Source organism: Lissotriton vulgaris, chromosome 7, assembly GCF_964263255.1.
Source record: "Lissotriton vulgaris chromosome 7, aLisVul1.2, whole genome shotgun sequence".
Taxonomy (NCBI): Eukaryota; Metazoa; Chordata; class Amphibia; order Caudata; family Salamandridae; genus Lissotriton; species Lissotriton vulgaris.
In genome coordinates, this window is record NC_141695.1 from 163,485,614 (window position 1) to 163,629,792 (window position 144,179).

Sequence of the window (144,179 nt, forward strand, 5' to 3'; positions counted from 1 at the left end):
TACCTCTGCACTATTCCACTATATGAATAATTCTTCGGCCTCCTCAATGCTATTGTTAAAGAATTGAATATGCCACAATGATCTAGAGTAAAAACCTTGAAATAATAGTTGCAGTTTTGTGACTGAGCCGGGGAAGATTCCGTGAGAATGCATAAACAGGGAAAATGAAAATAAATACATAATATTCTGCTTGGCTGCAGAGATGACATATTGAGATGTGCACGGGGAGGCAAGTGTGACATCCATTTTGGAAAACATAGCATCTAGCGCCATATTGAGGCCTAGTCAACGCGCAGCGGACGCGTACCAATGACGCGCCGAAGGCGTGCCAAAGGCAAGCCCGTCTGCGCCCTTCCGCGCCAGATCGGCCCAGGGGTCAGCCCCCCTGAAAAATTCATCACCTACTCCTCGGACGAACTGAGAAATCTACATCAGGTAGGCCCCATGCTCTGCCCAGCCACCTACGCACGTCTCAAGCATACTGGAATCTTCCTAAAACAGAGCACATCCTTAAGACCCCCGCCTACCATCTCTCTTCAAAATCAGAAACCCTCTCCTGTGCAGGTAATAAGCACCATCCTACATATTCTCTACCTGAAAACACGCTCCCTGGTCAAACATCAGCTAGACATTTTTCTTCTCATATCGGATTAGCCTGACATCTTTTTTTTTACTGAGACATGGTTAAACCTTGACCCCAATCCTGACATCCTGGCAGCCCTCCCCCACAACTATTACATCTTACATGTTAACCGGATCTCAGGAAAAGTGGGAGGTGGAGTGGCGGCCAACATCCACAAGGACCACATCTTTACTTCCATGTCTTCCTTAAATCTCCCTTAAGCTGCTAATATGAATATTAAACTTGATTCTAATACAGGGCCGCTAATCAGTGTCCTTATATAGACCCCCCTCTACACATGCCAGTGTTCCGGGTGACACACTTCTACACATCATAGAATATTTGTTTCAAAACCATCAATACTATATCAGGGCTTACAAGTGCATTAGTGTGCGAAACCATGATTTGCACCTTATTTATATGTAACAAAACAAAAATGCACCAAACTCTTCTACACTAGGGTAATGTTATCCAGTAATAAATCATCCGGTAGGAGTGATGTTTGGACGTAAAGGGGAGAGGATAAACTGGTAATTTTGGGGTTATCCACTGACTTAGCCCCATGATAGTCCCAATTCAAGAAGGGATTCACATTCTTCAAAGGCAGGAGTAAGTCAATTCCCAAGGTGGGAATGAGCCAGGAACACCTCAGAAATTATTGGGGTCTAAGAGCAAATGATTCCACCAATTTACACTCTTGTGAAGAAATGTCTTATGCATAGTTGTAACCTATGTAGAATTACATATCTATGTCATTTGATATTTACAAAATCTTTCAAAGAGTACTCTTTGAATCCTTTAAGTTTTCTTGAAGTATATGTTTGAGAATTCCTGAAATATGTAGATCGGCACCTAATAGGAGTGTACAATAGCAGGGGCAAATGTATGAATATTTTCGTGAGCTAAGCTCCATGCTTGAAATCTTGGCAGAAAAAAATTAAAGGCAAAAGGCTTTATCCGAGCATGCAGTGAAGGTCTGGAATGATATCCCTGTATCCAAGCAAATATCCCCAACACCGCTCAAATTTTAGAAACAAGTGAATACTCACTACTTTAAAGAACACTACTTCATGATGCTGTAAGAGTCCACATCCTAGCTACCCCTCTTATCATATGTTGTCTGGGTCACAGGCACATACACCAACACTGTGCAGGTCTCCACTGCCTTTTGGCTTGGGTTGAGCTATTTACATACTGTATACATACGTGATACCATACTAATCTGAAAAAAATGTGGTACATTTGGAATAAAAATATACGTTTTGTAGAGAACCAAGCTTTGCCACCCAATGTGACTAATGTTATGTATTTCCAATTAATAGAGTTATCAAATATATGTACTTCTTTTAAGCAGGTTATTATTTATGGTTTGATTGTTTTACTGATATCTGCCTAAACAAATATACTTCTTTCAAAGTTGATTCCCAGAGGAATAATAGTCAATCGATGGCAATTCTTGTGATTTCATTTCCTATGATATCATGCTGTATCCAAAGAAAAGGAGGCTTGCACATTCCCTTTCTGGTGGGGGGACCCCAAAAATCCCAGAACCAGCTATGAGTCCTGGCCCTTTGTTTTAGAAATTATCATCATGAACTGCGCCAGTTCATGTGAAGCAAGAAAGACCACAACAAACGGAAAACACTGTAAAATATTAATGCAAAGAGTAGAAACAAGTGTCCTTTGCAGACAGCAGTTTGCAAAACCTGTAACCAACATTTGATCGCTGGGGAGGAGGGGAGGAATAATGGTTTCATAACCAAGCGATTACGAGATCACATGACAAGCAGTTGACTCATAAAACAGAGCAGAATAAAAGTCAGGCGCGGTCCATACAGGTAAGAGCGGTGGGGCGGCTGGGAGTCAACAGACGACGATGAGGGAAACTTAAATTTAAAAAAATTAAAAACATATCTTGCATTTGTCGCATCGCCGACTCAGTGATGCGGCAAGCGTAAGGCAAGTGTATTTCTTTTTTTTAAATTTAAGTTTTGCCCCCCGCCACTGCTCTTACCTGCAAAGGACATGACTGATAAAAGTGAACAAGGAATATGTATGATATAAAAAAAACAACAACATCACCAAATAAACAGGCTTGGAATACCTGAAGAGACCTGTCGCACATTACTGGACAATTTGGAGGAGTTTAATATGGGCTATTTACTGCAACTCCCGAATATCTATACAATCTGACCGTTTCTTTACATATGATGAAGACACTGAAATGTGAGATGATTATAAAAATGGCCTTTCCCACAGATCTTTGCACTTCTCTCTCTCTACAATCAATCATGCCAGTTCAGGGCCACAACTATACACACAATCTCATATTGGACAACCCAGGGCAGTAACCAGCCAAGCAGACTACACAAGATGAAATACCATAAAGGGACCCACAGAGCTGCTCAGAGCTGTCGGCATACTGAACACCATAAAACTGTACATCTGTCTCACACTATATTATTCAACACATTGCTATATGCAACATACCATAACATGATAACCGCACTGCGTTCGTCAATAAACACAGCCCGGCAGAACTTCCAACGTGGGATCATAACAAAGACAACATTCGTCCGTCCACACACTCAAAACAGTGTAGCGTGGTAAGCGCTATATAAATGCTACAATACAATACAATTTAATGTGCTAAGATGTAACAAAACCACCGCCCTGCTCCAGTTCTACATCATGTTGGCCGGGCTTATTATTAGGCAAATTCTGCCATCTTGTGTTCATTTATAGAACTGCAACTTGTTAAAGTGTTGAAATCAGACTTTGAGACCAGCCTTGTTTACTTTTTATGCTCGTTTGAAATCTTCTACAGCGCAGGCTCCATCCTGATGGACTTTAGAATGCTTATCTGATGGTGACAATGATTAAAAAACACGAAATGTTTTTTCGTGTTTGTAGATAGCAATAGAATGGGTTCTGATGCATCTTGAGCGATATGTTTAACTTTAATGAATTTCTAAAGGCTGGTGAAGATTGTCCTGTTACTTGAGAGCGTGAGAAAACACTTCACAGAAGAGAAACCTCGACATATAGGGCCCGATGTAGGTAAACGCGATTTTCCGATTTCAAAATACCGAGGCGGGCCGAATCGGTATTCTGAAATCGGAAAACGAGATGTAGGAAAAAAATACCGATTGAATACCGATTCGGTCGGCATCGGTAATGAGATTCGGTACGTTCCGATTCAGCTCGGTCCGAATCGGAAATTACCGAATCGGCCAACAACGAATCGGAAAACACCGAATCGGCTACCACCGAATCGGATATTTCCGATTCGGCGAATACCGATTCGGTAAAAACCGAATCGGCAATCATAGACCCATGGCGAAAAAGCCCATAGGAATGCATTGCATGAACCGATTCGGCTTTTACCGAATCGGATTTTACCGAATCGGATATTACCGATTCGGATATTACCGAATCGGTAAAAGCCGATTCGGCAATAGGCGATTCAGCCAATGAGGTGGCTCCCCCTCCCCCACCCAAACAGGGAGTGGCAACCCTGGCAGGTGCAGCCAATTAAGAAGTTTCTAGAAGTTTCTGGAAAGCCTGCCTGAGCCCAACACACACAGTTAGCAGCAGTTGGAGAAGGAGGTTGCAAACTGAGCAGGAGAAAATGGCAGATCAGGCAGGAAGCCAGAAGTCCTCCCAAAAGAGGAAGCCCAAGTTCACCACCACCGAACTTCAGGTGCTGGTTGAGGAGGTGGTGAGGGTGCACCGCCAGCTCTTTGGCAAGCTGTCCCTCAACGTGCCAGACAGCACCAAGAGGAGATTGTGGGCCGACATCGCCCAGAAGGTCAATGCTGCTGGTGTCACCCCCAGGTCCATTGAGGAACTCAAGAAAAGGTTTTACGACCTCCGCAGCCTCACCAAGAGGAAGCTGGCTGACCTTCAAAGGCAGGCTGGACACACCGGAGGAGGCAAGAACCCGGCGCCACCCCTCACCGAGCTGGAGGAAATTGTCTCCAGCACCATCGAGAGGGAGAGCATTGTAGGAATCGGGACCCTGGACAGCACTGCGAGAGCCACAGCTACAGGTAAGAAGCATGCGCATCATGACACACCCTACCAGACACCTCCCCAGTAGACACAATGCATAGGCAAACACCAGCACTGTACTGTCACCAACATACAAGAGACAAGCATCATGGTACATGTAGTCAGCAGAAGTTAGCCAAATATGTCAGTGCAGAATCACAAGACAGGAAACAGTGTGACACGGTGTAAGGAGATGCAAGGACATGTGGAATGCCATAATTGTACTGACTGTAATACATCGGCACTCAGTTTACAAATGCTTCTTTGTACCTAGGGGCACCATCAGGCGGCACCACTGTGACAGCAGAGGGAGCATCAACTTCAAACACTGCAGTCGCAGGGCCAAGCAACAGCCAGGCTGGCCAGGAGGAGGAGGATGAGGATGAGGAAGGAGACACCCCAGGGCTTGGAATGGAGGGAGTCCTGGTGATTGATTTCCAACCAGTGCACTCCCCAGTACTGTCCAGCACACCCCCCTTGCAATTTTTACCCGAAAACTCCCCTACAATGCAGATCATACCGCCTACACCATCTCCTGCCACAATCGTGGCCTTGCCACCTGTCCAACCAGTCCTGGGAGCAGGGGCTCAGGGACCTGCCAGCACCACACCCCCACCAGTGGCACCCCAGCCCAGTCAGCAGGCCGGAAGCAGCAGTGCCCAACGCCGTGCCACCACCACCACCACTGCTGCACCAGCACGGGAGGGCAGTGTGTTCCTGGGCCTGGAGGGCCAAATGGTCAAAATCCAGCGCCAACAGGCCAGATCCACCATGGCCTGCCAACGCCAGCTCCTGCAGCACAACATGCAGATGGGGGAGTTGGTGAAGGGTTTCCAGGCTGTTGTGGACAGCAACAAGGAGGTGGCAGCAGGGTTGGGCAGGCTGACCACTGCCATCACCCACTCATCGGCCAGGCAGGAGGAGCATGAGGTTGCGCGCAGGAGGGATGCCCGGGTGCTCAACCGGGCCATGGCCCGCCTTGCAGCGGCGACCGCACAGCTGTGCCATCGAAGCTCAAATCAGGAATCCGTGCTCAGTCAGCACACGGCTGAGCTCACCAGGGGGATGGCCAGGATCACCACGGCCATGGAGGCCATGTTAATATCAAACGCCGCCTCCAATCCTGCCCTGGACCTGGGTGATGCTGGAGACAGCAGCAGCCGCAGCAGCCCGGCCAGCGCTGCATCTGAACCGCGGAGGAGCACCAGGCGATCCGCTGATGCTGCTGGCCATTCGGAGGGGGCCGAGGGACACCCCAGTGGGTCTGCCAAGCGGGCCAAAAAATAGCCTGACAAGGGGGGATGAGCAAACCAGTACCCTGGACTTTATTTGTTTTTACAGACTCCATTTTTTGATGCACTTCAGTGCTGTAACTGTGGTGCATCACTATTAAAAATATTATTTTCCAAGCAACATTTAGCTGTCTTTGCATCTGTACCCAGTCAGAAATAGTTCTCAGTGATCTCCTCACGTCTGTATCTGCCATCACATGGCGTACACACCCCAGCTGGCTGTGTCAGTGGCACAGCTTCGTCGTCGTCATAGTCCTCGTAGTCAGACAACTCCACCTCAGTGCCCTTCTTGACCGCAAGGTTGTGTAACATTGCACATACAGCTATGATCTTGCAGCAGGTGATGGGGGTATACTGCCTTGCACCTCCACTCTTGTGCAGGCATCTGAATCTACTTTTCCAGATGCCAAAGGTCCGTTCAACAACATTCCTGGTGCGTATGTGGGCCCGGTTATACCTCCTTTGGCTGGGTGTGGAGGGGTTGAGGTAGGGGGTGAGTATGAATGAGCGGAGGGCATATGCACTGTCGCCTGGAAGAGAAAGGGGTCACATTAGACACATGCATACATTTATTACACCTACCTACTATGTGTTATGGGGGTCTGATGATGTGGCTCACCTAGGAGGTATCCTTCTCCAAAATCGCCAGCCATCAGCCGTGCATATATGCCGCTCTGTTGGAATATATAGGAGTCATGGGTACTTCCTGGAAATTTTGCTACCAGGTCTGTGATGGTGCACTTGGCATTGCAGATCACCTGCACGTTGATGGTGTGTGTAGATTTCCGATTGCGGTATATGTATTCGGTGTCCGCTGGTGGGCAAATCGGAATATGCGTGCCATCTATGCAACCGATGATTTGGGGAAAGTGTGCCATCTGGTAGAAGTCCGCTTTGGTTTGTAGCAGTTCTGCGTGGGTTGCAGGGAATGAGATGTATTGGTCCATCCTGTCTATCATGGCGTCAAGGAATATGTGGAAGAACCTTGACAGGCTGCTCTGGCTCACCCCTCCTGCTGCTGCTACTCCACTTTGATAGCTGCCAGACGCTACCAGGTGTAGGCTGCATAGCACCTGGACGTGCGCAGGGATGGCGTGTGCCCTTGGGGTGTGGTGGTCCAAGTATGGCTTAAGGTCCCTGATGAGCTCAAGTATGGTGTCAGAGTCCAGCCTGTATCTCTGTAGGATCTCAGCCTCAGTGAGCATGAACAGGGTTATCCTCTGTCTGTAGACCTGTTCATTTCTTAGCCATTCCCTCTGTCCTTCCTGCTGTAGCCGTAGCCGCCTCGCAATGACATAGAAAGCTGCCATCCTGCAAGTTGCAATGCATTTTGGGACTGTTTATATGGGTTGGAGTTGGTTACCACCTGATTGCAATCCATGGTAAATACCGAGTGAATTCTACCGATTTTGAGCCGATTTCGGTGTTTCTGTGCCTCCCTACATCTCCCCAACTGTCGGAATCGGGGAATTTCCCGATCGGAGATTCATACGAATCGGCATGTTTTCCGATTCGGATCATGTCCGAATCGGTATTTTTTCCGATTCGGTACATGGACCGAATCGGTGATTTTCCGATTCGGTGTCACTTACGATTCGGTTCTTGGACCGAATCGGTGATTTTCCGATTCGGTGTCACTAACGAATCGGTACAAGGTCCGATTCGGTGATTTTCCGATTCGGTGTCACTAACGAATCGGTACAAGGACCGATTCGGTCTTTGTAACCGATTCGGTGTTTTTCCGATTCGTTACATATCCGATTTTCGGTATGTACGTATCGGAATCTTTCCCATTCGGTACTCATTCCGAATCGGTTTTCTATCCGATTCGTTCTGTTTTTGGTTCCCTACATCTCGATGGCTGTTTACCGATCGGTAAGGGCCAAAAATCGGTATTTTCGGCCAATACCGATCGGTAAAGCCCTACCTACATCGGGCCCATAATGCCAACAACCTCAACACACGCTCAGCCTCACATAAATGCGCCAGCACTTGGGCTCTGCTGTATTTGAAGTGTGTTAGAGAATAAAGCATTAACATTTCATTACGGACTTAATTAAGAGCAAAAAGAATGATCTCATCTGTTTAGAAAAATAGTAGACCTTATAATATGGAGAGTAGCATTTTAGAAATGTGTTCCCAATTAGACACAGGAGCATTTCTGTATAAAATAAAAGGCTCTAGAAATATTTTTGAAAAAATTGAGGGCCGAAAATTTTGGATTTTAGACACGGTGTGTTTAGCCTTCTACCCTCCCCCAAGTATTTTCTTATACGTTGTAATATGTTGGTAGCATAGTTGATTAACTTGTGTGTAAAACACACTATATAATTAAAAAGTTCAAAACTAGTTTGTGGTGCTGTTTGCTGTCAAGAGCAGAGGTAGCACTCTGTGATGTCTCTTTCGAAGTCACTATGGCTTCCTGTTTTCAGAACTCCCATATGTAATCTTTTGTCACCAAGCTGTCACAGGCTCGCCTCGGAGTGCTAAAAAGCAGCCACCGGATACCTCGATTAAGGCGCAGAATGTGAAAATCAAATTACTGCGAACGAGCGAAACAATTTGCATATAATCGTTCAGTCATATCTGTAAAAAATATAACTTAAATATAGTTGCATTAATAAAACATATTTTAATTAAACGGCTTGAGGTGCACCTAGCAGGAAAAAACTTGAATTTTCACTGAATTTCACATACTGCGATGATTCATGGGCTGTAAATATGCAAAGCTTTGTGCCCATAAGGCAATCACCCAGCAAAGCAGATATGTACTTATTGCAAGTGTGGCTTCCATTATGTAACAGTATGTGTGCACGTAGCTGTGTTTGTTGGTGTGACTCTCAGTCAGGACCCCTACCCCCCTCCCCTCTTCAGTCCCGGAGCACACCCTCCCTGGGGGGTTATTGCTCCGGCCAGACAGTGACGGTCCCTCAGACGGCCATTATTGGTGAGCTGAGGGGGTGATTTACTGCTGCAGAATCACGGGTGACTCTTATTTACCAGCCTAGAATAAAGGCCGGGTGAAATCTGCCGAAGTATATCACTGCTGCAACTTCTTTACCAGCCTAGAATCAGAGGCGTAGCTAGAGCTTGTGGCACCCGGGGCTATCCCTCAGATTGCCGCCCCTGGGGGGGGGGGGTTGAGGGGGATGCTGGGGAAACTGAGAGACACGTAGTATCGGCGCTAATAGTTACCTCGATCATGCAAGTTACATGCACATACATGACACGGTCAAAGGCTACACAGTTGAATACACCAGTGCCCGGCAGCACTAAGGAGAACACACAGACTGCCACCCTACAGGATTTCAGGAAGGGCCTAAAAAATTGGTTAATCCCTTTAACGTCCCTCATCAGCAGCACCGCCCCCAACCCCCAATGCCTAGATACCCTCAGGTGATAAGTAGCGCTATGCAAATCCTGTTTGTTTGATTGACACCCAATTTCCATACATCGTATGTGCGCTATATTCGTTTTATCTGTAAATCTACTTTATCATACCATATTTCACCCCTATGCTGCATTAAACTGTCATTTTGGGAAACTATGGCAAAGTCAAAGATAACATGATGAGTGTCACCACAAACGTAGAAGAGTGACTAGAAACAAGCAATATGAGGGCGGGAACTGTTCAGCTGCACAGTTACACAATTGTTTTACTGTACGATCAGTTTGCAAGTTACTAGGTGAGTGCCCTTTGATTTCAACTGCATCAACATTTTATTTTTATTTATTTATTTTTAAAGTTTTATATAGTGCTAGCTCGACCCGTAGGTATCGGAGCGCTTTATATACACACAGTACACAGCAGGACATTACATTACATAGTAGGCCGACAGTAAGGAGGCAAGCCACAGGCACAAATACAACATGGGAATAAATATCCAGTGCAGCGGACGGGGAGAGAGCAAAAAGACAAAAAGAAAGGGCGAGAAAGACATTGTCCGCTCACCGACTATCCTTAAAAGTCCAGGGAGAGGGGAGACAACTTGGAAAAAGAAGACTAGGTTAGTTGACGTTGGTCATAAAAGTATTTGTTTAGGAGATGGAGTTTTTCTATCTATGTATGTATATATATATATATATATATATATATATATATATATATATATATATATATATATATATATATATATATATATATATATATATATATATATATCCACCCAAAGCAGTTTCCCTTTTCAAAAAGAGCCAGTGGAGACCACGTACTTTGCAGCAGATTTATTTCAACCAGGCAGCTTGCTTGCACAGATTCCTTCAATGCGCTCATGTTCATTAAAAGCCAAACGCGTTTCGAGTCTCCCCTTCGTCAGTGGCTTTGTTGGAGGGAGGAGAAAATACGGTTTACTGGCACTTCATCATAAATACTTCTCCCGCCTTGTTGGGCGTGGCCAGATGGCCTTGTGGGAGATGCAGTCCATGCCACTTGTGAATACCTCCGTGGGTCCGTAATCTCTGCTCATATTGTCCACAATTCTTTCACTTCGCCCATTGTTTGGTCCATGCACTGCTTTGCAGCTGTCTGTTCTGCTGTGAACACCATCTTTGCTGCTACGATGTGTGTTCATTCTCCCCTGGTTAAGGCAGCATACCTGATGCCACATCAGGCCCGCACTCGGCAGTCGGCTCTTTTTACGACCTAGGACGGCCGTTATACATCCACCAAAGCAGTTTCCCTTTTCAAAAAGAGCCAGTGGAGACCACGTACTTTGCAGCAGATTTATTTCAACCAGGCAGCTTGCTTGCACAGATTCCTTCAATGCGCTCATGTTCATTAAAAGCCAAACGCGTTTCGAGTCTCCCCTTCGTCAGTGGCTTTGTTGGAGGGCGGAGAAAATACGGTTTACTGGCACTTCATCATAAATACTTCTCCCGCCTTGTTGGGCGTGGCCAGATGGCCTTGTGGGAGATGCAGTCCATGCCACTTGTGAATACCTCCATGGGTCCGTAATCTCTGCTCATATTGTCCACAATTCTTTCACTTCGCCGATTGTTTGGTCCATGCACTGCTTTGCAGCTGTCTGTTCTGCTGTGAACACCATCTTTGCTGCTACGATGTGTGTTCATTCTCCCCTGGTTAAGGCAGCATACCTGATGCCACATCAGGCCCGCACTCGGCAGTCGGCTCTTTTTACGACCTAGGACGGCCGTTATACATCCACCAAAGCAGTTTCCCTTTTCAAAAAGAGCCAGTGGAGACCACGTACTTTGCAGCAGATTTATTTCAACCAGGCAGCTTGCTTGCACAGATTCCTTCAATGCGCTCATGTTCATTAAAAGCCAAACGCGTTTCGAGTCTCCCCTTCGTCAGTGGCTTTGTTGGAGGGCGGAGAAAATACGGTTTACTGGCACTTCATCATAAATACTTCTCCCGCCTTGTTGGGCGTGGCCAGATGGCCTTGTGGGAGATGCAGTCCATGCCACTTGTGAATACCTCCGTGGGTCCGTAATCTCTGCTCATATTGTCCACAATTCTTTCACTTCGCCCATTGTTTGGTCCATGCACTGCTTTGCAGCTGTCTGTTCTGCTGTGAACACCATCTTTGCTGCTACGATGTGTGTTCATTCTCCCCTGGTTAAGGCAGCATACCTGATGCCACATCAGGCCCGCACTCGGCAGTCGGCTCTTTTTACGACCTAGGACGGCCGTTATACATCCACCAAAGCAGTTTCCCTTTTCAAAAAGAGCCAGTGGAGACCACGTACTTTGCAGCAGATTTATTTCAACCAGGCAGCTTGCTTGCACAGATTCCTTCAATGCGCTCATGTTCATTAAAAGCCAAACGCGTTTCGAGTCTCCCCTTCGTCAGTGGCTTTGTTGGAGGGCGGAGAAAATACGGTTTACTGGCACTTCATCATAAATACTTCTCCCGCCTTGTTGGGCGTGGCCAGATGGCCTTGTGGGAGATGCAGTCCATGCCACTTGTGAATACCTCCGTGGGTCCGTAATCTCTGCTCATATTGTCCACAGTTCTTTCACTTCGCCCATTGTTTGGTCCATGCACTGCTTTGCAGCTGTCTGTTCTGCTGTGAACACCATCTTTGCTGCTACGATGTGTGTTCATTCTCCCCTGGTTAAGGCAGCATACCTGATGCCACATCAGGCCTGCACTCGGCAGTCGGCTCTTTTTACGACCTAGGACGGCCGTTATACATCCACCAAAGCAGTTTCCCTTTTCAAAAAGAGCCAGTGGAGACCACGTACTTTGCAGCAGATTTATTTCAACCAGGCAGCTTGCTTGCACAGATTCCTTCAATGCGCTCATGTTCATTAAAAGCCAAACGCGTTTCGAGTCTCCCCTTCGTCAGTGGCTTTGTTGGAGGGCGGAGAAAATACGGTTTACTGGCACTTCATCATAAATACTTCTCCCGCCTTGTTGGGCGTGGTCAGATGGCCTTGTGGGAGATGCAGTCCATGCCACTTGTGAATACCTCCGTGGGTCCGTAATCTCTGCTCATATTGTCCACAATTCTTTCACTTCGCCCATTGTTTGGTCCATGCACTGCTTTGCAGCTGTCTGTTCTGCTGTGAACACCATCTTTGCTGCTACGATGTGTGTTCATTCTCCCCTGGTTAAGGCAGCATACCTGATGCCACATCAGGCCCGCACTCGGCAGTCGGCTCTTTTTACGACCTAGGACGGCCGTTATACATCCACCAAAGCAGTTTCCCTTTTCAAAAAGAGCCAGTGGAGACCACGTACTTTGCAGCAGATTTATTTCAACCAGGCAGCTTGCTTGCACAGATTCCTTCAATGCGCTCATGTTCATTAAAAGCCAAACGCGTTTCGAGTCTCCCCTTCGTCAGTGGCTTTGTTGGAGGGCGGAGAAAATACGGTTTACTGGCACTTCATCATAAATACTTCTCCCGCCTTGTTGGGCGTGGCCAGATGGCCTTGTGGGAGATGCAGTCCATGCCACTTGTGAATACCTCCGTGGGTCCGTAATCTCTGCTCATATTGTCCACAATTCTTTCACTTCGCCCATTGTTTGGTCCATGCACTGCTTTGCAGCTGTCTGTTCTGCTGTGAACACCATCTATGCTGCTACGATGTGTGTTCATTCTCTCCAACAAGGCGGGAGAAGTATTTATGATGAAGTGCCAGTAAACCGTATTTTCTCCGCCCTCCAACAAAGCCACTGACGAAGGGGAGACTCGAAACGCGTTTGGCTTTTAATGAACATGAGCGCATTGAAGGAATCTGTGCAAGCAAGCTGCCTGGTTGAAATAAATCTGCTGCAAAGTACGTGGTCTCCACTGGCTCTTTTTGAAAAGGGAAACTGCTTTGGTGGATATATATATATATATATATATATATATATATATATATATACACAAAATACCTTTATCCGTTTGAATAAAACGTCGCCGACACTCAGAAAGTTGCTGTGCACGAAGGATTTTAATAAGGCAGGAAAACAACGCGTTTCGCTTTACAGCTTGATCACGTTTAAACGTGATCAAGCTGTAAAGCGAAACGCGTTGTTTTCCTGCCTTATTAAAATCCTTCGTGCACAGCAACTTTCTGAGTGTCGGTGACGTTTTATTCAAACGGATAAAGGTATTTTGTGGATGTATTGGGTGACCGGTAGCCCTACGCCGACCCACCCGTGAACGTGACTGGTTGTGAACCGGAACTTTGGTGATGTTTTATATATATATATATACATATATACATATATATATACATATACACACACACAAATATCACAGAAATAAAAGTCAAAGCCTGTAGGCTCATAGCTGCCAAGGTTTCAGATTGCTGTGTGTGACATTTTCATAATTTCCGTGTAATTATGAGTGACATTTCAACAACTATGAGTGACACATTCTCATGAGCATAAGCAAGCAATGAAGACGAGGCAAACCTATCAATATCTGAAATTACGCCCATCTGAGCAACGAGAAACTCTAAGAAGATCTTACAACTGATGCAAAGTGCCAGAAATGGAAGGGCACTAGGATGTGAGAGAGGCTCCAGCGTGGAGCCTGAGCCTGCCTCACTGAAGCTGAACTCAACTTTGCGCAGACGCCAGACAGTGACTGTAATGCAGAGCTTAGGTGTACCTTTGCTTACAGTACCAGGGCTGAATGATGACATCCCCTAAAAGTAAATTAATAGGTAAAAGATGAACGACAACATGATACTGAAGCATTATTATCATTCAGAAGCTAAGGGGGGGGGGGGTGGAGTGGCTATCAAACAAACATGGCATACACAAATTAGGGAGGCTCTCCCTCTGGACCCTTAATATTTGACCACATCTGCCCTGTAGAGACACACAAAGAACTGAAATGATGCAGCATATAACTGCGAAGGATGAATAAAACACAAAATGGCAAGTTTTAAACCATAGTGCACCAATGGAGGCTCGGAAACCACAGGCCCCCCTGATTGGAGCTGGACACGAGCTGATGAGCCTGGAGCTGTGCAGATGCTGTGAGGGGAATGTGAAGAATGGGACCTGAGGGGGGACTGGCGGCTCTTCAAGAAGAGACCACGTGGCCTGCTTCGATCATGACCTGCTCTTAGCACGATGGAAGGTAACATATGGTAGGTAAGCTGCGGCCAAGCAGGGGACACGTAAATTAGTCTCTGCAGGAGTCAATTAACTACTGGGTGAAGTGGGCTGGCATAGGTAACTTTCAATTGGGTGACCCAGTGGGTCGTGGCCTGAACTGCATGGTGCAATAGTCCAGCGGTGTGATGTAGTGAAAGGTGCTGGAGAGTGACATCATATGCATATTGGAATAATTAGGACACAACGCGCTGGGTCCTTCACGGGACTAACCAATCAAATTCTGTTTTGGACATGAACAGAGGAATTGGGTTGGCAATGGCAGTGACGGGCGGCCTACACCTCATCAGTCTGAAGGGTTCCACTTGACATTATCTAATCATGGGCCTCCACCTACACCACATTACAACAGTGGTGCACTATCACACATATACTACACCTCTACAGCTGCCACATGGGTCAGGTCAGGTTGACACAATGACATGCGAGAAGAGGACCGTCACCGGAGGCAGCCGATCTCTTCTGTTAAAGAACGTTTATTATGCGATTGTGCAGACTGTGTAGACAGACTAGTGACGGCAGTGCAATTATGCTGAGTTCAACGGCTGTACCTCACTTTGCAGGATGAATGATGATGCGCTCAATTTGGGAAGAATAACTTAGTTAGTTGACTGAGACTTACTGTCGGTCATCCACCTCCCGGCCTGATAGATGGTACGAGACAGCTGCAACGTCACCCGGGCAGGACGGCCTCGGTCCAGAATTAAACTCAACATGAGTCTGACTCGACCAGCAATGGCATTCAATTTAGCACCAGGTTGCACTGGACTGCTAGGGTGAGACGGCGGCTGCTGCCGTGATCCAAATCATTAGGCCGCACTGGGCCCCAGCCGGGCCTCCTAGCACAACGCGTTGTGAGCACCAGAGGAGGCCCTCTCCTGGCCGAGCTGGGTGTCAAATATAAACTGTGCCGTGGCAGGGCCTGCCTATAGGTGCGTGTGTGTCCAGCTCAGCTGTCCTCCTCAGTACCAATTTATTGGGCGAACGACGAGCATGAGACTTGCGCCGCCCGCCATTAACATTAACATTGCGGCGCTGCGCACTTCAACAGAATACAGTGAGTCAGCACAAGTACGCCTACGAAGGGGAGGGGCCTGGGCTCGTAAACTGGAGGATATCTGAGCTGAGAGAGCTCATTGGAGTCTTGCCCTCATCTGACCTCGATGACCCGGTCGCACACGCACCACACCACCACCACTATGCGAGGTGGTGGTTTGCGGCGGCCTTTATAATTTATTTTGGGACTGGGGACACTGTCTTACACTACTGTAAAGTGTTAGACAGTGAATGTCCCCAAATAAATTATAAATTATAAAGGCTGCCGCAACGCTGCCGCCCCTATAATAGTGCCGCCTGGGGCGGTCCGCCCCCCTCACCCCCCCCTAGCTACGCGGGTGCCTAGAATAAAGGCCAGGTGACATCTGCCACAGTATATCACTGCTGCAATGAGTGTTAATGGCTCCAGAACGCGCATTAGTGTTACAGCCACCATGCTGCTACTGCAGATATTGACCCTGTTACAGCTGAGTTTCTACTTCCGGGTAACGTTTGTTATGCGCATGTATGCTGGACAGGCCATGCAAAATAGAGTGCCGATTTGAGTCAGCCAATCCCAGGGGAAAAAAAGCCTTTATAAATGCAATAGGACTCGTATTTACACGAGCCCTATTGCATTGTAAACAAAAGTGTGGGAGTCGAAAAAGGCACGAACAGGAAGGGGGTGAAAAGTGATGGACTGTGGGAGGGGCAAGGGGGGACACAAGGAAAAAATAGCATTACAGTAAAGGGGCTGATAGACTCGCAAGTCTACAAATGACAACGTGGCCGTAAAGAGGAGTGACTAACAATGGGAAAACCAACGAGAACACTGCATTTATGATGTAACCGGATCAATAAGATAGGCGGAGAGTGGGCGGAGCCTAAATGAAGCTTCCCCTGTGTAGTGTATACAGCATGCCTCGAGCGATGGCAGCGCATTGCGCTGCAACGCTATATGCGAGACCTAATGAATGCACAGGGAAAGTATTGGAATAAGGCTTATACGTCAAATACGCAAAGAACAATTGCAAATGCTTTGCTCCCTCCTCTGCATGCCTGTTCTCTGTGAGCACCACTCTGAGGGGTATATTCACGAGAACGGGTGCTAAACATCACCATAAAATGCTAACGCACCTTTGCACATCACAGCCTATTGTGGGAAAAAACCCTGTGTTAAAGTGGAATTCAAAACACGGCGGTACCATGCGATAGTCTGCCGAAAACGTGGTAAATGTTCGCGATATAACCACCGTGATGGAGATAAAAACACAAACCCCAGCGCTTAAAAAGACGCAATGTGCCCAAACGCGATAAGAAAACAGTAACAACCAGCGAGAGGTCAGCAATCTCCACACGTAATGCAGGAAAAAGCACAAGAACAACATACGGTAAATGGCACTAAAAAAATTAAATTAACTGCGTAGTACCACGGATGCATCCTGACAAGATGAACACAACGGGGTACAGTCTCCAGGAAAACCTGATTATTGCCACGGATGAGCCAGAACACCACCAACTGTATGTCACCTCCAACCTGTCATTGGCAACAAAGAGGCAAAGATGGCACACCACCTCGGACCATGTGAATGCCTTCGCATGGCAGAAGAGGACAATGGAAGAGCACAAGAGACCCTGGACTGATGTGAATGGCAAAAACAAGCAGAAACTCGCTGCCAACACGAAAGCAGCAATGCACCCCAGAGGAGGGGGCCAGCAGAACAGCAGGAGCTGAATGACATGGAGAAGATGGTGGCCACAGTCACCAGTTGGGAGACGGTGACAGGAGGCGGGGATCTGGACACTGTCCAACATGACCCGACACCACATCAACAGGGTGCCCACCGACCAGGGAGTGGGTGGACGGTGGGAGATGGGCACAATGGCACACAGGCACAATTAAGCAGAGCACACTGCACACCCACAATGACTCAGGATCATTTACTTGATCCCACAGGAAGACTTCAGCATACACACAAACACCAAGTAGTCCCACGTACACCATGTGCCCAAAGGGGCACCCACACAGCACATCAACAAGCACACAACTAACACATGCACACATGCGAAACACAGCAAACATGCATATACGTCAGCCACACTAACAATGCAAGAGACACCACTTGATGACTAGCATGGCTGCAGTCCAATCACCATGACATTGTACACGGCACAACACTGAGGTGGCTGAGTGCGGACCACAACCGGAAAGAGCAAGTCACACTCGGACACAACCACCTGCACAAACAACCCCTGAAGTCAACGACACATCTGTGGACAAACCATGCCCTAGAGTCACAACGTCACAAAGAGCACAAGTTACCCAAGTCTGCAACATCTCATCACCGTGGAAGCACAGAACTGACAGGCACACCGCCTGAAAGGGACAAGTGGCAGACACATCAGAGCCACAGGAGCAAATCAACCACCATGCAGAATACGCACATACATATAAGTGCCCCTCGACATTGACAACATCCCGGTACAAACAGCAACAACTCCATAACAGAACACAGGACACAACTGGTGTCGCAAATGTGCACGACATGGCAAATCACATCTGGCACAGCAGGAAACTGTGACATGACAATGTATACGTACAACCTGTTAACTACAAATATGTTTTATTCACACATGCTGTGTTTTTTGGCATTTTGCACTGTCCCATGATTGCCAGGGACGGCCACAATGTCACGTGCTCATGAGAAGTAATTGTCAATGATGATGTTCCTATGGGCCATTCCTGCCGCAGCTGCAGTGGGATATGGGCCACCTGCCCCATCGTCCCCATCATCGTCCGGTACTTCTGGAACTGGGATCAATGGAGCATTGGGGCCTACACAGATGTTGTGCAATACGCAACATGCAACGAACATCTTCCACATGATGTCCGGGCTGTACAGGAGCTTTCCACCTGTGCCGTCCCGGCACCTGAAACATGACTTCAACACGCCAAATGTGCGTTCAACGATGCCCCTGGTGCATATATAGGACACATCGTACTGCCTCTGGGCGGGTGTGGTTGGCTCTCAGAGGGGTGTCATCATCCAAGGGTAGAGTGCATATCCTTGATCACCTGTGACAGTGCAGGGAAAAAAGAGTCAATACTTGGTTCGGCAGGATGTGATGGCAGGTCCAATAATCCTGTGATGCCTGTGCTGGCTGTGTGTGGGCTGAGTGTAAGCCGGCCCTCAGGGAGTAGCTGGTGCTGGCAACAACTTCAACAGTCATCAGGCATTCAGAAATGCAATATCAGAACAACAAGGGGTGGATGACTTGAGTCGCACAGGGTTAGTGGCCCCGGATGCACAGCGGCCAACACGGCCCACCCCACAGGACGCTGACCTGCGGGAGACTGGGTAGGGTCACGAGTGCAGAGCAGGTTTCCGTAGATATATTCCCACATGTGTGCATTGTGTGATGGCGGTTTTGAGGTGTGTGGTGTGTTGATTTGACACAACGAGCAGTCCAGTTCCATGTGTGCCATCCTGGAAGCACTGGTTGATGATGGACTGTCGGAAGATGTAGGAATGGTGCACACTGCCGGGGAAGTTTGCGACAACATTGGTGAAGAATCCCTGGTGGTCCACTATTGCCTGCACATTGGTGGAATGCGTGTGCATTTGGTTGCAGTAATGGTGTTCAGTATCCGCAGGGGGCACAAGTGGGACATGTGTGCAGTCGATTGCCCCCTACACGGCCAGGAATCAAGCTATGGTGTAGAAGCTTTGCTTGGTCTCCAGCTGTTCCTGCACAGTGTGGGAGAAGTGAAGGTACTGGGGCATGAAGCTGATGATGGCATCCAGGACAGGTGTGATGAACTTTGATAGGGCTGGCTGTGAGACCCCTCCGACTCTGGCAGTTGTTGGTTGAAGGTACCTGAGGCCAACAGGTGCAGCACAGCCATCAGCTTTGTCTGCGGAGGGATGTTGGTTCTCCACTATGTTGGTACCGTCAACCTGTGGGCGATGTGGGTCATGATGCGGATGACGGTTATCCTTTTGATCCTGTAGTGAGCAATGACTTCCTCAGGCGTTAGGTCTGTGAGACTGGTGCATTTTCCGTAGGTCCGCTGTCCTACTCTGCGCTGCCTCTGTGGTGATCCGGGGGGGGGGGGGGCGTTCCAGGTCCATGGGGTGTGGCCGTCCTGGATGTGGTTGCAGTGGATGTTGTGGCCCTGTTGGGGCTCCGAGCTACATGATGAATAGCTCCATGGCGTAGTTTTTTCTTCGGGTGTGGCTGTGTGCAGGGCGCCATTGCCTACTGCAGGAATTCATCCGGCTTTACACCTGCAGGAAGCAGGCGTTAAATACCTGCTGCTACCACGGCTTATCGCATGGTTTTGACTCGCATTGCGGATCTGGCAGTTCATTGTGAAAGTGGTGTTGTGGTTTTTTCGTGTGTTTTTGCATGGGAACGCCTACTCTGCATCTCATTAGGGTTAGTTGGTGGTGTCCGCCGTGAAGGTAAATTTTGGGGAAGTTATCGCAGGAATACTGCCAATGTCTGCAGTTCGCACCAGCTTGTGAATGGGGTCTTAAATCTATCTCCACTTTTGATACATTAAGGTGATGATACATCGGAGATAAGTCCTTGCTTATATCTCCCACTGTGTGTTGGGTTGCTGGGTCTGGTATAATGTCAGCTGTGGAGAGAAAAATCAGGATTTACCATCAAAATCCCAATGATTCACACACAAATCAGCACTGACATTTGCAAATAAAATTACTCATCATTTTTCTCTGTTTCCCTCTCTCTCTCTCTCTTCCTCTGTTTCTGTTTCTGTTTCTGTTTCTCTCTCTCTCTCTCCCTCTCTTCCTCTCATGCTGCAATTCGTAAAACACTGATGGCCTCATTTATGAGCCCCCTTGCGCCGCTGGAACGTCACTTTATGAGATGCTCCGGTGGCGCAGGAGCCTGCTCCATATTTACCAAGCAGCACTCGGGCACTTTTTTGGGCTTAAAGCGGCTTTGTAAATATTGTTCCCTCTAGCACAGATTTATGCGTTGAAGGGGTAAGCAATGGGTGTTGCTAGGGGCATTCCCAGCAACATCCATGGCTTTTTGACACTGCCCCAGATTTACTTGAAAGCGTTACTTTGAGGCAGCACCAAAAACGTATAACTCCCCAGGGGAGGCGTGAAGGAGGCATAACGTGGAGAAATATATTCTATATGTGCTGCATTCTGCAACACACATAGAAAGAGGAAAACACCTCTTGTGATTGTTTTTCTTTTCCTTTGCCGTAGGGCAGCACAGCAGGAAGGAATGCGGTGCTGTCCCACCGCAAAACCTCGTAAATGATGCCCTGCATAACCACATACCTACACCATTTTAGTAGCAGGTTGACCTCATGACTGTTTTATGGTTATGTTGTGTTATGTTCTGCTAATTTATTTTATGTTATGTTACGCTATGTTATGTTATGTTATGTTATTGTAGAAACATGTTTTATTATTTGGGGTGAGAGGGATTCCACCACAAAAAATAAGGCTACAAATGTTAAGGTAAAACACATTAACAATAGTTTAAACCTGGGCTCAACCCCCTGGTATCTATGGCACAAAGCGGACAGGTTTAGCATAGCAAAATGTGGCAAGTCATTAGAAGTAACGAAAGAGTTACAAAGTTAAACCAAGACAATAATGTAATGTAATGATGATATAATGTAATGATGATATTTGTAAAGCGCACTGTTACCCCATCTCGGGGTGTCCTGGCGCTGAAGACCGCTGGGGAACCCGTCCTGGCTTTCCCTGTGAGATGGTCCCTTCTGAGTATCTCCAAGGTGAAACCAGGCATCCCCGGCGGGCCGTTGTAGAGATGAGGCAAGCTTAATGCCCAGAGTTGCCGAGTGTGATCCCTGGTTAGAGTAGGCACCGAGGCGAGAATTATCGAGTCCGTTGACCCTGGTCAACAACCCTGCCGCATCGGGAATTGAACCCTGGTCCCGGGCCGTTCTCTGCTTCTGGGTCCACCGCCTCTAACCAGTGAGCCACACCACTCCACACAAATCCCACAAATCCCACAACAAATTTAGAAAACTAGGGAAATATAATGAATAAAATTACACCAAAAAGGCACAAATCCATAAAGGGGAATCAGAGATGTGGATTTATAAATATTTAAGGCAAAAAACACAAAGAAAAAGAAAACACCAATCTGTAGTCAATATTTGCGGTGGACCAGGACCTAGGTGCAATTTCAGGCCAATCCCGAAGGAACGCAGGTTGGAGATGCCAAGCAAGTTCATTCTGGTAAAAATGTTTACCTCCTGGGTTAGTCTCTGAAATGGAAGTTGAAATCCTCTAGCGGGCCGAGGCTGCAGGCCGTATCAACCGAAGTTCTTTTGAAGCAGGAGCGCCACTAGATAAGGTCCCACTAAAAAAGTTGTTTTTGAGGGAAAAGCTCTAAGTGGGAGAAAATGTAATTTTGCAGCCAACTAAATCCCTTAATCAGGTAAATACTTTTTGCACCTTCATATAGTAAAGATTTTGACCTTCATACTTCTTTTTTTTTTAATAAAGAGTTAAAAATCCTCCAGCATGGTGGTCTGTAGGTGTCACTTCATCAAAGTCACTTTTAATTACACACATTTGACACAAGAACCCGTTGATGATCTGGAGGTCTTGGAAGTCCAAAACATTTTATAAGTCACAACATTTCAGAGTTTCTGTGTCAGCTTCTTTTGGCCAAATCTTAAGCTCCCAGGACCTCACTGACAGCACTTAGGGACCGGCACTCAGTCCAGTGGAGGACACCAGCAGGGTGCAGCCCAGTTCCAGTTGCTACTCCTCAACTGGGCACTTAAGGAAAAAGCCTATTGTGTCCCTAAAGATACATAGGCTGTCAGTGAATTCAACATTGGAGTTCACATTGTACCTGCACAGAAAGTGCTCCATTTAAATGGGCATTCAGTCCCACACATTGTTTAAAATGGAAAAATGACTAGGTACACCTTCAATTATCTATCTTATGTTTGTTACAGAGAAAGGACCTTTGTCTCTTAACCCGCATGCACGGGTGACCCAAAGCAGAAAACGTGTGTACTCTTCCTATACTTGCACACTACTCAACAGAGATAGAGAACCTGGGCTGCTGTGATACACACACACTTCTCGTGAAGATGTGTATGTCTCTCTTGTTCACTTTGGGCCCAATACATAAATGAATTTTGTAGTACATAAAGTAGTATTACAATAGTACTACTTACGTAATACAAAATCCAATTCACAAACCTACAATTTAAATCTCCACCTTCACCACTCCTACCTTTTTTATGAGGAGAGCCACATACATTTAAATGTACTACTTAATGAAAAGGACTATGGGGAGTGACTGGAAAAACTCACTACTAAACGGAAGTGGTTTAGAAAGGAGTAAGAAAGAGTTTAGGGATGGCTAAGAAGGGCTTTAGGGAGAGATATGCTCCCACCGACAAAAGAGTCAGCTCATTAATATTCACATACTGCACTTTTAAAGTTGCTACAGCCAAAAGGACACAAAACATTAGTAAATGTACTCCAGCTCAGAGCCGGAGTAAGACCAGCAGCACATATGGCCTACCACTGGAACCGCAACACACACCTAAAAAACTAATGTAGGTAGGGAATTAAAATAAAAAAATGTTACATTTAATTGTTTAAAACTTAATAAATACAAATGCATTTAATTTATTGTTAAAAAAAGTATATATAAATAAAACATATTTATTATATTATTTTAAACTATGTTGATAACCTTTTTAAAATTAAAACTTTGTTACATATTGTTTATTTAAATATACTTAAATTAATTTAAATTCACTCTATTCATTACTTTTAATAATTTGAATTTGTAATAAAAATGTATATATTTTAAAATTCGTGCAGTCGCATTTTTTATTTGAAAAGGGAAAATGGAAAGATAATGTAAAAATTCACACAAAAACAGAAGGCCCTAGAGCCTACTTGAGCTCATATTCAACCCTATGCATAATGATACAAAAAATAATCAACAAGGGGATGTTTGGACAATGCCTGGCCAAGGGGTTTAGCACATTGTTACTTTATCTCAATTGTTGGAACTTGAGAATTTTTTAAAATAGTTTTAGGCCCTTACTTTCATTCTGTGGTGATCCCACTTGGACCCAAACAAGTGTTTGCTCCTGAATCGGAATTTCAATTGTATGAAATTACAGCATCAGCTCTGAGTTTTGCCCCACACAAATTTAGTGAGATTTGTGCTGGGAAAATTGCATAATAAAGCAGAAGCTTGTTACAGGGGATACCATGATATTACTGTGAGTCCCCTCATGATGGAAATCTGACTTTTTTGTGTTGTCACTCCAGAATTTTCAACTTTTGCTGGATTCTAGTGTCATTAAACATGGTTAAATTGGCTTATTCCTGATCAGCACATTTATCTTGCCTAAAAGTCGCTAGTACATGGTGTATAAAGTGTACGCAGTGCCTGAAATGGCACTTGTGGATGGCAGCACCTATTGTGCCATCCAATTCAGAGTCAGTGCCATCAGGGCTACAGGCCTACCCCAAGTAGACTGACTTCTGCAGTGTAAAACTTGAAGTGTGACAAGGCAAAATATCTCTTTTTGGATCTTTCTTTTGACTATTAGTAAGTCTCCCATGTAGGCCTTGTAGCCCATGAGGCAGGTTGCATTGTATTTAAAAGTGGCACAGGCAGAAAATTATTATCACAAATGCCCAAAAAGCTACTTTCACTGTGGCCGGCCTAGCTGTCTGATGTACAAAACCAGAGTGCAGGTTGAAATACTGGTACTGGAAACTTGAAAAGGGGCCAGCTACAAAAATATTAAAACACCTATATTTAATATGTAATAACTTTGACCCCATTGGTTAGGGAGGGGTCAGGAGTCATCACCACCCACCAGCTAGTGCTAGACACAAATATAGCATTACCCACGTGCTCTATCAGAATACTCTCTGGACATGCAGAAAAACAGAAGAAGACTGGACACAATGTCTGTGACATGACAGGACCCCTGAAGGACTGGACCTGCTCCCTCTTGTACCCGGGATTAAAAAATGAACTCCAAGGGTCAGTTGTCTGCACTCCTGGGTAGCTCCTGGGACACAACACGTTTTAGGATGCCTCTTTTCTTAAGTGACCAGCTGACCAGTGGCGAAACTAGACATGGACTGGGCTTTGCTGTTTGCGACTTCCTTATAACCGGAGAGTCTCTTAAGTGCCCTGTCCTGAGGTTCAGTGGTCTTCAAGGTGTACCTCTGTGGCTATTGGGGCACCAGAAGAAAGTTTTGAAACTTTGAAAACTTTTGATCCATAACCTCAGCTGTACCCGCTGCAAAAAGTATTCAACTGGTAGTTCTACTGTGTCGAATTGAATTTCAGTTTTGTCCTGCGAGGAGATCGCAACACCTCCAAAATAACTGGTAAAATCCCTTTCTGCATTGGGACCAAAAACAGAAAAGTTCCACTGCATTAGTGGGACCACCATAATTCTAGTTTTCAATCTGCAGTTCCACAGATGTGGCTAACATTTCAGATTCTACTTAAAAGCTCCAACAATTCAGATATTCAGACCCATCTTTTTTTTTTACCAGTGTTTTTTGTATAGCGCAAACCTGACCCAGAACCGGGTATCACAGCGCTTTACATAGCACCAGTTGCGTTATATGAGGACAGATTTATTTTTTGTTAGGCATGGGGAGAATAAGTGATTTGCCCAGAATCACAGGATGTTTAGCGTCATTGCCGAGACTCGAACCTGGTTCACCAGATTCGAGGTCGACCGCCCTAGCTGTTCGGCCAACTACTCTCCCCTATGTTGCTTTAGTGTCCTTCTGTTCAGTAAATCTTACTCTATTGTTCTAATTTGTTTTGGGATTTTTATTCCTTGGTATTTTTACTTTATTACTGTTTTGGTAATGCATAAATACTTCACACATTGCCCTAAGTTAAACCTGTTTGCTCTGTGTCATCGCTACCCGCGTTCAGGTTAATTTAGTGACTTTGGGGTTCAGTCTGACAAGAGTTGTGATTGTGTTTGAAGGGGGCAGCTGCTTACCCCATAAATAATAATTCAATTTCTTAGACCCAATTCCAAGAATGTTATTAATGACATAGTATAGCACAGGGGAAAAACTAACCCTGAGTCATTGGCATTTATCCCAGCCATTTTGCAGGCCAGAATAATTGTGGATTCGCAAATTGAGGGTCTAAATTTGCGAACTTCAGTCAAGCGGTTGAGGAGTGAGGTAGATACATTCTAAAAGCACTGGGCATAGGGTGCACAACTGTAAACTATCAGCCTCATTATGAGTGATGCAGTAATGTTCAAATCAAAATGTTTTGGGGTTTTGAGTTTCAGATTGCAAGCTAAGAACAATTTGAGCTTGGGCGTCTGTTTATGGGAGTACAAAGACCTCCATGTTCTCCCCAAGGAAAGTACTCTGGGGCTGATTTACATGTCCCTTGCGCCACTTTTGTGTCATTTTTAACATGGGAAAAGTGACGTACGGTGGTGCAAGGGGCTTGTAAACAAGCACCTCTGTGTCCAACTAGGAACAAACAAGCTCTCTTGTGGTCCGGGATAGTACCCGGAGCACCAGGGAACATGCTGACTCAGCATGTGAAATGCTTACCTGCAGGTCGTCATTCTGTGCTTCCCTGGTCAGTTCTTGGATTATCCTGGCCAGCAGGGCTGGAATGTCCTCATGGAAATCCAGCCTGGCAATTTGAGATGGACTGCTCCTATTGGAGCAAGACCAAGGCTGCTTTGCATATGGTTGATCTCCTTCTAGAATGACACAGTGGGCAAAAACAATGAACTGGAATGCTGACTGAGTGATTTCCATTGACTGAGTTCATCATTACTATGCAGTTTCCATCAATTTCTTCTTCTCTGACAATCAGGCCAAAGTGTATCTGATCAGGCATTTGCAGATCAGCCGGAGGGATGGCTAGCAGCCGGCATCGACTGGTCTTTCACATTGTGCAAACCAGACATGGCTCAGCCAAGGTTGTCTGGTAGACAACCCCAGGCACAATTCAGAAATGGTAGCAAGAACTCAGGTACAGGCATAAGCAGTAACTGGCTTGACAGAAAGTAGATGCTTGTTCCTCCGGCCAAGGAAATTAAATTGCAACATCCGAGGAAATTTGTACACTCAGATCGCCACATGCACAGGGGGACAAAAACAACTTGTATGGGGACCACTATTTACACAAGGTTTCACCGTATACGACATGCACTCTGCACCTGTTCTTCTGTACAAAAACATGCACCCAAACACACACACTAACACACACACACCCAGGCACTCACATAACATTTTACACAGAACACATCACAAACTTTACCTGTGGATGCACATAAGAATCTGTGCCCATAGTTCAGAGCTGACAAGGGTTGGAGTACTGTGTGCTGGCACCGGCCCCCCTACAATGCTTTTTGTTACAGTTTAGCTGCAAGTTGCCTTTAAGACCTGGCATTGGTGCTGTGGCGACTCTTCGTAGCCCTTGCTGCCTTGAGTCTTCCAGGAAACTGGTTGAAGCTTTGGCATTGACATCATTCTGCCCTTGTCCAATGATATTGAGTTGTGGTGAAGGAGGAGAAGGAAATAGATCCACTGTTGTTTAGACTGTAAACTCTTAGACCAATAACCGGACCCCTTGGAGACCACTGTTATCATTTGTATAACATTACAAGCTGTCATTCACTACCCACATGCCAAACATGCACTAATTAAGTCATTGTTGTCATTTGATGGTTCCCAGCCATCCAAGCATGTCTATTGCATCTTCATCTATTTCTCCCACCTCATTTTGAGGGTAGATTGCGAGATCTTAGTCTGACTTTAAACATTATTGAGGTCTCGGCTACCAAACAGTTTTCTTTAGCTGTCTGTTGGCCAGACCCAGGGCTGGACTGGCCGTAGCGGGTACCAGATATTTCCCCGGTGGGCCGCTAGGGTGGGGCCTGTTTTGTTACCGGGGGCTGGCAATATCAGCCCCCTGTAACACAATTGGTCGAAACCAGCCCTAGCAAACATGTCGGCCGCAGTCCCCCTCACCCGGAGGACGGCTGGCCGAGCAGTTTGCCAAGGCAGGTTTTGGTTCCCAGTCTGGCCCTAGCCAGACCTATTGTTTTTAATATATCACATAGATATAGAGGGCCCAATTCACAAAGGTAAACTTAGACTTTAACTGAACAACCAATGGTACCTAGTGGTCAAGAGAGTCAATCATCCGGAATCACAACGTTAGTGCAGTGCAGATAACACCCAGAAGAACACAACACACCTGTTACTTATAGTGTAGAATTGGTCAAGTTAGGACTCAAGGACATATGGAAAAATTCCCATCAGAAGCCACACTGTACTGCCCTCTTTTACATCATTTGGGATCTCCTTGCCCAGGAGACTAAACAAAACGGCCGGTAAACATTACCTGTGCCGAAATGGAGATGTGAGAGGAGAGTAACACAAGAAATTAATGGCAGCTGAAAAAAGCAGTGTAGGGTGAAAAGAAGAGAAAGTGAGTATAAAATTAGGTGGACTGGGTAGAAAATACAATATTTATTAGTGTCTCCCAGTCCCTAAGGCTAAAAGATAAGTGCAAAAGCGGTTTCAGAAATAATAACCGCATTGAGTAGTGGTCGACATGTTTCAGCATAGATTGAACAGAAATGGGTTTACAGATTGAACAGCTATAAGGAGGGACTCAATGAGCCCATACCGTGGATGTCGCTTTAATAACTCACACATTTCGTAGGCTTTTCATCACATACAAACATCATATTCGGTGTGTCTTCACACCATGCGGTCTAGATCACACCGCGATAAACCTTAGTCTCAGCTCACTCAATAATATCCAGACTTCCTACGAGTAGGGGTATATAACATACAGCAGGCAGGTCCTACATTTTTGATCAGCGTATTTGCCAACGATAATCGGCAAAGACAGTGATTGTTCTTAGATATAATCCATTCACCATCAATGGATTCTGAATGAGCGATGATTGTCTCTTTTCTTTCATTTAATCCTCCTTCTGTAGAGCGGTGCTCCTCATACCTGAGCCGCAGCCAGGTGGGGTGAAGCTCCTCGACCATCATTTATGGGTGAGTGTTCATAATGGAATCTGTTTCCTTCTATACATATGGATCTGGTACCGTATTTTTTAGGTTGTATATGGCATTGTTTCAAAAAACCGCAGGAAAATGAAATACTGATGTTCTCCCATTTTTGTTGTTTGTTTGTCTTTCTCTGTGGATCCTATGTTCTGATGCGATGCGATTTCAGTCCTTGGTTGAGCATAACCTGATCCTTGCAGGTGATATCTTTTACCTTTCACTAAAAGCAGTAGTTTTAAAATCTTGGTCCTGAGGAATGCATGAAAAATCTTTTTCAATCTATGCTGAAACATGTCGACCACTACTCAATGCGGTTATTATTTCTGAAACCGCTTTTGCACTTATCTTTTAGCTTAGGGACTGGGAGACACTAATAAATATTGTATTTTCTACCCAGTTCACCTAATTTTATACTCACTTTCTCTTCTTTTCACCCTACACTGCTTTTTTCAGCTGCCATTAATTTCTTGTGTTACTCTCCTCTCACATCTCCATTTCGGCACAGGTAATGTTTACCGGCCGTTTTGTTTAGTCTCCTGGGCAAGGAGATCCCAAATGATGTAAAAGAGGGCAGTACAGTGTGGCTTCTGATGGGAATTTTTCCATATGTCCTTGAGTCCTAACTTGGCCAATTCTACACTATAAGTAACAGGTGTGTTGTGTTCTTCTGGGTGTTATCTGCACTGCACTAACGCTGTGATTCCGGATGATTGACTCTCTTGACCACTAGGTACCATTGGTTGTTCAGGTATTGTTTTCTGGGGCATGTACCTTGGTGGTCGTTAAACTTGCCCTTGGGCCCTCCTTAAAAAGTTTTGTTGTGTATGTAAACTTAGACTTTAGACTAACTTTACTTCTATTGGGAATTCACAAAGGTAAAGATAAGAGGAGTAACTTTACGTGGTGAAGTCTCCGTCCTCGGGCAGAGTCTCGCACTCAGAGTGTAGTAGATATGGTCTTAGTATTTAAGGCGTTGTTCGCCATATTATAGTAGATGTGGTGCTGTTCAGTTCTCTCCTTTTCACACAATGCAGAACAACTTTGGCTGCTGCGCTTCATTGCATAAAATTAATAAATCTGCTCCTTAATCTCTTTGCACATTTTGCAACAGCCTATCTTATTACACTGTGTGTAATACAATTTTAAATAATGTTTTACATATTCACAGTGCTTTCAGTCACAGGCTGGAACCATGTAGCACTATGAACGCATGCAATTATTCCAGCAGTGGTTTTTCCTCAAAGTGCGCAGGGGCATTGACCCCCCGTGTGTGCAGCTAGCCAGCCACAAGCATCTTTAAAGAAAAATTCCCAAGTCCAGACTTCGGACTCTTTATGGACTGGACTCCCTTGCTTATTTTTATTCATCAACGTTGGGTCCAGGGTGGGGTCAACCGTGGTGATTGGCAAATAGAAATTGCATCCAGCTGAGGTCCAGTGCGCATGTGCGTTGGACAGGGTTCTGACTGTGTCCAACCCGACATGCGCACCTTGGACTTCTCAAACCTACTCTCCTCTACAGTTTCTCACAGACACAGCAGAGGCCACCAGTCTCCGCTGGAGCGCTGGAATCCCCTGCTCACCCAAATCCTGATATTGCTCTCATGCTTTTTAGGTCTCGCCCTGGAATTCGCATCCGAAGGATGCGTCCAGGGTCGGAGACTTATAGCTGCCTGACACCGGGGAATGAGGGACAAGAAACTGTGACGAGCTTATCCTGGCTGGATTGAGCTGCGTGCACGCGCGTCAACATTCACGCATGCGCACATCACAGCCACACGCATACACAGCACTCACGCATGCGCACATACACACGCATACACAGGCACACCCCCGTCACCTACACGCATACACAGAGACCCCTCCACACACACCAGCCCCTCTCCTCTCGGCTCCACACACACGCACACGCATTTACACTTACACAGACACGCAGGCACCCAGACAGGCAACCCCCCCCCCCCCTCTCACACACACGCATACACACAGACTCCAGGACACATACACACACACATGCACGCTCACACACATACACAGCCCGCCGCCGCGTGCGCGCGCGCACACAGATGCCCCTCCCCCCCCCCCCCCCCCCCCACAAGGCGAAGCCCCACTCACCGGCTTCCTCAGTGCAGCGGCTCCCACCGGCAGCAAGACTCTTCTTCGGCACCGGGGCGCAGGGTAGGCTCCTGCCTGCTCCGGTGCTCCAAACAATCGCGGCTCTTCCGTGGGAGGCGGGGTAGGCTCCCGCCCTCCTACTTCCGGTTGTCCCGCCCGGCCTGCCTGACTTCCTGGTCGCAGGCCGGCGCAAAACGCTGAAGAGTGCTTGTTTGGATTTAGAATAAGCCCCCGCCCCCGTGTTCTGGGAAACTGCGTGTTTTTTAGGTCGGTTCGAGTTCCTGACGGTGAGGGAGAAGCAGAAGCAGCCTCGAATACAGATTTCCAGTGTTCGGCAGATTAAAGGCCCCCGGTGCATTGTTCGAATACCACGAGATTAGTTTCCAAGGAGACGGATGTCCGTTGCTATAGGCACCGGGGGCCAGGAATTAGGATTGTGGTTTTTTTTTTCATCTTGATCACGCAAACCGGTTGCTCACGCTCCACAATTTAAGCGTCCGTTTACAAAACCCGACAGGAAAGCTGAAGAGCGGATTGCTTCCTGGAATTTATTTTCCTCTCCCGCCACTCGTTTCCATGTACACAGCGTTTGGTATTAACCCCCCACCCCCCAACCAAAGTCGCTCCTCTTTCTTTTTTGTTGGGGCCGAATACCTGAGTGGGTCTGTACTTTTCAACAGTATTATGCGCACACATACCATTTTTGTAAACAAGTCCAACTGCCCTTGGAAAATCCTTTCCATCATACCCTACTGATCGCAAATCCGAGAGATTTCGGCTCTTAACCAAGGTATAAGCAGAGATTGTGGGTCCATATCTTCAGAATATGAGACCCATCGACATGCTTGAGCCGCAAGGACCGAAAGTGAATGCATATTGATTGTAACTACAGTTTATTAAAACTTACAATAAAATAATGCTCGTTACAATAAAAAACACAGTAAAAGAGCTATTTAGTCTCGTGTTAAGATCACATAGCAGACATCGTTCCCTGTTTAAACACAATGCTAATTCGATAGCATTATTGCTGAATCCGTGCTCAGTCAAGAGGAGCGTGCTAGGTGCATTGTTCCATGCCAATAAGAACATGAAGTAGAGTGCGGAAAAAGTGTGTGGTGCATGTTTTAAAATGAGCAGAAATAGGGCTGGGGCAGGAACAGGACTGATCATTAAATAGGGCTCAGAGACGACGAAAAGTGCATGTTATAACATCAGAAGTTAAACACATGAGAGCTGTTGGACCGTGGCCGTGGTTTGTAGAATAATGAAGTTGCTTGTTGGCGAGGAAAGGCATGAATAATGAAGAGAAAACTGAACCACCGTCATAAAAGGCCCAGAACCGTTATGCACTCGGAATACGGCAAACGTGGACAGTGACTTGGCGTGCGTGCTCTGCGGTGCCAGCGCGGTCAGGGCACAGTTATCAGGTACCCCTATTCTGTGATGCCAGCAAGGTCAATTTTGATTCAGCAAAGGTCATACATTTTGGGAATTTCCCAAAGCATAAGATCTTCTTGAAGTGAGGCTATAATACCTTCGTACATGTGCGGGTTCCGGCTGTTTCAAGAACACTCTCTTCTCGGACGGGGCAAGTGCAGATATGGCAAATATCTATCTTTGGGTAGTGGCAGAGCCGGCAAGCGGTCCCGCCGGCATTCCGGCTTCTCCAGGCCAGGAGATTGCATGCAGTGTGAAGAAGCTGCCTTATCGACAATTCAACAGTCTGAGTTTCGCCTTTAGACTAACAGTGAGTGCAGAGTGCGTGCAGAAACAGTGAGTGCAGAGTGCATGCAGAGTGAGTGCAAAGTGACAGTGAGTGCGGAGTGACAGTGAGTGCGGAGTGACAGTGAGTGCGGAGTGACAGTGAGTGCGGAGTGACAGTGAGTGCGGAGTGACAGTGAGTGCTGAGTGACAGTGAGTGCGGAGTGACAGTGAGTGCGGAGTGACAGTGAGTGCAGAGTGAGTGCAGAGTGACAGTGAGTGCGGAGTGACAGTGAGTGCGGAGTGACAGTGAGTGCGGAGTGACAGTGAGTGCAGAGTGACAGTGAGTGCAGAGTGACAGTGAGTGCAGAGTGACAGTGAGTGCAGAGTGACAGTGAGTGCAGAGTGACAGTGAGTGCAGAGTGCGTGCAGAGTGACAGTGAGTGCAGAGTGCGTGCAGAGTGACAGTGAGTGCAGAGTGAGTGCAGAGTGAGTGCAGAGTGACAGTGAGTGCAGAGTGACAGTGAGTGCAGAGTGACAGTGAGTGCAGAGTGACAGTGAGTGCAGAGTGACAGTGAGTGCAGAGTGACAGTGAGTGCAGAGTGACAGTGAGTGCAGAGTGCGTGCAGAGTGACAGTGAGTGCAGAGTGCGTGCAGAGTGACAGTGAGTGCAGAGTGCGTGCAGAGTGAGTGCAGAGTGACAGTGAGTGCAGAGTGACAGTGAGTGCAGAGTGCGTGCAGAAACAGTGAGTGCAGAGTGACAGTGAGTGCGGAGTGACAGTGAGTGCAGAGTGAGTGCAGAGTGACAGTGAGTGCGGAGTGACAGTGAGTGCAGAGTGACAGTGAGTGCAGAGTGACAGTGAGTGCAGAGTGACAGTGAGTGCAGAGTGACAGTGAGTGCAGAGTGACAGTGAGTGCAGAGTGCGTGCAGAGTGACAGTGAGTGCAGAGTGACAGTGAGTGCAGAGTGACAGTGAGTGCAGAGTGAGTGCAGAGTGACAGTGAGTGCAGAGTGAGTGCAGAGTGACAGTGAGTGCAGAGTGAGTGCAGAGTGACAGTGAGTGCAGAGTGCGTGCAGAGTGACAGTGAGTGCAGAGTGACAGTGAGTGCAGAGTGACAGTGAGTACAGTCACTCAGCACCACCACATTATCACTCAGAACCACCACAGCATCACTCAGAACCACCACAGCACCACTCAGCACCACCACAGCATCACTCAGCACCACCACAGCACCACCATAGCACCACTCAGCACCACCACAGCATCACCACAGCCCCATTCAGCACCACCACAGCATCACTCAGCACCACCACAGCACAAATATGTTCTCTCAATGTTTCAAGCTTTATTACAAATGTCACAAAAAGATGTTAATATTTCACTTCTGTTCTTGGATTTTGTTACAATAAAATACACTGAACATAATCTTCACAAAAGTTATTTACAAAAGTTTAAGCTATTGCCATTATAAATTACAATCACTTTTATTAAGTATTAAAAAAAATTAAAAGCCATTGTTATTTGTAATATCAATACATCTAAGTCACGTAAATACAAATGTTGCATTACAAATGCTATAGGTGTCACATTTGCGAAAGTTATAACTATTGGCATTGTAAATGACAAAGCTATTAATTTAGCTATTTTCAAAACCAACACATAAATGAAGATTTGGTGAATTTCCATTAAAATATTTGACTTTTTTACTAAGATATTATTATACTGTTTTATGCAAACAAAATTTAGATACTGCATAAATAACTTTAATAAAACATATTTTAAATGTAGCTTTTTATGTAAAAAAAAACTATAGCATAAAGCAAAAAACAATTGCCATTTACAATGCTAATAGCTCAAACTTAAATAATGCGAGACCTATTGCATTGCAAATGCTTGTTCTACTTGATACTGCCTGAGAGAAAACTCAGGATTGGTTGTGATGGGTTGGCCTGTCCCAGCGTAACGCACTTTGGATGCACTGTGTGAGGCCGGATAATTAAAGAACATGACCAATCACAGTGTACCTTCATTATCAAGCCACCCAGTGATTGGATATGTTTCTTTATGGGCAGAACATGAGGATGACTAGCGTTGTACTGGGAACATGATGCGTATTTGGTGCCCAGACGACAGGAACCTAACCGGGGTTGTCCTAGGCCTCTGCATGATAAGTTACACATCATATTCAGTTCTGTTGTTTGTCATAACAGTCACCACCTGTCCATTCAAAAAGTCTTGCCTGACAACTCTCTACAGCGAGCTGCTGCGGCTGCATCTTTATGTTTTGTGAGCTACCTGAAGGGCCTCACCTCTCCCCTGCCTTCTAATCTTATGCATTCCAAACTAATGGCCTCTGTGACCCAAGGGCACAGTCGAAACACAACATTTACTGCAGCGGCTGTGAAGCTTTTTTTAAATGCACTGTAAGTTTGTTTGCCTCAAAGCGCTTGCTTGCTTACAATGTTTGTGTTCCTTCTGTAGTGTGACAAGATTTTCATCACACATAAATGAATGCCGAATATTTTCTGCAATGTACCTTTTGGAAATATTCTCTATGCAAAGAGGAAACTGTCTGGACGATTCTCAGCAAGCCAACCGTTTTCTAGAACCACTTAAAGTGGAGCGTGCAGGAAAAGAACTAATTTTTGCAAATTATATTTTCTGCTCCATCATTTTGGTAGCTTTATATAAGAATATGTGCAAAATGGTAAATCAAATAATTCTTTAAACTTGAAGGCAAGATTTTTCCTCGTTTGCGATTGTTAACATCAAGTTGGTGAACCCGAGCGTAGAAAATAAACATCCCGGTGAGATTTCTCAATGCCGGGTGGTCAGGTTTCTCATTGCGAGTGGCCGCATATGCTCGCGACTGCTTCCGATAAGAAACTGCTTGTTCCTGTTGAGAAAGCTGCCGCTCAAGTAATAATCTACTTTAGCGGCAGAAAAGAGAAAGAAGGGACCGCTTGCGCTGTGCTAGGTGCCGTTCACTATGATTGCACAGTGCGGACAGGCATCCGCACTGTGGAAACACCTCAAACTGAATTTTTCTATGGAACTCCGCCGCTTGCAGGGCTCTGCTTAGTGCAACTGAGTTTTTTTTGCACTTCGCATAGATCCGCGTCGTGCCACTCCACGAACTCCGCCCAGGTTTATTCATAGCCCTTGTTTCTGACCGAATCGTACACAGGTACGAACGACCAAGAACGATGCGAAAATCTCGTACGCATCAACCAAATCGTTTCTGGAACCCGATCCTGTCCTTATGACTCGTTCGTAGTTGAATTGTGCTGTGCAATGGAGTCGGATTCCGACCGAGCGAGTATGATGCACGATTCGGAAAGCCGCATCGACTCTGTCTCAGCAAGATAAAACAGCTGTCGGATTTGTACTTCAGGGTAACCCTGGGCAAAGAACTATGCTACGCTCGCGTAGTTTGCGAAGTTTGCGCTACTTCGCACTACGCAAATTCCACGTAGCACAGTGCAAACGCACGTAGCATAGTGCAGCGCTAATTTTTTGCTTTCTCGCGGTCCTCAATGGTAAGTTGCCGACCACGAGCCAACAAAATGACAACCCAGCAAGACTTTTTCCTCGTTCGCAATCAGCAACATCAAGTTGCCGATAGCAAGCGTGGAAAATAAACCTCCCGGCGAGATTCTCAATGCGGGGAGGTCAGGTTTCTCATTGCGAGTGGTCGCGTATTCTCGTGTCTGCTCACAACTGCTCATGATGAGAAACTACCAGTCCGCATTGAGAAAGCTGCAGCTCAAGTAGAAACCTACTCAAGCGGCAGAAAACGACCGCTTGCACTGTGCAGGATGCGGTTTGCACTGATTGCACAGTGTGGACAAGCATCCGGCACTGTGCAATCAGTGCGAACAGCATTTTTCACAGTGTACTACGCAGTTCGCGTAGGTACGCGTAGCTCGCATAGTGAGAAGTTCACTTTGCATAGCTATGCGTAGCGCTACTATGCGAACTATGCCCAGGCCTACTTCAGGGGGCCGTAACAGTCATGGGAGCGTGATCATGGGTCCCCCGTTCCAAGCATGCACAGTGTGCTTTTCCCCACCTACCCCTTTTTGCTATGGGAGCCTGTGTACGTTTCGGTACACAGGATCCCATAGAATTCAATGGGAGTCCTAGTGAACTGAGTCCGTAAGCATGCAGATGCATCGTACTTGCACATTCGATTTCCCAGAGCATGTTTCACTCGGAAAGCCTCCGGATACGAGGCGCACGGAGGGCTTTCCTAGGGAGATCTTAATTGGCCCCTAAGTTGTGCACCCTGAGCCCCTTTGATTCCTCGTGAGTTTCACTTTCTATGTGTACACCAGGGATAAAAACAAACACAGACAGGAGCCTGCAAAGAACAAAGCATGACGCCACTTCCTTCCTTCTGCAGATATAAATGTTACAGCTGGAGGGTGTTTGTTTGTGGGGGGTGGAGTCTTGGTATTGTCACAAATTTCATACCCACATTTTTACTGTCACACCTATCACTGATGTTAGGGTGGGCGAACAGGGAAGGGGAGTGCAGGAGTTAACTAAAGACTTAACATTTTATGTATAATTGGCATGAAGTCATAACTATGTTTGTAAGTAGCTCTCTGCCTTCAGCAAACAAATGCCCCACCCAGAGGTCTTGACACGAAGCTGAGGAGGGAACCAGAGTCAGGCTTTCTGTTCTATCAGGAAGAACTTAAAGCAGATACACTTTTCTTTAGAGTAGATATTTTTAATCAATGGCTTAACTTCCATATGGATGTTCTGAATTGTCTACTAATTAGGTTTGATGTTCACTAAGAAATAGTGCATATGGTGGGCAGGTGCACAGCTGTAAGCGCTTTAACCCAAAACTGTTTAAAACACCTGCTTCCACTCATGTATTTGCACTGGCAAAAGTGCTGAAACCCAAATCAAAGAAAGCAGGGCTCGTGCACCAGGTCAGAGGCTTCCCCAACGCAATCCTTAACTCTTTCGCTGCGGCGGCTATTCCGCCGCAGCGCTAACGGTCGCGGGGGGCGTGGGGGTGAGCTGCGCGGGTGACAGAACCGTTCCGTCACGGCTCGCAGGTGAGCTGTGCTCATGACGGAACGGTTCCGTCACGGCCCCGCCCGCTCAATTAAACGCTCCGTGCAGGCGCGAAATCAGCGCCGCGAAGGCGCGGCGGCCGGGCCGTGATGGAACCGTTCCGTCAGGAGCACAGCTCACCCGCGAGCCGTGACGGAACGGTTCCGTCAATAGCCTCGAAGAGGTTAATCAGAAATTAATCTATTAATATCAAGTCAACAGTTGAGCAAACAGTTTTGAATGGGACTGTAACGCAGGCAGACAGCTGCATATCTTAATAGATGTATAGTTTCATGACGTCATTGTAGGATGCTCATGGAGAAGAGACAGAACTCATTTGATTATAATCATTTGTTTTCTGTACATCACCTGAAACCTCAGTTTTACAATGTTGTAATTGTATGGTACACGTGTGCACCTATCAGCCAATTTAGCAGTACTATCTACCTCAGCATCATGAACAACTTAGTTGGCCCTGACTTCTCGTGAGTTGAGCTAGTGACATGCTATTACAGAGTTAAGCTTATAACTAAGGCTCCCTGTTTTGCGTTTTTACTAATTTTTACAGATTAATACAGACAGAAAATATTCATTTTCTTGTGTGTATTTATTTTTAAATGTGGATAAAAACGGAAATTGGGTTGCTTTTGAATAATTCTAAATACTGTCTGCCATGACTACCAGGCCAATAGACGTGTAGATTGATAGATAAGGTGGTTAAACAAGCATTTACAATGCAATAGGTCTCGCATTATTAAAGTTTGAGCTATTGGCATTGTAAATGACATTGCCTTTTATTTATGTTTTAAAAACCAACACATAAATAAAAGGCATTGTCATTTACAGTGGCAATAGCTCAAACTCTCACAACTGAAAGACCTATTGCATTGCAAATGCTTTTTTTTCTTGTTTGCGGTTTTATAAAGGGCACACTCGACCCGAAGGCATTGGAGCACCAATTACATTACATAGGGATATATTCATATTTTTGTAGGCACGTGGAGGTTAATTGATTTTGCCAGAATCACATGGGTGTTCATCTTTTATGTGGAAGTTACTCTTTGGCCTTGTTGATATTTCGCCTATGTCTTCATAACATACCACCCCCCTCCCCACACACACAGACCCTGCGCGTCAAAGTCCTATACCTGTCAAATTAAATATTTTCCAGACCGTGACTTATTAGGTAACCTTGCCTAAAACTTCCCTTGCTTTTTGCGCTGCGAGGTGGGGTGTTCAAGTTGTATTTCCTTTCATTGAGGGGTGTTTCTAGTTTCTGTATCCTGCAGCTATCGCCCAATTTCCCCCTTTACAATGTCTGCATTTCCATCCGACTGATGAAGTGGGCTATCAAAGAGACACCGAAGTGGCAGCGAGGAGCCGGGAGACTCTGCCCACAATAAACACGTTTACAGCACCATAAAAGGAAGGCTGCATGGAGAGGCAGATGAGATACAGCTCACCTCCTTCTTGGGCCTGGCCACACAGCGTACATCCCTTCCTGTGGAGAAAGCAGTGGAGAAGCTTTGGGGTGGCACAGGTTCGAGGTTAAAAGGGTCTTGAGTGGCATCTACACGTGGCACCGGACGGGGCCAGACTTCCAATCATGTCTTGCCAAAATCACGAACTAACCAAGACAGTTTTGGTTAGTTCCTGATTTTCTGGGGACGGGAGGTAGTGACGTGGCAGGATAGGCAGACATGTTTTTTTGTTTTTTGTGCAGTTTGTATACACTACAGCACACATTTAGCCCAAATGCATTACGAGTGCTTTCTATGACCAACAGGTTACATTACACACAAGGTCAGATGTGTGTTGTTTTTAAAGGCAAGGATGTAGAGCAGAAGAGAAGCCGGAACTCAAACCTGGTTCTTAAGTTCCAAAGTTAACAGTTCCGACCCTTCGGTCACACACATCTCCTGCCTTGAACTAATTTGGGTCGTTAGTTTTCTTTGAAATGACTACCTTCCTTCTACTACCTTTTTTGTTGCAGTTTTTATATAGCGCAAACTCGACCTGAAGGTATTGGATCACTTAACGTGAGAACCAGCTACATTACACAAGGACGCAAGATTACGTGATTTGGCCAGAATCCCAGGATGATGAGCCGACGCCGAGACTCCATCCTGTGCTCCACCATTGGCATCTCTGGACTTTAGGCCACACCCTATCCTTGAGATACCTTGACTGTATCGTTCATTATCAAAGGCAACTAGTCAGTTGATGCTTAAAATAAAAGCAGCACTTATTATCTACATGCATGATGCTCATTGTGCCGACCTAGGTAGGATGAAAATGTGATTCGACCCTGTTGAACTTGTGGTCATCATGAGGCTGTAGTCAAATGCCCAAAGCTGGGGTTCCACAGTCACAGCAATATCACATGCAATAGCTGTGTCGTGTGTTTGCTTCTCTGTCTCTTTTGGGATTTGTCTTCCCTTTAAAGTATTTTTTCCGCTTTAAGGGGTCCTGGGGCGTGTGGTGTTGGAAGCGTGTCACAGAAAATGCTGCACGGAAAATCAATATGTGCATACATTGTATTGTAAACAATCGAGCAATGCTTGTTAGCACAGTGTACATTTGACGGGAACATAAGACAGTGGAATATTCTGTTAGCAATTTGACCAATTAAGGAAACAAGTCAAAACGAAACCTAAGAGCCGCGCGCGTGAGCTTCTACCGTAGACAGCTCACGTCGCGCGGCTCTTAGGTTTCGGTTTCCAAGGCACATGGCAGAGTCGTATTCCGACGCGCGCGATCCAATCCCAAGGCGCGCGTCGGAATCCGACTTTTGTCATGCACAGCATGGTAATATTCGGCCGGGAGTTCTGCTACGCGGTGGAGGCCTCGTACGTCATGCCGGTGCTGCTGAGCGTGGGACTGCCGCGCAGCCTCTACAGCCTGGTCTGGTTCATCAGCCCCGTGCTGAGCTTCGTGCTGCAGCCCATGGCGGGCTCCGCCAGCGACCACTGCTGCTCCCGGTGGGGCCGCCGGCGGCCCTACATTCTCGCCCTGGGGATCATGATGGTGCTCAGAACCGCCCTGTACCTCAACGGCGACACCGTGGTGTCAGGTGAGCAGACTCCTCTGGCGCAGGCCACACCGGAAAGCGTAGCCTCGTTTCCATGAGTCTCAGTCCAAATTAAGTGATATGGGTGGCATTACTGCCCGTTGTGGATTAAAGGGAGGCAAGGTTAACTCGCGGTCATTGTGCGCGTGACACCTGCAGACCCTCTGCCACAGTTTCATTCTGAGCGCAGTCTCCATGTCGGCGGGGGGGCTCTGTGTGTGTGCGTGTGTGTGCCTGTGCGTGCGTGTGTGTAGGTGCGCTGGTGTGTGTGTGTGTGCGGCAGCGGGGGGCGGGGGGGGCTCTGTATGTGTGTGTACCTGTCTGTATAAACAGCCTGCCGGAATCGGAGCGTGCGACCTGATCCGATTCCGGCAGGCTGCTGCGTGCGCGTGCCAGTCTCTTGTCCTCTCCTATTTAGTCCTTGAAAGCCAGAATGATTACAATAGTCTCGCTTTGCGACAGCAGGCCTTTGGCCTGCAATCGCAGGGCGAGACCTAAAAAGAAAGGAATTTTAGTAAAGAGGCATTAACAGCAGTAGATATGCACAAGGTTGATACTAAAATTTGCATAGCTTCAGATGCACTGATTATCTTCTGTGGGTGTTCACAGCACTGAAACCTGGCAGACATTCAAGCATGAGTGCATATATTTTCGGTTAAATAATTGTGGAAATATATTAATTTCAGCTTAATTTTTCCACAAAACTCAAAATAAATATGGATAACTACAGATAAAATTAGCAAAAAATAAATATGGATAAATACAAATAGTGGGTAGGCTTGTTAGCTTAGGTTTGGTAGATAAGTTATGGCAGGTAACATACTGTAGGTATGGTACGCACGATGTAATATAGTTATGGTACATATGTTAGATATGGTAGGTAGGCATAGTGTAGGTAAGTACACAGGGTAGGTTAGTAGGTTTGGAAAATAGATAGGTATGGTATATACATTTGGTAGGTACAAGCGGCATGTTAGGTATGGAATGGCAGATAGGTGTGGTATGTTTGCAAGTATGGTTGATAGATGTGTTTGTATCGTAGGTATGGTGTGATAGTTATGTAAGGTGGTATGATAGGGGAGATAGTAAGTTATTATGGTACGGAAGTAGGTATGCTTCATAGGCTAGTTTTGTGCAGGTTAGGTATGATAAGATGATGGGCTTTGAAGGAATGGTCGGTTTGTTAGGGTTGGTGAAAGGCTATTTATTGTAGGAGTGGTAGATAGGAGGGGTAGCTATGCTAGATAGGTGGGTATGTGTGATAGTTATCATAGATATGAAGTAATGGTTGATAGTTATGGCAGGGCGATTGCTATGGTAAAAAAGTAGGTTTGGTAGATATGCTAGGTTAGGTGTGGGTGGTACGTAGGTACTGAAGGTATGGAAGGATAGTCATGGATAGAATACGTGTGGTAAACTTGGTGTGGTATATTGTGTATGGAAGGAACTACCCTGGTTCATTGGCTGTAGACAACTTCAATACATTTTCAGTCCACAGACTGGACATCATGTAGGTGAAGCTACCAACCTTAAAAAACTGCCCATGAACTTTAGATCCTTCTCCAAAACACTAAAAGCCCACTTGTAGGGTCAGCCCAGAATGTTCACCTTTGCTGGAAATCTCATGTTTTCTGGCTTTAGAATCTCCTCTAACCAGTAGTAAAGTGACTGTGCTCTCCCTTTAAACATAGTTAAATGGGCTTATTCCTGACTGGCACATTTAACTTGTCTGTAAGTCCCCAGGACATGGTCTAGCAAGCATTTGCAATGCAATAGGTCTCACATTTGCAAGATTTTGAGAGCTACTGGCATTCTAAATGACAATGCCTTTAATTTATGTGTTTTGAAAACCTGCAAGCAGTGCATAAACAGGCCTTTTCCACTTGAAGTCCTTGTTGACTTAATAGCAGCAAGAGATTTTGTTTTGGTAGTGTTTGTTAACGCTTTACAAATAGCCATTTAAAAATTATGATAATAATAATGAGGATTATTATTATTAATATTAAGGAGGCTCTTCCTGTACTGAGAGTGAAGGAAGCTTTCTGCTGCTGTTTGTGCTATATCCTTGTGTGTGAGAGAAACCAGTAGTGCTGCTGCCTATGGTGTACTATTCTATACGTAAGTGAAGCTTGCGCTGCTGCTATTTGTGCAGTAACTGCTCTCTATACAAGGGATGGTGTTGGGGAAGTGTGTGTACATGTGTGTGTGTGCCCTGCTGCTGCCTGTGCTGCACCTGTTCTTATCAAAAACCAACAAGATGCCAATGCTGATGTACCAATCATTCTTTGTTATATACACCCTGGGGCATTGACAGAAACAATGTCACTACATACCACTTTTTCGTATGATTTAATTAAAATGGATTCAAAAGATTCACATATGAAAATTAGAGCCACAAGTTTTTTTGCATTTAAAAAGTTTTCACCAATCTACCTTTATCCAAAAAATACTACCAAACATAATGAATCCTAAAAGTTTACAAAAACTTCTCTATCACCACTCACCAATTTCATACTCTCTTACCATTCTGCTCAGGCAAGCCTACTATCGCTCAACTCCCACTCCAGCAGTCTAACAAACAACCAAAAACATCCAATTGTTCAAGGTAAATCTATACAAAACACAAAATCAAAACAATACACAATTGGGCCAAACAAAAATACATTCCACAATTGAAACATTTCCAATTTTATAAAACAGTAACTTGTGCACTGGTTTGGCCACCACAAGGTCGACGCGTTTCAAACCCCCAGATTCCGGGGTTCTCTTCAGTACCAGAAAGCTGGAAAACAAATCTTAGTTTTACGCCAAAATGGCATGTTAGCCTGTAACCTTAAGGGTGTACAAGGAGAGAAGGAGCCACCAATAGGATGCAAGGGTATCTTTAGTTTTATTGTTTTACAGTCAAAAAGTCAATATCTCCAATTTGGGGGAGGTATGGGTTTCTTCCTGCTGGTCTTCAGTGCGTGTCCACGGCTTGATCGGTTCTCTTTACTCCTCACTGTCTCGCCCGTACATTATGGAAAAGAAAGGAGACGCGGCTGTTAGCTCACAGCTTAGAACTGATTATGGCTAAGGGGTAGGGTGTGCAGGTAACATCAGTGAGGAAGGAACATGACCGTCACCAGTCGAACCCAAGGTAGAGCACTACAACCGAAGATTGTGGTGCAGAGTGCTCAAACAAAAGGGTGCCCCTAAGCTAGTCCCTCCCTCCTCCCTCTGCTACCCGGTCCCCCCCTCTTAAACCATAGGAGCGTTCTGAAGCGAACCCGTACCTGGCTTAGCCATGCATCTTCCTGAGTGTGGCTGGGCGGAGCGAGGGGACAGTGGCCTACTGGCTTCTCCTGTTCTGGAACTTCCGGGATGTCCTCTTGATCCGTAGCTCTATTATCAGCTCTCCCGGCTCCGACGTCCTTGAGAGAGCGCAAAATTTAGTTAGAAATTGTAGGGGTGCATCATATTCACGAGTAGTCAGCACCCACATATATAGAGGACCTTAAATCATGTTCAAATGTGATGTAGGGCTATGAGTTAATGTGTTAGAAACACGCATAGAACAACATGAAGTGTTTTGAAAGCATTAATACCATGTTAACCTAGAAATGTCGTTTTGCAGTGAAGTATTAATCCAATTAAGGGATGATCAATAGGTCATCAGTGTATTAGCTGCCTTATTAAAGTTAACCATTGTATTCTTATAACGTGATAGAATTGCTTGGGCTAGAAAATGTATTTTTGCTTTAGTAATGAAGGCCGAAAAGGACGAAATGCATTGCTTGTGTTAGGATGTGATACACCTAAAACATGCTGAGGTCTAGTCATGGAAATCGTGTAGGTCAGACTGAAAATGCTTTGCTTGACAATAACCCATAGAAATGTTTTTTGAGAAAGCTGCTTTTAGTTAAAGTCAATTGCAACATTATGAAATTATGAGCCGATTCACATGCGTTCCTTTGCAGGTGCAAGACTTAGTACAGATTGTAGAAGAAGGGCCCATTGTGTATGAGTGTTAGGATGGTAGGCCCAGACATGGAGGAGTGACTGCGGAATTTAGGGAAGCAACTTCAAGAGAAGAAGAGTCTGGGACCCAGGACGTTGCAACGGACCAGTATGAATAGATGTCGTATTGGAAATTTTCTGGAAGTCAACACCTTCGAGAGGGGCGTACCTTAGGGCGTTTCGCCTGTATTGTGGGGTTTTGTATTTGGGACAGCACCCTGGGGGAAGAGCAGAGCAGATGCTCATGAGGGCGAAGGAAGCTGTTGGTCAGGCAGAGAGCTTTGCTATGAGAAAGGGGTTCCTAGACTAAGTCCAAACAAAGTGAGTGTACTTCTTTGGAAGTCAACTCGGCTGACACCTTTGATAGGAGGGAACTTTGTTGAGTAGGGATGTCACTTAGTATAGTGTAGGGACAGATTAATCTGGATTTATTCCTTTTTCAAATGCCTACTAAAACGCAGGTTATAGAAATTCTTGTTAGCCTAATGATCCTGGAATTGATTTTGGTATTGTTTCTTAGTCGACTGAGACTTTTCCGTAGGATTATGTTTGTATTAGTACCTGTTTATCTTTTGAACCTTTTGCTGAGGTGTTTATACACTCAATTGTTTTTGGCTTTATAATAAATCTTTAAACTCGATCCTTAGTCAGTGGTTCTTTGGAGAAATAAATGGAAATAATTGGAATTGATGGTAAATGGTTTTGATAGATTGCCTTCTACACTCTATGACAGGTAAAAAGTCTAGTCGACCTGTGACGGGATTCTGGAGAATAACATTCTAATTCTAGAGAGAAAATCCCGCCTTTCCAGTTGGTAGCAGAGAAGGATGGTTTATCTTCTGGAGTGAGGGTAATCTAGAGTAGGTTAAGAATTTCCCCAAGGCCCATAGAGATCGGGAGATGAGCGTCCAGAGGACCGCGGACGGAGGATGGCGTTCCACGGAAAATGATGGACAGTGACGGTGCGGCAGAAAGCAGCAGGTCGTAAGAGAGTGAGTATGAAAAGGGTCATGCGTGTTAGATTGTGGTGTGCATTGTATTGTTGAATTGTATTGTCTTGCGGAGTTGAATGCCTGTAGTGTGAAAGGAGATCAGGTTGTGAGCGCGCGCAACCGGTGAAAATCTTAGACTCAAGGAGAGTTTAAGTGGTTCGGGTGTATTGAACACCTATAGTAATTGTCGACCATTGTAAGGGGGTCATGAGGTACCATTGATCGCCTGCAGGACCGAGATAGGGGGAACGAATGTGTGAGTGTGTGGGTAACGGACGCTGGTCGGAAGTTGCTGCGTGTTTGTAACCTATCAGTTGATGCGATTGTCCGGTCGTTTGGTGGACAGACATTTGCCAGTTTGGTGACAATTACAGTTAGACTGTGGACGTACAGTCAAAGAAGTCGTTGCTTGGTCGGAAGTGATCATTTCAAGTGTATGATTGGGACGCATGCGTGACCGGGAGACGAGCTGAGAAAGGAGGGGAACTGCTGCCAAGCGGAGGCGAGTGACGTCAGAAAGAGCCGCGCTGGGATAGGGCGGTTAGTGTGGAGCCGCGCTGGGATTGGGCGGTTAGAGAGAAGCGCGTGACGTCAGAAAGAGCTGCACTGGGATAGGGCGGTTAGAGTAGAGCCGCGCTGGGATTAGTGAATTGTCATCGGGAAGTAAATGAGAGCTGTAAACAAAGAAACGTTGTGATTTACATCATGAAATGCTTAAAAGTGTTGCGAACTTGTTTTAAGGGAGAAAAGAAGTTAGAACCTCGGGGTGGGGAAGAGGCTCCACCCGAGGACACGCCTGCTCATTACATGGCCACAAATGTTGGGTTGCATACCATATTGTGGCTTGAGAACTGGTGTAAGATGACTGACGGAAGTGAGGAATTGACCTTTCCTAGATACGGAACGTTTAGATTGGAGGTGTTGTACCAGTTAAAAGCGACTATGGCTTCTTTGCGGCCTTTGCCTAGACCGACGCAGTTTGAAGCATTAAATGCGTGGATTAGGGCAGCATATGAAAAGAATAGAGATAGAAGACAGGAAAGAGTGAAGAGATCAGTTAGGGCGGTACAAGATGCGAGATGGGATGCACTGGCCAAAAGATGGAGAGTGCAAACCATCGAAGGAGACAGACTATACCCGTTGTTGGTCAATGCAGGGGACGCGCAGAAAAAGAGCACAGAGGATGACGACAGCAAGACAGACGACAGTCTGATAGAGAGACTGTTGTCGGAGAGACCACCTCCATATAATCCTGAGGTAGAAGGGAGGCCAGCACCACCAATGGGCAGAGAAGCATCTGTAGTGGACGGTGGCGCTTTAATGGAGAGCGACTTGGGCCCAGTAGGGGACAGGTCTGGCTCAGAGGAAGGAGAGAGGGTACCCCAGCATTCCCCAGAGATGAGAGTAGTGGGAAGATTTACGGTGCAGAAAGTACACTGTGAAGAGGGGGGTCATTTCTCAGAGACTACCAGACGCTCTTACAGTACCTGTCACCATAGGTCCCATAGTATCAGTGTACAACCCAGAACAGACACAAAGCGAGGGTCTGCCACAGATAGACAGGGAGAGAAGTACCAGCGAAGGAAGGAGTAATGTAGCGGACGGGTGGAGCCAATGGCCCAGACCCATAGAAAGGAGCACCCCTTTGGCAGCATCAGCAGATTCATCCGGAGAAGAGGGGTGTTTGAGAGGACCGATGGATCTGAGAGGACCAAGGCCAAGGTCGATTAGGGAATTAAGGCCAGATTTGCAGACTTGGGAGACAATTGTGTATACCCCAAACGACAGATCGAGGGACGATTGTGTCCATGGAAGTCAGGAGAATAGGGGAGCGTCAACATCGGTACCTACTGATAAGAGACAGGAGTGGGACCACGAACGCTGGGAAAGAGGAAGGGTTCCCCACAACACACCTGAGGAAGACAGACGAGTGAGTCAGGATTGTAAAGGGAGGGACTCTAGTGGAACCTCTAGTCAAGGTACATTGAGGGCGGCAATAAAGGCAAGGAGAATTGATGTGCTGAGACTTAAATCAGAAGTGGAGGAAATAGTGGAAGGTACATTGCCTCTGGAGAGAATAGAACTTTATGAACCAGATGAACTGTTGTTTGTAGCGAAGGATGTTACTCGCAGAGCTAGGGCAGCTCATGAGAAGCTAACAGAGTTAGCAAACAAATATACAGTGGATTTGACCAGGACAAAGGCATTACAGGGTGGTCATAGGCTGCAGTATTCGGACCAAGATCTAGAAGAGAAGAGGGTGATCGGATTAAAAACCCACATCAGGGAACTGATTGTGGGACTCCGAACATGGGTCCAACTGGACAAGTGGGAGGAAAGGTGGTCAAGGAAAAAGAGTGTTAGGCGGAGCACTATTGAGACATCTCCGGGAGGGGGGTTGACGAATGTAGAAGCGTACCACTTGAGGGAGGTGGCTCATGGAGGATATGTGCAGGTACCCTGGAGTAGGGGAGACTTGGCTGCCTTCACAAACACATTTCCGAAGTTGCGGGAGAGTCCAGTAGAATGGTACAAGCAGGTAGAGAGGTTCGTTAAGATCTCGAAGGTACTGTGGGTTGATTTGGACACGTTGTTTGACATTGTGGTTCCAGGAGACCTGTGGATAGCATGTAAGGTCAGTGTTGAATGGCCCACAGAGGAGCCAGACCGAGATGCTGCCACGAATGGACCCTCACCCAGGGTGATGGTAAAGTACGAGCAGGCAATCACGTGGTCGAAAACTAAGGTACCACCACAGGACATTGACTGGGTGAAAATAGATCGAACTTGACAGGAACCGAAGGAGACAGTCCATGAGTATTATGAGAGATTATTGCAGATATTCAAACAGTATAGTGGATTGGATGTGATGGATCCAAACGACATGGGACAGTTTGTGTCCAAATTTGTTCTGGGACTGAGACCCGACATCTGTCTCATGATGCAACAACATTTAATTTGTTGGCAGAACAAGCCTCTGGACGAGATCCTGAGGTATGCGAGGTACTGCAGCGATGAGATAGATTCGAAGACGAGGAAGCTTAAGGATAAACTGATGTTAGTCCAGATGCAACCGGGAGGACAGGGTCAGTCAGGAAATGGAACATTAGGAAGGAGATCGGGTGGTCATAAAAGGGACAGTGAGGACGGTCCAAGGCCAAGGGTAGACCTGGCGACTTTGAAGAAGACGACTAAGTGCCATCAGTGTCATGAGATCGGACATTGAAGACGTGAGTGTCCCCATAACCCAGAAAACCAGGTACAGGAGGAAGAGGAGGAAGAGGTTCAGGCTCCTCTGGTGCCCAAAGCAACTAGAGCTCCGGTTCCCCAGCCACCGAAGATTGCGGCAGGGAGCAAGGTTTACCAGAAGATGCCTTTCATAGTAGAAGGGGACGAATACTATCACTTTGACCCAGTGACAGGACGGTGCCTAACTGGAGAGGAGGACTGTACCCTCGGGGCAGTACTGGAGGTAGACCAGAGGGGACCATTTGTAGAAGCTGATGTGGCTGGACACCCCACCACCTTTTTGGTGGATACGGGTGCTACCCGTTCTACTGTACGGTCTGCAGTAGTTCCTAACCTACCACTTTCCGGACAGACTATCCAAGTTGTAGGAGTCGCAAACAGGAGGATGACAAACCCACTGACTGAGCCAGTCCCAGTAAAAATAGGGAATTTCAGGGATAGACACCAATTCGTGGTATGCGACTCTAGCCCTGTGTGTCTGTTAGGAAGGGATCTTTTGTGTAAGCTTAACTGTACCATCTACTGTACTCCTAAGGGAGTAGAGTTACAAACAAATGATGATGATGCTGCTTTTAAGATTGCAAACACACATGTGTGCATAGAACTGTATCCTGCATTAACGGTGGAGGAACTCCCCTGGGATTTGAGAGAGACAGTCAGACAGGAGGTGTGGGACTTTACCGGAGAAGAGATCGGGTTGATCAAAGGAGTAGAGCCAGTTAAGATTCAAGTGAGACCAAATGCAGAGTTCCCAAGAACACCCCAATACAAGTTGACACCTGAAACTATTGCGGGAATAAGTCCTGTGATCGAATCCATGATTAGACAGGGAATTCTAAAGGAAGTAATGGGCAGTCCATGCAACTCTCCGATCATGGGTTTGCAGAAGCCTAGTGGGAAGTTCAGGATTGTGCAGGATTTACGAAAAGTGAACGACATAGTTGTTCCATGCTGTCCAGTGGTACCGAATCCTTCAGTGATATTGTTTCAGATACCGGCACAGGCTGAGTGGTTCACGGTGATTGATTTGTGTCAAGCCTTCTTCTCGATACCATTACATGAGGAGAGCCAATTTATTTTTGCGTTTAAGCTGGAAGATTGTGTGTTAACATGGTGTTGTATCCCTCAAGGGTATACAGAAAGCCCATCAATCTTCAATCAATTATTGAAAAGGAACCTTGAGAGTCTAGTACTGCCGCAGAACTCGGTTCTCGTACAGTACATAGACGATCTCCTTGTTGGTCAGAGACAGAAGATGCTTGTAGAATAGACACCATTGCTTTGTTGAACCATTTGGCAGTAAATGGTCATAAGATATCCCCCAGTAAGTTACAGTACTGTTTATCTGAAGTACAGTATCTGGGTCACAGGATAGAGAAGGGGAAAAGGAAAGTGTCTCCTGACAGGATAGAGGCCATAATGAAAATGATGGTACCCTCGACCCAGAGAGAGGTTAGAATGTTCCTGGGGATGGTTGGCTACTGTCGCCAGTGGATTGCCAATTTTTCCCTGAAGGCAAAACCATTGCAGAAACTGACGCACAAGGATGTGAGTGATCCGGTACCATGGGACACAGACTGCATGATGGCTTTCCTTGAGCTGCGAGAAGACTTGTGTCGTGCTCCGGCTCTGGGAATGCCTGATTACAACAAACTTTTTTCATTGTTCTGCTGCGAGCAAGAGGGTTGCGCGTTGGCAGTCTTAACACAAGATCATGGAGGTGTCCCTAGACCAGTTGCTTATTTCTCGGCTACCTTAGACCCAGTAGCCGCAGCGTTGCCCGGATGTCTCAAATCCGTTGCTGCAACAGGTGTCAGCATTGAGAGGTGTGAAAGCATTGTAATGGGGCATCCACTGATGGTACACGTTGGATGGTACAGGACCAAAACACAGCACTTGACCAATAATAGGCTCACACGCTACGAGCATGTCATACTTGCAGAGGAGAATGTGACCCTTAAGAGGTGCTGGGTTTTGAATCCTGCTACGTTAATGCCATTGCCAAATGCATTAGATGATGACTGTGAAGACCACGATTGCCTTGAGGTGACTGAGCTATGCACCAAACCTAGACCGGATATTGTTGATGAACCATTGATGGACCCTGATGAAATTTACTTTGTTGATGGTTCATTTGTAAGAGACAATACTGGTCAGCTGAGAGCAGCTTTTGCGGTTTATACGATCCATGGGATAGTCGAAGCGGCCTGCCTGGAAGGAGTACACTCCGCTCAGGTGGCTGAGATAATTGCGTTGACACATGCCTGTTTGGCAGCCAACAACATTCGAATCACCATATACACCGACAGCCAATATGGGTTTGATGTAGTTCATGACTTCGGTCAGTTGTGGTCTCAAAGGGGTTACATGACATCGTCAGGTTCCCCTATCAGGAATGGAGAATTTGTCAGGCTACTGCTGGAGGCTCTGCAGGGTCCAGCAGAAATAGCTGTGGTGAAATGTACAGCACATAGCAAAGGTGCTGATTTTGTGTCCCTGGGTAATCGTTATGCTGACGAAGTGGCACGCTACTGTGCCGAGCAGGGATATTCATTCACTGAACAAATTGTCGAAGGGACACAGGGAGGGACTGAGTTAAACATGATACTTGAAGTGGCTGATACTTGGGATGAATTGAGGAAGATGCAGGAACAAGCGTCAGACTACGAGAAAAAAGTATGGGTGACAGCTGGTTGTGTCAGAGGAGAGTTGGATTTGTGGATTTCGGCTGATGGGAGAGCTGTGCTGCCGAATGAGCTGGTGAGTCCGATGGCATGACAGATACACGGTCCTGTACATCTGGGAAGAGATGCAATGATGCGAGTGTTCAGGCAGACTTGGTTCAATCCCAAATTTCAAACGGCTGCGGAAGCGGTATGTCAGAGGTGTGTTACGTGTCAACAGATGAATGTTGGGAAAAGGACACCAGTCACACTGAGTCATATTGGAAGGTCTGGTGGGCCTTTCAACAGGATGCAACTGGATTTCATTGAAATGCCGAGGTGTAATCGCCTTAGATATGTCTTGGTGATTGTGTGTGTGTTTTCCAGGTGGGTTGAGGCATACCCAACTCGTAGGTGCGATACACTCACCGTAGCGAAATTATTGTTGAGGGAGTTAGTGCCACGATTCGGGATCCCGACCTCTTTGGAATCGGACAGAGGGACGCATTTTAACAGTGAAATTGTGAAAATGCTCTGCTCTGCACTGAACATTGACCAGAGACTGCATTGTAGCTATCGACCAGAGGCTTCTGGTATAGTGGAGCAGATAAATGGAACACTCAAGGCCCGAATGGCGAAAGTGTGCTCATCCACGTCCCTGAAATGGCCAGATGCTTTACCGTTGGTGTTAATGAGCTTGCGTAGTACACCAGACAGAAGGACAGGACTCTCACCTCACGAGGTGTTGATGGGGAGGGCTATGAGATTGCCGTCCGTCCCTTCAGCAGCCTTGCTAAATATCACAGATGATCTGATTCTTGACTATTGTAAAGGACTATCTGATGTCATCCATTCTGTGTCTCTTCAGGTGCAGACTGCTGAAATCCTGGCTTCTAGAGACCTTTGTCACGACCTGTGTCCAGGTGACTGGGTCCTGGTGCGGAAGCACGTGAGAAAAAGCTGCCTGGATGTGTGCTGGCGAGGTCCATTTCAGGTTATCCTGGTGACGAACACTGCTGTGAAATGTGGTGGATTGCCGAACTGGATCCATACTTCTCACACTCGAAGAGTTCCAGCACCCCTGGAAGAAACAGCTCCTCTCGTTGATGAAAACCCAGCTGGGGAGGAAAATCCACTAGAGGGGACAAGCCAAGCTGTGGGGGTGCCTGAAGAAGCTGGCAACTCATCTGCTCGAGCAAAAGGAGATCACGACGACAGCGACACGGAATCAGCCTCTGAATGGGGAAGTTGCTGTGAAGGTGACTTTAATACAGAGCAAGCTGACACCAGTGATGAGCAGGGTGTGCAGACGAGAAGCAGAGGAGTGAGCAATACAGAGGCAAGTTGGCCTGAGAGGCGGAGCCTGGACCCTCCTTCGCCTGGACCCTCCTTCAGTCCGGTTGCTCCCCCACGCTCCTGCTGACCTGCACGCTGGTATCGTTTGATCTCCTGCTTTCAGTTCCTGAACCCAGCATCACTGCAGCTCTCTGCTCGCTTAGCGCTGCACTGACGCATTTATTAATTTAATTAAGAGCCCTGCACTGTCGCATTTATTTATTTAATAGCGCTGCACTGTCGCTTTTATTTATTTAAATAGTAGCGCGACGTCGCTGAGGCAGTAACTTTGATTTTCGCTACACTAAGACTGGTTTGTGCGTTTACGGCTCTTTTTCCTAAACACTCTGTGCATTTGCTGCCCCTGTCTGTGCTCGCCTTTGACCCTCCATTTTGTGTTGTTGTTTTCCCCTGGTCCGCCCCTCCTCCCGCCACCGCCTCCCAGCTGCTGCCCCTCCCACGCTCCGCCCCCTCCACCATCCATTTATGGCCAATGACCTAACGCGCAGCGTCCACGCGCAGCGTTCGCGCCCCAGTTGCGCCAAAGGTGCGCCAAAGGTAAGCCCGTCTACGCCCGTCTGTGCCTGGACCGCGCCCAGCGCCAGAGCCCCTGGTCCTCGCAATGCCCAGCCCCCCCGCATTACTTACGACGCCTCCACCCTCCTAGCCCTTAACCCCGTCCGACTCCCCAACTGCGTCCAAGCCGCTCCCGGACACCTCCATGGACCCTTCTCCTGCTACTCCTGCAAGTTCGACGGCACCAAGAACAACTCCTCATCTACGAACACACAACAGATATCCGACCCCAACCACCTACAATGCATCCTGCTCAACACCCGCTCGGTCCACAGGCACGCCATCGACCTCTGGAATCTACTAGACACCATCTCTCCGGACGTCGCCTTCCTAACAAAAACATGGATGAACGCCACATCAGCCCCAGACATCACCATTGCCATCCCGGAAGGCTATAAGATCATTCGCAAGGACCGTACCGGCCAAACAGGAGGAGGCATCGCTATCGTCCATAAGAAATCCATCCGCATCTCAACCAGCTCAGACGTCAATCTCGCCAACACTGAACACCTTCACTTCCAGATCCACATCGACCCCAAGACCACACTCAGAGGCACCCTCCTCTACAGGCCACCAGGACCCCGCGCACAATTTAGTGAAGACATCACGGACTTCATCACTCCACACGCGCTCCCCTCCGAGGATTACATCCTTTTGGGAGACCTCAACTTTCACCTTGAAAAGTACAACGACCGCAACACCACCACCCTTTTGGACAACCTCGCCAACCTCGGACTTAAACAACTTGTCACTACCCCCACCCACATCGCAGGTCACACACTCGACCCTATCTTCACCTCCAGCAAACATGTCTCCTTCAGCCACACCACAACTCTCCATTGGATGGACCACAGCTGCGTTCACTTTACCTACAACAAGACCCCTACCAACAACCATCCTCAACCCACTCTGCGTAGAAACTGGAACAAAATCACCATCGACCAGATCTCCTCATCGTTTCTTCAAAACCCCCCTGCCCACTCCTCAAACCCCGACCAAGCAGCCACTAACCTCACCCAATGGTTATCCAACAGCGCCGACATCCTAGCACCACTGAAAAAACGACATATCAAACTAGGCAGCAAGAAGGCCTCCTGGTTCAACGATGATCTTAAGAAATCCAAGAAACTCTGTCGCTCCCTTGAGAAGGCCTGGAAAAAAGACCCAAACACCAGCACCAAGGACGCCTTCAAAAACGCCACCCGCATACACCACCAACTGATCCGGAATGCCAAGAAAGCCGCTTTCAAGGACCGACTAGATAGCAACGCCCACAACAGCAAGGAATTATTCAACATCGTCAAGGAATTTACCAACCCCTCAGCCAACTCCAACGACATCACCCCCTCTCAAGCCCTCTGCGACTCCCTAGCCTCATTCTTCCACAACAAAATTGCAGACATCCACAACAGCTTCGACAACCGACCCGAAGACCAACCCTCCCAACCCTCTGCAGGATCCCCACCCCCCTTGAACACCCTCAATGACTGGAACCCAATCTCCACTGAGGACACCATCCGTCTGATGAACTCTATCCACTCAGGATCCCCCACAGACCCATGCCCTCACCACATCTTTAACAAAGCTGATTCCATTATAGCTCCGCACCTCCGAGACGTCATCAACTGCTCCCTCAACTCCGCAACCTTCCCGGAAAGTTGGAAACATGCCGAACTCAGCGCCCTCCTGAAGAAACCCACAGCTGACCCCACCGAACTCAAAAATTACCGCCCTATCTCGCTCCTTCCATTCCCTGCCAAAGTCATCGAGAAAGCGGTCAACAACCAGCTCGCCGCCTTCCTCGAAACCAACAAATCCCTCGACTCCTCACAGTCCGGCTTCCGAGCCAAACACAGCACTGAAACCGCCCTCATCGCAGCAACAGACGACATTCGAACTCTACTGCACGATGGAGACACAGTCGCCCTCATCCTCCTCGACCTCTCCGCAGCCTTCAACACAGTCTGTCATAGCACCCTTTTACAGCGCCTCAGAAACGTCGGAATCCAAGGAAAAGCACTGGAATGGATCACCTCGTTCCTCACCGGAAGAACCCAGAGAGTCCACCTTCCACCATTCAAGTCAGAGGCCACTGAAGTCATCTGCGGCGTACCACAAGGATCTTCTCTCAGCCCCACCCTCTTCAACGTATACATGAGCCCCCTCGCGGTCATCACACGCCAACACAACCTCAACATCATCTCCTACACCGATGACACTCAACTGATCCTATCACTCACCAGAGACCCTAACACTGCCAAAACCAACCTGCACGAAGGAATGAAAGAAGTAGCCGAATGGATGAAGCACAGCCGTCTGAAACTGAACTCAGACAAAACAGAAGTCCTCATCCTAGGCACCTCCCCCTCCGCCTGGGATGACTCTTGGTGGCCAGAGGCCCTTGGAAAAGCACCCATCCCGACGGACCTCGCACGGAACCTGGGCGTCATCCTGGATTCCTCACTTTCGATGAACAGACAAGTCAACGCCGTTTCTTCATCTTGCTTCAACATTCTTCGCATGCTCAAAAAAACATTTCGCTGGATCCCCACCGAAACTAGAAAAACGGTCACCCATGCACTGGTCACGAGCCGCCTGGACTACGGAAACACCCTATACGCCGGTACCACCGCAAAACTCCAGAAAAAACTCCAACGCATCCAGAACGCTTCAGCCAGGCTCATATTAGACATCCCGCGTAAAGAACACATCTCTGGTCACCTGAAAAACCTCCACTGGCTCAACGTCAATAAGAGGATTACTTTCTGCCTCCTAACCCACGCACACAAAGCACTTTATGAAATTGGACCCGAATGCCTCAACACACGACTGTCCTTCTACACCCCCTCCCGCCAGCTACGATCCTCCAACCAAGCCCTTGCCACTGTACCTCGCATCAACAAAACCACCATGGGAGGTAGATCCTTCTCCTACCTGGCAGCTAAAACCTGGAACTCACTTCCCACTCACCTTCGCCTTACTCAGAACCACCTATCATTCAGAAAGCAACTTAAAACGTGGATATTCGACAAGTAACTCCCCACCCTTCTTCAAGCGCCTTGAGACCCTCTGGGTATGTAGCGCGCTATATAAATCTCTTGACTTGACTTGACTTGACTTGACTGAACGTAAGGTTGGCCTCCGAAAGGGACCTTGCACCTGTATCCGAAGAATCAGACCCGGAAGAGGGAAACCAAGAGACAGAACCAAAAGGTCCGAGAAGGTCAAGGAGGGTGAGAGTACCTTGTCGAAGATACGCCACTCCTGAGTGGACCTACCCATTGACAAATGCCAGGTGTACTGAGGTCCGGGAGGGTGAGGTCAGTGACTGTGACCAGTACGATCGCAAACGTTAAGCTGGAAGTGATACTGTTAGTACCTGGACTGGAAATTGAAGGTATACTGACACTCACAATTCCTAATCCCCCTTACCTAAGCAAGATTTATGATTTAATCCTGGATAGACTGATTTTTCCTACATTTGGTCCTGAGATACCGGCTTTTGATTCGGTAATCCTTCGAATGGAACTTTTGGATTATGTGCTATCTGCCGTTGGAGCAAGTATCATCATAGATTATTAAAGACTTTGTAAATAGCTGTTGAACTTACCTAGAGCCGAGTGGAAGAAGAAGAAATTTAGGGACTTCCCTTAGAGGATGGAGGAGGATTAGGGTTGCCCGGCGTGGATGTAATTGAATAACAAAGGGAATTTCTGCTTCCAGAGGTGGTTTGAGAACTTTCAAAAGACGAAGAAAAGAGACTTTGTGTTGTCGCTGAAAACGAACCACACTGTTCTGAGATCATGGAGGCTGGGAACCCGACTCGTAGGGCAAAGTGTATTATAGGCACACTTATAGGTGTAGTGATATTCTTTATATTCCTAGTAGTCATAGTTTCTTATTTAGCACCACAAGAGCAGGCAGTGGAGGTTGAGGGAACCCCTACACCTACCACTCCTAGCCAGAAAGAGGTCAAAATAGGAGCTGAAAAAGCTTTGCTAGCAGAAGAGAGCCGTAGATTACATGCAGACCTGTCTAAAGGAAACTTTGGAAAAAATGCATATGCAAAGTTGTTGTATGAATACATTGATGCGATGGATGCGAAAGATTGCTATGTGTGTATGCAATTGCCAGCTTCAGTAGACGAGGGTATTAGATACCATCACCTGCCATTGACATATGGAATTTCATGTAGTTTGCTGCTTAGCATATTTTATGGGCGAAATCATTTTGATTATTTCTTTTCGAATTATGATGCTGTGCTTCCGGAAGTCGCTGCTTATAAACACTTGAACAAGTGGGATTATTATAAGTCGGAGGATAGACTTAGATATTTTTTCATTCCAACACAGGAGTTAGACACCTCATATGCTCACCGACACAATTTGACATGTTCATTATCTGAGGTAGAGAAGAAGTTCATAGAACAAGTGGAAGATAGGTATCAAAGGCAAAAACAGTTGCAGGCGTCAGGGCAAGGAAAGGTCGACTGGACAGATGAGGAGAAGTTACATAAGACAAGGGGGGGCTATGGTCCAATAGCTTTAGATGAGGTGCAGAAAGGGAAGTTGTGCCTTCACAGGCCACATACGTATTATGAAAATGTGTCTGTGGGTCATATAACCTGTGAGCACACTTTCACATTGGAGTATTACACTAAGGATTTTCTGAAGAGTGTGGTACAAGTGATCCCTACTGTGTACTTTGTGGGAAAAATGTGTATGTGCGGTTGCCGGATAAATGGTATGTGACATGTTACCTGGCGATTATTTTTCCCAAGATATATCATACTGAGGACTTTGCTCTCTAGGAGGGTGGACACCTGACGAGAGTGAAGCGGGGAGAGAGTGCTGGTGCAATAGTAGGTGATGTGTTTGGAGCAGCGATACCAATGTTGGGAGTGATTTAGAATGATGTGAAGATACGACGGTTGGCAACTGTGGTGGATGAACTGTCAATGAGTACAGCTAAGTCATTGGTGTTGATTGAGGGTGAGATGTTGTCGATAAGGACAATGGTTTTACAGAACCGTCTTGCTTTAGACGTCCTTCTAGCAAAGGAGGGAGGAGTCTGTAAACGTTTGAAGGTTCAGGAATGTTGCACGTATATTCCAGATAATTCCAAGGATCTGAAGAAATATATACGTAACATTACTGCTATCCATTACGAACTTGAGGATTTGACGCAAGAGAATGTGTGGGAAACAGTTGGCAAGGGATTTGGAAATGTTGGAAACTGGTTTGCAAGTCTGGGAAGGAGTTTCCTTGGATACATACTGAAACCCCTTATCATCATAGTGGCATGTGTGATTGGATTGTGGGGTTTGCTGAGACTGTATAAGTGGTATAGGTCAACTAGGTTGGCAAGGTCGATGAGGGTACAAGAGCAGAGAATGGAGAATCTACAGGACAGTCAATATCGAAGTTTGAGAGCATTGGATATGCTCAAGCGGGGGAAAATGGCGTCAAGTCCTGTGTAGCTCGGTCCCTATCCTGAGTGATGTTGGGTTGGTGGTGATGACACAGGTCATCAAAGGGGGGACTGAGAGAGCGCAAAATTTAGTTAGAAATTGTAGGGGTGCATCATATTCACGAGTAGTCAGCACCCACATATATAGAGGACCTTAAATCATGTTCAAATGTGATGTAGGGCTATTAGCTAATGTGTTAGAAACACGCATAGAACAACATGAAGTGTTTTGAAAGCATTAATGCCAGGTTAACCTAGAAATGTCGTTTTGCAGTGAAGTATTAATCCAATTAAGGGATGATCAATAGGTCATCAGTGTATTAGCTGCCTTATTAAAGTTAACCATTGTATTCTTATAACGTGATAGAATTGCTTGGGCTAGAAAATGTATTTTTGCTTTAGTAATGAAGGCCGAAAAGGACGAAATGCATTGCTTGTGTTAGGATGTGATACACCTAAAACGTGCTGAGGCCTAGTCATTGAAATCGTGTAGGCCAGACTGAAAATGCTTTGCTTGACAATAACCCATAGAAATGTTTTTGAGAAAGCTGCTTTTAGTTAAAGTCAATTGCAACATTATGAAGTTATGAGCCGATTCACATGCGTTCCTTTGCTGGTGCAAGACTTAGTACAGATTGTAGAAGAAGGGCCCATTGTGTATGAGTGTTAGGATGGTAGGCCCAGACATGGAGGAGTAACTGCGGAATTTAGGGAAGCAACTTCAAGAGAAGAAGAGTCTGGGACCCAAGGACGTTTCAACGGACCAGGATGAATAGATGTCGTAGTGGGAATTTTCTGGAAGTCAACACATTCGAGGGTGGCGTACCTTAGGGCATGTCGCCTGTATTGTGGGGTTTTGTATTAGGGACAGCACCCCGGGGGAAGAGCAGAGCAGATGCGCATGAGGGCGAAGGAAGCTGTTGGTCAGGCAGAGAGCTTTGCTATGAGAAAGGGGTGCTTAGACTAAGTCTGAACAAAGTGAGTGTACTTCTTTGGAAGTCACCACGGCTGACACCTTTGATAGGAGGGAACTTTGTTGAGTAGGGATGTCACTTAGTATAGTGTAGGGACAGATTAATCTGGATTTATTCCTTTTTCAAATGCCTACTAAAACGCAGGTTATAGCAATTCTTGTTAGCCTAATGATCCTGGAATTGATTTTGGTATTGTTTCTTAGTCGACAGACTTTTCCGTAGGATTATGTTTGTATTAGTACATGTTTATCTTTTGAACCTTTTGCTGAGGTGTTTATACACTCGCTTCTGCCTGTTGTAGCGCTGTTCTTGGCGCTGCCGTTGGATTTCCACTTGCCTGCTGTACCTGTGGCCTGTGGCCACTGCTTGCCGCACCCGCTTCGCGGGTGCCGCTTCGCCCCATTTGGCTGGGGGCTGCTGCTTTGTGACTCTGGTGAGGAGCCTGGAGTTGAGTGTGGGAGCGAGGCATAGCGGGGCTGCGAGCGTGTGCAGGGACTCCATTGTCCAGGAGTCCCTGCGTGACCTGTAAGACCTTCCGGTCCGCTCTCCCCGTGGCCCGCCCACCGCCCACAGGAGGGTACTTTACCTCATTCCGCCGCATAGCTCCTTGGGACGCTTCTGCCTGTTGTAGCGCTGTTCTTGGCGCTGCCGTTGGATTTCCACTTGCCTGCTGTACCTGTGGCCACTGCTTGCCGCACCCGCTTCGCGGGTGCCGCTTCGCCCCATTTGGCTGGGGGCTGCTGCTTTGTGACTCTGGTGAGGAGCCTGGAGTTGAGTGTGGGAGCGAGGCATAGCGGGGCTGCGAGCGTGTGCAGGGACTCCATTATCCAGGAGTCCCTGCGTGACCTGTAAGACCTTCCGGTCCGCTCTCCCCGTGGCCCGCCCACCGCCCACAGGAGGGTACTTTACCTCATTCCGCCGCATAGCTCCTTGGGACGCTTCTGCCTGTTGTAGCGCTGTTCTTGGCGCTGCCGTTGGATTTCCACTTGCCTGCTGTACCTGTGGCCACTGCTTGCCGCACCCGCTTCGCGGGTGCCGCTTCGCCCCATTTGGCTGGGGGCTGCTGCTTTGTGACTCTGGTGAGGAGCCTGGAGTTGAGTGTGGGAGCGAGGCATAGCGGGGCTGCGAGCGTGTGCAGGGACTCCATTGTCCAGGAGTCCCTGCGTGACCTGTAAGACCTTCCGGTCCGCTCTCCCCGTGGCCCGCCCACTGCCCACAAACGGTCCATATATCCAGGTCCGGGTCTCCCGCGACGCGGGACGCGCGCGGGACTAAGCCCGGGGCGAAGACCGAGGACTGAGCGGACTGGACTGGCCTACTCTCTTTTGCCCGCTACTTCCTACTACAGAGGTCCGTAAAGTTCGATCCACGCCCTCTATTTCTCATATACATTTTGTTGTTTGGCCTTGCCCCTTACTTAAGAAATGTGCACAAGAATAACCAGGAGTAAGGCCTCCAAAGGTGGTCACCCAATTAGTGGTCCAATGGATGACTTCATTACCCGCACTAACTTCGCTATTGACCAGGAAATATCCAAGCTTCAGACTCGGGTATCTCTCGAGTTGGCAGCGGCCAGAAGACTGTCTGAAGTCATTGCTACTTCCAAAAAATCCTCCTTGGGCTCTATAGCTGTGGCGGTCACTCCAGAGCGTCCCCCCATCCTCCACTGTATAATTTCCCAGGCAGAGGTACACCAGACTCCTCCTCAACTCATCCCTTCCCCACACCACACCTCACAACTCAATCTACTGGAAGTGAGCGCCCCCGTCACCTCTTGCGCCCAGAATGCTGTTCCTATCCTTCCCCCCCAGTGGTTTTTAATGCCCCTAGTGTCCCTAGTGCCACCCAATTAAATCGGAAGGCTCGCTCTCGTTCCGCCTATTCACGGAAGAAGGCGAAAATCGCGGTGCCACAACACCTGACACCGACGAATGGCCCAACACCCACCATCAAAGTTGCTCGGCCGTTTGGGGAGCAGCCACCACTGGAAGGAGTTGGGGTGGGGACAACCACTGAGCAATTACCTGCTTCCACCCCAGTGACTGAAGGTCCACAGATAGATGGTTTGGGTAATAATGATAGGGAATTCATAGATCTGGTATGGGAATCCCTTAAAAAGCTCCTTTCCCCCTTAGATCTCAGACTTTCACGAATCGAAAATAATCTACTTGAGATGGAAAAGAGCATTATTGCTCTGGCCACTCTCGGTTTAAGAAGTCTTGAGAATCAGGGCCTCCCTGTAGCCGATGCTATTTCTCCAGCTCCCATAGTGCAAACACACCAAAACCAGCCCACTATACCCACGATTGTACGACCGGTTCCTAAACCGAGGACTGTGAAGGTGGATCAAATACCTACTGTTACAATCCCTAAGGCCCCGAAGCGGACCCCAACCCACCTACCTGTCAATTCTAAAGCTGGGCTATCTTCAAAACTCCAGCCTGACAAGGTAGCTATACCACCTACCCGGGACTTCCAGGTTAAGAACAATTTTAGAGGGGGCTATATTGACCTTCCCCCGGAAGCAAATGATTTTGTAGTTGTGTTGATGGGGGTTCCACAGATCAGCAATGGCCAATATGAGGATCATTGGTCCTTGAAAAATAAAATAATGCATTGGCTTAATGTCAATAGACCTATCCCCAATGGCCGTAGAAGTAAAGTGCTGATGGTGCGCAGAACTTCCTGGGTGGGCCCAACTAGGAAAACAAATGCGGGGGATTGCATAGTTGTAACTTTCGATGACCCGCACACAGCACAGCACATATGCTCGTGGCCTTGTAGTGAAGGGTCCTCTGTTATTCCGAAACCCTTGTCCTTCTTCTATCCCCCACGACCGATCCACAATCAGATGGACAATTGGTCACTAGTCCATCAACAACCAAGGAGAAACCATTTTAACCATCAAGTGGATCCTTTTTCACATTGGAATGGTTTCCCAATCTCAAATAGATTCGGGGGTCTGGAGGAAGTAGATTGACTCCTTAGGCACTCAGGTTCCCACACAGCGGGCAATGTACCATCTTTCCCAGCCCATGGGCGTCCCGGGTCCCATTGTGCAGGCATCGAACCCTCAGTAACTGTACATCCTCTTGGCCTAGTTCAAACACTACACAGCTCTATTTTTGAGGGGGGTTTGTTAGCTAAGAGTAGTGCAGATCAAGCCGAGCTGACTGTATTGGGAGCCTTTAGTCCACAAGGTAGGAATGCACAGTCGGAATCCTCGCATATCCTACCAAATGCCCCTGTACAGGCCACACCTTCATCTGTAGGAAGTCAGTCTGAGGGAATTATGGTCCTTACAACCTCCCACAAAATTTCCCAATATGAGCCCCTTGACAGGTTGCCCCTAGCGGCTGTGCCATCTTCTACTGCATTTGCTTACTCCCCCAGTCAACCTATCACAGCTGTACCTCCGTTAAAGATTGTAAGCTGGAATGTGGCAGGGCTAAATCGGAACTTTGACAATCCCGAATGGAATGTGTTCATAGAGCCATTTGACATTTGCATTTTGCAAGAAACCTGGATCTTGGACCCAAAACATAGAGTAGGATTTACCACCTATTTTGTCCCAGCTCTCCAACAAAGGGGTACAAAGGGTCGTCCATCTGGAGGCCTTTTAATATGGGTTAGAATTGCTTTGGGTTTAAAAGTGAGCGATAGGTCCACTCACTCTCCTGACTTGCAGAGGATTTCAATACATTGCGAGGAGGGTAAGATGTTAGAGGTCTTCAACCTATATCTGAGGGGCGCCAGGAGCGGGACATCAAGCCTACCTCAGACAGGTCTTAGCAATGACCTAGCTGCTTGCAAGATTGACTCTTATATTCTCCTTGCGGGCGACTTCAACTGTTGTTTCGAACCGCTGGCAAAGGAGGATATTTTGAATTCTTTCGAAGAAGATGCAAGAAGGGGTATTCCGACCTTGTCGCTGGATCCGATTCCCAAATGGTCACAAAGTGCGTTAGATATCAATGCACTCTGTTTAGAGCATAATTTGAGATCAGCGAATGGCCGCTCAAAATCGGACCTTATGGGAGCTCACACCTACAATAGACCGGGTCACTCCTCCAGAATCGATTTTATTATCCTGAATTATAATCTTTGGCCATTCCACTTGGATATGGAGGTTGTAGCATCTTGCGATAGCGACCACAACCCCCTTTGCTTAACCCTCTCTCCAAATTGGCAAAGCAAGAAGTACAAGCAAGCACCCACTTGGAAGTCATCCCATGAAATTGTTCCGTCCAATTGTGGTAGACGTTTGAAGTGGGCAAAAGTTAAAGCTGATGAGGCAAGGATGGCGCAAGCCGGGTCCATCTTGTCAGTGGTGGAGCCTCGGCTTGACGCTATAAGCCCAGCCAGTACTAAAGTCTTACCACTTTTTATAGAGACTATAGTATCACTGAGTAAATTGTTTACTATTCAATGTACCAAACCCAGGGTGGGTTCCAAAAGTGATTCCAATGCTAGAGACAAATGGTACTCTCCTAAATGTCGTATTGCTAAGGGGGAGCTTATTGCTGCAGTAAAAAGCAGGGACAAGGTCGCCATTAGTTCCGCGAGGAAATCTTACAAAAAAATAGTGGTTGAGGCAAAGGAGGCTCATGATTACCATTTCTGGTGTGACCTAACTGAAGCTAGTTCCCTGAAGGATTCCAAACGGTTTTGGGATCTCCTAAGAGCAAGGAACAAGCCCATTGACCAACAAATAACCTGCAACATTCCGGGTGATGCTTGGTTTGCCCACTTCTCCAAGCTTTATTCTGTTGCACTGGACTTGTCTCCTCCATGCCCGGGATCTTTGGCCATTACAATAGCTAACTCTCTTCCTATAGACTTCCCTTTCACCAGTCAGGAAGTTGAAGGGGCTATTAGGAGCATTGTCCCCAACAAGGCTCCAGGCCCTGATGGTATTCCAGGGGACTTACTTAAATCCTACCCGGTAGTATGGAGCAGATTAATTGCTTTACTCTTAAATGAGGCTCTGCTAGGGGGATCCTTTCCTGACTCTTGGAGGGGCGCAGAAGTTGTGCCTATTTTTAAGAAAGGCAGCCGGGACGACCCAGCAAACTACCGCCCCATTAGCTTGCTGGATTCAACCCAGAAGGTTGCGGGGAAAGTTGTTCTGGGTAGGAACCTCCAATGGGCCGACGAGGAAAAGATCCTGTCTGATTTTCAGGCAGGTTTTAGAACAGGGACAGGCACCATCGAGCAAACATTCCGCCTTCTGATGATATATTGGAAGGTGGTGGTGCTGGGAGGGGGTACGTTATATCTAGTCTTTATAGACTTGAGAACGGCCTTCGACCTAGTCCCATGGGAACTGCTATGGAATGTCCTCGATGGTCTAGGATTACCCAACTACCTGTTGTTCTTGCTTAAAAAATTTCATGAAGGCAATTTCGCCCAGATCAGGTGGGGTGTCCAGGGAGAAAAAACATCTCGCATCCCAGTAGACAGGGGCGTCCGCCAGGGGTGTGTGCTTGCCCCCACTCTGTTTTCTCTATATGTCAACGGAGTGGTGGAGCATCTGCTGCAACACCCTGCGGATGCGCCTACCCTGGCGGGCAGAAAGATCCCAACGCTCCTGTTTGCGGATGACACCCTCCTGATCTCGAAATCTCCAGCTGGCATCCAGAAATTGCTTTCTAGCTTTAAATCCTTCTGTGATAGCAGGGGTTTAGCTATAAATATAAGCAAGACCAAATTCCTTGTCCTTAATCCCCCTAAGAAATCCGTCGCCCCACCTGTTTTAGACTCCACCCCCCTGGAGAGAGTCAAAGAATTTGACTACTTGGGAATTCGCTTGTGTGACTCAATGAGTTGGAAGGCACACCATCAAAAGGTGTTTCTGACGCACAAAAGGGTCACGGGTGTTTTGCTCAAGGAGCAACGAGCCTCCTCATTGAAACCAATCGGGGCAGTGCTAGATATCTACAGAGCAAGGGTTGTAAGCGCAGCTTTATATGGCGCCGAACTGTGGGGTACGCAGAGAGTCGATACATTGGCAAAGATGGAAAACAACTTCCATAAAGATCTGATGAGGCTACCCCACAGCACTCCTACAATCCCCCTCTTGTTGGATGCAGGCACTCGCCCAATCTGCGAGCAAGCAAAACTGCGCCCCCTGCTACTTTGGTCCCGGGTATGGAATGTCCCAGAATTGTGTAGTTACGCTGACGCCCTGAAAGATCTGTTGTCTCTCCCAGGTTGTAATAAGATACCCTGGTTTAGGGAGGTAAAACGATTGCTCTATGAGCTGGGATTGGGAGATGCTTGGGCCAACAAAACAGCTCCACCCAAGCTGCTTCTAAAGAATGCCTACTGGCTATGGGTAAAAAATAACAGAATGCGTAACTCCAATCTTTGCAAATCTGTTGCCCAATTTTTACTAGTTAAAGATCTCCCCTTCAGGGAACCTTATTTCGACCTAATCCACAGCTCTGGAGACAGATCACTCTACTTCAAATTTAGGGTGGGTGTTCTCCCCTTAGGATTGTTTACTTCCTCCTGGAATCCTCCCTTTCAAACAGTCCCATTTTGTCCATTTTGCGACTCAAGGGTTGAGTCTGACGCCCACCTTCTGTTTGAGTGCAGTGTTTATGCAGCCCCTAGACTGAAATGGTTAAAGCCCTTGTGCAGAAGTCTGGGAACAAGATCACATCTAGAAGCCCTACGTATATTGCGCTCTGATGCTCGCCCATTCTTTGCATGCTGCATGGCAAAATTTCTTGGCTGGGCATGGCGTATAAGATCTGCAAGAAAGCTATTGATTCAATAATGCCCTCTTTTCTGTGACCTGTTTTTAGACACTAGTGCAAATATATGTAAGGATAGCTTAAATGTGTATTTTATGTATTAATGTCTATTATGATTCTCTACGGTATTTTATATTATGCACCTTTGTAATGATTTTACTTTTTGTACTGCTTTTATGATATGTACCGTATCGAAATAAAGCTAGACTACTACTACTACACTCAATTGTTTTTGGCTTTATAATAAATCTTTAAACTCGATCCTTAGTCAGTGGTTCTTTGGAGAAATAAATGGAAATCATTGGAATTGATGGTAAATGGTTTTGATAGATTGCCTTCTACACTCTATGACAGGTAAAAAGGTCTAGTCGACCTGTGACGGGATTCTGGAGAATAACATTCTAATTCTAGAGAGAAAATCCCGCCTTTCCATCCTCTTGGTCCGTGGTTCCGCTTCCTGCTCTGCCGGTTCCGTCGTCCTCTAGTTCGGTGTCTTCTCTCTCGTCCTCTTCCAGTCGGCTTCTGTTTCTCCATTCGAAGTCGTGCTGGAATCCACACACTTTTGCGCCTTTCTTTCCATGGAGGTCAGCTCGCAAAGGCTGACAAACTCAGATGTCATAGGGGCGGGGTCACAGTCCGTGAAGTCCAGGCTATCATTAAAGGGCCCAGACCAGTCCTGTTGAGGAGATCGAGATTCAGTTATGGGGGATCGCAAAGGGAAGTTCGCGACCCCGTGACAGAGCCCCCTTTAACTCTAAACGCCCTCCTCTCCAGGAGTCAGCTTACCTCAGTTTCTGAGGCGAGATCAGCCGATCTCTGCTGTACTTTGTCTAACCATTTAGCCAACCATCCTATGGGTAAGAATGAAACTGCAGTCAACCAACAGTATCCTAAAAAGCAATGGTCTCAGTGAAGGAGTTGGAACTAAAAAAGTAAAATTCTCTTACACGTTTTATTGGCAGTCGGTTGAAGGCTGAGAGCCATTGATCCTCGAGTGTGTGTGGGGATGACAGGCAGGAGTCCTAAAATACATCAAGGTGGAAAAGAGAACCTAATCAGTTAAGAGGAGGGGGACTAACAAGTTTGAAAAGTGCAAAAACTGAGGGGTGTGTTGTGCCTGTTGTTAAGGCAAGGGATGCAGTTGTGAGTCTATGCAAATGTGTGGGTACGTTGGCACTCTATAGGAATTTTAGCATCTATGTTTAAACCACATACTTCATTATATAGCCCTGCCCATTTCAAGGACCCTCACTTATTTTTATCGCACTTAAACCCCTGGTGACCTGGATTACCCCTATTTGCACTCGTACCATGTGTCTGAGAAGAGCCTGGCTCTTTAAGGAGGTAAGGGCAGGAGGAGGGTGGACTCGGGGTAGGAGGAGCGTGGACTCCGGGCAGTAGGAGGGTGGACTCGGGGGCAGGAGGCTTGTGTGCACGGAGGAGACAAATATTTACTCTGCTGCACAATCACTTCACAGCTCGACGAGTTCTCGGGAGCATCCAGGTAAGAGAGGGTCACATGGGAGCGGCTGTTTACCGCCTCCATCCCAGAATAGGCTAGCCCCCCCTGAAACCTCTCCAAACAAACACAAACACACACGGATCGAAAGGTCTGACCCCAAAAGGGTGCAAAATCTACAGCGATCAGTTCACAGTGAGCACACGTGCTTGCAGAGACCCGAGGAAGAACACACACACCCTGTTATTCTTCCAAGCTCCACGGGCTGGAGGACCTCCAGGCTTCGGGTGTGAGTGCACACTCTAGTGAGCACGGACACCCTTAGTTCTAATTCCAAGGTCCGTTTCCCATGACCTGTACAGTGCTTCAATTCTTTGTGGAAGGTCTATAAGTGTCCCAGTATGTAATGTTATCTTCTTAATCCGGTAGCGGGGGAGAGGGGTGCGTTAACTAACTTCAGCCTGATGTAAGTGGTGGGAGGGAGAACACCCTACGGATGGAGGTTTTGCGCTGAAGTATGTTGTTATACCTACGAACGTGGGTGCAGTGCTTAAGCAGAGTGTGGCACCCGAGATAAACACAAGAAGACAACCAGCCCCGTGGAGGCCTCCCTCCCACCGGAGCCACCAGGCAGGAGAGGAAAGCGTTCGAGAGCCATGCAGCCGCCTGCGCTCTGAGATCTGCACGAATGTGAGCTGCAAGGGCCGGGATACCGGAGTAGGGCAGGCGAGGGGGCAGGACATGGCGACCTCTTCGGGGCAAGGTGAGCTGGTGGGGCACTCACTGGAGCACTGGAGGGGCTGGGTGAGTGCACCGGGAGGCACAGGAGCATCCCATTGCGGCACTGCAGGAGGCACTGCAATCTGTTGCAGAGCACGGAGTGCTGCGTGTGACCAGCGGTCACCAAAAGCACGTCCATGGCCCACGAGCTGCGAAACAACGGACAGCAGGAGGGGGGATGTAATAAAAGGAACATGGACAATGGGAGGTGGGCGAGAAGAAGCCACAAAACAGAGCAGCTATGGTTCAGGCGCGACCTAAACAAGCATTCTCCATTGCGCAAATAAAAAAAATGCTTTACATACTAATTGAAGAAGACATTCTAACGCCGCAAGTAAAAGATCCAGTCTGGATGGGATCCCAAAAGGAGACAGGGCGGTAACAAGGAGGGACTAAGAACTCTCATTTTCAATTGGAGGCCAGCGTTTACCATAGACAATGATGCCAGCCAATGAAAAACCGGGGCGGGGCTTCCACCCCAATTCTAAAACATACCCTACTCCAATATGCCATTCAGATCGTGCAGCGCATTCGTGCTGCAACGCTAGGTCTGCGAGACCTAAAAAGTACACCCAGAGCCTGGAAGTTAAATGAAACTTGTTTACAGCAGCACCCAATATGCCATCCACTATAGTGGCAGTGCAAACTTGGCCTTAGGCCTACCCTGTATAGCCTGACTGCTGCAATTTAAACCTGCAGAGCGACCTCTTAAAATAACCATTTCTGACAGCTAAAACCTACCTTTTAAATATTAGAAATTCATCTCTAAATAGGACTTGTAGTCCACAGAGCAGATTGCATGGTATGTAAAAGTACGACATGCAGAAAATTAGTGTTACCACGTCCCTACATTAACAAGGCCCTAAAAACTATTTTCAGTGTGACAGGCCTAGAGCTCCTATGTAGAAAACCAGAGCACAGAATAAAATACTAATACTGCTAACTCAGGAAATAGTTCAGCTAGAAAAATACTTAAACAACTATTTTTAATAGGCATTAAAAATTCAATTCAATGGCTAAGTCGGATGTTTAATAAATATCAAGGAAAAGTCACGTTTAGAAAGTTACCTTTTACATACCTGAACTGTTAGAAGGTTAATTAGCATACACCCCTGACAGCTCTCAGACTTTTCTCAAGCCTTAAATAGATCTAACTGAGGTGTGAAAATACTCCTAAAAGCATACAATAGGCTGACCTGAATTGGCAGAGATGACTTCTCTGAGCTCAACAGAATATGCTGGGTGGGGGCTGTTGGCCTCTTATTGACAGCACAGTGCCAAATGCTGGTTGGCAGTTCTGTTGAACCACATGTAACACTTGGGGCACACTTGAAAGGGATAGAAGAAGATGCAAAGACAATTCTTGTGGATCTCCTTATGGTTGCAGAAAGACCTACCAGCCTTCTGTGTTGGGGTTTGTTGTGTGTACAGTGCCTGCTTCAAACTGGATTTTAGTAGGAGGACATTAGGATTACCATAGTATACTCCCCACTCACATCCCTAGCCTCAGAGTCTAAGTTTAGCTGGGCTGAAGACATTCACCATCTTGTGTTTGCCCTGACATATTGTATTTTGGACCTGTTTGTAATAAGGAAAGCAGAAACTGCTGCAAAAGTAGGTAGGTAAGGGCCTCTGAACTTTTACCTCATTGGTTAGGGAGGGACCAAGAGTCACCCCTACCCACTAACTAGTGCAAGGATTAAATGGGGCTTCCCCAGGCACTCTCTTCTGAACAGTTTCTGGGCCTGCGGAAGATCAGAAGAGGACGGAAGCTGCTTTGTGTGATCCAAGAGGAGCATTGAAGGACTGAACCTGCTCCCTCTTGTACCCAGTACAACATAGTGGACTCCAACGGTCAGCTAGTTAGTACAAAAAGACTAAAGGCGTCATTTTTGGAGGGGGAGTTTAATGTAGTGCAAACTTGACCCATAGGTATCAGATCACTTTACATGAGCACCAGTTGTGAAGTAGCACCTAAGGTACTCTTGTACTGTGTGCCGTTCAAATCAATTCAAAACAGAGAAAAGTCTCCTCATTACCTGCCTACATAAATTACAATTTATATATTACAAATTCCAAATACAAATATTGGCCAATCATAGAAATCCAAAGCCACAGTAGGCATTACTAAACTACCTTACCAATCCCAGGCATCAAAACCAACAGCAAGTGCCGCATAACGACTCTTACCAATCACTTGGTGTCCAAATTCTAACTGCCAAGTTCTGAATGACCTAACAGTCGTTTTTACAATACTCACGCCAAAAAGGTTCTCAGTCAGGAGTGGTAAACATCATGTGGAGAATCAAAATCAGGAAGCTCAGAAATATACTGAGCTGCAGAGACAGAGAATCCCCAGAATCTCCGAGCACAGAGTACCTCCTTAGAAGAGTCCTGTCCTGTCCTCCTCAGTAGATTTCTGTCTCCTGACAAGATCACTCCCTTAGATAGCCACTTCTCTGATGAGGTCCATGTTGGAGCGCCATTTGAAGAAAATAGAAACCTTCTCAGGGGTCTCACTGATACTTGGCCCTTTTAAACCAGCAAAGAAGAAATTGGCACAGAAGCTGAAATATAAAAGTAGCATCTTTAATAACCTCAAATGAGGGAGACTACCTCACACAGAAGTCTTAGCAACTGATGAGGCAGTCTAAGGAGTACAGAAAGCAGAGGCATATATATGCTTAGGTTTACATAGTCAGCATAAGACCCAGGGGAGGTCCTGGCACATGTAAGCATGCAAAATGACCGATATGGGCATACAAGATCTGCTTGCTCAACAAAGTGGGAGGAGAGTCACTTCTCCATACAGCAGCAAAAATAGCCTGACAGTTCCATACTAGGAGCAGGTGCATTCTACTAGCTAGGCACTTCTGAGCATGTGCAAGGCTCTGAAGAGCGAAACAGCACATGGCGAGCACATGGCTACCTAAAATGGCTGCCGAAATACAAAATGGCTTTCAGCTCATGCTAACAAATCCCTGCAATCTTTAACAGTTGCATTACAGACAGACACATTCATTTTTGTTAGACACGGGGAGATTAAATGATTTGCCGAGAATCACAGAAGGCTGAGCATCCGGTTCCCCCAGCTTCGAGGTTGACTGCTCCAGCCATTAGGCCACATATTGGCAGACGGCCACCATTCTGCCTTGTGGACAAACTCAATGACTATGTCCCCATGACCACTGTTCCTGTCAATGCATCTCACTGTTTGGTTCAGGGATGCGTCAACATGATGCTACCCTGAACCAAACAGAATTTATTTTTTATTTTCAAAAAGAAAATCCTAAAATTGGATTTTCTTTTTGAAAATAAAAAAAGTAATGCCCTCACTGCCATGAGAGTCCTCTTGCATGGTGGGAGGGGGAGCATTATTTGGTTATTACTGTCCCTCACCATCAGGGTTAGGTTTAAGGGACGGACTATGAAAAAAATTACTACATGTCTGCCAATCCTGATTGGGCAGGTAGAAATGGAGCCATTTCTCCAATGCACATACTCCGTCGGGCCACTGGAGAGGTTTGGCTATGGCTGCAACAGAATAGTCACCACTTTAGCCAAACTGAAGTTTACCCTGTATTTAAATAGGGTGGGCGGACATTCATATTGACTGTATGTATACTCCATTGCTATTGAAACTAATTATATGTACTGCCAACATATAAATCAAACCCTAAGTCAGACAGAAAAAACATGTTTGGTGCATTCAACCTGCACTCCATCACCTAGGTCCTGATCTACAGCGACAATTGACTATTATTGGCTCTTGTGTTTTTCTGCACTATTTCTACTCAAAACTTTAAAAAGTCTTGTCTTGGGGCGTGGCCAAGATGGCGGGCTGAGCGGTCACACTCTCCGCGAGCTCCTGTAAGCCTGGGTCCCTAGACCACTAATCTCTGCTGATCTCTCCCCACACCGCTGGAGATCAACGACGGAAGTTGGGGAGCATCCAGCGACACTGGCCGGAGCACCAACCGACCATGTGGCTGCAGCGGCGCGGCCTCGGAAGTGTGGCCAGGGGAGGTGACGGCACGGTGAGACGGCCGGGAACAGAGGCCGTGAGGGTCTCGGAGCTGTGGCGCAGGGCCGGAGATGTCTTGAAGCGGTGCGGCCCACCTAGAACAAGGGTCGAGCCCTGCCCAGATACCCGGCGAGACCAAGCAGTTTTGAGACACCCGATGCCCGGGAGCGGCAGAGCCGGAGCAAGGCCCTCGGCATGAGCCGCTACGCAAGAATGGAGCTGAGGCCTATCAACAAGCTCCCGGCTTCGTTCTGCGCATCCCCCTCGGCCTGCCGCTGCTCATCGGCGGGATTGTGAAGGACCTGGACGACTGGCCCGACGCAACAAGAAACCCCTGCCCGCAGTGACGAAGCCCCGGGAGAGTGGCTGCAGGTGATGGCGGCGCCGGGTGGGGCACCGGGTGAGGCCGCGAGTTAGCGGAGAGCGGTGGTCGAGGCCTAGGGCGGGGCTGATCACCCTACGACAAGAACGTGCCCCTGTCGCCTGCTTGGTGGACTCTGCGGGGAACGGACAGAAGGGAGCGGCTGGCCCGGGTGCGGGGACCAGCGCTGGGCCAGCATACAGGGCGGAGGACGGGCCTACCGACAGAGCGGCCCGGCGCCGGAATAGGAAGGCAGCGAACCCCGCGAGGGGTGTCTGTGGGGGCACACAGTAGGGACGTACAGGCCTACAGAGGGCGAGTAGGCCTTGGGCTCAACGCAGGTACGCCACAGAGCAAACTCAACCCACCTGGGATCGGCCGATCGCCACGGCAGAGTACCCAGAGGTGACCCGGACCCCCTTACATTTGGCTGGAGGACCTGGATGGAAGATGAGCGTGGTGTAGATCAACCAGCAGTGCTAGAGATCAAGGTGTGGAGCATAATAGGCATTGGAAGCGGAAGCACAGCGGCCCTGCCTGGACTGTGGGACCTAGGGGCCTACTGATGCCGAGACCACACAGGGGTGACAGAGGCTGAGAAAAGTGCACTCAAGAGCTGGAGATGGGTCTGCCTACCGGTGGTGGGCGCTTGATGCACCGGGGGCCCGAAGAGGTGGAGACATTGGCATGTGTTGAAAAGACAGCGGGGGGCGTGGGAGCGCTCCGCAGGGGACTCTTACTGCAGCCACCCTAGAACTGGTGCTAGCCGTGTTCCTACATTTGGGGATTGGGAGTGCATAGAAGGCCTGGAGGTGGAAGTGAGCGGTCCGCTAGGTCCTGTGGGAGGGTGGCGACGGATCTGGGCTTCCAAGGGGTCGGGTCCCCGGTTTGTTGGTGGCCTCGGAATTGTACTGACCAACGCGGCTGACCGACGATGCAATAAGCCATCTGGTGTGACGCCCCGCTACTCGAATAGCTGGCAACAGAGGGGGCAAGAAAGGGGAGCGGACATTGCCGGAGATGCTGGGTAGAGGCTCCGCGAAGCAAGATAAGGGACAGTACTCCCCTGGCCCCTCGGCGGCTCCCAGGGGGCAAACGGGGGGGAACTTCCGATCACCAGATCCTTCCTGGAGTCTCTTTTCAGCTCGCTCAGAGAGCATTTCCACGCGCTGAAGCAGGAGGTGGCCGGAGAGGTACGGGAGGTGCGAAGAGAGGTCGATGGCCTCGGCGAGAGGGTGACTACGGTGGAGGAAGCGGGACACACTTGAGACGAGGAGATCGCGCAGCTGCAGCAGGAGGTGATACGATTAAGGGATCAACAACTTGAGGAGGGAGGAGCTACGCCAGAGACCGCGATGGCCGCCTGACTCCTCGGCTCCGCTAACCTGCCCGCTTCCTGTCCGAAGCGCAGCGGATCCTGATATCTATCCTGCTTGAAAACCGGCGCTTCGGAGCCGCGCTGGGCTTCTGCCTCGAATGGTGGGCTCCCCGCCGATCAGCTCGTTGTGGAACCGGAGATTTGCCCTGGACCTGCCCTGCCTCGGCGTGTGAGGGATCGGATCCTTTGTTCTCCGGTGAGGCTGCCCCCTGACTCAGCAGCCGCGGACGCCTGTGACGAGAGGGGCCGGAGGCTGTTGTGCTACTGTTGCAAACGATTGCTACAGTGTGCCGTCCGGCCCGCTCTTCCCTGTTTGGTTCGATACCGCCTCAGGAGATACGTTGTATCCCACACCAGTCCCAGGATCGGCGCTGGGTGATTCCACTATCCTTTGGCGCTGCAGCGGACGCCATTTTACCGGGCGCCCTTCATCTTGCCTGGTACCCCCCGGGGGATCCACGAGACGCTTTCCTAAAGGCAAGTTGCTTACGGCAGGACCCTGGACGGCGGGAGTTAAACTTTCTTCGTGGCTTAGTAGTGCTTGCGCCCACTGCCTACACTATCGGCTTCGCCTTTGAGATGGGCTCCGGCAGCCACTACAGTGGACGACAACATGGCGACCCCCTTTGGGTGCGGGACTCGGCTGCTGTGGAGTCCATCGCCCTTGCAGATGTCTACATTGCCCTGCACGAGCTGCGGACATCTATGCGGGCTCGCGCCCGTGATCTGAGGGACCGTCTAAATGGAGTGATGCCCGGTGGGCTCCCGGACGACTGTGCTGCTGGCGGTTCCCCGCCGGATCTGCGATACCCGGCGACCGGCGGGTGGGACCCGTGTACCCCGCCGTGTGTTGTGACACGCTACACCCCGGATGATTCGGCTGCTGGGCCCTCTACTCTGGAGACGCTGGGGAGGGCGACGCTGGATCTTGCCTACCGGCTGGAGAGCGCTTGCTGGTCGACTTGCCCCGTGTCCACCTTGGGGTCCCCCGGAGGGCCCCCCTGCTCCGCCAAGATGATGTTGCAACGGCCCTGGCCATTCGGCCTTCAGGTACTGCTGCTGGGTTTCCACCTTTGCTGGGTAGCTACTGAGTGTTCTGCACTACGTGGGACGGATTTCTGCGAGGGGCTTTTGGACTGGTGGTGGTCTTTACATCTGCACCTCATGCCCAAGATGGCCGCTGCCCGCCTGGACTTCGTTGCTGGGCTGGATCGACGGGGACAAGGCTAACACTGTATGTGTTTTAAACGTGGTTGGATGCTACATGGTTGACGGGAAAGTGGAACTGTTGGGATGGCGTATGCTATTATGGTGTCGGGTCGGGATCCGAGGAGAGATGGCCGAGGGTGGTTTTATCGACTGTATGTGCTGGAGGGCGCTACGTTCTCCTGTTCTATTGTTACCATCATGGCTGTGTGTTGGATGGACGTTTACGGACACCCCCCCGCTCTGATGTGGACACTTTGCTCGCTCGCTTCATCCAAGATGTCTACCATGAGGCTGGACTATGCTGCTGCTTCGCATCGAGGGGGGCGGGGCTGGGGTGGTTTCCTGTTGTGCACGGTCTGTTTCTGCTTACACAGCTGGGATACTGATGGACTGCCGGGGATAGTGATTATGGGTATTGTATTGGTCGCGGGGCCCGGGATCGGGCGGCTGGGGATATATGATGGTGGTCTTGGGAATTTCTACTGGTCCTCGGTGATTTCTTAAGGGTAACGTATGTATTGTTGGGCGGGGACTATGATGTGACTGTTCTTTGTTTGATTTATTCGTTTACTTGAGATTATTCTCCCCACCTACATTTCGGATTGCTACTACTCTTAAGCTGATGGTAATTTGCGTGTGTGATGTTAATAGGACCGGTGGTGACCGAGATTACGTCGAATTTAGCTCCTCCCTGCCTTCTCTGAGAGTTGGTGGGTGGGATGGCTCTTCTCACTCTATATACTCTCTTTCCCACTTGTGGGTTTCTTGGGGCGACAGGCATGCCTATGGGGGGGGGGGGTGGGCCGTGGCCTTCCGCTGGTATGCAGGGTGGGGGGATGGGATGTGTTTTATGTTTTCTCTTTGTTTCTATGGCCCTCTTTCTTTTTCTTCTCTTCTTCTGTTTCCTTTTTCTATATCTCTTCGCTTCCTTTGGGGTCGGGGTCCGGTCTTATTAGGGAGTTTACTATATCGTCTCTTCATGTGACATAGTGGTTGATCCTGGTTCCTGGATGGTGGTCACTTGTTTTCTGTCACATGCTTCCACTATCACGCCACCTCCCGGATGCTCCCTAAATTATAATAACTATCCTGTTCAGTGAGTGGCTTTGACTCTTTTTGTAGTTTTAGGCTTGCATTCGACAAAATTATAAAATTAAACCTTTTTATATCCTTATGCTATTGTTCTATGCCACATACATTACTCTTCGCTCATAGACAGCTCTAATGGCGTTCTGCTCCATTTATACTGCTTTATTCTTTTCCCATATGTCATAGCGGCCGGCCCCTAGGGGTTGTAGGCAGACGCTGTGTATTGTGCATTTTACAAATAAAGGTTTTAAAAAAAAAAAAAAAAACAACTTGATCTTCAGGCGCACAATGAAGACCTCGAGAACCAGTCCCGACGAAACAACATTCGGGTCCGGAGAATTCCGTCCAGAGAAGAGGGGGAGGACGTGGCTGGGTATCTGAGGGGCCTGTTCAGGGAGATACTGGGTGAGCCAGACGATTTATCAGAATTGACAGGGCACATAGAGTGGGCCTGGCACGTCGGGCCTCGGCGCCACCCCTCGATATCCTAGCCTTCCTACCGGACTTCCCTTTGAAAGAACCGATTCTCCGTGAGGCGCGAAAGAAGCAATCCTTGCGTTTCAGGGGGCACCAGGTGGCCCTTTTCCAGGATCTAGTGGCAATCACGCTGCAGAAATGCAGAGCCTTCAAAATAGCAACTGACTTCCTGCAAGTACACGGCACGCAGTATTCCTGGGGCCACCCCTTCGGCCTCATTTTCCAGTGGAACGGGACTCTGCACCAGCTTCGCTCCCTCCAGGATTCCTGCGGAGTGCTGGGAATCACCGCGACGGACGAAGAGGCGCCCACCCCGTGCCGGAGACGCATTACCAGAGACGGCTGGCAGACAGTCCCTGGACGGCGGACCTCTACATCTCCCGCATGACCAGACTCACCCACTATCTGAGCGGAAATGGACAACGCGGTGCGGGAGGTGGCCAGAGACACGGCGTCTGGTGATATTGCACTGACGGCCTGAGAGAACTCCGGGGGGAGATCGACACAGCTTCTTCAACAATGCAGGTTTGGGGGTCCAGGGGAGGGGGTGCGGCAGGTAGGGGTGTAGTGGCTGGACGTCCACTTAAGTAACTTACCACAGACTTGTCCACTGAGGACTGAACTGGGACAATGGAGTTCTGGGATCAGTTGGTGGGAAGAGATGGAGGGGAGGGGAGTCGTTGGGGCAGTTCCGGGTTTGGATTGGGGAGAGTGGGTTGGAGGGGTGGGGACGGGGAGTTTTGGGTAGGGATTGGGGAGTTGGCAGGGAGGGGGTGGGTCGTCCAGTGCACTCTGCAGCTCCTAGCCGCTTTGGTGGCATTTATATACCTTGCCTTGCCCGGGCAGGGAAATTATGCTTTCACTTACACCTTCTCCTATGCCTCCCGGTACTTTTAAGGTGGTGACCCTTAATGTTAGGGGCCTCAACAACCCGGTCAAAAGGCGGGCGGTACTGTCTCTCCTGGAGAGCACCCAAGCTGATGTCTGTCTCCTTCAAGAGACACATCTACTATCACGAGACACTCACAGGCTGCGCTCACATAAATTCCCGACACAGTTTTTCTCTTCTAACACCACTAAGACGGCGGGGGTGGCAATCCTGGTGGCCAGACACTTTAAGGGGGAAATCCTTCACAAACACGCAGAACACAAAGGTCGGCTGTTAGCATACCGGTTTAGGATTGGAGGTATTGCTTTTACAGTTGGGTCCCTGTATAGCCCTAATGAAGAGCAAGAACGCTTCTTGCAGTCCGCGCTTATAGACGTTTCTGCTTCGCAGGATAGGCATGTTATCATCGGAGGACACTTTAATATAGTCTTTGACTCAGCCATGGGCAGATCCGCGCAACGCTCCCCGCAGGTCGGGGAGTTCTCCGCCAGATGTAAGGCGCAGTTGTCGGAAGTAGACCTGCATGACCTCTGGCGACACATGCATCCCACTGACAGGGGGCATTCGTATTACTCCCATGCCCATAAGACGTACGCGAGGCTAGACCATCTTCTGGTCACAACTCCGGTACGGGCTTTGGTCTCTGCGTCGGACTTGGGAGTGCTGTCCTTAACGGACCATGCCCCGGTCTCCGCCACTTTGTGTCCACCGCCGGTGGCTGGTCCTCCTAGAACATGGCGCCTCTGCGACACTCTGCTACACAGAAAGGTGGTGGTTGACCGCATCGAGGGAGCGATCAGAGAGTATCTGTCCCACAACGATAACCCTGATACCACCCTGGCAACGCAGTGGGCAGCCCTGAAATGGGAATCTTTGGCAATCTCCTCTGCTGAAAATAAAGAACGACAGGCCAAGAGGGATGAACTTACCCAGCGGGTCCGCGAGCTCGAACAGATGCACCGCAGAAAGGGAGCCCCCAGAATATGTAGGCAGCTTAAGGAGGCAAGGAAACTCCTGGCGGCCCTAGATTTGGACCGCGCGGAGTACGCTGCGCTTCGCCTGCGCCATGCATACTACACTGGAGGGGACCGCTGTGGCAGACTGCTGGCTAACAGGCTCCGAGTGACGCACCAGAGTCAGCTGGTGAAGGAGATCTCTGACTCCATGGGGACGGTAGTAACGGAAGACGCCCACATAGCTGAAACGTTCCGCAGATTTTACACGGATCTATATGCCGGAGACCCGCCGGATGAAACTGCGACGTCCACATACTTGGACTCGGTCACCCTGCCCTCCCTGGACCCCACGCAGGCAGAGCACCTAGATAGGGAAATTCCAATAGAGGAAGTAATTTCCGCCATCGCCAGACTCAAACATGGTAAGGCTCCGGGACCGGACGGGTATACCTCACTTTTCTATAAGACGTTCTGCGCAACACTGGCCCCGATACTCACCCGCCTTTTTAACTTGTTCGCTGCTCCGGGGGCCATTCCACCTGACCTTCTGCGAGCCTCACTCACGGTTATCCCCAAACCCAGGAAGGACCAGATGTACTGTGGCTCCTACAGGCCAATATCCCTCTTGAATGTGGATTTAAAACTGTACACAGGGATCCTTGCGGCCCGACTAGCCCCCCACCTACCGGGACTTATAGACCCGGACCAGGCGGGATTTGTTCCGGGAAGACAGACGGTGGACAACACCAAGAGGATCGTTCACCTCTTGGAGAAGGCCTCCCGGATTCCCGGAGAGAGAATGATGCTGGCGGTGGACGCTGAGAAGGCGTTTGACCGGGTGCACTGGCCTTATCTCGAACAGGTCTTGATGAAGGCAGGCATAGGAGACAAATTCCGCTCCATGATCCTTAATTGCTACAGATTACCGACTGCGGTGGTACGAGTGAATGGTTATAGTTCGAGGAGCTTTAACATCAAGAGAGGTACTAGGCAGGGATGCCCACTCTCCCCACTGCTCTTCGCCCGTTATATGGAACCATTCACCCAACGGGTGCGTAACAAACCGGCGGCGACGGGGGTGCGGTTCAGGGGCTTTACTCACACCATAAGCCTCTACGCGGATGACATCATACTATCGCTAGACGAACCCCAGACAGCCCTGCCGGCTTGCATCAAGGAGCTGGACTCCTTTGGTGCGGTCGCGGGTTTTAAAATGAATATGGGGAAATCTGTGGCTCTGGACATCTCCCTTACGCCGGCCACTAGAGCTCACCTGCAGGGCCAATTCTCCATGCTCTGGTCATCGGAGCTGGTGCCTTACTTGGGGATCCAACTGGCTCCCACTTTGCCAGCCATGGTGACGGCTAACTATACCACACTGGGCAAGAAGATCCTGGAGGAACTAGGGCGGTGGAATCGCTGCACTCTTTCCTGGCTAGGCAGAATAGCTGCAGTCAAAATGACGGTCCTACCCCAGGTTCGTTACCTGTTCAGGGCCTTGCTGCTCCAGCCGCCGGTTGGGTGGATTCCACAGCTATAGGCAGACCTCTCGCGCTTTATCTGGCAAGGCAGGAAGCCCAGAATGCGCAGGGCTCTCGCCATGTTAGCCCCAGAGGCAGGAGGGCTAGGAATACCAGATCTCCGCAAGTACTTCCAAGCAGCACAGTTGAACTATCTGGTAGAATGGAGCAGGTGGGAGTCAGACAAGCACTGGCTCTTCCAGGATCAGGCAGTGGCGGGCCGACCCCTGCAGGAAGTCCCGTTTCTACGCCGGCCTCACCGGCCCGCGAATCTGTATGCCTCCTTTGTCACCAGAGTACCCCTGCGGGTCTGGGACACCACCAACGCCGCACATAATCTCACCACATCCCCATCACCACTTACACTGTTGGTGGACAACCCGGACTTCACCCCAGGGATGGAAAGGGGGGCTTTTACCCACTGGCGAGCGGCCGGATGCCGAGCTCTGTGTCATATGTATGGCCCAGAAGGAGTCATCCCCTTCCTGGACTTTCAACGGGAATTTTCATTCCCTGAATCTGAAAGACTCCGCTATATGCAGGCTCGCCACTGGGCACTACACCCACAGGTATGGGAATCGGCCGATAGACAGCTCCTCCCATATGAGAAATGGCTTCTGACACGTACATCAGACTCGAAATTGATCACAGATCTCTATAGGCTACTGCAACCACTTTCTTCGCACCTTTATAACCCGGGAAGAGAGCGTTGGGAACGGGAGTTGGGCAGGACATTGAGCCACAAGGAATGGGAGCAGATATCCTACAGGGCAAGACACTCGGCATACCACATGGGCCTTACTGACACGCTGACTAAGGTCTCTACCTACTGGTACTATACACCGGAGCGGGTCCATGAAATGGACTGTAGCAAGGATGGCACTTGTTGGAGAGGGTGCGGACACCGGGTCATACTGACATACATTCTCTGGGACTGTCCGCTTCTAGAGCCCTACTGGAAGGAAGTGTTAGATGAAATTGATTCCCATTTTAACATAGAACTGCCACGCTTCCCTGCATATACCCTGTTAGAGCTCCCAAATGGGTTGATGTAACCCCTCAGATCACGCAGGGGAAGACAGATAGCTATCGCACTAGGTTCAGCAGTTCAGAACATTTTATTACATTGGCGCACTACCACGATACGCTCTCTCACAGGCTGGCTACACAGATTATGGCATGTACTGGGCATGGAGAAATTATCACTCACAGTAGCGGGGGATATAGAGCAATTTAACGATCTTTGGCAACCATTCCACTCTCTGCTGCTCACTGAATTCAAGGAACTCACCTGTCCTAAATACCTCCGCCTACTGAGGCTCACGAGCCCCACTGCACCGACCTCTTGAGTGGATAAGGGATCCACCGCTCTCGCTAAAGGGGGACCATGGTAGACGGCCTAGGGAAAAGACTTGCGCACTGGACGATGGGTGGGCGGGGGAATTGGGGATTTGGGAGTTGGGGTTTGGGGGGGAGTTTTTGAAGGGGAGGTAATTTAATACTGTAACAATGCATATCCTTCACTGCCGCTGCGGACTGGCCCACGATCGAACTGTCCTTTGAAGATATAGCGCTGTGGGCACGGCCTTTTCCGCACTGACCTGATGCCTCATACCTTTTGTATGTTTGTCCATTTAGGTTACACCAAATAAAATACTTTAAACCTAAAAAGTCCGGTCTCTATTTCCCCTATTGGATTTTTGTTATTGCGGGATCATTTTGCTTATTAAATGTTACCATATAGTTCTATTTGGTTTAGAATTTCTATTGCTTTGGATTTTGGCTTTATTACTGTTTTGGTCCTCCATAAATACATTACGCATTGCCGCACATTAAGTCTGCCTGCTCTGTGCCGTCGTTTGTAGTCAGGTTAATTTAGTGACTGCGAGGGTTCACACTGGCAAGAGTTGTGATTATTCCTTGAGGTGGGTAGTTAATCATCCCAAATAGTAATTCAACTGCTTACACCACTGTTATTCAAACAGGTTCAGCACATGCAACCAGAATATATAATTTTTTGTAAATTAGTTAATTTTAAAAAAATCACATGCCTCAACCGAGATACAAACAAACGATTCAAATAAAAATGTTCACTAGTGTCTTCCTCTGTTCCTCTGCACTCTATTCCCATGCTCACAAGGCAGGGGGCCACCAGATCTAGATGCTGCCTTTCTCCACCTTGCCAGCCTTAAAGACAGGAGAAGCCCAGATCATAACTCTAAACCCTGGTCCCCTTTCCCCAACCATCCATGGCTTGCACTGATCCTCTGGTACAAGGAGTGGGACTGCTCAATAAAGGAATTCTGCGTAAAACATTTCACAACATTTACATTCTTAGAAGCTGATGCCAATACCCACCTCTACAGGCCAGGTGAGCAGACTCCTGTATTACTAACTGTGATATGTTAGGTGTGCACTAATAGTGAAGTGCAGGAGTTCATGTCAAGCCTTCTTATTTCACACTTTCATCTTCCTCACCGCGGGGTCCACATGTCCTTGTTAGTTGGGTCCACTGTGATGATTGTTGGGAACTCTCAGGCTCAAATCCCCCAATTTTATTGACTACGCTACAAACCCCCTGCAACGAGGTGGCACCCTGGTCGCAATATCCGCACCTGCATTGTGATGGTGAAATAGTTCAAACCATTTGGAAACCACAGTACCATTTTCTTTGAGGTACGTTCTGCAAACTCTACAGGAAACACACTTCATAAGATCAAATCTAAATGCAAAAACACCTGAGGGAACACTTAAAGGCTGGGCATCAAGGCGCTATCACTTTTAGGCAAGGCAAGCCATGGAGAAGACGTGTGTGTTTCCATCTTTTTTTAAAGACTTTAAAATGTGAGCCAAGCCTCCGAGACAGGAGGATGGTTGGGAGGAGAGGGGTAGGTCATTCCACCATCTGCAGTCTGTTGCTTGAAGAGTCAGTCCCACAAAGGAGTCCTTCTTGAACAGGGCAGTCATTCTTCATGGGCCTCTTCTGTCTGCAACTCAGCAAACAAAGGCTCTTAATTAATGCTATAAGGGAACACCGGCAAAAACATGAGAGAATCAGAGAACAAGAAAGAATGACAGATGGGTAGATAGAAAAGGGAAAGAAGGAAGGAATACTGCTCTGAAGGAAGGATGCAAGAAAGGTCAAACGGGTGATAGGAAGGATTGATGGATGAGTGGGTGGATAGATGACTGGGTACATGAATTATTGGGTGAAAGGTTGAGTACAAGGATAGGTGGATGTTCAGGTGAAAGGATGGCAAAGTAAAGAGAAATCTGAGAGTGTGGATTTATGTTTTTTATTTAATGGATTGGTAAGTCAAAGGAAGGATGTATGGGTGGATGAATGAATGGATAGATGCATGCATTGTTGATGGATATGTGAATGGAATGGATGGATGGAATGTCCGATGAGTGGAATAGGGAAAGGTTGAATGATCAATGAAAAACCGAATGGATGTCCGAATGGAATGGTGAAATGGTGGATATCAGCGGTGGATGGAAGGGTGAAAGCAGGGCTGGCTTTAGCGCTGGTGACACCTGCAGCGACAATGTTTGTTGGCGTGCCTCAATGACCACCTTAGCTATGGATTCCCTCACCACCACACTTTAACCGTGCCCCTCGACTGTCCATAACCACTCTCTCCCAGATGCATTTAATTTGTTTTATAGCACCCCTCTGCACAATCCTCACCGAGACAGTTAGTGTGCTTCAAGATGCCCCGTGCCTTGTTGCGCCCTCTGCTCAGCCAGGCAACCATGAACTACCATTCCATGGAATCCCCCACCGACATCATTCCACATTTTCAATACAAACACCTCGTAACGCCCCTTCGAGCTAGACTGACTGAAGCAGAGACACACACAGGAAGAGCAAACAACAACATACAACTTATGCCACAGGTAATATAACGAGGCCTCAGTTAATATAAAGAGGTACCCTACTACAACTCCCTTTCCCACAAAAGAACAACAATAACAAACACATTTATTTTTCACGTAGCAAAATCTTTGAATGTTTGTGGTAAAACAATTTTCCTACCAGATCTGGCAGTAGTATTTTCTTTTATCACATCCTTGCTCTGCTCATGAGAAGATCTATAGTTAGAGACCTTTGTACCTCCATCACCTCCCTGCACATGACTGGTGCCACCTAACTGGCTCTTTCCAATAGCCTTTTCATCTCACACAACACCCAAAATACGAGCCTGGGAAGCTGTGATCAGGATTGCTTTATTCCACCAACCCCCAGTCTTTAAGAAACACTTCATTTTTTGGTTCCCTTATTTTCACCAGAAGAGGGTTTTGAAATTTGGAAAAACCTTTAGGAATCCAATGAGTCTTTCCTATAAGTGCCCAATCTCCAATTTGAATGTTTTGACTTTTAACCTTACCTTTTTTATCAGAGTACATCTTCCTGTTCGATAGAATTTGTTGTACATTGTTTCTCCCTTCTGAAAGATCCTTAAACGCTGCATCTTTTCAGACGCCATCCATTTGCGGAAAAGACTTTGAGAACCCTACTTAGTTCCGCAGGAGTTCCAATGGTGTTGCCCTCTTTGTTGAATGAAGGAGTATTGTGATAACAACTAATCTTGCGTTGCAAATATTTACATACATATAACTTCGCAGCGATAGCAGTTTGGACCCCTTCTTTAATAATTCTGTTTTACCCTCTACACATGAGCATTTGAATGTGTTGAATAAAGGGCAACTTTGCAATGAGTCACTGTTAACTTTAAGAAACTCTAAAATTTTCAGTAAAATTCAGACACCTTATGATACCTGGTAATAGCACGCTTTATAGCAGAAACGTTCTTACTTACATTTTCGCTGACCCCACTTGTGTGCCATTGTCTAATACTAAGATCTCCGGTGCCCCTTCCAAAAACCACAGGGGCATATTACCAAGGGAAAGTATCTCCGCTTTTTCGGCGAATTGTGCCGAGAAAGCGACAAAACTTCTAGAGCCCTATTAACAAGGGCATTTTAAAGCCTGGCGCAAGTCCACTTTGCATGTTGTCGATAAACATCGCTAATGACATGCAAAGTGGGCGTTCCCACGTGCAACCACATGTAAAATGTGGTTGCAGGTGGGAACACCCTATTACCTAGGCCGGCGTTGGGAGAGGGAGACCTGCAATAAACTTGTTTATCGAAGTTCTCCCAACGCCTGCTCTGACCAGGTGTTAGGGCATTGATAACATGAGGGAGTGGATCATAACGCTGATTCCACCCCCCCATATTATCAAGGCACACATTAGCGCATGAAAACAATGTTTGTTTTCATGTGCTAATGTGCCATATTGCCAACTATCGCCGGATTTCAATTCACCTACGTGATGCGCATTGATAATTGCGCGCTAAAACGGCGATGAAATCCGGCGACAGCGGGCGATATGGAGATGTGCGTTGTGCGTTTACTAACGCACTTTTTGGTAATATGCCCCACACTTTCTCCACATATTCGATTGCCACGTCAATGGTGATTTCTCTATCAGCTTTGAAATTATTCCGTTTTGAATAATAGTCGGACAGAACAATAAAATATCTCTGATCATTTGACAAACAACTAAAGGGTCCCCAAAAATCAACAGCAATTTCATCCCAAGATTGTACGGGCATCTCAACATTAATCAAAGGAGTTTTACTAAAGTGCCAACTTGTGTCAGACAATAGACACTCATGGTGAGATTGGATATGAGTCTCCACCATAACATCCTTCCTTGGTCAGTAATAATGATTAAGCACATTTTCTCTGTAGATGTTAAACCCTAATGCCCTTTGTGTGCTACATTTACCTCTTCTGCAAAGTTTTGGGTGGCACAAACAGACTAGCACGTACAATGACCGCAGATTCAACACTCAACTCAGGTAATATCTGAAAGAACTCCCTGATGTTAGTAGACACATTCCTGATGTTTTTAAATTTACTACCACAAATATGCTTGAACCTCTTGATGCTGACCCTCCTTCAAACATTTATTATGCTATTCTTCTGGAGATATGGCAGCACAACACTTCTCAACAGCATCAACAACACACAGTCTGTTAAACAGCCATCATCTACATTGCTACCCTGCACCGGTAGGCATGACAAACAGTCAGCACGTTTGTTCAAACTACCAGGCACGTAAGCTATTTCGAAGTCAAATTTCTGTAATGACGTTATCAATCTCACCAACCTTTAAGGCGATCTGCTGACTCCCTTGTCATTCAACAGATAAACTAACGGTTTATGATCAGTCAATGTTTTAAACTTTTGACCCCATAAATAAGTTTTGAATTTTTTAATGGCCCACACGTAAGCTAAAGTTCCCCACACATTCTTCTGTAATAAACAGTTTTAAAGCATTACATTTTAAAATCAACTTCTTTGCCTCATCAACAGTGTCTGCTTGTTCTTCTGACCAACAAAATGTCTCCTTCTTCCAAACCAACCTTTTAAAAGGGTTCTGCTATCACGCTGAACCCACACACCAACCTGACATGGTATTCACATCATTAAGTCCTAAAAGCAAATGTATACCGTCCTGATCCTTAGGTGTGGGGGCCTCTTTAATGGCTCTTAGTAACTTCTCTTTGGGTTCAATGCCTCTCCTGGACACCAGGTGTCCTAAATATTCAATCTCATTTACATGAAATTTACACTTATCCTTGCGTATGGTCATACCACGTTCCTGAGAACATTCAATACTTTGCAAAAAAATCATATCATGTTTAGTCATATCAGCAGCAATAATATGAATATCATCTTGATACGTTATAACACTATCCATGCCATCAAACAATCCATCCATAAGTCTTTGAAAGATGCTAGCCGCCAACGCTAACCTTAGGTACTTGAAAGTTCTGAAAGGGCTAATGAATTTTCTTAAATGCTAGGACTCATCTGTCAATCAGATCTGATGATACGCAGATGTTATGACAATGCATCTCCTATATGTGCAAGTATCTCCTGTATATTTGGGAGAGGATGACACTTTACTGTGATGTTCTTCTTTAGCGAATGAAGATCCGCACAAAATCTATTCTCCGAATTTGTTTCACATGCAATAACAACACTCAAAATCCACTCAGCACACTCCACTGGAGCGATGATTTTGTCCTTACACATCCTTTCTAGCAATGCTTTCAAATCCTTACAGATATTCAGTGGCACATTCTTGACTTTGTGGGCAACAGGTTTCGCATTCTCTTTCAATGTTATATTGTGTACAAACCCTTTACCATATCCAATCTCGTCCATGAACACCTTATCATAATCTTTCAGCAACACTTCAATGTTTTCTACTTCACATGTGTTAATGTCCAAAGATAAAGGAAATCCGCAAATCTTGTGAATCCTTCTCCATCCAGTCAGGGTCCAACTGTACAGGTTGCAGAGATCTTGGTTTCAGAATGATCCTCAATCGAGCCTGATCCGTCCTACCAAACACGCCCTTACCTCCAACAGCAACATAGATTTTAGTAAGAACCTTCCTACCCTTGAATTGCAACAAATCCTCAAACCAACCAGACATCTGTATTTCAAACCCTTTAAAAGCTTTAGGTGAAATATCCCATGGAAATTAATGCTTATCCTTCCAATTTTCCTCAAAAGTGGATAGATCTAAATTTGGAATAAGAGAACCTGAATCTGCCATTACAGGCACACTTTTAGTACCTATGTATATGACACAAAATGGTCCTCAGTTTTTATAACCATCAACACATGTGATGGTAAGAACAACCACGCTAAACCTGTGTTGTCATTCATCCAACATATCCTCTTCATTAATCTGCAAAGTAGACACACTGGCACCCTTTTTAGGTCTCGCCTTTTCCGTTCCGCAGGAATGGAAAATGGAGAGAATTCAAGTGCTCAAAATACTCGTCAAACTAAGGCTTTTTTCTGTGCGGTTTTCTTCGAGTTCACGTGAATCACGTGACCAAACAAGCACGCGCATCAGCCTCCCTCCCTCCCTCCTAATTGCATTTTTTCACGGCCGCCACCACATCAAAGGGCTTCTCCCAGCGTGCGCTCTGCGGCTTCTCCTCCCCTAATTATTCATGGCTGGCTGGCCGTACTTTCAGTTTCCGGCCGCTCTTGTTTTCCTACCCTTTGTGTCTCCAAGATAACTTGCTATGATAGAAATGCATCGGGATTGATGTAACAATAAGTAATTGTTACAACAATGCTTCAAATACAAAACTGCAGTCATATTCCATGTTCCTGATTGTCTGCTTCTTTCGATGTTCTCTTCTTGTTCTCATTTCTTTCTCAAATCTTTGTGCTTGTTCGCTCCTTTTACAGTTTCGCTCTTGCCTCCCTCATCTTTCTTGTGTCCTATTCTATGCTTAATCATTTTGCATCGCTCTCATTTCCCTCTTCTTCTCTTTTGTCTCGTGCCTGCTCAATTCTCTCTCCTCCTCCTAGTACTGTTTCTTCACCTTCTCTCCCTTTAGCTCCATCTTCACAGTGTTGTAAACGTATGCATGAGCTGCTCCCAGCACTTACCCATCTTTCCGTCGCGTTCACACATGGAGTTTGTAGTAATATTTCTGTTCATAAATGCAGCAGTAGTGCTGAAGAGAAGTAGATACTGTGTAGTGCTCGGATCTGTGTTTCTTTGGTGCACTTGGTGATGGATTGAATATAAAACAAAAAAAAAGACAGAGCAAAACGTGTTTGTTCTTGTTTACTGTAAGCGGGGAAAACAGCAGTACTGTAAATATATGTATAATTGGTTCCTCACGCTGCACAATAACCTAGCACCCGTCAAGTGACCCTGTCAGCCACTCGTGGTTCTTAGCAAACAGTCTCCGGGGCTTGCAGTTTTCAATTCACATGCAAAGTAAGTGCTGCTGACTATACAGCCTGAGGTCACAGCTGCAGGAGGTCACATGACATGGAGGGCACACAGTAGCTGTGCACAATCCCTGCAGATGTTTGTACGTTGAAATAATTCGTCCGTCGGCGGTTTACTGCTCTTGGATTTGTTGGGGTGCCGGCTTGGGTGAGGGGCACCAGGTACAAACCTCTTCCTCGCCTGGTGTACAACTTAAAATGCAGGCACTGAGTCCTGCACCCCTGTACTTTGAAAAGGCAAGTACAACCCTTTTCAGCAGCTTTCAATATTTAACTAAAAGTTTTAGCAGGAGAGTACTGGCTCGCCGGGCTGGCCTTAGGAAGCTGGGCCCGGGGCGCTGATATTCGTGGGGAGCAACAGGGAGCTGCCTGGCATAATGTTAAGCAAAAAGCAGCTCGTCCATCCTACTTGGTCTCCATTGGGTGCTGGGAAAGACATTTAATTAACCCTTAAGGTACTTCCTCGTAATTGTTAGCTCCCCATCAACCCTCCGCCCCCAACCCCACCCCATCTTCCTCACACCTCCAGGACCCCCTTCCCCCCCCAACTCACAACAAACGCCAATCTTTCCCTACCACCCAGGGCGCTGTCCCAGTAAATCCGATTTCGGGCCGGCTCTGCTGGCTCAGTAAACAAGCATTGAAAATGCAATAGGTCTCGCCTTAACTTTACTTCTTCCATGCCATTCTTACCTCTCCCTTACTGTCGTTCTGCCCATAGAGCTTTCTTCTGATCTCCATCTCTTCTAGCCACACTATGAATTCGACTTCACTCTGCCTTCTCCCTAAGCAAACATTTGTAATGCAATACGTCTCGCCTCTACGCATGTTTAACCTATTGGAATTATAAATGACAATGCCTTTCTATTTATTTTTTTAAAACCAAATCATAAATAAATGGCATTCTCATTTACAATGCCAATAGCTCATTATTTAGTCGAACCCATTTCCAGCTTGCAAGCCTGCCTGAAAGCACCATCTAATTTTAGTTCAGCATCTCAATATGCAACTATATGGTAATGACGCTTCGTCACATTTCTTTGCCTATAACCAGTGATTTTATTCTAAGGAACTTTTTACCCCCGTTTCATTGGTTGCCTCTGCCATCATAGACATTAACTCCTATAGCACCATCAAGGGTCAAGTGATGTGCTCCCCAACACTACAGGAAAGGCTTGTTATACCCTAGGTTTTACATAGGTATTTTGTAGTGGTATGGCATGCTGAAATGTATTGTGATAACAATAATATTCATTATCTTTTAAGTACTCACTAATGTTATGGTGCACAGGACAAACAAAGCAGGCATTAAAACAAAAAACAAACAAGCATTTGCAATGCAAGAGGTCTCGCATTCACAAGAGTTTGAGCTATTACTATTGCAAAAAACAATGCCTTTTATTTTTGTTTTCATTTTAAAAACATAAAGGGCTTTATCATTTACAAAACCAATAGCTCCAACTTTCCTACTGCGAGACCTATTGGCAACGCCAGTGCTTGTTCTTGTTACTTGCAAAAACCCACTATCTTTGTTTCTATACACCTTGGTAAAATATACAATTTTTTCACATTTCAGGCATCTGGGTTCGGCAACAAGACAACTATGATAATTGTGTAAAAGGGATAGTCACCAACAGAAATAACAATATTGCATTTTTATCCCATCCTTATTCTTGCGAGTGTCCGTACTTATAAACTCTACTTTTTTTCTCTCATTTATGATCTACGCGTACTGCAGCTATGCTTGTTTCCTCTTTACTAGTGGATAACACTCTTCCTGATTATATAGATCTCACCACCCTTTTAGCAATAAAATTAAAGCAGATACATTTGGATTACATGTGCACAAAAGTCTTTCATGTATCTTTTTGGTGAAGCAGCCTAAAACTAGTTGATCTCGAAGATATATATTAATACTTCCCCCAAAGTTAGAAGATGCTGATAAAATCCTTAAACTAGCTATAAATTCATCAAATCTCTCATCACTACTCTGTTTGCGAGAAAAAAATTAAACCTCTCAATCACTACATTAGGCTGTTCACTAAATTGTTTATTTTAATGTGCAATAGCTTCTCGGAAGTCATCCCATGGTGCATCCTCAGGTCTTTCTACTTCTGGCAAGTTGACATAACTTTCTTGTGTTGCAGCACCAAGACAAGTCAACAAAATCCCTTTTTTTCTCTATGGATGAAATTTCTGGCATCAATAGCTTAATCAATCAATCAATCAATCAGGGAATTGTAAGCACGCTACTCATCCGTGAGGGTCTCAAGGCTCTGAGGGGGCGGGGTCCGCAGGTCTGTTTAGCCGAAGAGCCAGGTCTTAAGGGTCTTCCTGAAGGTGTTCAGGGAGGGGGCACGTCTGATGTCTGCAGGTAGCTTGTTCCAGGTCTTGGCTGCAATGTGAGAGGAGGATCTTTCGCCTGTTCTCGCTCTGTGGATGCACATGGTTTTGGCCAGTGCGAAGTTAGAAGATCGGAGGTTTCTTTTGGGTACGTGGAAGTTGATTCTGTCATTGTTGTGTAGGCATTTGTAAGCATGAGTGAGGATTTTGAAAGTGACTCTTTTCTCCACGGGGAGCCAGTGGAGACTTTGTAGGTGTTGGCTGATGTGTTTGTGTCGGGGGATGCCGAGGAGGAGTCTGGCAGCTGTGTTTTTTATTGTCTGGAGTTTGCGAAGTAGGGACTTTTTGATGCCGGGGTAGAGTGTGTTTCCCTGGTGATGAGTGCGTGGGTGATTATCTTCCTTGATTCAGGCGGGATCCACTTGAAGGTCTTGCGGAGGATACGGAGGGTGTTGAAGCAGCTGGAGGTGGCAGCGTCGACCTGTCAGTTCATGGTGAGTGATGAGTCGAGTATGATGCCGAGGTTCTTGGTGTGGTCTGAGGGGGTAGGTGGGCTTCCGAGGGCGGTAGGCCACCAGGTGCTGTCCCATGCAGAAGGGGTGGTACGGAGGATGAGGACTTCTGTCTTCTCGGCGTTGAGCTTCAGGCAGCTTAAAGATAGTTGTCAAAATTTCTATACCATGTGTGCCATTTCACAATTTGTTTACCTGCTGACTGTAAAAATGATTGAGGTTGAGTGAAAAATTGTTGTGAAGCCATGACTTCAGGCACAGCAGGCCTTGGTGTTCCTGTCAATGAGCACCACTAGATTGTGTCCAAAACAAGGTAAGGAAGAGAAAACGAGAAGAAAATAAAACACATCCAAATTTCAGCAACCACGTCTCGTTTCAGTCTATTTCATTAGAAGGTAGGTCTTGCACATTAGCGTATACATGGTGAGGACTGTGATGTATGCATAGTGCGCACATAGGCAGGAAGCAGACCTTGCACATGCACCAGTCACACAGAGCTGGAGTAGAACACAGCCGGGGGCTCGCTCACTTTGGAACATAGCACTTGCTGGCACCAACTGTCATACCGATTTCACCAGGTACGAACAAAGTGATAAAATAACCATTTGTTCATCGGCGGCTCCTTCACTTGACTGGAGAGCGTCACCCACCAAGCCCCAGAGCTGAAAAATAAAATGGTAATAAAGTTTATTTAATATCTCTTCATTTTTCAGCAACCAATCCTGAACTGAGTGTCAGGACTGGGTGGGGCTATCTCTGCCGAGTGGTAGCAGCAGAGAGCTATGTGCTTTAAAATGTAAATGTCTCTTTGGCCAGCAGTCTTGGGCCGGCCGGCCAGACGTGCATCTTAAAGTTCTCTAACCAAACTGTCTCAAACAGCAGGGTTAGAGAAAGTGCAGGACTCCAGAGCACTCAGGAGCACTGAGAGAGACCGCTGTATCCAATCCTAGTGCTGCTTTCATGAAGTGAAATTATAACAAGAAACAATGTCCCACTAGGTATCAATAACAGAGACAATTCAGATTTTTGCATACAGTACGTATTGCAAGAAAGGAAGACCAGGGAGTCTCAATACATTTTGTGAGAAGGTTGTTAATCACCAATTGCATTAAACACGGGAAGCACAGTTAAAGGCAGCACTGTACATGAAAAGCATCATGAAGCAACCCAAATAACACTTGGTGAAAATGTGATGACGCAGTGATAGTGACGACGCAAGTGAAAGTGAAAGACAGCGTGGTCGGCGCAAAGTGATAAAAACAATCAATTAAAGGCTTTCACATTAAATATATACAAGTAGACAAGTTCAATTTGAGATGGTGATAAGCCTATTGGTAGTGCGCCGTGAAATCGCGCTGTTGTTGTCGACGGCGTTTCGATCCTGTATGATTCGGGATCCTCTTCAGGGCAGGGTTGGCGTTGAATTAGGGTGCTGGAAATTAGGAGCACTAACTGGATCCAGGGGTCAGTCCTTCACAAGGTAGTGGGTCCGGAGCCTCGTATGCATTTAACGAGTGTTGTTTCAGGTAACTGTAGGGCGCCTGAATCGCTGGTAGCTGAAAGTTACAGGTTGCGAGTCAAGGGATCACGCTGGGCGGTTAATCATTCTCCGTTTAAGTAGAGTGCCTGGGTTAGTCTGGCAGCGGCTGCCGATTCAATCTAGCGTCCCGCGCAGAGTAGCGCTACTCTGCGCGGGACGCTACCGCCTAGATTGAATCGGCAGCCGCTGCCAGACTAACCCAGGCACTCTACTTAAACGGAGAATGATTAACCGCCCAGCGTGATCCCTTGACTCGCAACCTGTAACTTTCAGCTACCAGCGATTCAGGCGCCCTACAGTTACCTGAAACAACACTCGTTAAATGCATACGAGGCTCCGGACCCACTACCTTGTGAAGGACTGACCCCTGGATCCAGTTAGTGCTCCTAATTTCCAGCACCCTAATTCAACGCCAACCCTGCCCTGAAGAGGATCCCGAATCATAGAGGATCGAAACGCCGTCGACAACAACAGCGCGATTTCACGGCGCACTACCAATAGGCTTATCACCATCTCAAATTGAACTTGTCTACTTGTATATATTTAATGTGAAAGCCTTTAATTGATTGTTTTTATCACTTTGCGCCGACCACGCTGTCTTTCACTTTCACTTGCGTCGTCACTATCACTGCGTCATCACATTTTCACCAAGTGTTATTTGGGTTGCTTCATGATGCTTTTCATGTACAGTGCTGCCTTTAACTGTGCTTCCCGTGTTTAATGCAATTGGTGATTAACAACCTTCTCACAAAATGTATTGAGACTCCCTGGTCTTCCTTTCTTGCAATACGTACTGTATGCAAAAATCTGAATTGTCTCTGTTATTGATACCTAGTGGGACATTGTTTCTTGTTATAATCTACGTACCCAGTCCCATTTTGGTCTATGGGTTATACTCCTGTCTCCTTCACTCATTCATGAAGTGAAAGCCATGCCATTCTTGGGTAGTGCAGTTTCCTGCTTATGCGGCTTCCAGAAGACACTGGAGGGAGGAGGACGCCGCTGTGGGAAGAAAGAAAGATATGTTTATTTGTGCTACTCCCCACCCTCGGTACATGCCAGCCGCCACTGCATTTGTTCTCAAACCTGTGCGCAGAATCGACAAGTCCCCCTACATGTAGCATTTGCGATTCCCTTGAATTTATGTGATAGAAAATCTTGCCTGCGTTGCACCACATTTCTTTAATCATGGTGGGGCTTCTAGAGGATGGCCGGGTCCAAATGTTCCATCCTTGTTACCAAAAATATGTAGAATCCACACAGAGACAGCTAGTGTACTTTAAGATGAAGTTTGTTGCATCACGAGAGGCCCAGTACAATGTTGCGTCCTCTGCTCAGTCAGCCAGCCATCAAACACCGTTACATGGAATCTCCTACCTACATCATTCCACAGGTGGAAAACAAACACTACGTAAACCCCCTTGAGCTAGACTGACTGAAGCAGAGGCACACACAGCAAGAGCAAACAACAACATACTACTTATGCCATGTGCAATAATATGCTGTAGCTTACCACACACTCACAACAATGTAGGGTTGCAGACCACTTTACATCACACACACATTACACAGAGATAATCAATAATGCATGTGTAAATTAGTGTATAGGAAACGTTACATAAGACAGAGGACTGCAAGGTGTAGGAGCCACATGACATCCATATGGGGGGGCAGTATAGTATAACAGTGCTTGGTCTGGAAAAGCACAAACTCAGAATGTAAAACGTAACACCGTGGTTGAGGGCTCTCTGCATTTATAAGAATTGATTTCTATTCAAATGAACCCTTTTTACAACATTAGGATAATGAAAGACTAAGGGGGAAATCATAAAGCACTAATCTATACCTGTCTGCCTATGCTCCCTCGTGTACCCCTTCTGTGTAAAGCGCTCTGATATCCGCAAGGATCTTGTCCGCGCTATATAAAACTTTCAAAATAAATAAATCTATACCTTGCAGTTTGCATGCAGCTCTTTGATGACGGTTATGAGGTCACTGACTGTTCTATGTTAGGATTTTAATTTAAAACCTGCAAGTATCAAAAGGATCTATCTGACAAAAGCAGTAAGCTACAGGCCTATTTACATTATATGAACTTTGTGACCTGCATGGTAAACGTTCTTTGCAGCAGGTATACTAACCCTCTGCCCTACTTTATTATGAGTCACAACCTCACTAGACAAAACTCTGATCTCTCTCCAGGAAGAACATTAATCACCGGAGTCATCTTTACGTTTTTATTGCTGTCAGAAAGTTGCTGGAGGCGAGGAATGGAGCAGCAGTGATTTTAAAACCATAATATGCTTACAGACACGTCGCACGTCAAAGTTTCATGTGCATACGTGTATTCTAGTGTTTTTTTTTATTTTATTTTTTACTTTGTTTGCTACGGTTATGGACACGTCACGCGCAGTTAGACAGTATGACAAGACAGATTCCACACCGGGTGCTTGGCCCCCACCGACGTCACTCCACGTTGGGTTAGTTATGGCACATTCCATTCATTCATTGGCTCATCTCCTCAGAGGTCCCATCTAAAGATAGACACTGGAGAGTACTGGTTACCGAGGAACCCCGTGACGGGACATCCGGTAACACCTCCAGCGCATTTCTCCTTCGTGACGTCTGGGTGGGACTCGTTTGTGGGTTTCCCATACCAGGCGGTTATTCAAGGCCCTTGTGGTTACTTTCACCTTCCAGCTTCCAGGAATCACTTACTCACTTGTGTGTCTCAGGGCGAGGCGGATTGCAACCACGCCAGCTGCTGCCAGAGAAAGCAGTTTTGGTGGGCGTGGCATGTTGTCTTTTATCACCAGCTGTGCTCCGGTCCTCCGGATTATGCTGCAGAGCAGATACATAGATGAGGTGGTGCATAACCCCCTCCCCCCATCTCTCCCCACGCACCTCGAAGGCACACCTTCCCTGTAACCAACTCTGTCACCAATTGGAATGTTCTGGAACCAGATGGAGAGTAAAAAGGTGTAATCGGAGTTCAGCATATCAGCAGCAAAAAATATGAAGATCATATTGATAGGTTGTTACACTATCCGTGCCACCAAACAAGCCGTCCATAAGTCTTTGAAAGATGCTAGCCCCGACGCAAACCTTAGGTACTTGAAAGTTCTGAAAGGACTAATGAATGTTCTTAAATGCTAGGACTCACCTGTTAATCAAATCTGTCGATGCGCACATGTTAAGACAGTGGTACTAAAAACACACGCATCTCCTATACGTGCAAGCATCTCCTGTATATTTGGGAGAGGATGACACTTTACTGTGATGTTCTTCTTTAGCGAACTTGGGGCCATATTAACAAAATATAGCGATAACCATCGCTAAGCGCATTTAGCGCGTTTCTGTATATCGCCGTCTATCGCCGGATTACATCGTCGTGTTAGCGGCGTATTATCAACGCTTTGCTAACGGACTAGGTAATTCCAGCGATAGAGGACAAAAATGAGAAATAGCGCGTGAAATCCGGTGAAGACTTCACAGCGCATTGGGCCTGCTTGTTGATAGAGGAGAGTGTGGACCTAAACATACAATCCACCTCTCATTATTAGTATAGCTAAATCATATAAAAAGTAGACATTAAATTCCAGTGATAGATGCGATTAGCGTGTTTTTTTTTATCGCTTCGGGTGTCGGCTGCAGGGTTGTAAATAGTGCGAGGTCGTGTCAGTGTGAATTGACATGGAGTTATGGACGGGAACGCCTACTTTACATGTCATTAGCGATATTGATCACTGACATGCAAAGTAGCAAGAAACACGCGTCAACGCTTGTTAGCGTGTCCTTGTTGATAGAGTGATGAAAAAATTCTCTGCTTTTCGGCGCTATGTGCCGGAAAAGCGGCGATTACACCCTAGATAATGGGGCATATTACCAACAACTAGCGATAATTTTTGTCTCTAACTTGTTTAGAGACAAAAATTATCGCCGCACATCGGCGATTTTTATCGCAGGTAAACCTTGCTATTAGCTATTAGCAAGGTTTATCGCAAATGCGATAAAAAACGGCCCCAATGCATGAATATCGCTGAAAAGTCAGCGATATTCATGCATTACCGAGCTAATGCTCTTAGCCATGTTATCCACCTCCCATTGGATAACATGGCTAAGAACTGCTCAGGGCAGGTGTTAGCTTTTGGAGATATTCGCGCTTAGCGCGAATATCTCCAAAAGTTGGTAATAGGAGATAGCGATGTTAGGGACTGTTTCCAGTCGCTAACATCTTGGCACGCCCACTTTGCATGTCATTAGTGATAAATATCACTGACATGCAAAGCGGGGCCCAAGATGGTCGTTATCTCCTTTTAGCTGTCACTAACTGGTGTTAGCGACAGCTAGGTAATAGGGAGATAATTTTATCTCCGCTTTCTTGGCTTTTAAAGCCAAAAAAGCGGAGATAAACCCCCTTGATAATATGCCCCAATATGCCTAGAAGGTCTGCACACAATCTAATCCCTGAATTTGTTTTACATGCAATAACAACACTCAAAATCCACTGAGCACACTCCACTGGAGCGATGATTTTGTCTTTGCACATCCTTTCTAGCAATGCTTTCAAATCCTGCAAGATCTCACACCTTTCCCAACACCCTGTCGCGTCCCGCTCACTCACCCTTTTATGTATTGCTTTGTTTTCATTATTTGTGAATACATTCTTGAAATTGTCAACTAAGACACAAACAGACCTAATCTTGATTGAAATATTGTGGCTAACTATACTAATTTACCTTGTAAGGGACCTCTGTCTCTTAAAATAACTACTACCCATGGTCCCTTTCTGACTATAGGGGTCTCCTTGTCCTTTTTCCCATAGACTGAGTTACTGACATTCACGTAACTGCCGATGACAGTGGTGAGAGTTGACGCAGGTTTTCCAGGTAATTTCAGTTTGCAGCTCTAGGCCAGTCCTTCTCTTTAGATCTATGATATTTAAAAATAGTCCCACCCTGCAGAGATCTTCCCTCCTCATTATTTCTGGAAGGCAGTGATGCAAGGCACCGGCCTGCTTACAGCTCTAGGCTGAGATGTGCCAGCATGGGAATCCTTGGTTGGGAAAACACCCTGGCACGATAGGGAAGGCCAGGATGTTGCAATGCATCGTGCAGGTCAGGTACATGAATAGCTGTCAACCGGCTCCATGCCAGAGACAGACTCCAGCCCAACCTGTTTATTCATGCAACAGCACTAAGCATGCTGGGACTTGTACCTTCACTTTTCCCAATATGTGAATGTACCTACGCCACAGGCTCTGGAATTATGCTTCAACAGAGGGTCACTATAGGTGTCATATGCGATTACATTATATTGGATATGAAATATATTTTATGTGGCTCTGAAATCCTGTTGCCAGTCCTGGGTTTTTAAAAACAAGTAATTATTTTCAGAAGTGTCAACCTTATAATCTCACTTGAAGTGAACCAAGGCAACCAGGATGCATTATGTGTTCATGTTAAAGCCCAGGGATGGAAACCGTATCTGTTGACCACCATAATGCGAAAGATGAAATGATGCGGTGTTGCATTTAGTGTGCATCATTTTTAGAAACATTTAATCAATTTTAGAAAAAAACTGTTTGGTTTACATTATGCTGCAGATGGTGGATTAAGTGAATTCTGCACAAAATATGCAGTTTTTTTGCTTGCTGCAGCTTTTACTTAATGCCTAGTAGTGAAAAGACCGGTTGAAAATCTCCCCTATGGCATGGGGTAAGCTGACACCCATGGTTCCATTATGACCAGAGATCTTATAAGGCTAAGACGGAAATTTTGAGAAGGAGGGAATTCGTGATTACACTCCATCAACTTGCCAGGACGTGGCTTTTGATTTTTTCATAATTAGCCCTGATGAAGATCGCTGGGGTGAATCGCGCTGGCTGTATGGACAAAGAATAAAAGAAGATTTTTTCCAAGAAGTCACGTCTCTCACCTCTAGAGAACATCATGACATTCCCCACCAACACTGTCAAATACCCAGCAGCAATCACTACCTTGGGGACCCTCCCATTGCAGACCAACACCACCATCATGAGCTCCATTCACTAGACCCTTCCCTCACCACATGTTCAACAGGGGAATCAACTCCATCAGCAAAGAGGTCATCCCCATACTAAACGCCTCCATCACCTCTGTATATTCCCCAATTGCATGGAAGCACGCAGAGGTCAAACCGCTCCTCAAAAAAGTCTCTGCAGACCCGGTAGAGCTCAAAAACTACTGACCAATCTCCCTTCTCCGTTTCCCAACCGAAGTCCAGAAAAAGCAATAAAAACCGAATTCACCCACCACCTGGAAGCCAATAATCTCCTGGACCCTTCTCAGTCAGAATTCTGCACCAACCATACCACGAAACAGCCTTTATAGCAGCAACAGACATCTGAGCCCTCGTGGACACGGAAGAGACTGATGATCTTATCCTCCTTCGCCTCATTGCAGTTTTCACTACTGTGTCTCACAACACCCTTCTACTCGGTCTCCACCAAATGGTTATCCAAGGGAAAGTCCTAAAGCAGATTGCTTTCTTTCTCACCCGAACATCTGCTTTCCTCCATACTCCCTAATGCCCAAGGAGATGGTCTACGGATTTCCCCAAGGAACATCCCCCAGCTACACCCTCTTCAATGTATACATGGCCCTGTCAGCTGCCTTGGTCAGGTCACACAACATCATTTCCTACGTGGATGACACTCAGCTCATCCTATCCCTGTCCTCAGACACCATCAACATCAAAGCTAACTTCGCCAGATGCGTGACGAGCATTGCCAGTTGGATGCAGAACAAGTGCCTGAAGCTCAACACCAACAAAATCGAGGTACTCATCTTCAAAAGCAGCACCTCCCCTGGAACGACACCTGGTAGCCAACCAAACTGGGCCCCCAGCCCAAACCCACAGAACACACAAAAAACCTGAGCATCATAATCAACAGCAAGCTCTCTATGAAAAGACAGGTAAATTTCAACTCTTGGGCATTCTTCCACATCCTCAGCATGCCAAAGAAGATCTTCAAATGGATTCCCACAGACACAAGAAGCACCATCACCCAGGCTATTGTCACCAGCCTTCTGGACTACAGCAACACCCTCTACGTAGGGACCAATACCCAATTGCTAAACAGGCTCTGAGTCCAGATCATACAAAATACAGCAGCAAGGCTTGTCCTATTCCTCCCAATGCGAACCCACATAACCCCCCACCACAGAGCGCTGCACTGGCTCCCCAATAGCTAACTTTGCCAATTCAAACTTCTCACCCACACTTACAAAGCCCTCCACAACACGGGCCCAGCAACCCTCAACCACAGAATAAACTTTCACCAGCCCACTAGACAGCTACGCTCCACCTCCCTTCACATGGCCCACACCCCTCGCATCCTCAAAAGCTGTGGCTGTGCCTTCTCCCACTTGGCCACAAAACACTGGAGCGTTCTCCCTCTTCAACTGCGGACAGCCCCAGCCCTTCAGGAGTTCAGAAAGAAACTGCAAACCTGGCAATTCAACAAATAGCCCGGTGCAGAAGCCTTAACCATCTCCGCCCCAGCGCCTGGATACCCTCACAGTGATAAGTAGGGCTCTATGAATCCAAAATGATTGATTGACACCTGCTTCTGTGGAGTGTCCTGTGTGCATTCGTTAGGATTATTGGCCAGGTATCTGGGTGTTGGGGTGTGCTTTGTCAGTGCCGGCCTTTCGCGTGGGCATGCCAGGCCCACGCCCATGGTATTGACGTTCAAGGGGAGAAAAGAGCTGTCTGAATTCAGGTAATGCAGCAGTCTCGCTCTGAAATGGCTCCAGCGATTTAGCCCACGTTGTATTTAATTGTTCTTTTTGTCTTGTAAAAGTTGAATGCCCCCTATTAGATTACTGTCACTCTCCCATCGCTTGCCCCTCCTTATTTACAATTTTTCGATTGCAGGAAGGAGCAAAGCTGTGGGTAATTCAGGTGAGTATGGGGGGGGGGGAGTGGGCAGATTTGTGTAATCAGCCGAATACTGATTCTAAAAACAATATTCTGACCCAGTTGCGGCTGGTGCAGGTAAAAGCGGTGACCCAGTTGCGGCTGGTGAAGGTAAAAGCGGTGACCCAGTTGCGGCTGGTGCAGGTAAAAGCGGTGACCCAGTTGCGGCTGGTGCAGATAAAAGCGGTGACCCAGTTGCGGCTGGTGCAGGTAAAAGCGGGGGAGAGAGTCGACAGAGTCGACAGATGACGACCAGGGGGGAAAAACATAAAACTACTTACCTTATGTTCGTTGATGCGGCAAGCGCAAGGTAAGTATTTTGCTTTTTTCAGTGTTATTTTCCCCCACAGAGGCATAACACAGGCCCCCGCAGCCCCTGCGGAGCTGGGGGGCCCCAAGCTGCAGGAGACTCCCTCAGCACAGTACTGCGTCCCAATTGTTCCAGATTAAATATGCAGCGGGTGCCCATCTCTGTGCTTGGCAGGGGGGCCTCCTCAACTTTTGTTACGCCACGTCTTCATCTGTCGACTCCCACCCCTGCCTCACCACTCTCACCTGCCGCGTCCACCACTGGTCCGAACCCCTCAGCACTACACCGCCCACCCAGTGGCGGTTCGTCCATTGAGGGCGTTGGGGCGTTGCCCCACTAGCCAGACGACCGTCACTGTCACTGACTGCACGCACCACAAAGTACAATTATGACTGAGACAACAACAGCAGCCCAAGTCATGATTTAAGTCGGAGTACTGTCACAACAATAGTGACGACGTCATTGCGATCAAGTTAGGGTGTCGGGGGCGGTCCTGTGGCAGGCTGGCAGTGACAGCGTGACAGGGAGGGCAGCAGCAGTGTGCGCATTTAGGACAAGTCATTTTTATGACTTGCCCACGCATGCGCACACTCGCAGTAGCCCCTTCCCTCCTCCTTCCCCCCAGCACTCACACAGGCAGAGACCCGGGGGAGCCGGGTCTCATTATGGGCAGTATTAGCCCTGCTCTTTAGTCAATCCTGGCGCAGTGGCGATGTAATGCTGCGCCAGGATTGGCTGAGACAGGGGCTGCCAGTCCAGTGCCACCATTCCTGATATGAAGGCGCCAAGGGGAGCAGACTAGGTGGCGCGGACCCGGACCACCGGTGACCAAGGTAAGTTTGGTTTTATAATTCCCCAACCCCCCCCCCCCCCCCCCCCCCCCCCCCCTAGGCGGGTCCCAATAATTTTGGCAATAGTAACATGTTATTTCCAGTGCTTGGAAACAACAGAAGCGTGCTATAAAAAGTGACACGATATCTGGGTAGAGTTTCAATCAGCGGCACCTATGTGTTAAATAAATCGTTCGTTTTACAGATTAACATTCTGCACTGTGATCACCAGTGTGAGTATTGCAAGCATGTGTGTGGCGCGTGTGTGTGTACACGCGTGCCTGCCCGCAACTGTTATGAACAACAGTGACGTCGATCACACCTCAGGCTGCGGCATCTGATGAAAGAGACGGCAAGTGTGCGGGGCAAGTTTGTCCCCCCTCCCCATCTCCCCATAAGAAGTAATGTGACGCTTGAGAGGAAGCTTCAGACAGTGAGAAAGCTTGTGTATTTTACACAGCCGGACGTAGCCCGTCAGGGGAGATGCAGGACAGAGATGCATCCATCACATCACTCACTATCAGGGCGACACCAATATCACTTTCTCTGCTGCAATCGAGTAGTAGGTTTACATTTTTTTTTTGCAGTTTTGTGTAGCGTGAACTCGAGAAGACGGTATTGGAGCTGCTTTAAAAAGGACTCCTATCCGCTACGCGAGAGGCCTCACAGTCACATTTCAAGGATGGCAAACATTAAATTTGCGCTGATTTTAAATGTGCACTAACCTTGCCAATTAAGCTAGACATATCCAGTGCCTCCTTTTTTAATTTGCTATGGAATCTATTTATAATTGTGTTCCAAGTTCGAAGAAACACGAATCTGATAAATGGCATGCCTGCACTCGCAAATGCAGGAAACATGTATTTACATCATGCATCGCACAATTTGCAGGAGCTGGTATTATCGGCCCTGCAGCACTTTGTTTTTTTTTGCAGGCTTCTCGTGAGAAGTGATTTGCTACTGGATTTCACCTCTGTCTGGTTGCTCAATGCTTTCTTAAAACGTGTTCGTTTTTTCACAGTGCGTTGACCTACATGCTTTCAAGTACAGACATTTTAGTAACGCAACGCTGTAAAATGTCCTTTTGGGCAGCTCTGGTGTTGGAAGTGGTTCTTCGCCTGCAATTTAAGGAGCCCGAAGAGTAGTCCAGGATAATGAAGCCCCCTAACAGAAGGCAGTGATGGGCCGATGGAATGGGTTGTCTGTGGCAAGTTAGTCAATTAGAAGTCGTAGCCAACCTAGGTCCCAAATTTAACATTGTGCAGTATATGTTAGAAAGTACAGATGTGGTCTTGGCATTACAGGGAGCCGCAATTGTAATATCCCAGTATTTTAATAGTGTCCAAGTCTTACCCTCCAGAGGAGTGCAGGAAGTTCAGTGTCCTCCAAGGAAACGTCAAAACAATTTGAAAGGAGCTACAGATGTATAGACAGAACCAGGGCTTTAAGTTCACCGGGCCCTGTCGGTGCTCAGCAGCAGCAGTTCTGTGCTCGCTCGCATACGTTAATTCGTTCTGTATACGCCCCACCACTTTCAAATTCCACCAGCCGCCACTGCGCCCACCCCGTTGTAACATTTTACTTAGTAGCAGATTGCGAGGGAAACAAGCGTTGGCATAGCCAATAGGTAAGTGTTTTGCCAGAAAAGTTTGGAAGTTTGGTAAGAGATGCAATTTAACATAAAGGGAAATGTAAAAGGTAACCAGGAAAGTGTGATGGGAAGGGTGGGAGAAGCAAAGGTATGAGAGAGTGAGACAAAGAAAAAGCAGATGGCGAGAAGACGGGAGTAGGGGAGATAAATATAAAATGGGCTTGGTAAATATAGAAAGTCTTTTTAGTGGTCACAAACTCCTTTATAGATGAGGGAAAGGTAAGGGAAAGGATGAATGTGGGGTCATAACAGAGCTGCTGACTTTGGTACTGGGGAACCAGGATCGAATCTCTGCGTCAGCTCAACAGCCAGTGATGCTGGGCAAATCCATTACTCTCTCAATGCCTAGAAATATAAAGTGAATGTGGCCTTGTGTAATGTAACTGGTACTCATGTAAAGTGCTCTAAAACATTCGGGTCAAGTTAGTGTTTTATAAAGCTACAAAAAACTAGGAAGCTTTAAAATAAAAAAATATGAACTTGTTAATAATTTCTTTTCTGTGACTTTTGCACATTTCCTTACATTGCTACGTTCGTGGAGCTTGTGAGCTCGTTCCTTTATTGGTGTGAGTGCCTAATAGTGCTTACAAAGAACCACTTCGGGTGGACACGATCCGCGATGGGGTGGGGGGGCTACAACAAGTTTCGACTTGTTTTCTTGAAGTCCATAAACACAGAGATTGGCAGCTGTATGAGGTGGCTGTAACTTTCCAGCGCCAAAGCTGGATGGACCCCCGCCGCTTGTGAGGACGCTGCACCACCAAGGTATGCCTCTGTCACAGTGTTAAGTGTGGCCAGAGTCCTGTTAAGCGGAGGGAGGGGGCTTCCTCTGAAGGAAGTGCCAGAGGCGCAAGTAGAGCCATATTAGGGGGCGGGGTTCATTCTTCCAGCAATAGGCAGAGTGGAGATGCAGGGGCTCTAAGAAAAGGTGAAAACACAACAAAGCCTTGTTACGAAGTGATTCGATTTATGGTATCAATAGCCTGTTCTCATGTGAAATTTTGATTACCCTTGGCTGAGCTGGCCATGACAGCCCTTCCTTTGCCAGGGGCTATCCCAGCAGCTACCATGGACACCGCGCCGAGCCAGCCATGACCGCGGCTGTTCCCTGTGCGCCAAGCGGGGCCCCACTTTAATGTGGCTAGAAAGTAGGCATCAGGGCACATGCATGGCCCAGAATTATTTCATGAAGGGGACGAGTTTAGCAGGAAACTACTGATCTGAGCCTCGGGTCTAGACGCCTTTCCAAGTCCCTGAAAAATTGTAACACAGTATATATAGAGAACTGCTCGGCGAGTTACACGCTCGCTGCTGACAATTGCTGCGATGCGTCCACAACCTGTTCGACCCTAAAGGAACAACTAGGCCTAAAATTCTTTAGTGGTTGGTTAACTGAAATCAGTCAGATTTGGAAATAGTAGCTCTTGTTCCGCATAGCACTTAGAAGTACATGTTATACTAGGTTATCTGCCACGTTCAGTAACAGTCGCACATTTCAAGAGGGAGATTTTGTTAAATAGTTTTGGAAAGCATTTTCACTCCTTGGTTATTCTTGGATTGAGGGCTTGTTTTTAGAGAAAGTAAAACCGAGAAGGGCTAGAACAGTGACAAGACAATAGCTCTCTGGGCCTTAATAGCAACACAGAGATATGGGTCACTCAGTTTGGTAGTGAAAGACAGTCCAGAGATTCATAAGTGTTGTCCATCTTGCTGGTTTCACCGCTGCCTCCCGCAAGGTAGTGTGTGGTGTTCCCCAGGGCTCTTCACTTCCCCTCTTTTGTTTAATTTATACATCTACCCCCTCATTATTATGTTGCAGCAGCTTGAGGTCACAGTGTTTAATTACGCCGACGACCTCCAGCTAATTTTCAACCTTTCCCACTCTCCCTCATCCGCCCAGAATGTCCAAACTGTCATGTTGTTCATTCAGGACAGGATGAACTGCAACCACCTCAAACTCAATCCTGACAAGACAGAGCTGGTCTTGACCGGAGGTGGTTGCATCCCCTGGTCTCCGTCCCATTGGCCCCTTTCACTTGGTGTTCCCCCACTCTCAGTTCCCAAAGTCAAAACTCTCGGCATTCTTCTCAATTCCCAACTTTCTGTTAACTCTCAGGTTAGTTCTGTTGTGTCCTCTTGTTTCTTTTCCCTCAGGACAATCAGGAAGATTTCCCGCTTCTTTTCCCTCCCGGCTCTAAAAATCATCGTGATGGCAATGGTGCTCTCACGCCTTGATTATGGCAACATAATCTATAATTGCGCGCCGGCCTATGCTATTCACCGCCTGCAACTTGTGCAGAACCAGGCTGCTCGCCTGATTCATGGCCTGCCTAAATTTCACCGTGCCACCCCCCTTCTGCAGGCGCTACACTGGTTGCCTGTGAGAGAGCGAGCCTTATTCAAACTCTGCTGCCTCACCTTCCAGGCCAGAATGGGCACCGCTCCTGAGTTTATATGCTCTGCCATCAAGTCCTATATACCAGGTAGAGAACTTCGCTCCACTCACATGGCACTCCTGACCACCCCTCACTTCAAAAAGAAGAAGGCTGGTGGAACAAAATTTGCTGTCCTCGCCCCAGCTTTTTGGAACTCCCTCCCTGTGGGACTTCGCACTTCATCTTCCTACATAGAGTTCCGGAAAAACCTTAAAACCTTACTCTTCTCCCGAGCTTTTGCTGCCTAATCCCCTTTGCCACTGACGTTGTTCGTAATCTGCAAAGCGCCATGAAACCGCCTGGTAAAAGCACGCTAAATAAATATTTTTTTAATTCAAATTCAAATTGTGAAATGGGTTCCTCACACACCCGGTGCCCTTGCACCTGCTACATTATTGAGAACTACGCCACTGGGCGTGAACGTGTTTGAGTTGAAGGGGCGTGGTTGCTGCAATAAACAGGCCTCCTGCCGTGAGTGAGCAGACACCTGACTGAGCACAAAAGGTCTTCATTGTCCAGGCTGCTGCCTGCTGGTGAGGTAAGGGCACCCTTGAAGCGCGCCAGCTGCTTGCATGGGCCTGTCCTTTGCTTGCTGGAGTTGGGGATGCTGTGCAAAATGGCCTACTTACCTCTCGGTCTTTGACTTGATATGGTCAACCCTTGACACTTCCCTCAGTGGTTATCACCATGTGTCAGTACTTAGCTCTTGGATGGCACGGTCTTCCAAGGAGTCACTCTGGCTCTGAAGAATGCCAGTCCTGGTGAGGGGGAAGTCACAGGACAAACACGGGTGTATTTGTACCAGATCTGCACGTGCTCTAGTGGACCACTTGTGTCCATGAGCAGAGTGGGACTGCAGGCCTAGGCGGAAGCTGTGACAGGACAAACACGGCGTGTTTGTATCAGACCCGTCCCTGCTGGCCTCTGTGGACCCCTCGTCTCCGTGGGTGGGGAGTGGGGCTGCAGGCCCAGCGGAAGTATGGCAGAAGCTGTGACAGGACAAACACAGGTGTGTTTGTATCAGACCCGCCCGTGTTTGGCTGTGGACCCCTCGTCTCCGTGAGCGGAGAGTGGGGCTGCAGGCCCAGGTGGAAGTACAGCGGAAGCTGGCAATAACCATTCCCTGCTTACATTTAACTTTCAAAAGTACTTCATGTGCATAACCACTTGCAACCAGCCTGGGCAAATTATAAACTCACCCCAGACCGCCCCAAAACCCATCAGGGGCGGCCGCTCACCTCCAGCTGATATCAGTAAGAGACAGCAAGTGCCAAGACACTCCTTTGGAGTATAGGCCGGTGTTGCCTCTGTTTCTTGTGCCATGACCGGAAAAGAGACCGAGTGCTAGCCAGCTAATAACAAGTACAAACTCTTGCACGCTGAAAAAAAAAACGAGCGCTGAAACACAAACGCGGCCCGCGGCAGCGAAAGTAAAACAGTACTGGGCTAACAAGTCGGAGGGGGGTGGGGGGAGTGCGAGAGAACACACAGCGATTCCCTTGCGGGAGCGAGCAAACAAATGTTGCCAAAGCTCGCTCCCGCAAGGGAATCACCAAACGTGCACGCATTGCTATTGAAAGCAATGCAATGCATGCACGTTTTTGGCTGAAAAGCCAAAGTGATTTCTATAGGTCTTTTTCCTAAGTAGCACATGCGCGCTGCATAGGCGAGACCTAAAAATGGGCAGGCAGGAGACAGCTGGGGAGTTAAGGACTCATTCAGGGACAACTGACCCTCTATAACTCTACCTTTTAATCACTGGTTTCTAAACATGAAACTTCTTGCATCTTTCTGGTCACATAATGCTGACAAATATGAAACTATTGTGGGACTCAATGAGTAGCATTCTATTAAGTTTTCCCAATTCTGTTTGCATTGCAGCTATTGCAGTTCTGTTTCTCCTCACTATAATTGCAGGAGTTTAATTACTTAGGATGAAAAAAAACGTGTATTAGCTAAATTCATGGAGGTAACAGTTCGCTCCTTGTGTATCTCAAGTTACAGCTAAAACTAGGATGAAAAGCGAAGGTTCGAGGTGCCACATTCGGTTCTGCCCAGGGCGCTGTCTGCGCACAGGGCGGCCCTGCCTGTGCTGTGCGATGGATTTGCACTCTGCCTTTCATTGCTTGATTTTATTTGCCTCCTGGGGGGGCTTTCGGCAGTGGAAGAGCGCGCCTCAGCAGTGTGCGAGCCGGAGCGTCACACCAGGCCCTGCCCTGGAAATGCCAGAGTTTCATGGGTACGAAGTCTTAGGGCAACGCTACCAGATGTAGGTGCCGGGATGCCCGGGTCCTTTGACCCCAGGCCAACATCCAGTCTCGGCGAGTTATAATCCTCGTAATGTGGAATAACGGATGAAAGGCTGCGGGCTAGTTATTTAGCTGACATTTACCACCTGTTACGAGTATGTTGTAAATGGCGGGGGCTGTGTGAAGGCGAGGTGGGGCAGTGAGTCCCTTGGGGTATCCAAGGCCATGCAAGGTTGTGTCCTAGCTAGGGGCAGCACGGTCCGTTTCCTTGCATAGTGCTGCAGGGCCCAGGGATCGGGGGGGGGGGGAGAGGGGGCGGCAGCTAGTGCCCGCCCCCCACAAGTCCTTGCTCAGCAGTTTTACAAGTTGTGAGTCCAGCGTTTCCTTTTCGGACCCTGTAACATGTCTTCACAGCTGCTCTGAAGACCGTCTTGTTTTCTACAGCTATTCCGAATTCCGTTAAAAAAAAAAATCCCAGGGCTGTCAGTTTTTCCTTTCACCCACCCTGCAAGAACAGATGCCCTTGGGAGTGCCCTGTCTTGTAAATGCTAAATATACATCTGTCTTAAAGGCCATTGCGCAGGGCTAACTGGGAAGTACAACCAGCCGTAGTCGAAACAGTTACATCATCCCAGCGCTGGACCGTGCGAGGGATTCGAGTCAAAACGGGACTAAGCCCGGGCAAGAACATGTTTCGAGTATGTTGGCTAAGCACTGTCAAGGCTGGATCATGGCAGCCTTTACATCAGCCCTCAACATGCAGCCACCCCGTCAAACGACAAAATGCCCATCAAGCATGGCCACCTCACTGTATGTCATAACAGACACAGTGTTCAGTCCTGGGCTTTTGTGTGTTAGGCTAATGCATTCTGGGAGTTGTAGTCTTCGTTTGCTTCCATTGAACTTATTAGACTGACACACCTGATGCAGGTGTGCAGGCAAAGAGTTCAGGACCGGAAGCAGCGGCCATGATGACATGGACAGAGGTGGCAACCCTGTGCCTGGAAAACTGGTGCACAGGGGTGGATCTACCGGTGGTGCAGAAGGTTCAGTGGCACCAGGGCGCAGGGATGAGAGGGGCGACTCTGTCCTACACAACTGAAGGTATTTTAGAAGCTGCCTGGAAACTGGCTCTGCGTTTACTCTTTGTGAGTGGCAGAGAGGGGGTACAGGGGCAAGAGAGGGGAAGGGGGAATAAAGAAGGGAATGAAACAAAGGGAGAGGGTGGAAGGAAAGCAGGAGAGGAAAAGTGAAAGAATAGAAAGGAAATAGGGATGAACAAGGAAAAGGAAGGAGGTAAGGGCGAGCAAACTGGGCAAGAGAAGAAGAAGGGCCAGAAATAAGGCTGTCGGGATGGGAGTAGGAACGAAATGAGGGTGAGTGAGAGGCAGAAAAGATAGGAGGAGGAACAAAATGAGGGTGAGTGAAAGGCAGAAGGGATAGGAGGAGGAACGAGATGAGAGTGAGTGAGAAGCAGAAGAAGGGATAGGAGGAGGAACAAGATGAGGGTGAGTGAGAGGCAGAAGAAGGGATAGGAGGAGAAACGAAATGAGGGTGAGTGAGAGGCAGAAGGGATAGGAGGAGGAACGAAATGAGGGTGAGTGAGAGGCAGACGAAGGGATAGGAGGAGGAACGAAATGAGGGTGAGTGAGAGGCAGTGTAGTGTAGTTCCTATATTCCCAATAGGCTCTGCGCATTTGAATAATATATCCTATAGATTTGACGTAGGACTTAGGTCGACTAGGTCTCTTTCGAATATACTAAACTTAATTGTGAGTGCCAGCTAGCTCAGAGGTCACTAGAAACTTTCTCGAATACACAAGAAGGGATTAGTTTCTGACAACCGCATAAACATGACAACTTTGTTTCCCCAAGAATACAACTGATCTTCAGAGTCGTGGAAACAATAGATAGATATTTTATTCAGTCAATCGTGCATGCTTCGTTTCATCAGAGGTGCAGAGAAATAGAGAGACAGGCGTTTTCAATAAAAGGGTTTATTGAACAGTCTTCTTTCTCATGCAAGTAAAGTGAACTGCTACAATCGTAATACTGGTTACAAAGTATAATACGTACAGTAAGAAGGGTATCTTAAAATAATACTGTAAAAGCATTGTATGGTTTCTAAACCATAGATAAATACATACATAAATAACAAAGCTCAAAGTACTCAACTGGTGCTTCTGAAATACGCCTACCCCAATGTACCTAACCTAAGTCTAGTACGGGGGAAGAAGTAAGTGAGGTGTAGCATAGGTTTAGTTTTCTTTGCCAAGAATCTATCCAAGATTTCTCTTAGAGTCTAATCAGCTCCGTACCTTAGTTTTAGAATGAAGGAGGTCTGGTATCTCTGTCTCGGGACTCGATTTCCCAACACCCCGCGAGGGGAGCTTGGAAACACTGGAGCTGGATTCTCAGCGAGAGAAAGGACAGCTTCTTGATCAGTGCATCAGCTGGAGGGTCGGCTTCCTTCGGCACATGCTGTAGCGAGTTGCGTCGGGCAAGTAGATAGTCGAGCTGCTCCGAACCACTGTGTGTTTGCTAGGGCAACGTAGGCATATTTATACCTTGAAGGTGCCTAGTTTGACGTAAAGTCGGATATAATAACGTCATCAAAAAACCCCAAGGGAATGGTAGTTCTTTGAAAATTCCATGATTACTAGGACAAATGAATATTCAAGCAAGGGGATGTCCTTGACTGCTGAAGCCGAGTTTTCCAAGAAATCGTTGTGGCTTTTTGTAACAAGTGGAAGTAGCCATGCCTGTATTTGGACTGGATGGGTTATGTCTAAATATGGGTATGATTTCTTTTTTTAAGTTCAAGAAAATTTTATTTGGTAATAACAAGAGAAAGAACCAGGTGTCAAAACAAAGTACAATGGGATATCAACTTAAAGACTCTAAGCAGAATAAAATAATCATACAAATGCAAGCAGTAGAAGAGAAGAAATCTGGGTACAAGATAAAAGAAAAGGAAAGGAGAAAACACATTAAGCATAAAATATGAGAAGCATGAGAACATTGGAAAGGATTAAAAAAGTGGTACAATGGAGGATATGTGGAATGTATCGAGCTGTTAAGGAGGTTTAGGAACTTCCTGTTGTGGAGGAGGAGGGTGAAACAAGCGTTTACTACAAGAGTCCAAGTAAAGCGTGACGGGAGTCCATAAGTCCACGCGTTTAGTAGCCATACATGCCGGAAAGACATGAGCAGTGTCCAGTCTATGATTGTGGCAAACATTAAACCACCACGCCTTGAAAGAAATTTTGGAAAAATCTTTCCAGTTGACCGTTATTTGTTGAAAGGCAGCGGCAAGTAGTAGGTCAACGATCTGAGGTTTTAGATCAACGTTGTCCCAACAAGGAGAGAGGCTACCCATGAAAACATGTGTGTGAGAAAAAGGGATAGAAGTGTGGAAAATTAAATTAATTTGAGCCCAAACCTGTAACCAAAAACTGCGAACATGAGTGCATAAAAACAACATATGAAATAAGTTAGCTTGTGGTGATGAGCAAGACCAGCATGTGTGGGGAGTGTTAGGAAAGCGTTTGTGAAGGTCAAGGGGTGTGAAGAGGAGTCTATTGTAAATGAAAAACAGAGTCTGCGTGAGGGTTGCTGCTCTCGAAGATTTGCGAAGCTTGGTCCAGATTTTATCTCAGAAGGAAACTGACCTGGAGACAGATAAATCATGCTCCCAGGAATCTTCCACCTTAGATTTAGGTCTTGGAGTCTCACTAGCGTGAAGGTACTTGTAAATAGCAGCAGCCTTTGGTGTGGTGCGTAAAAAAGAATGAAGGGAGGAAGTGAGGGTGGATGAAGCAGGAGGGGGGCAGGGCTGAGAAAGGTCATTGTATTTCGTTAAGACTGTAGTTTTAAGCAATTGATATTTGCGTGCAAAGGAAGTGGGTAAGTCATAGAGGGAGCGAAGGATGTCAAAAGATAAGAAAGAGGCGTGAGAAAAGAGTTGGGAAATCCACTGCAGACCACGAGTATGCCAAGATTTCCAAAAAAAGGGTCTGTTGCGGATGAGTAAGGAAGTGTTATGCCATATGGGGGAGGAGAGGAAATCAGCAGTGGTTGTGGGAGGTGAGTGAGTGGAAGATAGGAGTAATTTAGTAGTGAACTTATGAATCGGAGTAGAGATAGAGGCAGGTTTGCGAGAGAAGGAAAGGTATTCAGCAAAGGAGAAGGGAGAGAGAAGGAGGCGTTCAAATTTAGCCCATAGAGGACATGGGGTATCAGGGTCTTGTAACCAAAAAGAGGCTTGCCGCAATTGGAACGCCTTATGGTAAGCTGGGAAGTCGGGAAAGTTAGCCCCACCTTCTGATTTAGGACGAATCAAACGTGCTAGAGACATTTGTGGTTTCTTTTTATGCCAAAGAAAGGACGTTAGAGTAGAATTGATCCGTTTGAAAAATTTGGAGGGGACAGGGACCGGAATATTGGAGAGGGTGTGAAGGACAATGGGGGACAACATCATTTTAATAGTGTCAAGGCGACCCCACCAGGATAGGTAAAGAGGATGCCACTTAGAAGTAAGATCCGTTAATTTTTTAATGCATTTGGACATGCACAAGGAAACAGTGTCTGGGATGGTAGGGGTAATGTGCATTCCAAGGTACTTAATATTGGAGGGTTTCCAAGTGAAATTAGAGGCGACAAAATCGGGTTTGAATGTGAATTTAGTTAAGGGGAGGATCTCGCATTTATCGTTATTGAGTTTATAGCCAGATATTTGGGAATACGCGTGGACTTCAGTGAGAAAGGCGGGAAGTGAAACAGAGGGGTTGGAAATAAATAGCAAAATGTCATCCGCATAAGCGGCTAGTTTGATGTGGGAGTCTGATAGTTGGAAACCTTGGATGGAGGGATTTTGACGGAGCTTGGAGAGGAAGGGTTCTAAGGCCAAATTAAAGAGAAAGGGGGATAGAGGGCAGCCTTGGTGAACACCTCTTTTTAAGTCAAAAAAAGAGGATATTGGACCATTGGCACAAACTGCTGCACGTGGGTTAGAATAAAGTAATGAAATTAAGGATATAAAAACGTGACCGAAATCAAACCAACGGAGGGTATGAAATAGATAGGTCCATTCGACCCTATCAAACGCCTTTTCAGCATCCAGGGCAATGGCCGCAAGGGGATGGGGTAAAAGGCGAGATTTAGAGAGAATGTCGAAGAGGAGTCTGGTGTTATCCGTGATAAAGCGACCCTTGACAAAGCCCGACTGTTCCTCGCCCAAGAGATCTGGAAGAAGAAGGTCGAGGCGTGCCGCAAGAGACTTTGCAAATATTTTATAGTCAATATTGACCAAAGAAATTGGCCTGTAATTTTTGCAGTGTTGAGGATCCTTCCCCTCCTTGGGTATGAGGCAAATATGGGCATCTGAAAAGGAGCCTGAGGAGGAAACCAAGGAGAGGAAAGTACCAATAAGGGAATGGAGTCTGGGGATGAGAAGCTTTGAAAAGTGGAGAAAAAATTCTACTGTGAAGCCATCCGGCCCAGGGGCTTTGTCTTTTTGGAGGGTTTGAAGTGCTTTGAGTAGTTCTTTTGGAGAGATATCAAGTTCTAAGTGAGAAAGGTCAAGTGGAAAGTGAGGTGGTTTTTGAATAGTGGAGAAAAATGCGTCTAGAGAGTGAGAAGAATGCTGAGTTTCAGAAGAGTATAGGGTCTTGTAAAAGGTAGAGAATTCAGTGAGGATGTCTGCATCTGTGTGTTTGAGATTCGAATTGGCGTCGTAGATTGATTCAATGTTTAATTTATTGTGTTTAACCTTTAGATAATTAGCTAAGATCTTGCCAGCCTTATTTTTGCCCCCATAGAACTTGGCACTTGATTTTAATAAATACAAGGATGCATCGTCCGTAGATTTTTTGTTGAATTTCATTTTAGCATTAACTAAAGCGGTTAAAGTTTGCTGTGAGCGAGAAGTAAAATAAGAATGCTCCAATTTCTTAATATCCAGAAGGATAGCCTTAGTGAAGTCGCGAGCAGCTCTGCGTTTTTTAGCAACAAAGCCAATGATGAAATCTCTTGCCGCCGCTTTAAAGGCATCCCAAATGGCGTGTTTGGGGACAGGGGAATTGTCGTTTAAGGAGAAAAATTCATGGGAGAAGGAAGTGAAGGAGGAAGTAAATTTAGGGTCTAGAAGGAGAGAATTATTGAAACGCCAGCGTTTAGGCCCTACTGATTTGGGTAAGATGTCCAATTGAACTAATGTGGGTGTGGTAAATTTAAATTACCTATACTTAATTTATGCGGTAAAGTTCAATAAGAATAACTCAGTCAAAAATAAGAGGCAGAATCCGTGGTATTTGAGGTTTTAAAAGGGGTTTTATTCCTTAAAAAGGAATTGGTTCGAACCAGGTATCATGTTCCATCACCACAAGGGTTCAGGAAGGGAAAATGGACATGGACATGTACAATGATTTATTAACAGAACATCATATATATAGTCAATGCATTACAGTAGCAATGAATGCAGAAGGCGTAACAGCTGAGAGAAGAGAGATAAGAATACATGTGCGTAACAGGAGGCGTGCACAAGGGCGTACACGGAGGTGTGTGCTAGAAACGTCATAGAGAAGTGTCACAGGTGGGTGGACTCCTAGAAGAATCCTGTAGTGTCAGCAGAAATACATTACAGAGATGCGTGCGCAGCAGCATGACGTGTGATTGACGTGGAACTGGAGGGTGAAGGGGACTTGACATTTGCGCTATACAGGGAGACAGAAGTCTGGCGTGTCAGAACAACCTAAACCCAAATCATATCTAATATCTTGTGTTTGAGGAACTGTATTATCTGGAAGGAAAGGTCTCTCGGGCAGAGGCTATTCTATACTGACTGCTAGTGCTTGCATATGCGACTGCGTGTCTACGTGTAAAGCAAGGGGGCCATGGGCCTACCATGGTAACAGGAGCAATGAATTACTTGCATGGAGACAGTGAGGCCGGGCCCTTTGCTCTGCAGCTGGGGATATGTTTTCCTAAACTGCTAGACAGGAATGTATTTTCGAGGAGCGGAGCAGATAACTTGAAGGCTGAATACAGTCTTGGCAGGCAAGCAGGCCGAGCCAGGCACCGCTCGCCGCACAGGGAGTAAGGCAGAGGTCAGGAAGCAGCAGACTGTAGTTTTCGGAAACAGAAGGCAGAAAGGGCTCGATGGCAGGAATCAGGGCCTAACTCACCAGAGCTAGAAAACATGAAAGTGCACCATGTAAAGACGGTGGCACGGCATACTTAGGAACCGAATATCCGACCCATTCATGGTGGATCTGAAAGAGGACATGTTAACGTTGGACGCAAATGTATTTGCGTCTACATAGCTGGAAGTGGAGGGAACATACATGTACTTGAAGCACATACATGGAGCTGTTGGGGTCTACGTTAAGGAACACAATTGACCATAAAAATTCATATTACCTCATTCCCTCCTTGTCCCCTACGGACCCTTCATGATATATCAATCCTCATTAATCTATCAATCTGTTCATGTAACATCATTTGCTCTTCTTTCTTATGGCGGGACTTTGAACGTGGACCTGAATGAGGAATACATGATGTGGCGCACAAGTCGCAAATCGCTGGCCCACATTGTAGACATAGGCAACAACTGAATACTATGAGAAGGGCAATACCTAGGAAGGGTAGGACTTTCCATCCCCAGGCTGATAACACGCTCCAGAACCAACCGGACCAAGTCCAGGTGCCTGGATTCTGGTGTATCTGACTTGCAATCTTATGAAGACGGGTTATGGCTCTATATACTGATGGCGCGTTTTTTGGAATGAAGACACAGCAGCTCGATCCGATGACTCTACAAGCTCCGCCCCTATCGGCCAGGATGACGTCAAGAACGAGACGATTTTGAAGAACAACAATCCGCATAGCAGACTGCTCCTCTGTTAAGTTACCTAGGGCGGAAGTAGTTTCATTCACTACTGCTTCGAGGGTTCTGGTTAATTTTCGTATCAATTTACTATTAAAGACAGCACCTAAGTAGGGAAAGAAACCTTTATTGAAGTCTGTGTATTGTTCCCATGCCGTTTCAGTGTAGTCGACAATCGGGAGATCTCTCTGTGGTCTGTTGTGTACTAGATGGGTGTCCCTATGATAATCAGGAGGGGCTACGAAGACAGGGGGCAGAAGGAATGCAATGTAACAGGTGCCATCCCAATCTAAAGGTAAACGTATATATGCTGTATGACCACAAACGAAATAGGAATGACGGGAAGCCTTGAACGTAGACTTGCCCTTATCACTGAATTCAATCACAGTAGTACATGTGCTATGACCTAGGTGTACTGAACCATTCTTTCTGACACATAGTTCACCTTTGACTGGTAACACTGACATGGCGGGTAAGACTGGTTCGGTTTCGGATTCAACATTCAGAATCATGAGGTTAAGTGTAAAGTTACCTAATCCATATACTTCATTTTCTAGATCAGTCCCTGTCCTTTTGGGAAGACCCTCCTTGTCAGGGAAACATATTTTATGCAGAACGGTGTTCAGATTTCCCCATACCCAGTTGCCCTGGTAAACTACGGAATCAGAATCTAAAGAGTTCATTAAACTAAACCATGCACCACAGGAACCATTGTGTGTGAACGGGTACGGAAAGAGGGGCAGAACTCCCTTGTATTTCTGATAGGGAGGGAGTCGGCCACATATCCAACAATTAGTAGCATTGCTGGTCTGATGGGAATGGTGTAACATACTAATGAATGTATTGTTGCGCAGCGCAAGTCGGTAAGACAATTCATGCGGGGGCAGTTCACTGAAAGAGTGCTCGGCAGTAACATTGAAGGAAGAATGTGCACGTGTGAAAATAGGGTAATATACATGCAAAAGTATACTTGCAGCAATAATCATAAGACTTAGAAAAAACGTAATCAATAGTGTCACGATGCAGTGGCTGCGAAGAGATTGACAATATTCACGTTTCTTGAGCTGTTTCTGTCTATCTCTCTCTCTGTTGGGGTCTAGGGGATACATGTCAGAAACTCGTCTAACCGATTCACCTAGGGGAGGACTTAAACAATTAAACTGTCTGACTTGCTAGACCTCAGTTTTAATTTATAGTCTTGGGAAGAAGTTTTCTTGATCAAGGGGAGTTTTGAGTCAGTCTGTGGAGGAGGGCCGGGCTGGGAGTCTAGAGCTGGTGGTAGTCCATGGAATTTCTTTATATGACTCGAATGAAGCCAACCCTTGCGGCCCTCGACCTTGATCGCTGTCCTTGTGGTCAGAAGTACTAATCTTGGTGCTTGCCAGCGGGGCTCCAGCGGACTTCTCCTGTCGAAGTTCCTAATGTAGACGAGGTCTCCCGGAACCACTTCATGGGGCTTCACCTCGGTGTTGTCGGGAAAGGCTGCAGCAACCTGTGAACGACATGATTGTAGTGCAGACATCAAGGAAGCAAGGTAATCTGTCAGCATATTACAGTCGACATCGATAATTTTGCGAGGCAGAGGCGTCCCCCACATATTCGGTGGCCTACCAAAGACCACCTCGTACGGGGATAGCCCTGTTCTAGAGTGTGCGACCATTCTCATGTAAAAGAGTGCAACTGGTAAAGCTACTATCCAGTCGACACCTTTCTCTCTACAGATTTTGTCAAGACGAATTTTCAGAGTCTGATTATGTCTCTCTACGAGACCTGCTGCTTCGGGATGTCGGACACAGTGGAACTTCCACTGATAGCCAAGCAGGAGAGATACCTGCTTCATGAGCTCGGACGAGAATGGCTGACCGTTATCGGAGTATACGATGCGGGGCAAACCATATCTGGGGAAAAATTCACGAACCAGCTGCTTGGCAGTGGTCGGGGCAGTGTAATCTGGGACTGGATATGCTTCTGTCCAACGGGAAAGTGCACATACAACTACGAGGACATACTTGAATCCTCGACAACGTTCCATCTGGATATAATCCATCTGGAGGACTTCAAAAGGGTGATCGGGAGGATGAAATCCACCTTGCTCTACGGGAATGCTTTTACCTGGGTTGAACTGGCAACAGATCATGCAAGTACGCACTTTCTGTTTTGCTGCAGCTCGTAAATGTTTATTGAACCAAAGGTTTTGAATACTGTCTAACATAGCTTTTTCTCCTAAATGTGCAGGACTGTGTACTGTGTTAATGATTACTTGGACCATAGAGTCAGGGAGAAACCATATAGATTTTCCCTTCGTCATCCATCCTTGATCTGTCTGGACCCCTCCTAGTTCAATCCATTTCTTGATTTCATCTGGTGTAGCATGTGTCTGTATGTCAATTACATCTAGGGCGGGATCCTTAACTGTCATGTAGTGTGTCGGTGTCAGGACTATTGTCTTTGTCAGATCAGTTGCGTAAGTCTGAGTCTGAGCTGTATGCTTGGCTGTTCGGTCTGCCAGGTCGTTACCCTGGGAAATTGAATCTGTGACTTTCGTATGTGCCTTGCACTTCATAATGGATATTGCTGTAGGCAGATGTATTGCATCTAACAGAGCCTGAATGAGGGGACCGTGCTGGATTTTGGCTCCGTGAGAGGTCAAGAAACCTCTTTCTCGCCATAGTACACCGAAGTCGTGTACAACTCCGAATGCATAACGTGAATCTGTGTATATGTTAACTCTTTTGTTCTTGGCTTGAATACAGGCTTGAGTCAGAGCAATGAGCTCTGCTGCTTGAGCTGACAGAGTGTCAATACAATTCGTTTCTATGACTTCAGTTTCCGTCGTGACCGCATAGGCGGCCACTAATTCTCCTGTGCTTGTTCTCATACATGAACCATCCACATAAAGTGTCAGGTCTGAATCTGGTAATGCGGTGTCTGTCAAGTCTTGTCTGGGTTTCGTCGTAATGGTAATGACTTCAATACAATCATGTGCCAATGGGTCTGTCTCACTTAATGGCAGAAGTGTAGCAGGGTTCAATGTGTTGCAACGTCTGATTTCTATGTGTGGTTGAAACAATGTCAATTCATAACCTGTCAGTCGTGCTATCGTCAAGTGCTGGGTCTGTGTTCGGTTTAAAAGAACTTCCACGGAGTGTGGAACTTGTACTGTCAATTGATGTCCTAACACTATGGAATCGCTTTGTCTGATTGCAAGGGCTGTTGCTGCTACTGATTTCAAGCACGCAGGCAGAGCCTGGGCTACTGGATCCAATGTACTAGAAAAATAAGCACACGGTTTGTGTGAACCTGCTTGATCTTGAGTAAGTACTGACAATGCAGTACCTTCGCGTTCTGTGACAAAAAGTGTAAAAGGCTTGCTATAACATGGTGTCGCTAAAACTGGTGCTTGACATAAGGCTTTCTTTAAGTCATCAAAAGCTTGTGTATGTTCCTGAGTCCAAGGGAGGGCAGTCGATGTCGCTGCCTCCTGGGTTGTCAACTCTATGAGTGGTTTGGCTAGAAATGCATACTGAGGAATCCATTGTCTACAGTAAGAAGTGAGGCCTATAAAGGCTCGTACCTCCTTTTGTGTCTTGGGCTGTGACATGTTTACAATTAACTGGATGCGGTCAGGTGTTAGCTGTCTCCCCCCTTTGGACAGCAAGTGCCCAAGGTAAACAACTTGCTGAACACAGAATTGCAGCTTCGAAGGGGACACCTTGTGTCCCTTGTCAGCCAAGAAATGCAAAACCGTTAGTGACGCTTGCTCACATTCAGGTTCGCTTCGGGCGGTGATCAGCAGATCATCGACATACTGTAACAGGGCAGTGTTGTCAGGCATGTGTATACTGTCTAGTTGTCTTTTCAGTGCTTGACTATAGATGCTGGGACTTTCTGTGAATCCTTGAGGTGCGCGTGCAAATTTGAAGCTTCGGCCATTTAAACAGAATCCGAAGAGATATTGGCTTTCTGGATCAATTGGGACACTAAAGAAGGCGTTCTTCAGATCAATTACAGTAAAGAACGTTGCCTCTGAATCAATGGCAGTCAATAAAGACGAGATGTCTGGGACCACGGTATACTGTGGTACGATGCATTTATTTAGTTCGCGCAAATCAATCACTAATCGATAAACAGGGGGTGCATTTGGATCAGTACGTTTAAGAATTGGAATGATAGGGGAATTACATAGATTCGAGTCGGTTTCTACAACCACTCCTTGTGCAATGAGCTCGTCAATGATTTTCAGTAAAGCCACTACAGCATCTGGGGGTAACTTGTATTGCCGGATTCGTGGTAGTACTACTCCTGGCCTGAGTGTGACTCGATATGGTGTAATGTGCATACAACCTACATCAGTGGGGCCTTGTGCCCATAAGTGTGCAGGAACATTCTGTAATCTGAGATCAATATCTCTCAACACATAGTGACCCTTAAAGTCACGTAAGAACAATCTTACTCCTTCCGGAGAACAACATATCACTGCTCCTAGAGCTTTCAGTGTCTTGATACCTAACAAGTTTTCGGGACATGATTTCGTTAATAACAAATCTGTAGTGCGAGACAATGGACCAACTAAAAGAGGTACTGGTTTTGATACTTCATTTACAATAGGTTTGCCTGAAAATCCAAGGGAAACATTCTGTGAGCCTGAGAGGGGTGCCCCTGGAACCTCGTCATGACTTATCGTTGTTCTGCTTGCCCCTGTATCAATCAAAAACTTTCTATCTTTTCCTAACACTTGGCTATGTACATAAGGACCTTCTTGATCTACAGGAACCTCAATAAGAGGCAAGCCAACTTCCCTCTCTAGGCTGTTTCATGTGTATCGCTGATAATCGGGGTAATCGGTTTGAGCATACTGGTACATCTGCTGTGTTGCATGTTGTGTTGCGGCAATGGGCTGTGGCTGTGGTACCGCTACGGTCTGTACTGTCTGTTGCGAGGCTTGCATAGGCTGGATATTCTGTGGTACTTGTTGTTGGACCTGGTCCTGTCTAGGAGGACGCGGTCTTTCTTTAGTTTTACCTGTAGATATATTGTGTTTCAATATTGCACAATCGTTTATATAGTGACCTGGCTGTTTACAATAGTTACATGTCCCTTTAACAGGAGCTGTTGAATTATTGGACTGTTCATACCCTTTTTCTGACCGTCAGCTGGAACTGACTGAGCAACTAACATTTTCATTTTCGTGTCTTTCATACGTCTTTGTTCGTGATCATGTTCTTCCCTAATTCTGTTCTGGTGGTACTGTAACATTTGTAACATTTGTGAAGGCGTATTGGCTTGCCATGTGCTCTCGACTTTCAGAACACGATTCTTGACTTGGGGCAAAGAATTCTCGACCAATTTGGATACAAAAAGATGTGGATATGATTCACTACTTGCTTTCAGGCCACTATTAATAACAAAACATTTCTCAAATCGGGAATAAAAATCACTAGTGTCTTCATCCGGTTTCTGTTTGCAGGCTTAGATTGCATCCCAGTCCTCCTTCTTGGTTGCTAACAAACGTGGCAATACTTGTACTAACAATCCTGGTAATGCTTTAGTTTTGTCCCCAAGCCCTAGGCCTGGGGTTCGAGTATTTTCTTTGTTCTCTAATGCAGCCCAATCTATCTTTGCGTCTCCCACCTCCCATTCCTTTTCCTTAAGTTTCTCGTAAATCCCGGCAGGCAATAATACTTTTAATATTTTCATGATGTCGGGATAGGTATAATCACCCATAAGTAACATGTCTTTTATTTCACGGTGGAAACCTGCTGGGTCCTTGTCATGACTAGGCACTAGTTTCTTCATTTCTAATAGTACCATTTTTGTTATGGGCGTGTATACGAACACACGTCTAAAGGTATTGTCATCATTCCTAACAGGATGCACTTCGCGCAAGGGATTCTGTCTGTCTATGTAATACATTTTTCTTTCTGGAGGTGGAGCTGAAACAAACTGTGTATTCAGAAAAGCATTATACCTGTGTCGATGTTCTAGAATTACTTTAATTAAGTCGGTACCTAGATCTCTCCATCTGTTCGAGAGTAGCTCTATTAAAATATCAGGTAGGGGACCTGGATCAGAATGTTGGCCTTTGAACAACGTAATGAGATGCTGAATCATGTATATTCCAGCTAATTTCTGTTCATCTGGAGAAAGGTTCAAAAAGGTCTGCGCTAAGCTGTCATCACCATATTTATCGGAACTGTCAGCCCATTGTACTGCTGACCTGGCTAATTCTTGATCATCCATAGAATTGAGTACATAGTACCCCATTCGTTCCTGAAGTATTTTATCGGTAGCCTGAAATAGGTGTTCTGGCGTCTTCGGATTTGACATGGCAGCTTGAAAAAGTCTCTTACTTTCTGGACGTACCGGACGCATTGAATTATTAAAGGGTCTTCCCTTACCTACATATGCTATCATTTCTCTAGCTGGTAACTGCATTGTTCCTGTTGTTGTTTCTGGTTGTTCCTCCTCCCCCGAGGATTCATTCTTATCTGTATCTACTTCTCTTTCAGGCTGTCTTCTTTCATGTATTTGTAAGACTGCTTTTCGGATCCTTCGTACATATTTTCTATACAACTCTGTTTATCATGTTTTCCGTCTGCTATATTCTGACCCCATTTGTTAAGTGCTTTCATTTCTTCCTGGTCTACCCCAGGCCTATCTTGGTTTCTTATCAAGCAGTTTATGAAAAAACGTAATATCATGCCTTGAGTGTCAACTTTCTGGTATGCCATGGCCTCGCCAATACTTTCAGGGCCTTGCCCTGTTTGGACAAAGTGATATATTCTGTCTAGATGATCAATCATTCCTGATAGTAACATTAGATAGTTTGCAACTCGTCGTAGACGTACTGATGATAGCATCATTCTGTCGTCTTTACCGGGTACGGGATCATATCTACAATCTGTAAGAGGCTCTTTAAGTATGTCGTAACTCGCTGTTTGAGGTGTGCGTTGCTGGGCTAAATCCCTATAAGTCAATCGGTGTGTTTGTGGCGGTGTTTGAAAACCTCCTGCTGCACCTCCTGAGGTGCCAGGTCCAAAAGGATTTAGTGGGTTAATGGTAGGGAGAATAGGTGCCGGAAGGGCTGGAAGAATAGGCGCAGGATGTGGAACGGGAGGAGGAGTTTGTGGTTGCGGAAGTGGGTGAAGATTATCTCGGGGTGGAGTGCCGTCAGCAGGTGGTGTGCGTGGCGGCGGAATATTAACATATTCGGGGGCTACATCGTCTAAATAGGAAGAAAGGAATATGTCTTTTGTGGTTTTATGATGTACTTTAGTCGGGAGCAATGGAGGTGGCAGATTCTTCGGTATTTCCGGAGTGGCCTTAGGTAAACCCTCGGCCAGAAGAGGATACATACCATTCATAAGAGTGTTTCGTTGTCTGTCTACTTGTTCTGCTTTTTTTCGTATACCTTCCTCAACTAATACGTTTTCTCGGGCTTTGTCTGAATCCTCTCTACTTTTCTCTGCTTTTCTGAGTGCTTTTTCTGTACGTCTGTGTGATTCTTTACGCCATAATTCAATGGCATCTTTCTGTGACTGTCTGGCTTTCTTTTTCCATAATGCTTCTTCTACTCTCATGATGCACTCGGCATCCAATGTCCCAGTAACGGGCCATCTCTGATTCTCTGCTAGATCTTTGGTGTAATCCACCCACAAATCGAGATATAATACAGCGTCTAGGCCGTGTTTGTGGTACATAAAATACCCTGGAGTGTCCCTGGGTGGAATGGGAACAGCTTCCTCGAGTATCCCTTTTCTAGTTCCTATCTGTCTTAGTTTAGAGAACAGCGGCATGTTTCAGCCGTGCCACCTGGTACTTGATACTTACTTGGACCTGAACACAATTTATACAATATACACGATAATATAGATCGAACAATCACTCATACCACGACATTAAAACACATTTTAAACATTTTGAAAAACGAACAACAATAACCAGAATAAAACTAGCTACCTTCATACTCGATATACTGCTAAACAGTACAGATACACCGCTAAACAGTGCAGACCGGGTCTGTGTACCCAAACCCGTCTTGACCGGACACAAACTAATGCACCCGTCTAGATGCGTCCCCAGCAACGGTACTCACCGGGAAGCACGGAACGGAAGGCCTCGGAAACTCGATACTGGACTGGACCCTGGACTCGACTGGACTGGACTCGTGACATAGGTACTTCGGAACTTCGGAACTGGTGGGCCTCTGAATACCTCGGACTTTGCTCTCTCAGCTAGGCTCTGGTCGGGATCCTCCGCACTCCTCACCGCCTCGTCTGGGTGTCGATCGCAGCCTCAGTCACCTCCGTTGGCCTGAGGGAGATACAGGAAATCCTGCGGGTACGCGTAGTTGTCCGTCCGGCTGTGGCAGGGGACCAGGCCTGCAACGCACCGCCGGCGCGTGGGGTGGGGGAGGGGTCCCTATTCGGGCGCCAATTATGTGGTAAATTTAAATTACCTATACTTAATTTATGCGGTAAAGTTCAATAAGAATAACTCAGTCAAAAATAAGAGGCAGAATCCGTGGTATTTGAGGTTTTAAAAGGGGTTTTATTCCTTAAAAAGGAATTGGTTCGAACCAGGTATCATGTTCCATCACCACAAGGGTTCAGGAAGGGAAAATGGACATGGACATGTACAATGATTTATTAACAGAACATCATATATATAGTCAATGCATTATAGTAGCAATGAATGCAGAAGGCGTAACAGCTGAGAGAAGAGAGATAAGAATACATGTGCGTAACAGGAGGCGTGCACAAGGGCGTACACGGAGGTGTGTGCTAGAAACGTCATAGAGAAGTGTCACAGGTGGGTGGACTCCTAGAAGAATCCTGTAGTGTCAGCAGAAATACATGGCAGAGATGCGTGCGCAGCAGCATGACGTGTGATTGACGTGGAACTGGAGGGTGAAGGGGACTTGACATTTGCGCTATACAGGGAGACAGAAGTCTGGCGTGTCAGAACAACCTAAACCCAAATCATATCTAATATCTTGTGTTTGAGGAACTGTATTATCTGGAAGGAAAGGTCTCTCGGGCAGAGGCTATTCTATACTGACTGCTAGTGCTTGCATATGCGACTGCGTGTCTACGTGTAAAGCAAGGGGGCCATGGGCCTACCATGGTAACAGGAGCAATGAATTACTTGCATGGAGACAGTGAGGCCGGGCCCTTTGCTCTGCAGCTGGGGATATGTTTTCCTAAACTACTAGACAGGAATGTATTTTCGAGGAGCGGAGCAGATAACTTGAAGGCTGAATACAGTCTTGGCAGGCAAGCAGGCCGAGCCAGGCACCGCTCGCCGCACAGGGAGTAAGGCAGAGGTCAGGAAGCAGCAGACTGTAGTTTTCGGAAACAGAAGGCAGAAAGGGCTCGATGGCAGGAATCAGGGCCTAACTCACCAGAGCTAGAAAACATGAAAGTGCACCATGTAAAGACGGTGGCACGGCATACTTAGGAACCGAATATCCGACCCATTCATGGTGGATCTGAAAGAGGACATGTTAACGTTGGATGCAAATGTATTTGCGTCTTCATAGCTGGAAGTGGAGGGAACATACATGTACTTGAAGCACATACATGGAGCCGTTGGGGTCTACGTTAGGGGACACAATTGACCATAAAAATTCATATTACCTCATGGGGGCATGGTCAGAAAGTAAAATTGGGCCGATTTCTACATGAGTGAGGGTTTGGACAATGTTGTGGGTAACAAAAATGTAGTCGATTCGGGATTGGGAATGATGGCATGGAGAATAAAAAGTGAATTCCTGAAGTTCTGGGTTACAAAGACGCCAAGCGTCAGTGAGTTTATGTTGGGAAATAGTTTGACAGAAGGATTTATGAGATTTGTTGGGGATGAAGTGCGCCTTGGAGTTTCTATCTAGAAAGGGATCTAGGGGTTGATTGCAATCACCTGCCAATATAAAATTATCATCAATAAATCTGGTAATGTGTTGAGAGAATGAATGCCAAAAAGTGGGATCACCAGTGGTGGGGGCGTAAACATTTAGAAGAGAAATTGGAACATTCTTGATGGAAAGTTTAGCATACGTCCATCGGCCATCAGCATCCGATTCCTGAGCGAGCAGGGAATGAGAAAGAGCTTTATGACATAAAATGGCCACACCATTACGTTTGCCATCCCCAGGGGAATAGTAAACATCACCCACCCAGCTTCTTTTCAATTTAACAGATTCTTCAGCAGATAAATGGGTTTCCTGTAAAAAAGCAATGTCCACATTCAAACGGGAAAGGTGAGATAACATTCTTTGCCGTTTGATGGGAGAGTTGATGCCCTTAACATTCCATGTGATTACTTTCAAAGACATACCATATCAGAAATGAGGAAAGAATCAGAGGAGAAAAAAGAAGTGCGAAAGAGACCCAGTGGGGTAGAAAAACCAAGGAAAATAGGAGAGTCGATAAAAGTTAATGCAGTATAATAGTGAGCAAGATGGTGCGAAAAGAGGAAGTAGGATGAGGAAGAGAAAAATAAAAGCAATTGACATGAGAAATATAAGGAGGTAGTCCAAGAAAAAGTAAGAATGAAGAGAAGAGGTCGGTAGTAGAGTGGTAGTCGAAAAACAAGAGAGGAAGACACCTGTGAAACAAGGGAAAATGATGAACTTAACAGTGAGATAGATACAAGAAGGAAAGCGAACAATCGGGAGGAGAGGGAGAACATACTTACGGAGGGTAGAGATGGGGAGGATTGATCACCAGGGGGAGGATACGAGAGAGAATGGATGAGGGGGGAGCGCCAGGCAGAGGAAGCAAATGTCCAATGCAAACGAACCAGAAAGTCGGGGGAAAGACGCCATATGTATTGTAAAACCTGCAAGGAAAAGGGAGGGAAAACAATAATGAGTGAGACGAATGGAAGAATAGTGGTGAGCAGTACTTAACCAAACAACAGGGGGTACAAGAAAAATGACGGAGAATGAGGGGGAGAACATAAGAACTGAGGTCGTTGAAGAACGTGATAGAAACAAACAGTAATACAGTCAACAGTGCACAATAAACATGCAGATTAAGTGAATCATCAATGCTGCGTCACGCAAGAATCATGGCGGGAAAGCTGACGAAGAGCTGGAAAAGTCCATGTCAGAAGCTTGAGTTGCGTTCAAAAAACTTCGGAGACGAACAGGATCCTCGTAAGTCGTTGTCTTGTTGTTGTAAGTCACTCTAAATAGGCAAGGGTGGAAAAGTCCGTATCTGGCTCCAATGGCACGAAGTTCTGGTCGCATATCCAAAAAGGCCTTGCGGCGACTGGCTGTGGCTCTTGCATAATCTTGCACAAAGAAAAGGTTGGAGCCCGACCATTGCAAACGAGGTGAGGCACGGGCCGCTGATATAACTTTGAGTAAATCAGTATACTCTAAGAAATACATGATGACACCTCTTGGTCGTGAAGAGGGGGAGGAGGTGGTGGGAAGGCGACCCAGCCTGTGTGCACGCTGGATGTTAAGCGTTGTGCCTTCGGGCAGATGAAGAAGCTTGGGTAGAAATGATTTGAAAAAGGCAATAGGGTCGGTCCCCTCACAATTCTCCGCCAGGCCGTAGAGTCGAAGGTTATTGCGCCTGTTTCGGTTCTCCAATTCTTCAACATGTTTTTGGAGAGACGAAATCTGAGACTGCATATTTGATACTTTAGAAGATGATTCTTGAAGAGATGTGAGTGACTGCTCTACGGTGGTTACTCTGGCATCCATCTGAGACCAATTGTCAGTGAGAACCTGCAGTTTGGAGTTAGTCTCTTCCATGAATGGCTTAAGGGCACGGATCTCTTCCAGTAATAACTCCATGGAGACAACCGAGAAGGATCCAGTCGGTGACGGAGGGTCTTTTTTGAGGCGTTTCGAGGTCACTTTCCCTGGAGGTTGAACAGGCCGTTCCGTACTTGACTGTGACATCTGGGTGTCGAGCTCTTGGGAGGCCTCAAGGTGCGCCAATGCAGAGAAGACTTTCGAGTTTTTGATGAACACACGGCGTGGAGCCTTGGGAGTGCGAGTGATTGCCCTCCGTTCCATAAAAGAGTTATTGTAGGAATGAAGAAAGTCTGATAGTAGGCAGTACGTGCTCGTTAATATTCCAAAATGAGGGTAGGAAGTCTTGAGAGAAGAAAGGTGCGCAAGACGTAGGTTATGTGAGGAGAGCTCAGTGACACAAAATGGCCGCCGATATCAAACTGTCTCAAAACGCGAATAAAACTCACAGAAAAGCAGCGTTCTTCAAAAACATGCAGCAGTGTTACATAGCTGAAGGTAGAGGCTCACCAGGAACAGTTGGAGTAAAGTGAAGCTTCGTGGTAAACAGGCATGATCTGCGAGCGGATGCTCCGCAATGTACGCTGTGAGAGGACAAAATGGCGGTCGCGGCGATCAGAGAGTCGCGTCCGCCAGAAAATTGAAGAAAACTGACATTCCGCCGCTCAGGTGCTGCATCATTTAGGAACACGATGTTGTCCCTGAATTCCGGTTAGGGAAAATGAGGTTTGCAGGCGCCGGGAATTGAGGAAAAGCAGCGAAGTCCCCTGCCGACCCGGAGCGCTCACATCAGAGCTGCCGTCCTCGCCGGGCGCCAAGCCACGCCCCCATGGGTATGATTTCTATGTCTATATAAGGGCAATGTGAATTATACCTATATAAGGGCATGAATCTGTAAATTACTCTTGGATTCTAAAATGCTACACAACAGCAGAAGGGATAGGAGGAGGAACAAATGAGGGTGAGTGAGAGGCAGAAGGGATAGGATGAGAAACGAAATGAGGGTGAGTGAGAGGCAGAAGAGAGAGGAGGAGGAACGGAATGAGGGTGAGTCAGAGGCAGAAGGGATTGGAGGCAGAACGAAAAGAGGGTGAGTGAGAGGCAGAAGGGATAGGAGGAAGAACGGAATGACGGTGAGTGAGAGGCAGAAGAAGGGATAGAAGGAGGAATGAGAAGAGGGTGAGTGAGAGACAGAAGAAGGGATAGGAGGAGGAATGAGATGAGAGTGAGTGAGAGGCAGAGCAGAAGAAGAGATAGGAGAAGGAACGAGAGGAGGGGGAGTGAGAGGCAGAAGAAGGGATAGAAGGAAGGACAAGATGAGGGTGAATGAGAGGCAGAAGATGGGATAGGAGGAGGAACGAGATGAGGGTGAGTGAGAGGCAGAAGAAGGGATAGAAGGAGGAACGAGATGAGGGTGAGTGAGAGACAGAAGATGGGATAGGAGGAGGAACGAGATGAGGGTGAGTGAGAGGCAGAAGGGATGGGAGGAGGAATGAAATGTGGGTGAGTGAGAGGCAGAAGGGATAGGAGGAGGAAGGGAATGAGGGTGAGTGAGAGGCACACAGGATTTATTTATTTATTTAAGTGCTTGTATAGCGCAGGACTCGACCCCCGTAGGGGTATCTCCGCGCTTGGTTCACCAGATGTACATCAAAAAGAGCTTTAGGAAGGCAAATGAAATTATGCTGTCAGAAACAGGTGTGTCTTGAGTGTTCTCCTAAATTGAAGATAATTGGTAGTTTGCCTCAGGCCAAGGGGAAGTTTGTTCCAAAGGGTAGGGCCCATATGAGATAAAGCTCGACCACCCTGCCTTACCTTCCTAACCGAAGGAATAGGATAGGAGGAGGAACGAGATGAGGGTGAGTGAGAGGCAGAAGAAGGGATATAAGGAGGAACGAAATGAGGGTGAGTGAGAGGCAAAAGATGGGCTAGGAAGAGGAACGAAATGAGGGTGAGTGAGAGGCAGAAGAAGGGATAGAAGGAGTAACGAGATGAGGGTGAGTTAGAGGCAGTAGATGGGATAGAAGGAGGAACAAGATGAGGGTGAGTGGCAGAAGAAGGGATAGGAGGAGGAACGGGATGAGGGTGAGTGAGAGGCAGAAGAAGGGATAGTAGGAAGAAGGAAATGAGGGTGAGTGAGAGGCAGAAGAAGGGATAGAAGGAGGAATGAGAAGAGGCTGAGAGAGGCAGAAGATGGGATAGGAGGAGGAACGAGATGAGGGTGAGTGAGAGGCAGAAGAAGGGATAGAAGGAGGAACGAGAAGAGGCTGAGAGAGGCAGAAGATGGGATAGGAGGAGGAACGAGATGAGGGTGAGTGAGAGGCAGAAGAAGGGATAGAAGGAGGAACGAGATGAGGGTGAGTGAGAGACAGAAGATGGGATAGGAGGAGGAACAAGATGAGGGTGAGTGAGAGGCAGAAGGGATAGGAGGAGGAACGAAATGAGGGTGAGTGAGAGGCAGAAGGAAGAGGATGAGGAAGGGAATGAGGATGAGTGAAAGGCAGAAGAAGGGATAGAAGGAGGAAGGAGATGAGGGTGAGTGAGAGACAGAAGAAGGGATAGAAGAAGAAAATAAATGAGGGTGTGTGAGAGGCAGAAGAAGGGATAGGAGGAGGAACGGAATGAGGGTGAGTGAGAGGCACACAGGTTAGGAGGAGGAACAAGATGAGGGTGAGTGAGAGGCAGAAGAAGGGATATAAGGAGGAATGAGATGAGGGTGAGTTAGAGACAGAAGATAGACAGAATGAAGAACGAGATGAGAATGAGTGAAGGAAGAGGACAGCATGAAGAGTTTGAAGCTGAGTGGACAGAGAGCTGGAGGGCGGGAGGTGACAAGGAAAGACAGGTAGAGTGAGTAACTGGTAGACCCATAAGCAGGGGTGCAGCTATCACTAGTGCAGAAGGTGCAGTGATACCGATGTGCAGGGGTGTCTTACCTACTGCACCTCATTTATAGACCCAGGGCCCAGCTTCTTGCTGGCATGAGGGCCCTTGCCACTCAAGCTAGGCCAATGCTAGTCAAGCCTTTAAGGGCGCCTTGACCTTTGACCCGTTTCAGTATGTGTAAGCCCTTGAAGGGCGCCTTGACCTTTGACCTGTTGCAGTATGTGTAAGCCCTTCATGCGCCGTTGATCTGCTTCAGTATGTGTTAAGAGAGGCGAGAGGTCGATAGGGGGGGCTGTTAGAAGGCATGCGCTTCAGTGACTACATGGCAGACATCATGGCATTGCCCCCTCCCCCCCCTAAAGCCCTGAGGTCCGGGCTGTAGCAGCAGAATGGTGTGAAATGCTCCTGTTGCCCCCACAGTGGCCCCTTCCCTGTGGTGCTGTGTGCGCTTCCCTCGGCACTCAAAGATTGTGCTGCCGCACACTGGCACTTTCTTCTTTTGGACTACTGGCTTATGTTAACTTTTCAACCCTTATACAACAAGGGGCTTACCGGTTAGCAGATATGCACCCAGCGCTTTGAGGCATCGAAAGGGAGCGGGGCGCTATATAAATTCTACAGCACAAATCGCAGCCCATTCCTTTCAACGGTGTAAGTGGAATTACTCTTTTGTGTGTCTACTGGTAAGTAGCCCTTTATCCTAGATTGTGGCGTTTGTGTTTCGCTCTACTCTTTAAAAACAGCTCTCTTCCAGTCGTGTTTTATGTGCCTGCTGGCTTTCCTTGTGACTAATGCTCCGATAATCCTTTAATGCTTGTGGGTGAAGACTGGCGGGTGTGATGTGCCACCCCCTGCAGTTCCCAGGCAGTGCTCCTGCCTGACGCCTCGGAGCCGACCTCGGCAGGTGTGTCCCCCCCCCCCCCACCCGCTCGTGACATCCAGAGCAGCGCCGTCGTCAGCGCCCCGGGCAGCATCGTTTACATTCTAACAATGAGGGAATTACCTGTGCTGACAGGTGTGTGTGGCGCACTGCACCTCCCTAAATGCTCTCTCCGGATGACGCTGCACGCACGAGCCCACGCCCAGCCCCCTCCCGGATGGTCGGTGCTCTGTCTCTAGAGTGCCCTGTCCTGCTTGTCTTCTAACCACGTCCACAAAGGAATGTTCACTAAAATCCGCCTCTGGTGAAAGGCGAGGTTTGATGATATCTGAAAACAGACTGACTCAGCTGTGTCCTAGGACCCTGCCAGAGGTAAGCGTGACGAGTGACTGACTCCGCCCCATACCCATCCGAGCCAGCAGCCTGTCATGGAATCCCATACCATGCCACAATAGTGCAGCACCTACGCATGTATTTATCTGAAAGGCATGGATAGCTTCTCCCACTAGGGGGGAGCAGCTGGGGCTCCCTGACCCGTACTCGGTACTCAGTGGGTCCCCAATTCGCACTACAACAGTGTTGATATAATTAAAAGTAGGTCTGGTCTGTTCACTCCTGCTGCAGCTAACTCTACAACACCTCTAGGGGGAGCCAAACACTGCAGTTCCCCTTTCCAAGGGAAGGGATGGACCAGCATTTTATTGGACCAGGCCCTTTTTAGGTCTCTGCTAGACAGTGTATGTGCTGTCTAGAACAAGAGACCTGTTGTGTTCTATCTGTGGACTTGCAGGCTGCCCATCTCCAATCATTGGCAAACATCTGCATCGCTCTCATTTTCTAGGATGCCATTTGTCATGGCATGTGTAGGAAGGTGGATACCTGACTATGGTTACCCCAGATTTTTTTGCCTAGTGTTTAGCTGGTTTTCAACTTAGTTGGCCTGGGATCCTGCTAATCAGGGCCCCAGGCTATCTGCTCTCTTTAAAATGGACTCCATGTACCCTAGGTACATCTCCAATTGGATACTGAGTCACCTTATGAGCCCCTGTACAGTGTACTATAGGTTCCCAGGGTATATGTGCATCCAAGGCTTACCAGTGGCTGCAGCATGTATTATGCCACCCCTGGCTGGCCACCCAAATTGACACAACTGGCTAATCACTCAGCTGGGGCAAGGTGGTGTAATCACCCTTTGGTATACCTATATCTAACCTTATATCTAGACACATATACACCTATAAGTCACTCCTATGGCAGGCCTTAACAATCCTGAAGGCAGAGTGCTTGGTTTTATGTGAGATGGTGCTCTAGCATGAGCTGAGCCTGTCTGCAGCTTTCGGATCCATGTCCTTATAGCTGTTCTAGGATATTGCCATACCATATACTCTTAAGTGCATTATGAACCTCCCGGTTAAATGCTAACTATGGTTTGGCTTTATCAAAACATGTCGAGTAAGGTGTCATACGATTTGGAATACTACCCCCTCACCATTCCTGGCAACAGGGGTATCATTCCACCCTTCTAGAGGGAGAAAACATGTTATTCCTACTTTTCCACTCATAGGAGGGACCTAGCAGGTAATCCAGCCCCTGAGATTGGTATATAGGTAGGAGCTGAGTGACAGGACTTTAGATTATCCTGACTGAAACTTTGAAACGAAACTCTGGACCTTCATCACTGTACTTTGGAAGAAGACGACTGAAGAATCTCCCTTGTGGTCAAGGAGTGACCACCCAGCACAAGCAGGCACCATCCAGCGATAGATGACTTGCTTTGCCGCTGCCTCCTGCCGGAACCCGAGACCAAAGCCTGACAAGAACCAGATTCCCAGACATCCAACAGCCCGATCCACAGTCCCTGCAAACCTGAGACCCGTGGAGGCAACAAGGGACGTGGGACCAGCCATCTTGGAAAGTCTGCGACCTGCTAACTGTGCAGCCCCCGAGGCCTCCTCGAAGCTGTGCATTGAGGATTGAAAAGCCGTAGCCCCGAGCAGCATCTGCACTAAAGATCAGTCCTGCACACTCCACGAGTTCTGTGTGGGGCCCTTTTGCATTTTCCTGCTTGATGCGTCTGCTCGGTCACTTGCCCATTAGCTAGTGGCCATCTTGGCGATGATCCTTTAAAACTACACTGCTGGTCTGGTTGCTCCAGACTGGCCCTTGCTTCCCTCAAAAGAAGCAGCCCCTCAGACCTTGCTGGTATGAGTAAGACGCCTTCATCGATTCCTGCGTGAGTTGCCTTTGCCAAGGCTTGTTGACTCCAATCTTGAAGCTGACACCGCCGACAGCGAGAGCCTTTGTGGGACAGTCTGTGCCTGCCACCTGGTTGTCGTCGACGCCTCCTGGTCCGCGTGGCTGCAGAGACAAGCTTCCTCTCAGCACCTGATTGCAACACAACATCACCTGGTTCCCTCCTGGTTCCATCCTGGTCACTGGCTAGTGACCCAGACTCTGTCCCCTCTGCTTTCAGGTCCTCTACATCTTCGATCCACCCTTGGATCCACCCAGACTCTTCTCTTCGGGCCGCCTGCAGCATTTTTTCTCCAAAGGCTCCATAGATCTCCACGACGAAACCCAACACACTTTGGGACCTATGCACCCACTTCCTGTGGGTTAGGTAACTCGAGTACTATGGTGCTCCTGTAAAGGTTTACACTCCTAGTGTCCTAGTTTCAAGTGGTTAAGTTCTAGTCCAGTCGGAGGACTCCCAAATCTTTAACTTTCCATTTTTATGCACCCATTGACTTCTATGTGTGCACTCATGTCCCTTTAGACTCTGCACACGCATCCCATGAGCCTCCTGCTCCCTAACCATTGTTAGTCCAGTGTAGCCCCAGCGATTCCCAAGGACCTAGGCCTCACCATTATTCGTGACGTGGTACTTATACCACTTTTTTAATGTATGGTTTAGCGGGCCACCCGGCCCTATCCATAATTGTGCAACTTTTGTCTATTCTATTAAGTTACTTGTTTTGCGCTTGTGCTTTTATGCTCATAAAAAGTTCAGGGGATTTGTTTAGAAATAAATACATATATATTTTGAATATATATCCTGTGTGGTGTCCTTTCAATTGGTCTTAAAGGGATTGCATATGGTAAAACAGCTGGCTTCACATGCCCTCTTGAGTTTAGCCTAAGACTGCTTTGTCCATGCTACCCCTATGATAGCTGGTCTATAAGGTTGACTTTACAACCATCACCATAAGGGTTGTTTGGACTGGTGCAAGGTGCTCACTAGAATAGTGAACATCATATACCAGGCCAACTTCTCACAGCATGCAGGTATCATGTCTTATTCTTGTGTTTGGCCCTCCCACAGTGCTTGGACATGTTTCCTTACACTGCTCCTGGTTTTCGGAGCTATTTTGTTCTTTGTTTTCAAGCACTCCATTGGAGTACTTATCTTTTCAGACGGTCTCCCTTGACAGTGGCTCTGCTTTTTTCTTTTTACCCACTCTGTCGCTTCCTGTTTCTTCTCTACCCTGCCCCTCCCCCCTTTTAGGTCCCACTTAAGTCAATTTATGAAGCCTTTACTTGTGTTTGCTAGTTGCCGGTATTTTACCCTTTTTTCTAACTGGCTCCTCATTGTTACTTCGTGGTAACAGATTTATTAGTAGACACTCTTTGTACATCCTTCATCAGCACTTCGAGGGCACTTTATTCAAAAACTGTCCTTTCTCATTATTAAATTTACTTACTTCGAACAGTGCGGAGCGCACGACGCATTGCAACCTATGGTCTTTTATTTTACTATTTATGTTGATGCATAGAGTATACCGGACGTGATGTGCATTTATTGATATAGCAGCACTATGATATTAAATACCACAACTATTATGACATGCACAGTGATGTCTGAGCGCAAACACAGAAGCAGTATAGTTTTTAATGCCGCACTGCACCCACCCACACTGCACCCTCACACACTTTGCACCCTTAAACACTCTGCACCGTCACACACTCTGCAAAATCACACACTCTGCACCCTCACACACAATTACACTCTACTGAATACAACATACACAATACCACTCAATGCCACATAATTATATGCTACATAATTACACTGTGCTCAACGCAACATACACTCCAAATACCACTCAGTGCCACATAATTACACACCAGATAATTACACTCAATTGAATGCAACACACACTCCACACAATACCACTCAGTGCCACATAATTATATGCTACACAATTACACTCTACTGAATAAGACATACACTCCTCATAATACCACTTAGTGCCACATAATTACATGCCACATAATTACACTGCATTCACCACAACATACACTCCAAATACCACTCAGTGCCACATAATTACACGCCACATAATTACACTGCACTCAACGCAACATACACTACAAATACCACTCAGTGCCACATAATTACACGCCACATAATTACACTGCACTCAACACAACATACACTCCAAATACCACTCAGTGCCACATAGTTACACGCCACATAATTACACTGCACTCAATCAAATACCACTCAGTGCCACATAATTACACTGCATTCAATGCAACATACACTCCAAATACCACTCAGTGCCACACAATTACACGCCACATAATTAAACTGCACTCGATCAAATACCACTCAGTGCCACATAATTACACGCCACATGATTAAACTGCACTCAATGCAACATACACTCCAAATACCACTCATTGCCACATAATTACACGCCAAACAATTACACTGCACTCAAGGCAACATACACTCCAAATACCACTCATTGCCACATAATTACACGCCACATAATTACACTGCACTCCATGCAACATACACTCCAAATACCACTCAGTGCCACATAGTTACATGCCACATAATTACACTGCACTCGATGCAACATACACTCCAAATACCACTCAGTGCCACATAATTACACGCCACATAATTACACTCCACTTAACGCAACATACACTCCAAATACCACTCAGTGCCACATAATTATACGCCACATAATTACACTGCACTCCATGCAACAGACACTCCGAATACCACTCAGTGCCACATAGTTACACGCCACATAATTACACTGCACTCAATGCAACATACACTCCAAATACCTCTCAGTGCCACATAATTACCCGTCACATAATTACACTGCACTCAATGCAACATACACTCCAAATACCTCTCAGTGCCACATACTTACATGCCACATAATTACACTGCATTCAATGCAACATACACTCCAAATACCACTCAGTGCCACATAATTACATGCCACATAATTACACTACACTCAACGCAACATGCACTCCAAATACAACTCAGTGCCACATAATTACACGCGACATAATTAGACTGCACTCAAGGCAACATGCACTCCAAATACCACTCATTGCCACATAATTACACATTACATAATTGCACTGCACTCAATGCAACATGCACTCTAACTACCACTCAGTGCCACATAGTTACACGCCACATAATTACACTGCACTCCATGCAACTTACACTCCAAATACCACTCAGTGGCACATAATTACATGCCACATAATTACCCTGCAGTCAATGCGGCATACCCCCCAAATACCACTCAGTGCCACATAATTACACACCATATAATTAAACTGCCCTCAATGCAACATACACTACAAATACCACTCAGTGCCACATAAATAAACGCCACATAATTACACTGCATTCAATGCAGCATATACTCCAAATACGACTCAGTGCCACATAATTACAAGCCACATAATTACACTGCACTCAAGGCAACATACACTCCAAATAGCACTCATTGCCACATAATTACACACCACATAATCACACTGCACTCCATGCAACATACACTCCAAATACCACTCAGTGCAACATAGTTACACACCACATAATTACACTGCACCATGCAACATACACTCCAAATACAACTCAGTGCCACATAATTACACACCACATAATTACACTGCACACAATGCAACATACACTCCAAGTACCACTCAGTGCCACATAATTACACACCACATAATTACATTCTACTGAATGCAACACACACTCCACACAATACCACTCAGTGCCATATAATTATTTGCAACATAATTACAATGCAACATACACTTCAAACAATACCACCCAGTGCCACATAATTACACACCACACAATTACACACTTCTGAATACAACATACCCTCCTCATAATACCACTCAGTGCCACATAATTATATCCTACAAAAGTACACTGCGCTCAATGCAACATACACTCCGAATAATACTTAGTGCCACTTAATTACACGCCACATAATTACACTGCACTCAATGCAACATACACTCCAAATCCCACTCAGTGCCACATAATTATATGCTACATAATTACACTGCACTCAATGCAACATACACTCCAAATACCACTCAGTGCCACATAATTACACGCCACATAAGTACACTGCACTCCATGCAAAATACACCCCAAATACCACTCAGTACCACATAGTTACACGCCACATAATTACACTGCACTCAATGAAACATACACTCCAAATATCTATTTATCTATCACCCTCACTCTATCTATCTATCTATCTATCTATCTATCTATCTATCTATCTATCTATCTATCTATCTATCTATCTATCTATCTATCTATCTATCTATCTATCTATCTATCTATCTATCTATCTATCTATCTATCTATCTAGCTAGCTAGCTAGCTAGCTAGCTAGCTAGCTAGCTATCTCCCTCACTTTATCTATCTATAGCCCTCTATCTATCTATCGCCCTCACTCTATCTATGTATCTATTTATCTATTGCCCTCACTCTATCTATCTATAGCCCTCTATCAATCTATTGCCCTCTATCTATCTATCTATCTATCTATCTATCTATCTATCTATCTATCTATCTATCTATCTATCTATCTATCTATCTATCTATCTATCTATCTATCTATCTATCTATCTATCTATCTATCTATCTATCTATCTCCCTCACTCTATCTATCTATCGCCCTCACTCTATCTATCTGTCTATCTATCAATCGCCCTCACTCTATCTATCGCTATCACTCTATCTATCGATTGCCCTCTGATAGATAGACTCTATCTGTCTGTCTATCGCCCTCACTCTATCTATCTGTCTATCGCCCTCACTCTATCTATCGCCCTTACTCTATCTATCGCCCTTACTCTATCTATCTATCACCCACCTTCACTCTATCTATCGCACTCACTCTATTTATCTATCTATCTATCTATCTATCTATCTATCTATCTATCTATCTATCTATCTATCTATCTATCTATCTATCTATCTATCTATCTATCTATCTATCTATCTATCTATCTATCTATCTATCTATCTATCTATCACACTCACTCTATCTATCGATCGCATCACCACAGCATCACTCAGCACCACCACAGCATCTCTCAGGGGCACCATAACATCAATATGCGCTACCACAGCATCACTGAATGCCACAGCATCACTCGTAGCACCATAACATCACTCAGCACAACCACAGCATCAATCTGGGCAACCATTCAACAACAACTGGTTCAAATATGTTCTCTCAATGTTTCAAGTTTTATTACAAATGTCACAAAAAGATGTTAATATTTCTTTTCTGTTCTTGGATTTTCATCACAATAAAATACACTGAACATAATCTTCACAAAAGTTATTTACGAAAGTTTAAGCTATTGCCATTATAAATTACAATAACTTTTATTTAAGTATTAATTATTAAACAAAAATTAAAAGCCATTGTTATTTGTAATATCAATACATCTAAGTCACATAAATACAACACATATTGCATTACAAATGCTATAGATGTCACATTTGCAAAAGTTATCATTATTGGCCTTGTAAATGGCAGAGCTATTAATTTCGCTATTTTCAAAACCAACACATAAATAAAAAATGTGTCATTTACAATACCAATAGCTCAAAATTTCTTAATGCAAGATCAATTGCATTGTAAATGCTTGTTTACATTACAGTTATACTCTAAGCAGGCTCACCCCCAAAGTAGGCTCAATACATCTGTATTTTAACCCAGCAAAAATCGATTCCACATGTTTTCTGAGCAATCCATTCACATCCAAATAAAAGGAGCACTGCTTGAGTCTGAGAGTTTTTACAACCCGGTGCATTTCTAGTTGCGTCCACCTAGTGTGCATTTTAACCCTTTGCAACCTGAAATTAGTCTGAGGTGCATGATTATTGTTTAAAATTGATTTGCACAAAAACAGTGTAATGTGAATATCAGTTATTTATAGCATCTAGAAAACTCAGAAGTACTCAATAAAGCACTATATAAAGCAAAATTATTATTAGTATTAGGTGTGCATGCGTTGATTCCCGTTGGTACACTGTGGGGCATATTTACAATGTCTGGCGCATCTCTGCAAATCAGCAGGGATGCAGCAGAACAGATGTGAAATGCAATTCCCCCTACCGCCACCATGGATGCATTGCATTTACAATGCGCCACACTATGGCACAAGGATGGGCAGATGCGTGAAGCATCTTATGGCGTAAGTGCGGAGCATTGCTGGAGTGATATGGCAAGCGCAGTGCAACTCCAGCAATGCACAGGGGCCGCCCATACTTAACGTGGTGCGTCACTCCTAATGCCTGATTCCAGCAGGCATAAGGGTTTGACGCAGCAGCGTTGTAAAACTGACTCAGTAAAATCTTGTAGATTTCTCAGGGGCAATTTTACTGGGCTTTCCTGCGACGGAATACCCACCCTGCAACGGAACGCCCACATGAAACCTGATGCAGGTTTCATGTGGAGCAGTGCTTTACAACGTGACGCATCTGCCTAGATGCGTCATGTTGTAAATAAGTCGCAACGTGGCGCATGATTTACACCGCCGCTGTGTCCCAAAAGGGATGCAACAGTGGCCCAAATGTGTCGCAAGGGGCTTGTAAATCTGCCCCTAAATCTCGAAAGACCTTTCCATAAATGTCTTAACCAGGATATCTGGAGCAGAGGTGAAAGATGCATTCAACAGGAAATTCGGGAAACATAGGGAGGTTAGTGATGTTTTGAAATGCCCTGATTTTATGAAGAGATCGGTTAAGTCACAAACCCTCCTTTTTTTCCTAAAAGTGTGTCGCTCAATAATGAGAATGCGACACATGTATTAGAAGATTTGTTCTCAGCTTTTGTGTAGTGCAGCAAGTCTTTTCTTTATTTTCAAGTACTCAGTAGGAGTACTTGTGTTTTCTTTGTCTCCTTATCCATTGTTCTGCTTTTCTCTTCAACCCCTCTGCCCCAATCTGTTTCTTCTCTACCCTCCCTCCACTTTTCCCCGCCTGTGTAGAGCATACCTGCATATTTGTACACATACACACATACCACTTAAAATGCATGCACGTGTGCATTTTTTAACAGGTGCTTAAAACACTGACAGCACTTACATATTTTTTATTTTGCCCAATTCGATAGTGTTGGGGCGCTTGCTTCATCCTCTGTTTTGCCGTAGCGAGAACACAAGCCGATGGTATTGAAGCACTTTAAGTGATCACTAGTGACATTCCACAATAACAGGTTCATTTTTGTCACAGATCCTGCTTCAATTAAGGGATTTTTTCCCCTTCATTGCTGCCTCCTCCCACCGCTCCCCTTGTTTCTTGCCCATCTCCCCATTTCCTCCTGCTTCCCGTCTTCCCAATACCTCCCTCGCCGGTGCAGCTTTTATTTTTTAAGCACGGTCCAATGGTATTGGAGTGCTTGTTCTGTCCTCCATCTTGCCACAGTGCTAATACCAGCCAATGGTATTGGAGCACTTTAAGTACTCACCAGTTACATTACACAATGACACATTCATTGTTGTGTGCAAACGTAAGTGATGTGCCCTGAATCAAAGCTTAATCAGCCAACTCTGAGATTTGAACCTGGTTCCCCAGTTTCACTGTCTGCAGCTTTGGCTGTTACACCACATCCTCGCTTTACTTTATAGCTCTCAATAGCACTTCCATATTTAATAATAATAAACAGTCTTTATCTAGACATAACACAGATATCTTTAAAAGAAAATTACAAAATTCACATTATATACAAGCTGTTTAAAATTCGATAAAAAGCTGCAACACTTCGATAACCATAATAGGAGTAGAGATCTCCCACATCCTGAACCTCCTGATTCAATGACATTTTTAAAAAGATACAAAGCAGAGTTTTAAAAAGTAATGTACAAAACTATTCAGCCATTTTTTTTTTTGCTCAGAAAAAATGCAACATACATATAATAGACAAACCGGTGTACTTTGAGGTGCTATTTGATGGGTTAGCCTATCAAGTTGCAGAATATAATGGTCATTTAATTTCATCTTCCCTGAAATTTTATTAGCAGGGCCTCTTTTGCATAAAGTTGCGATATGCTTGCTGAATAAAAGTTATTAGCCCTAGGTTTAAGTCTGTATTTTCGGGGTTCAGAGCAGCAATAATGGCTTGCCTACATGTCCGAACACCCAGCCTATTCCACTCTACTTTGAGTTTACCTCTGCGTTGAGAATTAAGAGCTGGGCAAAGACAAACCACGTGCAACAGAGTTTCAGCTGTCTTGCTGCACCCTCTACAGATTAAGTTTTCCACCGTACGTCGCCAGGGGGGCAAATCTTGCAGAAAACGCCAGTCACCCATTCTGATTGCCATGAAACTATGTTTTAAATACAATGAATATGTGCAAGACAGGTAAGTGGCGGGGGCTAGCCGTTTGTATGAATTTACAATAGCCCAAGCATAGCTACATTTGGTAAAGAGTGCCTTATCAATTATAAGGGAACTCATTCTCACGCATTTTTTAATGCCGGTTTTAAAAGCTGACCGACTGGGGTTAAGGGCCCATAGATCACTGCCGACATTTGATGAATGTAGTCCTTAAAAAGGCGACCAAACGTACCTCCAGGGTTTTTCTGGGTGATTTCTAGCCAGACTAAAGATTCTAATGTACCTAGGTCCGCTTGCCTCAGTTTATGACAGAGGTTTAGATATGTACCGATGTTAGAAGCCTCATAATTTAGTATCCCTAGCTCTAATCTTACCTGAGCTGCGGATGCGGAGTATGGCAGATGGAGTACCTTTTTATAAATTTTGGTTGTGTGTTGATTTAAGGCGGTGTTCAATTTGCCCCTGAATATCTCTATGCCGTATGATAAGGTGGGGCCAGTTTTTGCTATCAGAACTTCTAAGAGTGGCGAGAGAGTTGGGCCAGAGAGATTTTTCGAGAGCTCAGCTAATGACACCGGAAGGGTCATTGCTTTAACTGCGATCTCGTTAC